The sequence below is a fragment of the Odontesthes bonariensis genome, chromosome 14 (genome assembly GCF_027942865.1).
Source record: "Odontesthes bonariensis isolate fOdoBon6 chromosome 14, fOdoBon6.hap1, whole genome shotgun sequence".
NCBI lineage: Eukaryota > Metazoa > Chordata > Actinopteri > Atheriniformes > Atherinopsidae > Odontesthes > Odontesthes bonariensis.
Genome location: NC_134519.1, coordinates 30,422,235 through 30,563,009, shown reverse-complemented (window position 1 = coordinate 30,563,009; position 140,775 = coordinate 30,422,235). Strand labels below are relative to the sequence as shown.

The 140,775-nt window shown below is 41.0% G+C and overlaps 8 protein-coding genes across 9 annotated transcripts; 1 reads left to right on the top strand and 7 right to left on the bottom strand.

The window, feature by feature from the left end:
• Positions 1 to 8,987: 8,987 nt before the first annotated feature.
• Positions 8,988 to 11,862, bottom strand: LOC142399545 (complement factor H-related protein 1-like). Its single transcript, XM_075484268.1, has 5 exons — positions 11,796 to 11,862; positions 11,511 to 11,702; positions 9,522 to 9,701; positions 9,202 to 9,393; positions 8,988 to 9,085 (listed from the first exon to the last, which is right to left on the bottom strand). Exons 1-5 carry the CDS (start codon positions 11,851 to 11,853, stop codon positions 8,988 to 8,990), a joined length of 720 nt encoding a protein of 239 aa, XP_075340383.1. The 5' UTR covers positions 11,854 to 11,862.
• Positions 11,863 to 19,821: 7,959 nt separating this feature from the next.
• cdc73 (cell division cycle 73, Paf1/RNA polymerase II complex component, homolog (S. cerevisiae)) lies at positions 19,822 to 49,459 on the bottom strand. Its single transcript, XM_075483986.1, has 17 exons — positions 49,305 to 49,459; positions 48,591 to 48,696; positions 48,382 to 48,451; positions 48,036 to 48,098; positions 45,507 to 45,559; positions 42,768 to 42,856; positions 42,372 to 42,585; positions 41,220 to 41,318; positions 40,970 to 41,048; positions 39,930 to 39,994; positions 26,622 to 26,679; positions 25,025 to 25,060; positions 24,807 to 24,894; positions 23,395 to 23,556; positions 21,181 to 21,281; positions 20,764 to 20,905; positions 19,822 to 20,633 (listed from the first exon to the last, which is right to left on the bottom strand). Exons 1-17 carry the CDS (start codon positions 49,433 to 49,435, stop codon positions 20,597 to 20,599), a joined length of 1,593 nt encoding a protein of 530 aa, XP_075340101.1. The 5' UTR covers positions 49,436 to 49,459; the 3' UTR covers positions 19,822 to 20,596.
• LOC142399365 (beta-1,3-galactosyltransferase 2-like) lies at positions 35,674 to 40,101 on the top strand. The gene is made up of 2 exons (XM_075483987.1): positions 35,674 to 36,432; positions 37,423 to 40,101. Exon 2 carries the CDS (start codon positions 37,562 to 37,564, stop codon positions 38,789 to 38,791), a length of 1,230 nt encoding a protein of 409 aa, XP_075340102.1. The 5' UTR covers positions 35,674 to 36,432; positions 37,423 to 37,561; the 3' UTR covers positions 38,792 to 40,101.
• A 220-nt stretch (positions 49,460 to 49,679) lies between the features above and the next one.
• ro60 (Ro60, Y RNA binding protein) lies at positions 49,680 to 57,905 on the bottom strand. The gene is made up of 9 exons (XM_075483985.1): positions 57,304 to 57,905; positions 55,824 to 56,415; positions 55,126 to 55,346; positions 53,029 to 53,175; positions 52,804 to 52,941; positions 52,589 to 52,705; positions 52,102 to 52,218; positions 51,748 to 51,894; positions 49,680 to 51,385 (listed from the first exon to the last, which is right to left on the bottom strand). Exons 2-9 carry the CDS (start codon positions 56,395 to 56,397, stop codon positions 51,233 to 51,235), a joined length of 1,614 nt encoding a protein of 537 aa, XP_075340100.1. The 5' UTR covers positions 56,398 to 56,415; positions 57,304 to 57,905; the 3' UTR covers positions 49,680 to 51,232.
• A 1,905-nt stretch (positions 57,906 to 59,810) lies between these two features.
• Positions 59,811 to 61,943, bottom strand: LOC142398416 (regulator of G-protein signaling 21-like). 2 transcript variants are annotated; one of them, XM_075482398.1, is made up of 5 exons: positions 61,740 to 61,943; positions 61,560 to 61,628; positions 61,374 to 61,435; positions 61,114 to 61,280; positions 59,811 to 60,960 (listed from the first exon to the last, which is right to left on the bottom strand). In XM_075482398.1, the coding sequence occupies exons 1-5, from the start codon at positions 61,763 to 61,765 to the stop codon at positions 60,682 to 60,684; spliced, it is 603 nt and encodes a 200-aa protein (XP_075338513.1). In that variant the 5' UTR covers positions 61,766 to 61,943; the 3' UTR covers positions 59,811 to 60,681. The 2 variants fall into 2 exon arrangements, with proteins under 2 accessions (XP_075338513.1, XP_075338514.1); XM_075482399.1 differs by lacking the exon at positions 61,560 to 61,628.
• Positions 61,944 to 71,442: 9,499 nt separating this feature from the next.
• LOC142399361 (regulator of G-protein signaling 21-like) lies at positions 71,443 to 73,161 on the bottom strand. Its single transcript, XM_075483984.1, has 5 exons — positions 72,989 to 73,161; positions 72,826 to 72,885; positions 72,679 to 72,740; positions 72,414 to 72,580; positions 71,443 to 72,309 (listed from the first exon to the last, which is right to left on the bottom strand). The coding sequence occupies exons 1-5, from the start codon at positions 73,069 to 73,071 to the stop codon at positions 72,124 to 72,126; spliced, it is 558 nt and encodes a 185-aa protein (XP_075340099.1). The 5' UTR covers positions 73,072 to 73,161; the 3' UTR covers positions 71,443 to 72,123.
• Positions 73,162 to 89,075: 15,914 nt separating this feature from the next.
• Positions 89,076 to 90,572, bottom strand: rgs1 (regulator of G protein signaling 1). The gene is made up of 4 exons (XM_075482396.1): positions 90,562 to 90,572; positions 90,190 to 90,269; positions 89,941 to 90,107; positions 89,076 to 89,252 (listed from the first exon to the last, which is right to left on the bottom strand). Exons 1-4 carry the CDS (start codon positions 90,570 to 90,572, stop codon positions 89,076 to 89,078), a joined length of 435 nt encoding a protein of 144 aa, XP_075338511.1.
• Positions 90,573 to 95,045: 4,473 nt separating this feature from the next.
• On the bottom strand, positions 95,046 to 99,650 carry rgs18 (regulator of G protein signaling 18). Its single transcript, XM_075483983.1, has 5 exons — positions 99,356 to 99,650; positions 98,808 to 98,912; positions 98,521 to 98,582; positions 97,869 to 98,035; positions 95,046 to 96,656 (listed from the first exon to the last, which is right to left on the bottom strand). The coding sequence occupies exons 1-5, from the start codon at positions 99,475 to 99,477 to the stop codon at positions 96,402 to 96,404; spliced, it is 711 nt and encodes a 236-aa protein (XP_075340098.1). The 5' UTR covers positions 99,478 to 99,650; the 3' UTR covers positions 95,046 to 96,401.
• Positions 99,651 to 140,775: the final 41,125 nt, after the last annotated feature.

The following is a 140,775-nucleotide window of genomic DNA, read 5'->3' as shown; positions in this document are numbered from 1 at the left end:
CACAATAAACGTCCATTTTCAAAATAATCAACTCACCGGAGTGGTTACTGGTGTGCACTGGTAATCCATATCAAATTTCGTGGCGAAAAGTTGCTTCTGTCGTGTTTTATAGGGCTCGGGCACACGCGTTGCATTCTGGGATATGGTCGCCATATTGGAGGCTCAATCTCGTAAACAAACCCTGAGGCAAGACGGAGATCAAGGACCAAACAGTGAGAGAAAAGTGAGAGAAAAGCATGTTAAAATCGAAGAAAGGATGTGGGATATACCGGGATACATTACAGAAGGAAGCCAGAGATCGGTACATACAGAAGATTGGCGTTATAAACGGACTGGACCCTTATGAAATACCGAGCAAGGAATGGATTGTCGACGAAGATTTACTGCCTAAGTTCACCCTTTCGGACATAATTGCGTATATAGTATGTGGTGTCAGTGCTTATACTTTGCAACAGTTTCAATTCTAATGACACTTTACACTTTTGTCATGTTACTCTACTTGTAAATAAATAATGAAACACACACACACTTGGCTGTATCTCAAAGCATATTTATTTCAGACGACTTCAACTTTGCACAACACTCCTGCTCATGGTGGTCAGAGTACAACATACAGACACAATCTTGTCAAAGAATGTTTTGTCTTCACCTTCGCATGGCAGAACTATGTTGATAGGTACTTTTGCTGACAAAAAGGTGTATTGTTTCTGACAGTTCCAATCGCCCTTTCCATGTGAATTTGGAGATGGGCAATTTTCCTTGTATTTTCCACATTAAATTAAGATTAAGATCAGATTTATTGTCATGTATACATTCATACACACGAAATTTGTCCTCCGCTTTTAACCCATTGAGACATCCCTTGCTTCCAACTGACAGTGTCCTCTTGTGAAGGCGGGGATCTTTACCTCAGCACACAAAAGTCTGTAACTTACCACAATGAAAATGCAGAGAACACACTCTCATCGACACCGGGATTGAGTGGAAAGTTATGCTTGGTCGTCTTACAGCAGCGATCCATGCTAGTCGACGACGCTTTGTTATCTCGGACACTTGGTCTCCGTGGGTGCGCCTCCAAGCAGGAAACCGTTAAAAAGATAAACCATTTACGATTTCCCCCCCATTCCTGTCACAGCTTACGCTATTGCACCCCAGGACACAGCAACGTGCGACCATAGTGGCAAAGACAATAAGTAAAATAGATAAACCAACGAAGAAAGTTCCGAGACCAGGCGGGAGTACGTCTGCGCGCAGTGGAAAACAATGTAAACAAAGCAGTTCTGAGCCTCCAGTATGGCCGCCGCTCATGTAGTGACGTCACGTGCCCGAGCCCTATTTGACATTTTGTACTCGATGTTCGTTGATATTACTCCGCCACCGCTAAGAAAATAGTGCGAGCATGAACGAGCTGCCAAATAAAAAACTGCCAAACTGTTACGGTTTGTAGACTGCAAACTGAAGGCTCAAGGACACTTAACTAGGGATTTATTGAAAACTGAAACCAAAAAACGTGGCAGAGCCAGAAACCCATAAAATAAACTGTGAAAACGAAAGCTAAATTAGATAGTGTACCAGAGAATAACCATGAAGACAGCAACTGCAAGGATCTGACAATGACAAAGACAAACCAAGAAGTATAAATACTGCAGCTGAGACTAATTAACAACAGGTGAGTGTGGAGCTGAGGACCAAACAGGGGAACTGAGGACAGCCACTGGATAACGAAGTGGAAGAGTGAACTAGAAATCAAACAGAACTGAGGCAAGACAGACAAAAGCAAAACAACAACAAAGACAAACGCTGAGAGGAAAAATAAACAAAAAAGTGAATCAGGAATAAATCATTTGAAAATATGGAATAAAACCAACAACTCAAATTACAGAGAACGTAAGAAAACAGAATAAAAACAAAACACAGAAAAGCCGAGACAAACAAATAAAAAAAATACTCATAACCTAACAAAGTCTAAAGAATATTTCTGCCGTTACATTTGCCTAAAAAGTGTGAGTGGAGTGGTTACTTTGCAATAAAGAGTTTCATATATAGATATATAATTGTAAATTTATACTGATCGGCCATGACATTACGACCGCCGATGGATAAGCTAAGTAATACCGCCCACCTTGTTACAGTGCAATGTTAAAACGTGCACCCTGACAAATGGTTCTTTTGATATTTGCCAACTCCTGAAAAATGTTTGCAGACCAGTTACCCTCCCCACTTTAAAGCTTTAGCATGAAACAATAGCAGTTTTTACCAGCAGGACAGCTAAAGGACTAAACAAAGAATAAGCTGTTCAATCTGCCTCCAAACTCTGCTGATACCAGGCACAGTTCAAACAATTTGTGGAGAAATAAAATACACAGAGAACACTTCAAACTTTGTGAACTTTTGTTGGCTATAGGCTTTATTTATGTATTCAAATTGCTGATGTTATCTGAGAGACCAAGTCATACAGACACAAAGTCTCTGTGAAAGAAAAGTCAGCTCCAACATTGTGTGTTTAAAAAGAACCCAAACAAAAGTGTGACAATATGTTTTGCAGTTGCAATACAGAACTTCACAAGCTGGCAGTCGATGGGGAGTGACCCGGTTGTTACTGGGTCAGTTGTTACTCTACTGGGTTCCACTGGCACATTCTCTGATTAAAATAAAGAAAAATAATGTTAAAAAATAATCTAACGTAATTCAGCCAATTAAGGAATAATGTAATTTTTTAAAAAGTAAACTCAAAATAGTACTTACATAGTAAATGTCCCAGTAGGCACAACCTACAAAGAATACGGGAAAAGCAGAACAGAAGTGAATCATTCAGTAGGTACTTTTGAGGTATTTGAGGTTTTTTGGGGCCACAGGAACATATGGAAGAAGATTTCAAAATTTAAAGTGAAACATTCAGCCAAAGTGCTAAAAGATGACACATCCCCTTTGGTTGAGAAGGTGGAATGCAAGCTGTTGGTGAATACTGGCTGTCAGAGTTATCATTTTGTGAGAATAGAAGAAAATGAGGGCAGTAGTGGTGAACAAGCACCATGGCATTAGCCATGTACGGCACACTTTGTGACTGCATCTGTGAACCTAAGGCTGTGGCTCAGCTACTGACTTCTATCAAAATTTACACTGACTGTGAAAGTGAACTGAATCTTTGACTTTCTTCATGTGTGTCTCCACTGTGTTCCCAACCACTGACCAACTATCACAGACTCGTGTGAGAGAACTTAGAGCTTGGTGACTGAAATGCTCTTGCTTAAAGGGATAAAATATATATATTATATATATATATATATTAACTTTGAGCTTGTTTTAGATCTTGAAAAAATTTGCTCTTCTGAAGTCTAGTTCTGAGAAGCTTTAAATCGCTCATCAGGAAAGCTTTTCATTCTCCAAACTGAGAGCACTCTGACTGCTGTCTACTGCATGTAAGACTCCAGCTACCCATAAGTACTTCACACAACACTTCAAAAAAGAAAAAGAAAAACTAGCTAACTAACTTCTTTGTTTTTTTTAATGAGACCTGACTTTTCACACATTATGATATTGGAAAAAAATTCTTTGTTGTTTCCAACAGAGTTTCATTCAAGCAAGTAGCATTTATTTTGCCACGTTGGCAAAGGAGTGAATGCAAATTGTGTCTAGCTTTCACAAAAACTACTTGCACATGGTATCCTGGTCCAAATTGAATTTCTTGTTCTAAATGAAATTGTCAAAATGCATCCAGCTATCAAAACCTCAGAAATAAATATGCATTCCACAAATGTCAATTACATGGAGTAGTTTGAATTTCTGTTACCAAATGATCTGCTTGATGACAATCATGAAGGAATCAAGGAATTTCTGGACAAAAAACCACTCACATGTTTGTGGACATCAGATTCAAATTGATACAGTCTAAATATAATTTTCATTATCAAGATAGAGGTTTGACAAACAGCCATGAAATCAGATACTTGCTGCTTGTGAGGACATTGCAGGCAATAATTGCTGAAGGTGTTTTTCTTTATCAAGAGCAGGAGCAATATGGAGTGAATCCGATCCTGAGGTCCGTTTCACGTAGCAGGTTTAGTGAAAACTCTGAGTTGGTTAACCCTGAAATGAGGGAAACCCTGAGTTTTCCGTTTCACAAAGGGAGGTAACTCAACCCCGAGAAAGAGGGGTAACTCTAGCCTGTTTCACAAAGAGAGGTAACTTAACCTCACGGTCAAGTTACCGTAGTAACAGACTCTCTGAACCTAACCTGGTCGGGACCAGGTTTTATTCAAGAAACCTCGAGTTTCTTTCTGTCTCCGCCCTCTTTCAGCCACACACGCCATTTGATTCCCTCATTCATTCAGTCAGCAGAGCGAGTTCTTCTACTTCTAGAAGTCCATTAGGCACAGTAGGAGGCGACTTTTTTCACGAACATGTCCTTTTGACAACGATCCCATGGATGAAGGTGCAGCATTATTGCGCAGAGAAATAAATATTCGTCGGGAGATGGTTATCAGACCGCGCATAGATTTTTGCATTTACAGATAATTATCTTTTTGAGCGGCACCATCAGAATGTGTTGGGACAAAAGAAAAAAAAGACATAAAAGACAAATAAATATTTGTATGAATAGGCTTAAAAAAGACATATATATGCCTATTATATTTTATAAAGGCACTCGTGTCTTGGGGGTGGATTCCCTCCGGGGATTCCCTCAGCCACTGCCCTCCCGTTAGAGGTGGTGCCCACCACCCGTTTTACGGGCATCTGCCTTCTTTCTGTTGGCTCAATAGAAGTCTGTGTTAGTTTAAATAGGCTTAAGTATTTAACAGAACATGATATAGATGATGACTCTAAATTGTCCTAGTGAGTGTGAGTGTGCATGGTTGTTTGTCTCGTTTGTCTCTATGTGGCCCTGTGATGGACTGGCGGCCTGTCCAGGGTGTACCCCGCCTCTTGCCCATTGACCGCTGGGATAGGCTCCAGCCCCCCCGCGACCCGACTGATGGATTCAGCGGTATAGATAATGGATGGATGGATGATATAGATGAGAAGACATAGTTTATGTGTGTGAAAACAGCATTATGTTGGGAATAAAATAACTGCACAGTCAAATAGCCACTTAATATTTACTTTACAGTGTAAAACATGACCAAAATGAGCTACCTCCATGCCGAGGTCTCACCTGTTTGAACAATGTTTTATATTTCATCTTAAACTGCTGTCAAGTGCGCTTCTCCCCCGCGAGATTGCACCTAAATTAAATAAATGAATGGGTTACCATTCAAGCAGTTTCCCTGTAATATTATTGTGATTGCAAAAGACTACATTTAAACTAACACTTTTGCTGCTGCAACGGTGTTGCACTTATTTCTAAAAACGTATTGAAACTCGCCGTATGAGCGCATTAAGATTTCAAGGTTGGTGAAAAACGTAGCCCCTCCTCTTCCCCGTTGCCAAGGTGACTCGTCGAATCGGGGCTCCATTGATGCTGGCTTTTTAAAGTTGTGGTGCATGCGCTAAACTCAAGGTGAACCTACTCAGAGTTGATTAACCTCACTCAAATCAGCGTTTCTGGAACCGAAAACTCAGAGTTTTCTATCTCAGAGTAGATCAACTCAGAGATCAGGAATAGACTCAGAGTTGGTTGAACCTGCTTTGTGAAACGGACCCCTGAAGCCTAAGTCTTTGTGTACATATGCTACCTGTCAGTCCATGAGTTAAAATGATCTCTCATGCTCCCTAGACTCACTATTTCACCCCAATTAAACCTACCATTGTTATCTTGGAATATAGAAGATCTATTGATGTAAAAATCTGGTCATTCAGTATAATCACGTAGACATGTTTTTGGCTGAAAAAGACACATGAACTGAAGCATTGTGGCAATTTAAAATGTTGTCTTTATACTTACACCAACCCAGTTGTACTGTTCTGTTTTTGCACCGAGCATAGAGCAAGCAGTCTGGTGCAGTGAGCAGATGCTGTGTCTCATCCTCATTTAAATACATAGCTGAAGATAAACTGAAATGAGGATACCTCCCAGGGTTTATCACACAGGATGGATCTTGACATGATAAGCAGAAACAGACAAGATAATTATTCAGATTATATCATTGATAGACATTATGATTGAAAATCAGCATCAACATTTTTATTTTCGTAGATGGTTTACTATGACCATACACCATCACACAGCACAGTCGCATGCACAGCTGGACCACAACCTAGTACACATGCTCAGGAGCAGAATGGAGTTTCTGGGCGAAGTACCTCTGATGCTATGGCGCAGTGTACTGTGCTCAAAACAGTTCAAAACACTGAGTTAATATGTAGGTTTTTTTGGGTTAACAGATATAAACAGATATATGATATGTTTCATACTGGTTGATGAACTTAACTTTCTATCTCGTATTTTTTCCATCAGCATCACATTTAAGCCCACTTCACAAACAAACCACTCAAAGAGGATAATATGAACTTTATTATTGACATAGATTTGGAACCATCCAGCAACAAATGATAAATACATATAACCCAGTCAAAGGATCTGTTTGATGGAGATATTGACCAACACATGTAATGTAAAATAAGAAAGGAATCTGTTTCTTCACCTGTTGTGATTGGTTTAGTGTTTTCCCCATCTGAAGCGGACATGGTAGAATATCCTGTAAGATACACAGCAGACTCATCAGTTAGTTGTTCCTGTGACATGTTATATTTTAATCTTCCACAACATTTAAACATGTTCTGTATTAGGATTTTAAAACATGCTATGATGCTTTGCACTGTGCTCAAAACATTGTGCCACATCTCATTTCGTCTCAGTAAGTTTGTCAGTCTCTGTATTGCCAAATTCACTGCACGGACATTGTCTTTAAGTTACTTGATTGATGATTTTGTCAGATGACGCTGCAGTTATAAAATCAGGATTTTATTAGAGCAGAGTGACAGTATCAACATGCTTTTAGCAATTTAGCTGATTTGTGGCTTTATTGGGTTCATTTGCAGTGACAAAAGAAACAGAAAAACATGAGAATGAGAGCAACTTTACTGGGAATTCTGGTGTATTAACATACACTTTTGCTTTACTGTTTTTACAAAAATATACCAAAAAATGTTTGTCTGAAAAAGAAAGTTTGTTTGAGGAGTTTGCAAGAGAAAGCCTCTTCTCTTTAAATAAAACATGGCAGCACAGCTTAGATCTGTAAATTTGCATGTAAACAACCCACAAGTCTTCTGGAACAATGTCCTTTAGACAGACGAGACTAAACTGTTCTTCAGTCAAATGTGAGGTCATTACATGTCCAACAGATGATATAGATAGGATAAGATATTTCTTCAGTTTTACTTCTCTTCATCGGCTCTCTGTGAAATTTAGAAGAGAATTTAAAACCTTCGTCTCACATATTAAGTCCTAAATGACCAAGCTCCATCATATCTTAAATTCCTCATATTTTCCCAATTCTTGGAGTCAGAACCTTATTAGTTATCAAGCTCCTCGATCGTGGAACAAGCTCAGAGCTTGGGTTCTGGAGATAGACACTTTCCACCTTCATAAATAGATTAATGATATTTGTTTTCCCTAAAGCTTTTAGATAAAGTTGACTCAGCTCAGCCTGACCCATTTACTAGTTATGCTTCTATAGGGTTAGGCTATTGGAGATTGGAGCTCCCACGATGCACTTTCCTCTATTCTCCTGTCTCTCTTTAAGCATTTCTTTGCCATTATTGCATGTCACTAACTTTTGTCTTTTCCCCGTAGTCAGTGCTTTTCTCTACCTGCAGGCATCTTTGACTCTACAGCCATATCTTTGTGACCTGCTGTTATTGGTCCGTCCAACAGACAAGCATACCCATGTTTGTTTTTTCTTCTCGTCTCCTAACCAACACCCAGTCGAAGCAGAGGCTGTCCTCCTGTCTGCTTCTAAATTCAGACAAAACTGAAGTCGTTATCTTTGGACCTGAGCGTTTCAGGGAGAAATTGTCTAGCTATATAGTTACTCTAGATGGTATTTCCTTAGCTTCTAGTTCTACAGTGAGGAACCTTGGAGTTATTTTTGACCAGAACTTATCATTTGACTCGCATATAAAACAGGTTTCTAGGACTGCCTTCTTTCACCTTCATAATATTGTTAAAATCAGGAACATCTTGTCTCAGAGTGATGCAGAAAAACTAATTCATGCATTTGTTACTTCAAGATTGGACTACTGTAATTCTTTATTATTGGGCTGTCCCACATATTCTCTGAAAAGCCTTCAGTTGATCCAAAATGCTGCAGCCAGAGTTCTGATGAGAACTAACAGCAGAGATCATATTTCTCCAGTTTTAGCTTCTCTTCATTCCCTGTTAAATTCAGAACAGAATTTAAGATTCTTCTCCTAACATATAAAGCTCTTAATGACCGAGCTCCATCATATCTTAAAGATCTCATTGTAAGATATTTTCCTAACAGAGCACTTCGTTCCCAAACTGCAGGTTTACTTGAGGTTCCCAGAGTTTCTAAAAGTAGAATGGGAGGCAGAGCCTTCAGTTATCAGGCCCCTCTATTGTGGAATAAGCTGCCAGTAAATGTCCGGGAAGCAGACACCCTTTCCACTTTTAAGACCAGGCTTAAAACTTTCCTTTTTGATAAAGCTTATAGTTAGGGATGGCTCAGGTGATCCTGAAACATCCCATAGTTAAGCTGCTATAGGCCTAGACTGCTGGGGGGCCTCATCTGACACACCTTTCCTCACTTTACTCTCTTTATGTATATGTGATATTATTATGGTCATTAACTCGTGTTTCCCTGTTCCACCAGATATCCTTTGAATGGTGTTACAGTGGCCCCCCCACTGTAACACTGAATTGAATTGAGTTGAATTGTCCTCCTTGAGTCCAGTTCCGACTGAGATTTATTGTTTTTACCTTCCCACTGTACTTTTCTGTATCTTTTCCAACAGTTTTTTTGTTTTTTTTTGGCTGTGAATTGGCACTGTATGAATAAAGTTGAAGCGATTTTAAAAAAAATTTCAGATCACCCATCACAGCACTCCAGCAGGCCATATTTGACCATGAGGTAGAGTGCTGTCCTACTAATCAAACCCTTACTGAGAACATTCAGGATTAGATCGACTTAAGAGTGAAAGAAAAGCAGCAAACAGCTGGTTCCCCTCACTGAAGATCCACCATGTCAGTCTTTTGTACCATAATATCGTTTTACTGCACTGTTGAACACTTTGTCCACTTACTGCATGATGGTGCACCGATCCAGTTTCCGGACCTGCAAATGATGGATTTTTTGGTGTCTGCTCTGTCTTTCACATATCCATTCTCACATTCATATTGCAGCTCCGAATCTGAAGCAAACACGTCCTGGGGTCCCTGATGAATGATTACAGCATGGGGAATTTGAGGAGGAACACCACATGTATCAGTTCTTTCTGTAAAAGAAGAGAGAAGCACAATCCTTATCAAAGTTTATGACAAAAAAAAACAACAAGAAACATTGATAAGAATGTTTATGTGGTTGTGTCTGCTTGAAATGAACCTGAAGATTGGACAAACTTACTCTCACATACAGGCAGAGAAGACCATGTCCCATTTATACAGTGGGCAGTTTCGCGGCTGTTTCTCAGTTCATATCCTTTGTGACATGCCACCGTAATTATGTGATTTTCTTCATACCAGCCATTTTGGGTTTCTCTGTATTTACCATCAGGTATGGTTGGTGGAAGGCAGGAGCTTTCGTCTAGGGAAAATAAATAAATGGACAGATTCATTTGACCAATCAGACAGAAAACCTTTAATTATTAGCCCTCTGATATCAAATCCTGTCATTAGAAACTACTTTACAAGTCAAATTTAAAAAAAGTTGGGACGCTCTAAAAATGCCAATTAAAAATTCCAGACTCCAGTGATTTGCCGACCTTATTAATCTATGTTTTCTTCACAATAGACCATAGAAAACATATCAAATGGTAAAAGGGAGACAAACAGAATTTAAAGATTTAATTTGACTTTAGTTGTGTTTCACGGCATTTTGAGGAGCATTTGTTTTGGACTGTTTTGATATTTTAATCTGTAAAGCACTTGGTCAACCTTGGTTGTTTTTAAATGTGACATAAATAAATTTGACCATGACCTTCTGACTAGTGTTCCACTTTTCCTCAGCCCATTTTAAATGAGCTTTGGTCCAGAGAAGATGGCAGTGTTTCTGCATCACGTTCACAATAGGCGTGTTCCTTACATCATGGAGCTTTAGTCTGCATGTGTGAACGACATGGTGAGCTGTGGTGTATATACAGGGAACAACTCTTTTTTTCTTTTTGACCAGTGCATTTCTTCTTGTAGGCATGATCAGGATCATTGTAAAACATCCCACTTAGAGGGGCGTGTTTGGTAGTTTCAAGCCAATTATTCTCCCGGGTTTAAATGAAAATAACACTGCCCCAAGATACACTATTTGTCATCATAAAATAACCTCTAAAGTCCTCTGAATTCAATAAACAGATAAATGAGGATTATAAAGGGATACTGAAAAAAACTTCCTAAAACTTTTCTGTTAAAAAACCCTTAAAGGGGATAAACTAATTTTCTGTGCTTGAGCACATATATTTGGGCGTCTGATGTCACTACCAACCCAAAAAACACAGAAGAAACACAACCCTAACTCAACCTCTGCTAAGTCTCGACCTCTGTGCCCCGCCTGCGTGCATTCTGCTGGACTGATGAAGCCAGCTTCGCTTGAATAGGCTCAGTCGTCAGCTGAACTAAGGAGCATGAATGTTCAGACAACCCGCAGCCGTAATAGTGTGTTGACATTACATTATGCGCATTTTTCTAATAAAGATGCAGGTCTCAAAGTACAGTTATTTAATGACATTGACATCTACAAAATGTTTAAATGTAGTAACTAATGGCACACATGCATTAGTATGAGTTATGCTGTTGATGAGAAAGCATTGTTTACTAGCATCTGTTGCTAACTTAAAGTAGAGTTGTTGCTGCCAACAAATAAAACAAAATCTAATATTTTTCTGGAAATAGTAACATTTTTTACTTTCAACATTTCATGTTTATATGTTCTATTGTGAACAAAATATTGGTTTATGAGATTTGTAAAAAATGGTATTCTTTTTCAATTTTTGACACGGCATCCTGAGTTTTTTTGGAATTGGGGTTGTACTTTATTTGTATTACTCAGTGCTTGATAAGCATTAGTGCCAAGCTCAAATTGAGTTCAGGATGATTTAACTTTCATTAATATTTCATATATTTCAAGTATTGTATCAATTGTGGACTATACATTGTACCAGTTAAATGTCAGGACACACCAACCCATTACCTTTGAAGGGGTAGATGTGCTTTTGACTGAATACGATTAACCGTGTATATCAAAAAGACAATAAAATTCATGTTGATTTTAAGACTCACGTGGCTCACAATGGGAGGTGAATGCTAAGCTTTTAGCAAAACAGATAACCTTGTGCACGAAAATGCCGTTTATTAAGGTTGCTCTTCTGCCGGGTTTCCACGTCAAACAAGACTGAACACTTACAAATACACTGAGGCTCATGATACCATTTGCCATTTTGACATCTGCTTGTTGCCCACCATCCCTCCACCGCTGGTTTACGTCCAGTGTCACAGGCATAAGTCAGTGTTGTGTCATGAGGATACATATTCTGTTCAGGGACAAAAAAACCACCATTCAGGACAGGAGGAGCACAAAACTGTGCTGTTCCTTGCGCTGAAACAGAGAAAAACAATTAAGCACTGATGATAGTAGTAATAATAATGATAATAATAATAATGCTAGTTAGTATAATAAAAAGGTTCTTACCGTGTATTACTCCTGGAAACAAAACCAGAAGCAAAAATCCAAAATATCTCGCACGCATCTTTGCAGGAATTAAATTATCGCACAACAGAGCACAGCACCATGGAAAGCCCAGCTCATTACAGAATTAGTTAATAAATTGTTCAGAAAACCCACTTTTACATCATGTTGCTGTCCTGCCAAAATGAAGTTGACAGACTTGTTTGGAGTCCAGATTTCACAATGCTTTCCCAGATCACTGCATTCAGAGGTCAAGGATACCAGACGCTGCCAGTAAATTCAACTGGTGTTACGAAATATAAACACAAAGACAAGTAACTCCCTCAAATTTTTACTCTACACACATGAGCCATTGACTCCAAACTTAAAAACAAACAAAAAAAAAGCCATCTATTGTTCAGTGTTTCAAATCATTAAAAAATGTGCAAATTTCCCTCTCTGACCTGCTCGTTTGTGAAGCCTTGTTACATTTCATACCAGCGAACAACTGTGATCTGTGCTACAATTTCATGTCTAGAAGTTTCGAAGCTACGGTGTCCATAGAGCAAATGACAGGATGTTGACATTTTGTTATCATTGTCATAGTTAGAATCAATCACTCATTTGAAAAAGTGAGCCTGCAGTGTGTTCCTTCATTTGTCACAGCATTATAAACTTTGATTCTAGGATTCAAGATTAAATGTCAATGACTGCTTATAAAATGACCATTTCCTGACATATTGGGTGCGTCTATTGTGTGGTGTCATCACTATGAAGATTTAAGAGCTGTCCCTAAGAAGAAAACTTTTGATAAATAGTATGGTCTGGTCTGGAGTGGCTTAACTTTTTAGAAGCTGGGCAGCTGGGCAGAAGCTGGCATATTCCACCATGAATTCAGAATCACATGTTTTTCTGTTTTCATACATTTTTTTTAACTCAACTAAGAAATGAGTTCTGTCTCCATATAACAAAGAAACTTTGTTCCCATTCATTTAGTTGTATCTACAATAAATATTCTGAAAACAACACAGTTTGACAGAAATAAATTAATATTATTTGCATACACAAGGTGATTCCAAGAAAGCTATTAATTAAAAAACTTGGCATGATATTTGGCACTTGGTATGTCCTTAAAAGAAATTTTGGAAACTGAACAAGTCTCAGACAAAAGAAGAGGTGTCAGGCCTGAAAAACTGTCTGTCGCAGATGAACAGTATCTGAAAGTGATGTCCCTACGATAAGAGGATAAAAATCCAGCAAAGACCTGACACAGGGTCTAAGAGATGCATCCGGATCTTCAGCTGATTCGGTTCGCTGAAGCCTCTGAGGTAAAAACGAGGACCTAGTTAGAGTTTGTTCTCTTTGTGTGCCAGAGCATCCGTCTCATTAGGTTTGCATTGATTTCTCCCTCAACTATCTGCTTCACTAATCTTACCCTTCCTTTACTGATTGATGAGGAACATTGCTTGTCAATACCCTCCTTCTTATCTATTGACCTGTTTTCACATGCTATGTCATCCTACATTTTTTCTTCACATCTTGTACGACCTATCTAACGCAGTGCAGTGAACTGAAAACAGATGAGCTGACAGAGGATATAATATACAAGTTATGTTGTGTCATTGTAGGGAATAAAGGCCTTGCAGAAATGGAATTAATATTTCTGGTTTACATCAAGAATCCAAAAGTTGACCAGGCCCTCTAGGATCCATATTTGGGCTCTAAAAGTGCTTTCTGTAAAAAAAATTAAAATAAATAAACATTCAAAGTTGAACTACAGATATCAACACAATTTAAAAGTAATACCTGTGACGTTATATACATACTATGCAGCCGAGACTTAAAAATGAATGAACTAATCTTGAATAAGAGTAGAAAAATACACTGGTAACACTCCGCCCCCATGTGGTGATGATTTTTAAAGACCAAAGTAACAAAGTTGACCTTTGAATGCTTTACTCCTCACCCAACTTTGAGTAGCAGAATCTCTGGCTGTGGAACCCAGAAATGAACATAGAGGAAATGGAAAGTAAAGGTGTCTCAGAGGTTTGTTGATACCTCTGGTCATGTGATGTGACTGTAGCGGTCTGGGACTACTGGCTGACTCTGGCAGCCAGCTGATGATTTCCCACTCAATACCTTCACAAATATATTCTGTGACACTCACACAGATATGAGCTAAACTTATGAGAGGCGTATGGAAAAGGGAGTCGGCTACATAACTGAACAAGCAAACATTTATTGTCTCTGATTGTCTCTGATTTAATTGTCTTCATCAGCACGATGAAGGTGATGTAGTGACTCACATCACAAAGAAACAAGACAAAACATTTATCAGAAATGCAGTTTATTTATAAACTCATGTTGACTTAATTTAATTTCTTAACACATCAGTATCTCTGACATTAAACTACACACAGTGAATCCTCGTTGTAAATTTGATTAATTGCTTCTTTTAACAACTTGGCTTTATTGTGACCCGTGAAGTTAGCAAACAGCAACTCTTCCTTCTTGCTGTTGTAGGATGCTTTGAATTCTATTGTCATTTCATGGCCATCTGTGGCCCCCGATGAGAACATCCATTTTTTTAATGCAGCAGTCAGGTGCGGTGCAGCTCCACCTACATCTCTTTGAGGATGGTTTGTTCCGTTGTTGCTGCACTTTATGACTTTTTCATTTTTGAAAGTTTCAAGTTTTGAGAACTCACAGAGAACGCTGAATGAAATTCATGGCTTTACTTTTTTTGCACTATCTCCATCTTATAAACTGAGTGATAGTTTCATGTTGGAAGGAGAAGGCCTTGGCTTTTTAAAAAAAAATTTGTTAACATAATATTCCACTTTCAATTCCCATCCAAAACCTGCAGTACCACAGGAGGGTGTCAATGGTCCTTGTGTTTAGAATTTGAAATGATACTTGTATGAAGAGAGCAAGACTGACAGGAGCATCTGACACACAAGTGATGACTCATACTGCTCCCAGCCTAAGTAATGGCAACAATGAGGGGGGTGGACAAATGATCAAGTCACACAGTTACACCAAATGTGGAAAAATGGTGTCAAAATGTGACTAAATTGTGGCATTCTGGATCCCTGTGACATTAAATGTTATTGCTGAACTTCAGCTAGCTGGTCTGCTCTGCTTTCTGAGTCAGAAATCCAATTCTGCCACAAAACTCCTTGGTATAATTCACAGCTGCATGCTTTAAAGCAGACTGCAAGAAAGCTGGAGAGACGGTGGCGTTCCTCTAATTTAGAAGAGTCTCAGTTAGTCTGGAAAGATAGTTTAACAATGTATAAGAAATCCCTTCGTAAAGCTAGAACTGCTTATTATTCATCATTGATAGAAGAGAATAAGAACAATCCCAGGTTTCTTTTCAGCACTGTAGCCAGTCTGACTAAGAGTCCGAGCTCTGCTGAGCCAGTTATTCCTTTAACTCTCAGCAGTGATGATTTCATGAGCTTCTTCATCAATAAAATTGTTTCTATCAGAGAGAAGATTGATGGAGTCCTTCCCACTATTGTCAGTGATGTATCATCAAGTACAGCAGCTTTAGAAGTATCTTTAGAACCTGATTTGTATTTAGACGGCTTCTGTCCAGTTGATCTCACTGAACTAACGACAGCAATGGTCTCTTCTAAACCATCAACTTGTGTTTTAGACCCAATCCCAACCAGACTGTTCAAGGAGGTTTTCCCATTAATTGACACTTCCATATTGGATTTGATCAATCTGTCTTTGTTGACAGGATATGTACCTCAGACTTTTAAGGTTGCTGTAATTAAACCTTTACTTAAAAAACCTACTCTTGATTCAGAAGTGTTGGCTCATTATAGACCTATATCCAATCTCCCTTTTATGTCTAAAGTTCTTGAAAAAATAGTTGCAGCTCAGCTTTGTGATCATTTACACAGAAATAATCTGTTTGAAGAGTTTCAGTCAGGATTCAGAGTGCATCATAGCACAGAAACTGCACTGCTGAAAGTTACCAATGATCTCCTCTTAGCCTCTGATAGCGGACTTGTGTCTGTGCTTGTCCTGTTGGATCTCAGTGCTGCATTTGATACGGTCGATCACAGTATCTTATTACAGAGACTTGAACATGTTATTGGGATTAAAGGAACTGCATTAGGCTGGTTTAAATCATATTTATCTGATAGATTTCAGTTTGTTCTTGTAAATGAAGAATCTTCCTCACAGACTAGAGTAAGTCATGGAGTTCCCCAGGGTTCTGTGCTTGGACCGATTCTTTTCACTTTATACATGCTTCCATTAGGTAACATTATCAGGCAGCATGGCATAAATTTCTATTGCTATGCTGATGATACTCAGCTGTACTTATCTATAAAACCAGATGAACCCAATAGGTTGGTCAGACTACAACCATGTCTTAAAGACATAAAGACCTGGATGACTCAGAACTTTCTGCTTCTAAATTCAGACAAAACTGAAGTCGTTATCTTTGGATCTGAGCGCTTCAGGGAGAAATTGTCTAGCTATATAGTTACTCTAGATGGTATTTCCTTGGCTTCTAGTTCTACAGTGAGGAACCTTGGAGTTATTTTTGACCAGAACTTATCATTTGACTCGCAAATAAAACAGGTTTCTAGGACTGCCTTCTTTCACCTTCGTAATATTGTTCAAATCAGGAACATCTTGTCTCAGAGTGATGCAGAAAAACTAATTCATGCATTTGTTACTTCAAGATTGGACTACTGTAATTCTTTATTATTGGGCTGTCCCACATATTCTCTGAAAAGCCTTCAGTTGATCCAAAATGCTGCAGCCAGAGTTTTGATGAGAACTAACAGGAGAGATCATATTTCTCCAGTTTTAGCTTCTCTTCATTGGCTCCCTGTTAAATTCAGAATAGAATTTAAGATTCTTCTCCTTACATATAAAGCTCTTAATGACCAAGCTCCATCATATCTTAAAGATCTCATTGTAAGATATTTTCCTAACAGAGCACTTCGTTCCCAAACTGCAGGTTTACTTGAGGTTCCCAGAGTTTCTAAAAGTAGATTGGGAGGCAGAGCCTTCAGTTATCAGGCCCCTCTATTGTGGAATAAGCTGCCAGTAAATGTCCGGGAAACAGACACCCTTTCGACTTTTAAGACCAGGCTTAAAACTTTCCTTTTTTATAAAGCTTATAGTTAGGGATGGCTCAGGTGATCCTGAAACATCCCATAGTTAAGCTGCTATAGGCCTAGACTGCTGGGGGAGCTCATCTGACACACCTTTCCTCACTTTACTCTCTTTATGTATATGTGATATTATTGTGGTCATTAACTCGTGTTTCCCTGTTCCAACAGATATCCTTTGAATGGTGTTACAGTGCCGCCGTCGCGGTGGCCCCCTGCCCCCCCTCCCCCCCCCCTCCCCCCCCTCCCCCCCCTTTTTCTGTCTTCTCAAACCCCAGCTGGTCGAGGCGGATGGCCACCCTTCCTGGTTCTGGTTCTGCCAGAGGTTTCTTCCTGTTAAAAGGGAGTCGTTTCTCTCCACAGTCGCCTCAGGCGCGCTCAGGCCGGGAGATTGGACGGAAAAACAAAAAGTTTTCAGTGCAATCTGTTGGTTTTCTTAGCTAGGAAATTGTTTTTGAATTGGCTCTATATGAACGAATTGGATTATTTTATGAATTGTGATTATTATCAATTAATTGAATTCCAATTGGCTTGAATTGGACTTACTATCTAAGTGCCTTGAGATGACATTTGTTGTATTTGGCGCTATATAAATAAAAATGAATTGAATTGAAAAAACAACTGAATGCTACTGTGGTGCAGAAATGGGCATGTCACTCAGGTTTATTAACAGTTGCTGCCAGTAACGACCGACTCACATCTAAAATTTTTATGTCAACAACTGAGCCGTCAGAGGAGCTGCCTAACAGGAAGTCGTTTCATACGGTGACAAAGCCTTGTTCTCTTCACAGAAGGTTCACGTGTGAAAAAAAAAATAAAATAAATAAATCAATCTTCAAAAAAGTGCTCACCAGTCCTGTGGAGCCAGTTTGAGCGGCTGGTCGATGATACGATACGGAACAGTGACGCTTAATGTGGTACCACCGGGCTGAATCTGATCTTTGCGCCTCTGAAGCAGAACCTCATTGTCACGCTGGATGCCCTGCTTGTTTTTCTCTTCTGAACCTGGTGCAACCCAAACAAAGTGTTTCCCTTAATATTCCCGTTCTCTCTTTAATTCTCTCATTTCTTTTTTGGCTTTGCCACTTGTTTTTCAGACCTTAAACCTTTTGCCAGAATCACCAGCACCCAGACAAACTTTGGCTCCATTGTAAGCTGGAAGTATTAGTGTGGCCAGCTAACTATTCACAGTAGTTAAACAACATTTTAACCAAATGCCAGTGGCTTTGATTCAGTATAGTTATATACTGTGCTAGCTAGCTTCCTGTGTTTTGTCAACTATCTGACATCAACTTGCTTTCTGAACACTCTTTTGTACAGTTTCCTCGATTAAAAGATGCTTGAGGACTTCCTGACATTACCTCCTGCTTCAAATACCCCACATCTCAATGGAAATCAAATCTGGGCTTTATTCAAGCCACTCCATAACCCCATATTTCTGCTTTTTTTTTTAGCCATTCCCGTCGATTCTCTCTTTTGCAGAGGAATAGTATTCTGTCGTCCACGTTTGCAGAGAGATGGCCACAGGTTATATTCAAGGATGCTTTAAAGACTAAGTAAGACCAAAGCCAGTAAAGCAGCCCCATATCATAATATTTCCACCTCCGTGCCTCACATCTGGTTTGAAGTTCTCCAGTAAAGCTGTATGTGACCAAATAATTTTGCTTGCCTGACCAGAGCAGAGACTTCTGTGCTCTCACACCCCAGCTGGTGGAGGCGGATGGCCACCCTTCCTGAGTCTGGTTCTGCCAGAGGTTTCTTCCTGTTAAAAGGGAGTCGTTGATGGGAGGGTCGGACCTCTTTTTTAAAGTCATCTACAGCGCATTCAAAAGAATCTCAGTGGGGTGAAAATGTCTCCTGTTCCCTGAACTACTCTAACAATTTGAGCCTGATAATTCCTGCCATTCTCACTTTGGAATATGCCCGTGCCATCAGGGAAGAAAAATCCTGGTCAGTCAGTATATTCAAGATGTCAGTGGACCTAGTTTTCTTTGGACACATAACTTTGTTGAACCCAGACCTGACCAACTGAAGCAGCCCCAGATAATAACGTTGCCCCCCATATACTAGTACAGTAGGCATGATGGGAGCAGGATCTGGTGCTTTTCTTACCCTGATGTGCCCATCACTTTGGACCAAGATCTCCAGACATACAGAATTTTTTCCAGAGTCCAATGATGGCGCTTGGGCAAATTGAAGCCTTTATTTTACGATCTCGAGTTCTCTTCTAAATGTTCCTGGGGAAATGCTCTTGATTTCAGCATTAAGCATTGCTGTGAGTTCTAAGGTTCTGTTCATTTTCAATTTTTTTTTATGTCAAACATTAAAATGATCTCCCGTCACAATCATTCAAGATTTCCTTTAGACCGCAGTTCTTCCTCAAAAATGATCATTCACTGATATCCGTCCAGATTACAGATTCCACTTTTTGTATTTTCAACAACATCTTGTTATTTTGTTGCTTGACGCAGACCAAACATGTTAAAGAGTAACAAAGAGTAACATCTTTTCCATGGCCGTTCAAGGAATGAGTCCACTCACTGCATCACTTAGGGTTACATAACTAGTTGCCACCCGAACATACACTGCAGTACTTTTCCAATGTGAGACTCAATTGTTTCCAAAGTTAAATCAGAATGGTGACTTTTCTTTGGCCAAGCTGTGTATTGTCACTAGTAAGTTAACACGTAAATTAAATCTATGTCACTCGTAGATAAATTCCAGTCAATGGAAGATGAAATTATTTGGTGATCATTCTAAATCCTTTTTCCAGACTTCAGGCATCACAAACTTTCCTTTTTAAAAGAGCTCCTCAGATTTTTGCATAACTTACCAATATATAAATAACGTGAAATATGAATGGACTTAGCAGTCTAACCCTTTAGAGTACAGCAGACAACACACAGGTATTTGTGTCTCAGAGGCTTTATTGTCTATTCCATGTGATGACTTAAAGCAATACTTTCAACCATTTCTCTCACCTAGCACAACACCAACAAAAAAGAAGACCTTAACAGAGTCATTGCATGACCAATAAATGTCCTGATCTGTCAGAAACTCGACTATGAACATACTGCTTGACTGAGATTGTTCGCTGAGCCAGAGCAGAGCAGAGCAATTTTCTAACATACGAACAAATCGTGTATCTGCGAACACTCGTCTCTGCTCAAAGAGCTTTGGCTCTCACAGGTTTTATCATATATGTACATTCAGATCACAAACACGCTAAATAAAAAAAAAAAAAAAAAGTAAGAAAAGTCTCGTCCCTCGAATTATTTTCACATTTCCCTCAGTCTGAACAGTTTTCAGTTGAAACCACAAATTTCCTCGACGCCACTGACAAAAATGAAAATTTCTCCCTCCGACCTCGTGTCGCTTAATGAATTGTTCAATTGTTTCCACAGTCTTTTTCTATCAAAAAAGTTTTGGTATTTTTGTTTAACGACCTGAAAAACGTGAGGAAACAATTAAAATAAAAATCTCCGCTCTAACGTCAAGAGCATCAAAGCACGTTGCATGAGGAGTCCACTCGTTGACCTTCGCTCCTCCTCTTCTTCTTCATAGTAAAACAGGGATCATGTTGGAGGATGGGTTGGCAGCTGGGATACTGGAGGTGCACCGAGCAGAGTTGGAAGGCTGTAGAATCAATCTGTGGGATTTTCAGAGATGAACTCTGATCTGGGCTCAGAACCTGAGGTGAGATTTATGTTTCACCATGTATCTGATAAACCAGAGAGAGGAAAAAGCAACGTGAGTATGTGCCAGATAAATGACTATGTACACAATAAAGAATCAGGTGTGTGGACAAAAGAGGAGGTGAATAAAAAAGGGAAAGAAAAAAAAACAAAAACCTGTCAAGGGTTTCCCAGAAGCGCAAGAAGACAGGTCGGTCGAGATGGCGCCTGTGGCGGCTCAGCTCCAGGACGGTCACATCCCACTTCTGCACGTTGGGGTCCGTCTTTGCCTCATCGTACTTCAAATGAAAAGCTCGAACTGGAGGGGGAAAAAAAAATGTATTTACAACTTCGGTTTTGAACCTGAACAATGAGACTGCAAACAATTTCTAAAGCCAATAATATAAACAGGAGAACTGGGTGGAATCGGATCACGTTGGGGAAAAACACTGACACATTGGCTCAATCATCAATCACATTACAAACTATCTAAATGTTGCTGATACTTTATCAGCATTAGTTACCTACAAGCAGCTGCTTTGCTGAAACAGTGCTAACAATTTCTCCATAAACCTGACAGTAAGAGTCACTCACTCTTGGCGAAAATGTCGACAGGAGATCCGTCGGGCAACAGCCACGGCCAGCCTTTAAACTGCCAGGCAGGTCCCTGCACGAACACGGCCACCACTCGATCCCTGCAAAAGCACACATCCACTTATCAACGCAGCTGAAAGAGCGGCACGAAGGCTGAATTTACCCTCTAAGTGTTTGACAGTGTGAGACTGATGGCTTGTGTGTGTCCTTGGATACATGAAGCTGCTCCAAATCCCAGCAGCAGCAGCACCGACAGCTGAAGAACTCCTAATTTCTACTGTCTGCAAACTGAACTGCTCAACTCTCACTGGTGGAACTTTAGAATGTAACTAAATATTACACATTAGTTTCTGTTATTAGTAAGTATAAATACTACCAGCATTTAACAGCACAGATGTGGCATAAAAACAAATGAATAAATATGATACTGGGTCTCAATGGTCCTTGTGTTTAGAATTTGAAATGATACTTGTATGAAGAGAGCAAGACTGACAGGAGCATCTGACACACAAGTGATGACTCATATTGCACAGAGGCCAACGACATCCGCAAGATCATCAAAAAAAACTGGAGCCTTCTCCAATGTGATGAAGCATTAAGGGACACTTTTAAGGAACCCCTGATTTTCTCTTTTAAAAAAGCCCAAACTACTCATGTCATTTATATGCTGAGATGCTCTCTTTGCGATGCCTTTTATGTCGGATGCACCAAAAGGCGCTTGAAGGACCGCGTGGCGGAACACAAATATGCAGCGAGAAGTGACAATTGCCATTACGCCATTGTAAAGCACTTTACAGAAGCACATCCCAATGGAACTGCCACTTTCACTGCAATAGGCATTGACCACATCCCCATAAACACAAGAAGAGGGGATAGACAAAGACTTCTTAACCAAAAAGAGAGCAGATGGATTCATAATTTAAACGCCATGTCACACCCGGGTTTAAACGATAGCATTGATATGATTGCGTTTCTTTGATTTGGTGTTGTGTGTGTATTTCTGGTGGTTGTTTTGGGAGTTTGGTGTGATGTATTTATTTCTTGAATACTGTGGTATGGGTAGTAATGTGTCCACTATGTTTGATTTGGGTACCTGCGCAAGCACAGACTGGAGAGGGCGCGCATGTTCACAGGCGCGCACGGTCTGGAGACCTGACGACGCGCACCTGAACAATACATTCACATGATTATAGGGAAGTGGTTGGTGATTTTGAATTTGTTTGAAGCCCTGATGAAGGCCTTTGCGGGCCGAAACATGTTGGCAATTTTATCTGTTCTAGTATGAACTAGATCAGTTTATTAAAAGCTTTTTAACAAAGAAGAAGAGTGCCTTGGATATCTTCACACCTTTGTGACAAGTAAGTCTAACCAAAGAGCACCTTCGCACTACTAAATTGAACGCCGAAGCCCTCTGACCTACCGTCTTTGGCTTGTGTGTATCCTTGGATACATGAAGCTGCTCCAAATCCCAGCAGCAGCAGCACCGACAGCTGAAGAACTCCTAATTTCTACTGTCTGCAAACTGAACTGCTCAACTCTCACTGGTGGAACTTTAGAATGTAACTAAATATTACACATTAGTTTCTGTTATTAGTAAGTATAAATCCTACCAGCATTTAACAGCACAGATGTGGCATAAAAACAAATGAATAAATATGATACTGGGTCTCAATGGTCCTTGTGTTTAGAATTTGAAATGATACTTGTATGAAGAGAGCAAGACTGACAGGAGCATCTGACACACAAGTGATGACTCAAATTGCTCCCAGCTAAGTAGTGGCAACAATGAGGGGGGGTGGACAACTTATCAAGTCACACAGTTACACCAAATGTGTAAAAATGGTGGCAAAATGTGACTAAATTGTGGCATTCTGGATCCCTGTGACATTAACTGTTATTGCTGAACTTCAGCTAGCTGGTCTGCTCTGCTTTCTGAGTCAGAAATCCAATTCTGCCACAAAAACAACTGAATGCTACTGTGGTGCAGAAATGGGCATGTCACTCAGGTTTAGATTAGATTAGATTTATTTGCAGTTGCTGCCAGTAACGACCGACTCACATCTAAAATTCTCGTGTCAACAACTGAGCCGTCAGAGGAGCTGCCTAACAGGAAGTCGTTTCATACGGTGACAAAGCCTTGTTCTCTTCACAGAAGGTTCACGTGTGAAAAAAATAAAATAAATAAATCAATCAATCTTCAAAAAATGTGCTCACCAGTCCTGTGGAGCCAGTTTGAGCGGCTGGTCGATGATACGATACGGAACAGTGACGCTTAATGTGGTACCACCGGGCTGAATCTGATCTTTGCGCCTCTGAAGCAGAACCTCATTGTCACGCTGGATGCCCTGCTTCTTTTTCTCTTCTGAAGTGACGAACCTGGTGCAACCCAAACAAAGTGTTACCCTTAATATTCCCGTTCTCTCTTGAATTTCTACTTTTTAAATTCTCCCACTTATTTTTGGCTGTGCCACTCGTTTCTCAGACATTAACCCTTTTGCCAGAAAGCTTCGGATTTCTCTGCCTTATGAAGTGTGTACTGGGTTGTGCCAACAGTCTTCAGCAGTAACATTGTATGGATGATATGAAATAAAAGGCTCCAGGTTAGCTGAATTAGTGTGTCCAGCTAAATATCCACAGTAGTTAAACATTATAACCAATGACGAGTGCACTTCTTTTACAGTTTGCAACCACTACGTCGGAGTTGCCTGCAGATGCCACCATACCAGCTAATGTTAGCAGCTCAGTCCCTCTCAATTAAGGCGTTTTCACTCCTTTACTTAGTCTTAGACTTATCTGAATGAAACCTGGCAGCGTTCTATGTGAAAACTGACTGAATCAACCAGCTCTGAGAACTGAACGGAGCTGGTTGAACCAACAGTGAGCAGCGGGTACACATGCTGATAACATTCCCGTGACAGGTGCAAACCCAGAAAAATAGACATCTGAAAATAAAAAGAGGCGTAATTTACAGGAAAATGGACAAAGACAAGATGAACCTCAATAACGATGTAACAGCAGCGACAGAACATAACTGATGGTTATGTGCTCGTCAACTGATTTTCCAGCCTTAGCTTAACAATAAAGTTCAAGTAACAATAGTAGATTGAACTTAACTGCTACATTACTCCAACGCCCAGGGAATTTACTTTAAATAAAAAGCAACATTAACACAAGCTTAAATGAATGCAGTTTCAAATTAAAGCAGAAACATTCTTTCACATCTTATTTGATTATTTTGCAAATGAAATGGAAATCGAATTCAAACTTTACTTAATTTCAATAGCATTTATCATCATATAAACAGATTTTTCTGGGGGTATTTTTTCTTTTCTGTTATTTATTTTTTTGTTGCAGTTGCAGTCCTCCATAGAGGTGTTTTCCACACCTGCGTCAGCCAATAACTCAAATCCTCTGAGTCGTAATTAACTCGAATGGTGAAGCCATTTTCTTGGCTCAAACGCGTGAAATCACGATCGCTCATGATGGTAACGACACAGGACTGTGCTGTCTGTGACCACATTACAAACCGGCTATGAGATGGCAGCACACCTCCCGTTTCATGCTGCTACCTGCTACTTAACATGCTACTACTTAGCATGCTCAAAGCAACAAGCGCTTAGACTTACTTTAGATCCTGCAGCAGATCTTTAGCATTGAGCATTGTGATGAGTGAGGTGGTGGCGGCCGGGATGATGACAATGGGGGTCCGGGACCCTGCAGAAAAAAAAGAAACAGCAGATCAGGACAAAGAACGCATCAGACTGTGCTCTGTAAACTGGTGCTCGTATTACATTACACAGCACATGTACAGTCATTTTAATTTGATGTAATTACGAAAACGTACCTTTCTTCTGATTTGGTGGAGGTCTGGCTTGTGAAACTAGAGACAAAACACAAGATACAGAAATACAAAGAACAGATTAAAATGTTTAAAGATAAAAGTAAAAAAACCTGATGAAAAGCATATAAACTGGACTACCACCTTAAACAATTACAGACAAAGAAAAGAAGACTTTTCATGATTTTCTTTCAAGTTTTTAAAATGCACAACAGCAACGACGGGCAAACTTCAGCATTCGACAATCATCATCCTCTATATTCCGCAGTCAGGCAAATGTGCCTCAGACTGATGCTGCTTTGTTGTTCTGTCACGTGAAAAAGGGAAAAAGCTGTGGGAGTAACTTGTTGAGGAGCTGAACAGCTGTGATTCTTTCCCTGAACACAAAAACTCCTTTCACTGGCGCGGCTTCAGCCAGACATCAGGAGCACATTTTCTTGGTTTGGCCCCATGTCAGTGTGTCACAAGTGGGCCGATTTTCCACAATCTAATATAACTGATCTTTTTTTTTGGTCCAAGTTCACTGGAATCATTTTCTGTGAGTGTGAAAAACTAAAAAATTAACAACAACAAAAACATTCTCGGTCCGAGTTTGTGGAATTAGCAGATTGGGTGATACATGTGAATCTGCTTTATGAGTTTTATCATCGGTGAACATGATTAATCATCTGAAATGGCATCAATAGGTTACAGAGGAGGGTGAGGACGCAGGGCAAGACCCCCCAGAGAGAAACTATTCATCAACAACTTCAAACTCAGCTCTGCACATTTTCCAGGCCCAACAATGGCATTCCTCTAATTCAGAAGAGTCTCAATCAGTCTACGAAGGGCTTTTGTATGTTACAAGACTCTTTCCAAAGGTAGAACTGCTTATTATTCATCATTGATAGAAGAGAATAAGAACGATCCCAGGTTTCTGTCTGGCGCCTGTGCTTGTCCTGTTGGATCTCAGTGCTGCGTCTGAAACGATGGATCACAGCTTTCTATTACAGAGACTGGAACATGTTATTGGGATTAAAGGAACTGCATTAGGCTGGTTTAAGTCATATTTATCTGAAAGATTTCAGTTTGTTCTTGTAAATGAAGAATCTTCCTCACACACCAGAGTAAGTCATGGAGTTCCTCAGGGTTCTGTGCTTGGACCGATTCTTTTCACTTTATACATGCTTCCATTAGGTAACATTATTAGACAGCGTGGCAAAAACATCTTGTCTCAGAGTGATGCAGAAAAACTGCTCCATGCATTTGTTACTTCATGACTGGAGTATTTATTTATTATTGGGCTGTCCCACGTATTCTTTGAAAAGCATTCAGTTGATCCAAAATGCTGCAGCCAGAGTTCTGATGAGAACTAACAGGAGAGATCATATTTATCCAGTTTTAGCTTCTCTTCATTGGCTCCCTGTTAAATTCAGAATAGAATTCTGAATAGCTGCCAACCACTCTCTGCTATCATCATCATCAGTCTGTAAAAAAAACAACAACTTCTCCCCACTGACTCTTCTCAGAAAGACGTGCACACCATTGGACAGTTGGGGCTGTTTAATAACTAAATAAACACACGTCACACTGAATGGCTGAACATTTAGAATCAGACACCAACCTGGACGAGGGACGGGCTGCAGTGCTGGGGTCTGGGCCTTCCGAGCAGACGCTCCTTCCTGGAAAACACAGCAGTCCAAGGTTACACACACAAGTGTAGCAGTCACAGTGCCGTGTGGATTAAGAGTTTTTCAAACTTTGACAAAACCAACATTCCTGTGGGGGATGTTTACGTATGTGGATATAAACCAGATCTTCATTTTCTTTCCACAAAGGAAAAAGAGACAGAAACTGCCTAATTTACAACACCCTTAAGAGCTTTTGGGGAGTCGAACTCACTCTTGGAAAAGTGGGACACTTACTATCTTATCTAGACCATAACTCGAAAGTTGACACTTTAACACCCCTTTTCACCAGCAAACCGACCAGATGGCTACACACGAACTGAGAAGACTCACTTTTAGTCGAATCTTAAAACTATATTAAATGTGTTTGATAACCGTGTACAATTTCTTTCAGGTTTCCAGCTTGATCACAAGACGCATATAGAGACAATTTGTACGATTCTGGCTTAAATATTGACAAAGAACTGATTTTGGTGGAAAATGCCCAATCTGCCTGATGGAACCACATTGCCCCCTAGTGGTCTGCAGTGTTGATTAGTTGAACATTTAAATCCCAGAGGACTCAGTAAAATGGACAATGTATATGCAACAATTTAACTTTTAACGATGTCCCTTCGGTATCTATTTGGTATTTGTTTAGTGTCCCCATTGTTAACACAGAAATTAGCATTGTGTGACTCACTATTCATATGTCACAATTTCATAGATATTCATCTGAATTTTGAAAGTCATAATTGTCTTTATCATGTGTGTTATTTTGATGTCTTTATATTACAAGTCTATGTTATATCTTTAATCTGCATATCTTAACAAGATGTGGTGTTTTCAGAATCAACGAGACAAATGTTCTATGAGATGGGAGTAATGGAGAAACACAGAGTTCTTTGTCTCATCCAGAAATCCCCCTATAGCACAGATCACCTTACAGAGACATGCACACAGTTCAAGCATGTCATTGGCTGAAAAAGTAGTGTAAGCCCCGCCTCCGAGAGTCAAAACCCGGAACCCGCGGAAAACACACTCTCTCTAGTGCTCTGTCTCTCTCTAGTTCTCTCGTTTGCTGGCTCGCTTGAGGCGTCTGCTCTCTTGCTTCTTGCCTCTTGTTCCAGAAGGGTTCCAACCCAGAGTTTCAGAAGGAGATTTGAGCAGAGAACAGCTGCTCAGAGACTTTTAGAGATGGTTTAAGCAGAAGAGAAGAGCTCACCAGAGTTTGGGAGTTTTCCCATAATCTCAGGAGAGAGCGGAAGGACGTGAGGATAACGATGCAGCGGACGACCGGAGGAGACCCTCCAGAACCCAGTGAGACCCCGGAGACGAGAAAGAAAGACCCGAACAAAGAAACAGATTGAAATACTCTGAAGATGCACGTTTTACGTGTTTTTGTTCGTCCCTCGCCATCCACGTCCTTCTACGTCGCACGTCCTAACCTCCGCTGTTTCACGCCATCATCACCTTTTCCTACCAAGAAAGCCAACTCCAAGCAACCTTTTTTTAATCTTCTGTAAACTTAAGTTCACTTCATCAGAGAAGCAACGGACCCACTGACACTAAGAAGATTCGACCATCTAACCCCAGTCCTCGGCACCATCGTTTCGGTTTCCCGGTGAAAGAAACAACTGAGAAGTCCGCTAAAGTCAGCCACCACAGCCAGGAAGGCCCAGAGAGCGGAAGAGAAATCCCCTCGGACCCGCGTGGCCGCTACCGTGAATAGAACTTCAGCACAGTAAGACCGACCCGTTTTCACCTTAAAGTGGGTTTGATGGATGTCTCGAGGCTTTCACAGAATGATACATTAATCCGAAATGTCAGTATTTAGATTCAAATAGTCAGCCAACCCAAACTATTTGAATAAATCCAGTATCTCTCCATTCCCCATATTTTATTTTATATTCACTAAGTGTTTTTATATAATCACCCATATTCAATGCATCTCCTGTTTGTTTAAAGGTTCATGTCTAAGATCATATCATTGTAATAAACAGCTCATATATCTATATATATGTTATAATCACAGATTGTGTCGTATGCTTTCTTTACGTAATGTCTGTCCAACCAAACGAGAACTTCACGAAAGTAGCGAGATATGAGACTGAATATTAATTGAATATTAATTGATTATTAATTAATTTAACACCAGGATCGTAAGATTTCAAACAGTTTTCCTACCTGACTGTGACTTAAATTAAGTTAAAAACCTAGGTAGGTGGTGCCCTGAATTCGAGGTAAGGTTTATTTGAGACTGTAAGAACATCTCATAAATCCTTATATTTAATAGGTATATAAATACCCGGTAACGCTACACAAGCATTTGATAGTGCGTCTTTGGTACTCAACATAATGGTTTGTAACAGGTGAAAAACAGTTCAAGAGGGAAAAAATATCGTGACAAAGAGCCTAATCTCATAAAGAACATCCAGGGGAAAAACAAACGCAAACACTGACAGAGAAGGACAGAGGTCCAACTTTGTGTACGACACACAGCAAACATCACAAAAATGACTCGGTAAGGATTACGCGTGTAGTTCTGACAAAAAAAAATTTAAACGCAGTTCCAACCCTTCTGACGTCTTTGTTGCCAGAGCAAACAATCCACTTTGGACATTCTTGAGCCTCAAATTAAACCTACACGTTCCACTGATGTACGATTTATTTATTCTGATCTGAGCTGTGGAGGAAGCCGATTCTTCATTACTGATGCTGAACTGCAAACTCAACTCTGGGATATGCATCGATATCTCACTTGTTTCACAGGATTTAGCTGATGTCAATATATGTGCATCATTCATTTATTTCTTTTCCCCCCACCTAACTAGATTTTAGGGTTGGGCGATGTCTTCTTAATTGGCAGAATACGATGTTTACAGTGAAACATCGTGATGGACGATGATATCGTAGTCGGCGGGGCGGGGGTTGGGTGGCTACGACTCATGATCTAATAATAATAATAAAATTATGATCAAATAATAATAATAAAACAGTAGTATATAAGCTACATGGTGATGATTCTACACAGACTTCCCAGGCTTTAGCTGTAAGGGGGAAAAAAAACATCCTTCCATTGCATTTGAATGGCCCGTGCCAGAATGTCACTATCCGGCTGTTCAGTTGCTCTTTAACACAAACAGCTGATCGCATGGCCGCAACTCAGTGCATTTAGGCATTTGGAAACTTTCCCAAACTATGGGAAGTAACCAGAGAAAGTAACCAGAGCAGGTTTCCTTTGATGGCAAAAATCGCTAGAAAGTATCTCTGCATATGCGCTACCAGCACGCCTTCAGAAATAGTTTTCAGCACCGCGGGCAGTGTGGTCACCCCAGTCCGCAGCTTATTAAAGCCAGACAAGGTCAATATGTTGGTTTTTTTGGCCAGAAACATTGACATGTAAATATGTTGGAATAGGCTGCACCCGTGTCGGCCCTCTTTACCTTTTAAGATATTACAGTTTAGCGCGTTTCGGTACAGGTAGGTCATGCTTTATGTTTGTTTGTTTTATTATTTTACTTGCGCTTATATTTTTATTATTCTTTCCTTTTGGTGTTCTGCTGTGATATCATAGGCCTATAATGAAGTGCATGACGAATTATTTTAATGCTTTTGCAGTAAAAAAAAAAAAAGTAAATGCCATTGTGTTTTGGTTTGTTGTTCAACTTTTAATAAACGTGTTTATATCAACTGATTGATGGAGTCCTTCCCACTATTATCAGTGATGTATCATCAAGTACAGCAGCTTTAGAAGTATCTTTAGAACCTGATTTGTATTTAGACGGCTTCTGTCCAGTTGATCTCTCTGATCTAACAACAGCAATAGTCTCTTCTAAACCATCAACTTGTGTTTTAGACCCAATCCCAACCAGACTGTTCAAGGAGGTTTTCCCATTAATTGACACTTCCATATTGGATTTGATCAATCTGTCTTTGTTGACAGGATATGTACCTCAGACTTTTAAGGTTGCTGTAATTAAACCTTTACTTAAAAAACCTACTCTTGATTCAGAAGTGTTGGCTCATTATAGACCTATATCCAATCTCCCTTTTATGTCTAAAGTTCTTGAAAAAATAGTTGCAGCTCAGCTTTGTGATCATTTACACAGAAATAATCTGTTTGAAGAGTTTCAGTCAGGATTCAGAGTGCATCATAGCACAGAAACTGCACTGCTGAAAGTTACCAATGATCTCCTCTTAGCCTCTGATAGCGGACTTGTGTCTGTGCTTGTCCTGTTGGATCTCAGTGCTGCATTTGATACGGTCGATCACAGTATCTTATTACACAGACTTGAACATGTTATTGGGATTAAAGGAACTGCATTAGGCTGGTTTAAATCATATTTATCTGATAGATTTCAGTTTGTTCTTGTAAATGAAGAATCTTCCTCACACACCAGAGTAAGTCATGGAGTTCCCCAGGGTTCTGTGCTTGGACCGATTCTTTTTACTTTATACATGCTTCCATTAGGTAACATTATTAGGCAGCATGGCATAAATTTCCATTGCTATGCTGATGATACTCAGCTGTACTTATCTATAAAACCAGATGAACCCAATAGGTTGGTCAGACTACAAGCATGTCTTAAAGACATAAAGACCTGGATGACTCAGAACTGTCTGCTGCTAAATTCAGACAAAACTGAAGTCATTGCCTTTGGACCTGAGCGTTTCAGGGAGAAATTGTCTAGCTATATAGTTACTCTAGATGGTATTTCCTTGGCTTCTAGTTCTACAGTGAGGAACCTTGGAGTTATTTTTGACCAGAACTTATCATTTGACTCGCATATAAAACAGGTTTCTAGGACTGCCTTCTTTCACCTTCGTAATATTGTTAAAATCAGGAACATCTTGTCTCAGAGTGATGCAGAAAAACTAATTCATGCATTTGTTACTTCAAGATTGGACTACTGTAATTCTTTATTACTGGGCTGTCCCACATATTCTCTGAAAAGCCTTCAGTTGATCCAAAATGCTGCAGCCAGAGTTTTGGCGAGAACTAACAGGAGAGATCATATTTCTCCAGTTTTAGCTTCTCTTCAATGGCTCCCTGTTAAATTCAGAATAGAATTTAAGATTCTTCTCCTTACATATATAGCTCTTAATGACCGAGCTCCATCATATCTTAAAGATCTCATTGTAAGATATTTTCCTAACAGAGCACTTCGTTCCCAAACTGCAGGTTTACTTGAGGTTCCCAGAGTTTCTAAAAGTAGATTGGGAGGCAGAGCCTTCAGTTATCAGGCCCCTCTATTGTGGAATAAGCTGCCAGTAAATGTCCGGGAAGCAGACACCCTTTCCACTTTTAAGACCAGGCTTAAAACTTTCCTTTTTGATAAAGCTTATAGTTAGGGATGGCTCAGGTGGTCCTGAAACATCCCATAGTTAAGCTGCTATAGGCCTAGACTGCTGGGGGGCCTCATCTGTCACACCTTTCCTCACTTTACTCTCTTTATGTATATGTGATATTATTGTGGTCATTAACTCGTGTTTCCCTGTTCCAACAGATATCCTTTGAATGGTGTTACAGTGCCCCCCCCCTTTCTGTCTTCTCAAACCCCAGCTGGTCGAGGCGGATGGCCACCCTTCCTGGTTCTGGTTCTGCCAGAGGTTTCTTCCTGTTAAAAGGGAGTCGTTCCTCTCCACAGTCGCCTCAGGCACGCTCAGGCCGGGAGATTGGACCGAAAAACAAAAAGTTTTCAGTGCAATCTGTTGGTTTTCTTAGCTAGGAAATTGTTTTTGAATTGGCTCTATATGAACGAATTGGATTATTTTATGAATTATGATTATTATTAATTAATTGAATTCCAATTGGCTTGAATTGGACTTACTATCTAAGTGCCTTGAGATGACATTTGTTGTATTTGGCGCTATATAAATAAAAATGAATTGAATCAACACCTTTGTGTCTATTTTATTTTGTAGCCTTTGCACTGCAAAGTTAAAGCTTAAGCTGAAGTTGAACGTCATACCACCTTTTCTGTTGACAATGAGCAAGTTTCCAGACGCACTACGAGCAGTTAGCGTGAATAACATGAAATGTTTGACGTGGGAAAAACGAAGACAAGCTGTAACCTAGACATAATACCCTAATAATAATAATAATAATAATAATAATAATAATAATAAGCCACTTAGGCATATTTGTAGCATAGGCTATTTTAATTTTCATGCCTGATTAATTCATATTAGTTATATATATATATATATATTCCTAAAAAAAAAAAAAAAAAAAAAAAGAAGTGGGTGTGGCATCACGATGGTTACCATCCATCGTGATGGTGGGTCGTAAATGACAATGGACGATGATATTGTCCATCGGCACAACCCTACTAGATATATTTTACAAACATCTGCAAAGCTTTTATGATGCCGACACAGAAACCTACAAAGCTGTTTCAGACTGTTGCACATGTCAGACACCTTTACGCAGAGATATTGTGCTCAAGAGGCTCCTTGGAATCAATTATTAATCAAGTATTGTTCCATTGGTAAAAATAATTAAGTGTACGTGAATATTTAATAGGATCAGATGAGTGTTCAGACTAGTGATGTGCGATACGTGAGTCAATCGTTCAAAACTCGAGATTCTTTTTACTGACTCGGGAGTTATGAGTCATTGTCTCCATTAACTCGTTCACTGACTCACCGCTGCTACTGCCAGCTAACTGCAAAGGAGACATGCTGCACAACTGTTATTCTAACTGCAATTGCGTAAACGTATAAAGCTAATTGCTGTGTTAGCTCCGTGGCTGAAGCGGAGCTAATACAGCTCACAGCTCGTAGAGCCCCTCCCATACCCGAGAAACTCGCCAGCTCTCTGCGCCGCACAGTTCAGGACTCACGATTCACAGCTCACTCGCTCTCCCTCCCACCTCGTAGAAACTCGCTGCTCCGTACGATTCAGGTCTCATGATTCATACCTGACTCACAGTTCACAGGCAGCTCACTCGCTGCCTCCCGGCTTTATTTTGAAGGAAGCGGGAGTTAATTTATTCTGTACATAATTATTTTATTCTAATAGTGCAGTGTTGAATGTTAGAATGTTATTATTTTTGCACATTATTGGCTATTTGGGTTATTTTATTGGGTTAATTTATTTAGAGAGAAAGAAAGAAAAATACATTTTTCGCCTAGGAGACTTCTTGATTTTTAGCCTTTTTCCACAATGATTGGGACGTGGTTTGGAACTTGTTTGTACATTCCGTGGCGCACACTCTGAGTGATTGATTCAAGTGACTCAAAAACCGATTCACTTTAGTGAGCGACTCAAAATACAAACTCGAGTCAGTAAAAGGAATCGAGTATCCCATCACTAGTTCAGACTGAGCTTTGATCTAAATCTGGCGTTAAGAAGACAAAATCTGCCCTGCTACAGGAAAAAATAAATAAAAAATTAAGACCCATTTTCAATTTATACCCATGAAGCTGTCCACACCATTAATATACAGAAAGTAGTGAAGGCTTTTCAACTCACGTTTAGCCATTAAATCCAATAAACAAAGAGAACACAAAGGTGTGGCATGACGAAAGCAGGCCTTACAGACACATCTTTAACCCGGCAGCACAGATGAGCCGTACAATCATCACAGTTCAAGGTGAGCATCAAACATTGCCCCCAATTCCCAGACCTGACAAGAAGTGTAAGAAATGCCAATAAGGTCACCGTCTCCCCTTCTGTTCCTGAGCAACGGTGCTGAATAATAACCAGGAAGGAGTCGTTGCATAACAACATGATGTCAGAGAAAACATTTGACATTTTGGGAATAAAATGTCTTTGTTGCATAATTCTATTGCGTCAGACATCTTTTGGAACTTACGTCTTGTTTAGCTTATAAATACTGACATGGTCTGCGGATTAAATGGTGACATGTAACAAGCAAAGTCTAATGAGTTCATCCTTTGGACAGAGTACACATTTGTGACATCACCACATTCATGAGAATGGGATGCACAGCCGAAAAGTTCAGCGAGAATCTCATCTTTCCCAAATATGAGTTCTTCTATTTGATTGAACAGAACACAAAATCACCACAAAGGGGCGGGGGTTTCAGAGCTTAACCTACCATGGAAGAGCTCCATTTACATATATATATAAAAATAAAAAAATAAATAAGAAAAATTCTTAGAATAGAATTTTAGTAAAACTCAGGTCGTGTGAAAATTTTCTATGCAGTCTGTGAGGAGAGTCCTCGTAAAGCTGAAAATCTGCCAAATTGACAGTTTATCAGATTCCATAATATGGTTCAAGTAGGGCCGGGTGATATGGGGAAAAAGTCGAATCACGATATTTTTAATTTTTTTTTTTATGAGAGTCGATATCGATATGAAAATGATTAGGTGGCCACACCGCCAAGCCTCAGCTTCCATCTGTTCTCTACTAGCGTCCTTCTCAGCTGAGAAACTGATTTACATTAAAATGCTGACATGATTCCCTTCGTCGCGCCATCAAAGAAAGCTAGTTCCAAGCGCAGCGCGTATGCATGTTGTGTGACCATAATAACTTTGTGTGAAATAAACTTTGCATCAAGGTTTTTTTTTTTTTTTTTAAATAAAAAATAAATCCTCTTTCTCCAACCTACCAAGAAACAGTTACTTTGGGCCTACCAGTTATTATGTTAGAATTAAAAAAGACATCCAGTTACTGCAGCCGAACACGACTGAAGGCACACAATGGAAACGTTGTTTTAGTAATCTGTGTTAGAATCAGCATCCAACACAAACTGCTAGCATGAGACTTCATGGGAGATTTGAGTTGCAGTGTCCATCATAGCTCAGATAAGAGCACGCAACCAGATGTTCCCTTCAGAGAGATTAGGAAATCAGATGCAAGGAAGTGCCGACACAAAGAATTCTCTCCCTTCTCCCCTCCCCTCCCCTCACAGCATCCCAAAATCTCTATGATACTTCACTTGCTTTTCTGGAGAGTGGGTGTGAATACAAATAGGTCAGTAGCCCAACCCCCCTCTCTCCTGTAACAGCGCAGGCAGCAACAGCAGCAGAGACGGCGTGACGTGGTTGAGGGCGTCATGCCACCGAGCCTGGAGCTGCCTTTCGGAACGAACACACAACTAAGGGTGCTACCTCCTGTTCCTCTTCCTCCTCCCCCGCTGTTTGCACCCCTCTCACAGACAGAGCAACGGTCGAGCAGAGCGTGAGAAGCTGCTGAATGAGGAGGACAGGAAACTGAAAACAAAGAGGATGGAGGCACACTGGAGAAAACACTGTGACACTGATGCATGGAGTGCGTGAATCGACGAGAAGGGAACAAGCCGTAGCATGAAATGGGACGGAAAAAAGCTTAAAGGAGAGATGCAAGGCTTACACAACATCCAGAAATCAAGCCCTTCTAGCCAACGCTGCTTTGATTTACACCACATGACAACGAGGACAGTGGAATGACCCGGGGCTGCAGCTAACTGTCAGCTACAGACCCCCCTTTCTCAATTTGGTGATAAGAAGTAGCCACACAGCACTATTAGATTCAAGCCTCTTGGGACAATGCGTCAAAACGGCAAACTGCAACAGTGGAGCTCCTGACCCATGTTCAGTCTTGCTCATCCAAGAAGAACGAACAGGAAAACTACATTTCCCTCAGTCCGTCAGAGCAACAGCCAGAGAAGAGGCTGAATTATAACACTCGGCAGAGGAAATGAAAGGGGATGTGAGCCATAACGTTCAGCTTGATTAGTGTGTGCAGACTGTAAATCATCACACGTATGAATGATGGATACCAAAGAGAGACGAGCGCTTATGTCAAAATGGGTGAGTTGACAAATACGAACACCGAAAATAGAGATGCATATGAAAGGGACCGTTACACCAAGAAAATGATTTAAAATGGAAAAAAATCCTCCGTTTTTCACGGACGCTCCTGTATGAGGGGTGTCGAGCCTTTTTCAAGCAAATGCTTGACTGAATTTCAGTTGAAACATGTAAGAGAGCAGAGTCTTTTCAGCTCTCACAAACCACGCTTTGTCTTGTCAGGTCCCTTTAACAAAGATACTGTGTAATTAAGTTGGTGGTGGGGGGGGGCACCACAACGAATGAGGGCCCACTCCACTTCAGGCTGGTGCACAAACGGAGGCCATTCTACTGCATCCAGTTAAACAGCAAAACAATCTCAAGTTGAGAGAAGTTTCAGTAAGACACCAACTTTTAGGAGTTTTACTGACTGATAAATTCTAATAACCCCAAGATAAATATACAACTGCCCTTTGGCTACCTGCAACATCTCTCTATTCAAACTGTTATCACCCATTGGGGAAACATTTTTTAGACATTTGATGCACCCTACAAATCAAAAGAAAAACATGTCCAACAGTCACAAACTTTGTCTGCTGGCTAAACAGAGCACTGAGAAGGAAGTTGAAAGTTTATGAAATATTTCTGTTGGGTGGGGTTATAACTAGGGTATAGCGGTTAACGGATGCCAAGTGAAACACTGAACAAAGTTGTCAGCAGGTCCGGTTCAACCAGGCGATTGCTGTGATTTCCCAGATAAAACCACAGCTGACACAAACAACAGAACTGCATCAGACTGCATGGAATTGTTCTGTAAAAAACCTAGATCTGCATGAGATTATCAGGGAGAGCTCCACCCAAAAGTTCTAATCCTCTGTGTCTAGCATCTTTAACATGTGAGCAGATACTGCATCTACTGTCGATATCAAACACTTGTTACAGCAGTTTTACTAGCTTTTTATGACGATTATCAATTTCATTAAGAGATGTCTACTCTGTTGTGTCTTCTAGGTAATCACTGGGCCCCAGCAAAGACGCTTGAAATAAAACAGTGTGAAATGTCCTTAAGCAACCCAACACATGCTCTTCACTTCCCCTTAAGGAATCTGTATCCTGTCAGAAATTGCTGACGACCATCATTATCAGAAACATGCAGTGGAGACGACGCCACTGCTGTGCACACATAGCTAAGCTTCTGTATCTCCTCTCACTGTTGGGTGTAGTGGTCTTTTTGGCCCACCAGGTGTGGCCACCTAAGCTGACCGGTATGCCATGGTGGAGAAGCAACCCTGTGGTGAATGGAGGTGGGGGACTTCAGACCCTCGTGGCCAAAGGGAACTTAAGTGCCCAAAATTCCGTGTTGAGGTTTGTGATCGATCCTCAGCCAAGTTTCAAGACTGATGCCAACATCAGCTCTCATGAGAAGCAGGTCGCCTCTTCCCTTCGAGGTGACCCACATTTTGAGAACGCTGTGGTAGCAAACACCAGCCAAAGCGAGGAGGGAGACCTTAATGGCACGATAACCCAAGGGCCTTTTTCTTATATCATCAATGAGCCAGACAAATGCGCAGAGAGCCGACCTGCACCATTTCTGGTGATGCTAATCGTCACTGAGGCTCGTCAGGTGGAGGCAAGGAACGCAATACGGCAGACCTGGGGGAACGAAAGTGTTGCCCCAGCTCTGGGATTCATCCGGCTCTTTCTGCTGGGAAAAAAAGATGGCGAGTTGGGACTTCTACAGCAAAGGATGCTACAAGCGGAGAGCCAGAGGCACCACGATATCATTCAGCAGGACTTCCTGGATTCCTACAACAACCTGACGATAAAGACGTTGATGGGCATGAACTGGGTGGCCATGTACTGCCCGCAGGCAAGCTACGTAATGAAAACTGACAGCGACATGTTCGTCAACACAGAGTACCTCATTTATAAGCTGCTCAGGCCTGAATTGAAGCCCAAGAAGAACTACTTCACAGGCAATAACATGAGAGGATTCGCACCCAACCGAAATAAAAACAGCAAGTGGCACATGCCCCCGGAGCTGTATCCAGGAGAGAAGTACCCCACCTTCTGCTCTGGGACTGGTTACGTCTTTTCTGGCGACATCGCTGCAAAAGTCTACCAAGCCTCTCTAAGTATCCGCCACCTGCACCTGGAGGACGTGTATGTGGGAATATGCCTGGCGAAGCTCCACATCGAGCCCACACCTCCACCAAACGGGTTCCTTTTCAACCACTGGCGGGTGTCGTATTCCAGCTGCAAGTACAGCCACCTGATAACTTCACACGGATTTCATCCAAATGAACTATTGAAATACTGGCATCACCTTCAGAACAACAAACGCAATGCCTGCATCAACAAGCCGGAACAGGCAGCGTGAACACGGTGAATACGGACAAACCGGCCGACTGATCGAGAACAACACCAAATCGCCTTGAAGTGAAGCAAGAATGATTTACTTAAGCACATTCCTTTATCAACGGATGTCACCATCTGGCAACTTTTTCATATGGCAACTTGCACACACACACACAAAAGAAACAAAAAAAAAACAAAAAAAAACATGCTTTACAAATATTGCCATTGCCAAAATTTTCTACACAAGATCAAATCAGTTTCTATTCGAGGGAATCAACTGAGAAGTTTCTGTACACAATTCTATTTTATGAAAAAATAATATGTATTCACTGCAGTGCAAAAGCACATTTTCTGTACGATATCAGATCTTCTGCAAGTGTTTCATAAACTGAAGTGGACAGGGTACAGTGCAAACAAACATCTGCGCAATGAGTGAAAACGACAAAAAAAAAAAAAAAGTTTTAAAAGGAAGCTCAGCTCAGCGAGCGGCAGCAACAGAATGACATCGTCGCACTTTATTTGATAAAAGCACAGGTTTCTTTCCTAATTAAGTAACTAGACATCCTGCTCTAAATGCAGCGAAGACCAGCAGCAGGGCTCATGAATGTTAACATTTCCTGACAGAGTGTGACCACATTTCCGGTGCGACTCTGGAACCGTGTCCCCCGTCAGCTGCAGCACAACACAAACTACCCAGAGACAAATGCCCTGACCTGTTGGTAAAGAAGTGATGCACCGGTGGTTCTGCAGAGGCCTCCACCCTCACGGAGCCACATTTTCTTCAGGTTGTTCACAGAAATGACAGTTTGAGCGAATTCATGTGCACATAAAAGGGTTGGATTCATATTTTGAATCCGATTTGTAAATCTTTGAAGCACATCCAACTTCACAGTGCAGTGATGGTTTGCACAATGTTTTTTTTTTTTAATGGATTTCTTTAACTGTAATAGATTTCTTATAACAATAATAACTCTAATAATACTTTCAATTAGGTGCTACAAGCTGAAAAAGTTAGCCTGTTTTTCAGCTTTTTTAGTCCTTGGAATTAAGCCCATGACAAAAGCAGAACTTCTCTGTAAACGTGTGACAGTGTGGTTTAGTGTAGAAGCAACTCTGTGGTCTTTCAAACACCACCAGCTGACCACGAGCTTTATTCTCACCGTCACCGACTTCAGCGTCATGCCGTGGTAGGTGCCCATGGTATCAATTTTGAAGCCCTCCGTTTCTAAAGGGAGGGACAAAAAACAAACAAAAGAACAACAATGAGTTGCAGGATATGACGAAACAAACGGCTTGTTCTCAGTACGACACTAATAAATACAGGCCCAAATACATGTTTCTATCTTTCATTTCTTTTCAGTACAAAATGTTTTGCTTTTTAAGGACTCTCAGTGCTTTTACTGTATGTGTATGAATGCATATTTGAAATGCATATGGTGTAAACAGTCAACAGACTGTTGAAGCTTAAAATAACAGTTAAACACGTAATTTACACGCAGAGTGACACGACGAACCACCTACACGAGCAAACATCTTTTTCCTCACACGCTGTTCTGGGACTGACGCTGTATTAAAATGAGTACCGTTTTGAATTCAATGTTGTTCTTTTTCTAATCTCATCACTGGGTCTATAAAAGTGTCAGTGTGGAGTTATTTAAGACACCCCGGACGGAGATGACTCAAAGCTGCATGCAACAAAAACTGCTGCTTTTACATGAAACGACCAAACAGAATCCCTCTATCTCTGATGGTACGCTTCCATCTGAAGTTGCATCAACTCAAACGTGTCCCTTATAGAGGCAATCTGAATCACACGACAGTAAATGACTTTGTTTTCTTTTTGATGATAGACATTTAGTTATAATAAATATAACTCAACTAACAGGAAACTTGTGTCTCACTCAACCGGGACACATACAGTCGATTCATGGTGGCACACTCGCTCTGCGTCAGCAAACAAACAAAAAAATAAATAATGTGTTGCAGTTAAAGCTAATTTCAAACCAGTCAATATATATCTGCGTGGAATCGTCTCCGAGGGCTAAGCTTCAGGCTTTTAGACGACTGCACATGAGCCCATCTGCACTGGCTTAATACCCCAAACCCTCCACTACGTGGGGTGAGCTCAATGAATGAATACCTTCATGCTACCATGAATGAACAGTACACCAACATAAATCATAGAAACATAAAAACCCACCTTCTTTTCCTTTAAATCGCTCCTGATCGTATCTGTTATAGGCAGCTGGCACTGGCTGTTTGTTCCTTAGGGACGGGTCCTGGAACAACATGAAGCCATGAACACTTCATCCCAATACACACACTTGTCAATGCACAGTTAAGCGTAAACCTTATAGACCATTTAGGTACATGATAAGTATCTAAAAACCTAACAAAGCATTTGATACAATTAACTGTGGGCTGTAAAACAAATACAGTTTCATCTTTACCACTTGGGTGGTGTTCTGTGCTGGTCTCTGCTCTGGTGCACGCCCTTCCTCTCTGGCTTTCACTGACTGAAGGATGGCAAAGATGTTCTTTGAGAAATTCTGCATAAAAGCAACACAAACACACAACAAGTTGAACTCCGTGCACAAAGATTTAATGTAACCACAGTAAATTAAAGGACTTGTATTCTCAGATAGCTGTACGCGTACAAATAAATCGAGTATTTTGTCCACTTCACTTTGTTTTCAATTACAAGCCATTTTGAAAAGGGAAGTAATGACAAATTCTTATTTGAATGAAAACAATGTGGCATTGTTTAGGGCTGAGGCATGAACTTATGGCAACATGAAAACTAGGTGCAAACCATGCCGTCAAAGGAAGAAACGAGTAGTCCGGGATGTGTTGGCGAATATGTGGATCTTTATCATGTGTGATAAAACACCAACGCGTGAGAGCATCAGTTACCCTTTGAAACTCTTTTGGCTCCATCTAGTGGTTAAAAATTTCCCTTGTCACATCTCAATGTTGGACCATGGGGTTTGAGGACATTCGAAAGCTTGTGTAAGTAAACCACCGTCTGATGCAAAGGTGAAGCAGAATAAAAAGCTGCAAATGCTTTAGATGGTGAAAATTAACTTTTCTGATGCCCAAATCTAAGTAGCAGTTAGCTTGGCTCCAAACTGAGAGCACTATGCTGTCTGCTGAAAATCTTACTGCTCACACACAGCTCACACAACCCCAATTAAGACCAATCAAAATAACACTTAAACATTATAGATCCTGTGTCTGAACGAGGCTCAGGAGGCAACTGGCTACTTGAGGAGATCATTGCGGTGCGGGGCAGTCGCTTTTTCTTCAAAGTTCAAAAATCTGTTTGAACTTTGGGGAAACTTTGAATATGGGTTCTCCGCCCCAGAAAATCCACACACCAAATAATCTGAGAAAGAGGCCTTTAGAAGTATTTGGGATTTTACACTGTAAATGGTATAGTCTGAATAAAGCTATGCATCTTTTCTTTGCATACGGTTCGATTATGAATCTTTACAATTGTCCATGAATCAAGATCCAGGACTGAACTGTCATGCTAATCTCACACGTGTATCTAAAAGACGGACCGGGTGCCTCAATGGGATCGGCTTTAACTGGACTCTGACCTTCCCGGTGCTCTGGAGAATGGTCGTCCTGGTCCTCCACACCCTTTCACGGCTGACAATATCCCTTGTGACATCCACCTCTGCGTCCACAAAGCTCCTCTGCTTCAGGGTTATGTCGTCATCCAGATCCGTTTTAATGGTCGAACGTTTTTTCGCCATGATCTTGGCTTTGATGGCAGCGATTTTCTCCACCGACATGGCCTCGGACAGGGATCTGAAAAAAGTGGGGGGAAAGTTTGGATCCTCTGAACGGCTCACTGCTTTCAATACTTAACAGAAAGTGACATTCGGAGCAATCACAATGTGTAACACTGGAATGATAGACACAAATGCCAAATGATCTCTGCGAGTTAAAAATTGACATGACTTGAAATAATAGGTTCCAATCTTCAATACCTGATCTGATCAGTCTGCACGATGCCCTCTTTGTGGCCCTCCAGACGGGCAGCCAGGCGCTCCTTGTCCAGACGCACTCGCTCCTCATCCTTAAGGTGAAAGCAAAGTCAACCATGTTTGATTTATAACAGAATAAAACTGAATTTAACTAACCGAGTCCGTTCCGTACTACATCTGCTGACGATCAGTGTTGGGTGTGATGTGATACAAAGTAACGCTTTAGAGTACTCCGATTACTTTTTATTTTGTAGCTGTCAATTTCTATTTCAGGTTGCACTTAATGTTTTGGAGAAAATATGAATTTCCACTATGTTACAGCCCTTCTTGCTTAACTTTTCAATCACTGCTTTATTACCTTGCATGTTAAAAAGGAGAAATCTTAAACACGGCATCATTCTTCATGACATGCACACTAGAGTTCAGCTTTTTATTCAAGAAAAATAAATAAATCACTCATTAGAAAACAGTTTCAAACATGTGATTTGAAAAAATGGTAATGCACAAATCGTTGTGGCAATTCTTAAAGGTGGGGTCAGATCTTGGAAAAACGGTTCCTGCAAGCTATATTTTTGAAAATACACAACCTTGCCTCTCCCTTCAGCCCACCCCTCGAAACCACGCCTTCAAAACACATGAACGAGTCACGAGTCTGTGAACGCGCAGGGGGGAGGGGTGAGGGGGGCTGACGGTTGATTGGCATGTCAGAATCCAATCATCATTACTTCTATTGGTCAGACATTTCCTCTTGCTACACCCTCTACAATGGACTAAAATATTATTTTTTCCCCCCAAACATTCTATTTTAGTGGGTGCAATGGGGTCGTGAGGAGGTTTTCAGACAATATGATAAAAAATGCTCCAGAAAACATCTCATACCCCACCTTTAAGATCCCAAAGAGATTCGACCTAATCCAAAAGAGCAGCGACAGACAGTCTGTACGCAGGTAAAAGAAGTCAAAACAATGTGTTTCGGTGGTTTATTTATCCATCGCAAGCTAACTTTGTCCAAACTTTTTCCCACTGCTTCTGTTGCTCTGGTAAAAAAATTAAATAAAAACAAACCAACAAAAACACCCACCCAGGCGCATGCTGGTCCTATACCTGCCTACACTATATTGCCAAAAGTATTCGCTCATCTGCCTTTACATGCATATGAACTTAAGTAACATCCCATTCTTAATCCACCGGGTTTAATATGACGTCAGCCCACCCTTTGCAGCTATAACAGCTTCAACTCTTCTGGGCAAGCTTTCCACAAGTTTTAGGAGTGTTTATGGGACTTTTTGACCATTCTTCCAGAAGCACATTTGTGAGGTCAGACACTAATGTTGGACGAGAAGGCCTGGCTCGCAGTCTCTGCTCTAATTCATCCCAAAGGTGTTCTATTGGGTTGAGGTCAGGACTCTGTGGAGGCCAGTCAAGTTCTTCCACACCAAACTGGCTCATCCATGTCTTTATGGACCTTTTTTTATGCACTGCTGCTCAGTCATGTTGGAACAGGAAGGGGCCATCCCCAAACTGTTTCCACAAAGTTCCTTTCACTGGAACTAACGGGCCAAGCCCAGCTCCTGAAAAACAACCCCACACCATTATCCCCCCTCCACCAAACTTTACACTTGGCACAATGCAGTCAGACAAAGAACCGTTCCCCTGGCAACCGGCAAACCCAGACCCGTCCATCAGATTGCCAGATGGAGAAGCGTGATTCGTCACTCCAGAGAACGTGTCTCTCTGCTCTGGAGTCCAGTAGCAGTGTGCTTTACACCACTGCATCCGACGCTTTGCATTGCACTTGGTGATGTATGGCTTGGATGCAGCTGCTCGCCATGGAAACCCATTCCATGAAGCTCTCTACGCACTGTTCTTGAGATAATCTGAAGGCCACATGAAGTTTGGAGGTCTGTAGCGACTGACTCTGCTGAAAGTTGCGTCCTCTGCGCACTATGCGCCACAGCATCCTCTGACCCCGCTCTGTCATTTTACGTGGCTTAGTTGCTGTCGTTCCCAATCGCTTCCACTTTGTTATAATACCAGGTGACTGTGGAATACTTAGTAGCGAGGAAATTTCACGACTGCATTTGTTGCACAGGTGGCATCCTGTCACGGTACCACGCTGGAATTCACTGAGCTCCTGAGAGCGACCCACTCTTTCCCAAATGTTTGTAGAAGCAGTCTGCATGCCGAGGTGCTTAAATTTATACGCCTGTGGCCATGAAAGTGATTGGAACACCTGAATTTAATTATTTGGATGGGTGAATACTTTTGGGACTATAATGTACCTTCTTATGGGGTGTATGAATAGACACATATTTCTATGAAAACCAAACCAAACAAACAACAACAGAATATCTTTAAAACACACAAAACATAATCATCAATGCAATACATAAAACGATCCCGAATATAAAATTAAATGATTGTTTGCAGACACTTTTGTAAATAGCTTTGTTTAAAGCTAAAAAAAATACACCAGACCAAGACACATGGTCACTTGTCAATGCCAATAGTGCCTTATTTTAAACTCTTTAAAAAGGTTTTCCCTTAGTTCTAAAGACTTTCATTTTTATTTTTCACGGTTCACATCATAAGCAGTTATTCTGCACTCAAGTCACTACTTCTTCAGATTAGAAAGTCAAACTAAGTTGGTCAAAGAACAGGTTAAACTACACTGACCAGAGTGGATTTGGATGTAATTTAAAGTCAGCTGTGTTTTATGTTATAATATCCACGTCAACTTACCTCAATCCTTGGTTTTTTGGCTTCAGAAGATACTTCATCAGCTGCTCTTTTAACTAAAAACAAAAACATGGATGGGTTCTACGTTTGCTTTTCTACCAGCTTCCATTAACAAAACTGCATACATTTAAACAAGTGATTGATAAGTAATGGTCCCCACCAGGGCTGGATTGGTAATCTGGCATAAAGTGCATGTTCCCAGTGGGCTGACACATTTTGACAGATGGACAAAACTGAAGTTGTTCTATTTGGACCCGAGCGCTTCAGGGAGAAATTGTCTAGTTACTCTGATGGTATTTCAGTGTTCTAGCTAGCGCAAACTTGCGTCACGGCCCGCTATGCTATAATTTTGGACCGCTACGCTTATTTTCAATACAGCGTAACGGCATTTTGTCTGTATTTATTTGTACAATAACGCCAGATCAATGCCATTTTCACCTTTCTGACAAACTTGACACATTTTTCGCGATGGCAGCCAAGAAAGGTTGCGCTGCCTGTCAGTACAACTGCAGACGAAACTGTTGCTCTAGGCAGAAGCACTCGGCGTCCGCGGCTCCTAGAATCTCTGGTAAGAGTAGTCTGTAGCCATGGTTACTCACACACGCAGAAGCGCACACGTAAGGGGATTCGGCAGAAATCATGTTAGAATAGCTGTAGCCTATTGTGTTTTTGGTTGCGTTGGTTTGTCTGTCTGTCTGTTTGTTTGTCTGTCATCAGGATAACTGAAAAGTGTGCAACTTTAATAAACATTTTTTTTTAAATCTCTATTCCTGGTTATGTCTAAGTTTTAATGTCTTCTGACAAGGTCCGTTATGAAGGTAACACACTGCCAAAAGCAAAGATGGGAACATCTCCCATTAAGACTTTATTGTTTTTAAAGTACAATTTCTCCCTTTGGGTACCCCTAGAATGGCCAATTTTTACCTTAAATTTCCAAAATCTCCGCATCACAACAGTGAGAAACCTTGGAGTTATTTTTGACCAGAATCTATCCTTTGACGCACATATAAAACAGGTTTCTAGGACTGTCTTCGTATTATTGCCAAAGTTAGGAATATCCTGAGTGATGCAGAAGAACTGCTCCATGCATTTGTTACTTCAAGTTTGGACTACTGTTAAAAAAAAAAAAAAAAAAAAAGACCTCCAGCTGATCTAAAATGCTGCAGCCAGAGTTCTGATGATCTTAATGACCGAGCTACATCATATCTTAAAGATCTCATAGTGCAATATTTTCCAAACAGAGCACTTCACTCTCAGACTGCAGGTTTACTTGAGGTTCCCAGAGTTTCTAAAAGCAGAATGGGAGGCAGAGCCTTCAGTTATCATGCCCCTCTCTTGTGGAATAAGCTGCCAGTAAATGTGCGGGAAGGAGACACCCTCTTTAACTTTAAGACTAAGTTTAAAACTTTCCTTTTTGACAAAGCTTATAGTTAGGGATGTCTCAGGTGATCCTAAAACATCTCATAGTTATGCTGCCAAAGGCCTAGATTGTTGTAGGACCTCCCATGATGCACCTCTCCTAATTCCGTTCTCTTTTTCCTCTATGTACATATGACATTATTGTTATCATTAACTTGTGTTTCTCTTTCTCAGCAGGTCTCTGGCCTGGTGTTATGGTGTTTGTTGTCCTCTCTTTTCTGTCTTCTCAAACCCCAGCTGGTGGAGGCGGATGGCCACCCTTCCTGAGTCTGGTTCTGCCAGAGGTTTCTTCCTGTTAAAAAGAAGCCGTTCCTCTCCACAGTCGCCTCAGGGCTCAGGGCGGGAGATTGGACTGAAACTTCGATCCAAAGCTAGGACATTCTTTATGCAATTGGCTCTGTACGTATGAATTGGACTAATTTGGAATTTAATTAATTGGATTTGATTGGATTATGATTACAATAAATTGGACCGTATTTCTGAAGTGCCTGGAGATGACGTTGTCGTGATTTGGTGCTCTAGAAATTGAATTGATGGTTTGTCGTGTTAAAATGGAAACTCCGAAGCATTGGGTTTGAATAAATAAATTCAGTTCAGTTCATTGTCAGGAAATATAAAAAACAAACTCAGGGGATGCCAACCCTTTTGCTTTTTGAGCAGTCAGAATGCTTTTTTTTTTTTTACCAGCACTGCTACAGTTAGGGTAAAGAGAGTGTTCTGCAATTTCAGCCTCACAAAATTTAGGGAACTCAATTGTGCACGTAAGCAAAAAAAAAAAAAAAAAAAAATTTAAAAAGAAAACACAGAAGACTAACTCTACAATTGAACAAAGCCCTTCGGTTTACGGGTTAAAAAAAAAAAGACAAAAACACGCTCCTTCAGCGTGAATCTATAAGGTGAGCGATCAAAGAAGCAAACTGACAAGCAGAACTCACTAAACTGAGGCCAATTATTCCCTCATCAAAAAACCCCTAAGTCCAGCCCTGGTCCCGACAAATGAAAAACAGACATTTAACTGTAGTCGTAGTATGGAATAAGCAACGCATTTTTGAAAAATTAAACAAAACTGTAAGTTCCACATCATGGAATATATCTATGAGTGCGTGAACTTACCTTGTGTTGGCCTTTGAAGACCTATTTCTATGGGCGCGCTTCTGTCGATGCTCGTCGATGTAGCTGCAAAACAGTTTATAGTAGACAAATGAAAAAAAAAACGCAAGGGTGCCGCGAGCACACTTGAAGCTGCAACACTGTCAACATCCAACTGAAGCCCGGGTAGACTGAAGCCTATCACAGCTTCCCAGGCTCTATCCAACAGCTGGGGTAGGCTAAAGCCATATGCAATATCACAGCAGGTCAAAACTTTTTAAAAAACGGTCAATTGTGTAAATATCTCTAGCTTCAATATGATAACTACAACCCATCCCACACAGAATGAGCAATGACAGGTACTACTTACAACTCTCGCCATTGAGGTATGACAGCAATCCCTTTCGATCAGGTCGTCTGACAACAGGGATGTTCTCCGTCTGTAAACAACACACAGTCGTGTCACCGAGAGACGCTTTGAGGACAACCACGATCAAATCTGGAAGATTTTGTTTTTATCCTATAAATGCAAAAAAAGAAAAAGAAAAAGAAAAAAGGGACCTGAAGGGATCTACTTACCGCAGCTCTTCGCACATATGAAGGATGCGGAAGATGTACATTGTTGAGCAAGAACAAGATAGAGTCTAAAGTATAATACTCCTTGGGTTGCCCCTCTTTACCAGTACTGGTGGTACAAGCACAAGGAGAGAAAAAAAACGAAAACAAAAACAAACACATTTTAATCAATAGGCACAAGTATAAAAACATGAAGCTAGTTCCGAAGAAGATACTCGAACTGGTTTTGTTTACACATATACACGAAACTATCAACAGTTATCCGGTAAACCAATCTACTAAGCGTCGCAACTTTAATTTCAAAAAGCAAACTTTGCTTTTGGACTCAAGAAGAAGCATTTAATAATCACAGCTGTAGAGAATAAAACCACCAGCATCTCCGACTTCATGGAATACAACTCGGGGCTAGCTGACGTCGCTAATTATTTAGTCTGCAATCACAACGGGGCAAGTTTGACGATGCAGCTTTTATAAATACATGGTGAAACGCAAAAAAAAACTTATACTGACATCAATGAATGCTACAAAATTAACTCGGGCATGACGACACAGAAATAAATAATGACGATGAAGTAACGGAACAGTGCTTGAAGTTTTAAGCAAAGCAACGAGGACAGGAGTTACTTTAGCATATTAGCATCTAGCAGCTAACAAGCTTTTCGCCGTCAGCTGTGGGCCTGCACAACAGATATATACATTTTATTTGCACTAACATACCCCCAGATTATGTAGTTGGTCTTGACATTTTTCGGCCAGGAGAATTCCCCAAATATGACTTCATCTCCTTTGGCGACGATTTCTTTTTTCTGGATGTTATACTGACGAAGAACGCTCAACACATCCGCCATCTTCACTTGCCTTGATGTAGTGTGTTAGCAAGGCCCCCAGTTATCAACATCAGGTGGCCTCCAAGGTGCCTGATCTGAACGAAACTTTTTTTTTTTTTTTTTTAAAGCTTGGGATCTGGGGGTCACTGAGGCGTTTAAGACGGCTTTAGATCTATTTAAAGCAAAGTTTGCCGATTACAACATAAATACCTAAAAGAAGTCAAATTTCCAAAAAATAAAATAATTTGTAAAAAAAAGAACAGCATTTCAAAGAGCAGCAAAATGTTTATTAGGAACGGTATAACACTGCAACTACAGTTGAAGTCTTTTTGTTTCACAAAAATGGACATGAGTGACAATATGATGGAAAAGAAGTTAACCACGGTGGTAAAACATTTGTGTACTGCCATACCTCCTAACTACTACATCGTTCTTGTGAGAACTACACATTACTATTAATTTTTGCACAATTATTTCAGATTTCTAAAAAATGTATCTGCAGGCCCAAAAGACAGTACGTGTGAGTATGGGCAGACATCCTTCACAGTTGCATGGTCAGGAATTTATTTTCTTCATAAAAACTGAATTACACCCGAATGAAAGACAATTCAAAAGTTTAGTCAATGCTGTCAGCAGTTTTTGTTGACGACATCACAAGCACCACTGTAGTTATTCACACTAAATGGCCCCTAATGCTTGTAAGCACAGTGGTTTTTTTTTTTTTTGTCTACGTTGAAATACAAAGCAGTTACTTTTAATCTACGAGATTTCATGTTTTACAAAAGTAAATTCAACTTTGTTCGACAACCATTTCAGAAAAGTAGCAATTGTCCTTCTTTTTGGTTTCTAACCAACAATCATTCTTAAAACACAACAACATAACTGTAGCAGATTCAGTCATGGTAAACAGTTATCAAACAGCGGTGATTTGTCTTGACCTAATAATACAATATTATACCAAGTCTAATGCATAGAATTCAGACAAAAACTTGAGTCCAAAATATGAAGTCCCTCTTTCCCAATTTAAAGTTAACTGAGTTAAAGTATTACAATGAAACTGACCTAGGGGAAACAAATTGTAAAACAAATAAAACACATGTTCCTAAGCTTAAAAGGCAAGGTTAGTATAAAATGTGTCCCACATGTTAATGTTACAAAGAAAAAAAAAGAAAAAACTTTTGATCAAATAAATCAAAGAATTGAACAAAAAGCAAACAAACAGAAAGACATTCTGCTGACTTTTGGTGCTTTGTTTAGCTTTTTTCTTTTATATGTTAATAATTTAGAAGAACACTAGAGAAAATATAGGGACCAGCTTTCACGTTCGGAATTCATCGATACGCAACATCAGTCCTTCTGATTCACGTCATACTGTGGATACATATATGAAACTAAAGAAAACCACCTTGAAATAAACCTACAGTCGTAGTAAGCCTCTAACTGTCTGACTCACGGTTCCTCTGATTTTATCTGCCATCATCTTGCTCTACATGAGTGGCATTAGTGTCTTACCAAAGAACCATCAGCAGCACTCACCAGACCCTTCACAGACTTGACAGCATGATATGCAACAACATACACTGTCTCAGCACTTTCTCTTCAAATTCGACAGAAAATATATGTACGTAACATTCCCAGAGTTGTCCAGCCCGCTGGACACTCTGTCAATTGACCGGTAAGCAAAGAAATACAAAAGGACAAACTGGAAATGGATTAGTGCTTCTTTAGGGCACTGTGAATGTGGGCCACACTGGTCCATTATGTGCCCTCTTTCTTTGTACTCTCGTGACATTCCGCAGAGACGGCCCTGATACTTCATCAGATCAGGTCCTGAGCCAGGTTACGAATGACGCTCAAAGCCCCGAGGTCAAAGCCGCAGATGCTGAGTAGACCCCTGTCTTCTGTGTCTGCGAGGGCGTGTCCAATGGAAGTCAGCCCGCACATCACAAACTTGGAGTTGGCTCCTGATGCCTGTTGAGAATACAGATCACTTTTCCTCAGCATAAAGCTTGAGAATGAATTCCCACAACGGCTATTCTTTCTTCCGTCATGGATAAAAACATAACACTTTACCTAACCTAATAAAAGACTGACTTTTATCAGAAAGTTGGGACTATTTTTGATAAATAAATTTGCAGTTGGGTTACGGGAGCGGGAATGGAACACCCCAAATAACAAAAGCAAACTCATCCCATTTTCAACATGAAGCTTCTGCACATCAATTTAAATGTCTTTACATGGTGTTTAAAAAAAAATGATAATTTTAGAACAATCTATACCCCATTGTGTAGAATTAAGTTCATTCCATTTTCTAAGCACAAATGGAGACGTACCTGTCTGTGCTTTTTCAGAGACTCCACTGGACTGGCTGTAAACGTCCACAATGGGTTGTTAGTCAGAATGATGAAAACATCTACAGATTTCCCATTATCTGAGGCCCACGTGATGGGAAGAGTGCAGTCAGTGCTCCCACTTGGGATCTGGAACATAAAGGTCAGAGTTCAGCAAACATACTCAGTCAGGTCAATGGAAATGTCACAGCCAGTCTCAACCACCTGCATTTATTTATTAAAAACTAATTAGAATAGTTTGGAGACAAATGACTGTAATATTCCTTTATTCCCAAAGTAAACTGCTCAGTGGCCATTGATAATTTTCCTCTCGAGTGATGTAATGACATGCCTCACCTTAACCAGTTCTGCAGTGGTTTCAGCGAGAGTCATGTGAGCAGAAAGAGAGCATGGAACCACAGTTCCTTCAGAGAAGGCCAGCACATGTACATCTGCTTCTGTTCGGGCAAAAATCTGTGCCAAACACAGAGTATAAAAGAAAAACAAAAAATAAAATACAATTAAAAAAAAAAAAACAGCAAAATTCCTCCTTCCTGCTTACAAACACAGCGCTTCACATATATTCCAATTCTCTCGTCTATTCTGAGCATCATAGTTGTGGTGTCCTCTGTTCCAGCTAATATCCACAGGATGGCCTGTGGACTAAGATCATTTCCCTGGAATCCACAGAATGCAAGTTCTTCAAGGCTTCCTCAAAAGAAGGGTTTGGGGGGGGGGGGGGGGGGGGGGGGGTCTGAGCCCTGCTCACAGACTCAGCTGTTCCAACTGTAACTGCAGTTACCCTCTCACACTGTTGAGTCATCTACCTCTGGTACAATGTTACCATAGCTATGGCTGCGGCAGCAACAGCAGTGCTGATGGCCGTTCCTGGGACCACGCTGCTCAGCGACGTGCTCACATCTACCGCCACGACGAAGCGTTTCCCCACAGGTTCCAAATTCTGAGGGGCAGAACAAGACGTTGTTTGTGTTATCCAAGATGCACATCAGCATCTTCTCGAATAATCTGTGAGAAACTGGGACAATTTAAAGCACTGACCATAAAGCTTCTGTAAAAGGCAGAGTCCATGGCCCTGAGGACGCTGCTGTCTGGTTCCCATTTTGTTTTACCCTGATAGCCTTGACCTCTTTTGTAGTTTTCTGAAGCCAAGAGTATGCTGAAAGGGTGGATCTTTGCCTGGTGAACACATTTAAATGCTTGAATACTGACGTGTGAGAATGCAAAAACAGCAATAAATGAATTAGAATAAGCGCTGTGCTGTACCTTCTTCAGAGCTGATTCACTCTGAATTCTGTCACATATAATCTGTGTTTCAGAGCTTCCTGACTCAAGGATTTTGTTTGACGTCATCTTTCCCAGGATCTTTAGCACTGAATGGAAGGGCATTTCCTTCAACAACGCTCTCCATACCTGCAGATAAACATAAAACACAGTTCTTTAATCAAATCACTTTAAAGATGGGGGGGCAGCTGCAGAATGCAGCTAAAGGTACAGGTGTCATTGTACAGAACGCTCCGGTTCTACTGACGCAAAATAAAGTATTACCAGAAGAAACATATGGGATTCTAAACTGTTCCCTGATGGTCCTCCAATCAAGAATGTTGAGCAATCTCTGCAGCCAAGCAACCACCACAACAGACTTTTTTCATAAGCCAATTTATATGAACGGGATGTTAAATAAGTGCTTTATAAAAAACAACGGCGTTAAGCTCAGACATTGGACAGCAAGTGGTAAAGCTTGCAAGCAGGATCCTGGATATCCTGGAGCCACAGTGAAGATCTCTACAGCCAGGTTCGTTGCCTGTGAAAACACAGCAGAGGTCGACTCCCTCAGTCTCCACAGAGCCTAAGCTCATGCTTTTCTGAGGCATTTGGGTGTCTGCTGCAGCATGGGCCTCTCATTAGCCGCTTTCGGACAGACAGAGCTGTCCTATTCGAATTTCGTTCTGATAACTGTCCTTCCCCAGCGGAACTGTTTCAGTCTGCATTCGCGCACGAGCCGGGACTGATGCGCCGCGCGCAGCCGTCTGCGTCAGTGACGTGTTACGTTAGCCGTTTAGCGCCACATTCAACAACAAAACAAAACAAAACAAAACCCGGTAAAAGTAAAGAGAGAAGAAAAAACACCACAAAGAAGCTAATATGTAGAGCGGGAAGGCCACCGTGTTCATGGTCTGCATGATGGTGATATTAATCATGGTCGATCGGGCGTCTAATATCGAGGCTGGAAGAGCTCACAGAGAGAGTCAGGAGACGAAGGATCGAGCGCAGGCGATACTTTTTCATTTCATGACGGAACAAAGGAGAGCAGAGCGCTGCAGACAAAGGAGACGGCGTGTAAGTTTAACTTATTAAACACGCGCAGGTTGTGTCCGTGTCGTATGAGTAAACATTTCAGCTGTGACAGCATGACATGGGGAGTAGCTACCAACCACCACACACCTCCGTCAGATGTGTTCCTATGGAAACCAGAACAGACCCAGCTGAGGAGAAGGAGCTGAAATGGTTATAGGAACTGAGGGAGATGGTCCCGAGTTCCTGTATGTCCGAATGCGGGAGAAAACGACCCCGCGGATTAAAAGGTTATTAGAACTGCCAAAGGTTCCTATAGTCCGAAAGCGGCTATTGCTTTCCTTGCCCTCAACTATAGGCCTTTGCCTGCGACCGGGTGATGTGTGACAGTCAAACCACCGTCCTATTCCTACCAATCAACTCAATGACCGCATACTCTGCAACTTGTGACAATGGCTCAATGGACTGGACAGTGCACGGAGGCCGGATGTTGGACCATGTCCTCCGTCTCAACCAGCCTCACGGAGCCATAATGTGCCGCTGCGTTCACACGCCTCCAGGGTAAGCGGCTCTCTTTCCCGTCTCCTCCCTCAGGGCTTCGGAGTTGAAGAGTCAACGATCCCTTTAAAGTTGGAATGTCCTGATTCGATCTCTAGTTTCAGAGATCCACGTCAAGGCGTTTTTTTTTTAAATTTATTGCATCAGGTACACCTCAGTCCGTTACTTCAGCTGAGACAGCCGTGTTCAATGCAGTTTAATGCGATACATCACAAATATCAGAAATGCTGCGTTCAATGTCATGACGGAACGAAGCAATCGGTTTCACTATAGTTGGTTTGGTATAACCTGCTTATTTCAAAGTTGTATTATAGTGTCACTTCGTTTGTTTACATTGTTTTTTTTCTCTCATATCAATTTGCCTGAAAGTAACTAAAAATTAATGTTTCACTTTGCAGAATTGTTTTTCTGTAAGACAGACAATTTTTTTTCTTTATTTCTATTTCTTAAAAGTTTTAATGTGATTATGGTGTGTGGATTAATAGGATTTGATAAACAAAACCCTCTTACTTGTTTGGACTTAAGGTGATCTGTGAGCAGCTGCTCCCTTTCCAGCTTGTGTTCTTCTATCAAATTGATGACCTCTGTTTCGTCACAGCTGTGCTTCACCTTCTCCACCACTTCAAGGTATGAAAGCACTTTGACCACCTCCTCTGAGTTGTCTTTGTCTGCACAGGCAACCTGGACCTCTTTCCATCCTTTTGTTACATATTTGCTGATCAAGGCAATAGCTGAAAACACAAAGAGATGGCCGTCACTATCTTAACGTAGGTTAAATCAGCACAATGCAGATTGTAATTCAGTCTATCACTGCTGAGCATAATGAAAACAGTTTTAACAGGAGGTTTATTAGGTCATTTTTGAGACTACAGAAGTGTTGACTAACATTTTGACAGCGATTCTCATTGTTACATTTTGACCGTCTCTCTCCGTTGATGCAGTTTTTCTCTTTGAGTTGTCGACTCAGGGTACATTCATTTCCCCACATGACATCATTGCTTTAAGTTTAAAAACTCCACCAAAGGCAACGCAGTGCACAACTAAAGGGTCACGAAAGCTTTTACTTTACCAGTCCTCAGGTTTCCCCCTCCGAAACGAAGAAGTTTAGAATCTGACAAATAGTTCACAGCCAGGCTGAAATTTTGTAATGGATGCTGGTAATGACAACATGAACAGCTTTGAATAACGTGGGCTAGCGTGCAACTCACCATCTCTGGCTGGTTTGGTGTGGGAGAGTCGGAACAGGTCCTGGTGCGACCAGCCCCCTCTCTGTTTACATTTGGTCACAGCCGCAGCTAGACTCATAGCATCTTGCTCGTTGTACCAGTCAGACACTGCCTTCCTCAGGGCGCGTCCCCATATCCCACACTTCATTCCCTCTTTCAGTTCCTTTTTGTACTGGATGAAAGCAAAGAGATGGGCAGGGTCCCGACAAATTTCCTTCAGGGCTTTGAAAGCCGCCTGTCTGGTCTTCAGCTCTGAGTGTTGGGAGCACAGAGCCAAGGCAAAAATGGAGGTGCTCAGTCTGACAGCTCGGCCATCCTGAGAGAACCTTTTTATTTCCTCCACCACCTCAGAACCTCGGCCCTCCTGAAGCAAGGAGAGTAGGGCTCCGGCGTTCTCCAAGCTTACACGGCCCTCCTCTCTGGCGGTGTATACGTCTCCCTCTGAGCCATAGCAGAGGAAGCGGCACAGTCTGGCCTTGTCACTGATCTCCCATGGACAACCGCCACCTGTTGAGTTCAGGGTGTGGTTGCTTGTAGTGCTTCCTGAAGAATCCATTGTAACACAAGAGAAGGCCTAGGAGAGGGCAGAAAATATAAATTTAATACTCAATGACCACAGATACAGTTAATAAAGTGAGGAAAACCGATAAAGAACTGACAATAACTTGAACGTAACAACCGTTTGAGGATTTTATTTCCCCATTCTTGACATGCAGGGAATTACAGATGTATACAAATTGTAATTCGTGGCTGATACAACAAAGCAGTAGGTTAGAACACCTGTAAACCGTCGACCGCAGAGCCTCGCAGAGCGAACACAAGGCAACGCTGACATCGCGAGCAACTTTACCTACTCAATGCCTCAGCGCTCTGACAGAAATAGATGAAAGCCGATTAGGGGACATGATGATACACATAAGACAAAAGGAAGCCACACTGATCGGTTACCCGAGGACGTTAGAGACCTTAATCACACTAAATGTTAGCTGCAGCCAGATTCCTTACTGCTAACTAGCAAGTGAACCTGTGCCAGGCTAACATCCCCAGCCCAAGCCTAGTAACTAAATCAGGGAAGCTAGCAAAGGAGGACAGTCTGTGCGGTGGCAAGTAAGTTAACCTTAGATGATATTAATAAGGTTATATTTGGTTGAACTGGCTTCTTGGTGGTAATATAACAAAATATATCCAACCCACTCAGCTGAAACGTTTCTCAGCTGAAACTTTACAGCATAATAATGTTAGCCATCCTCCGAGCACAAACTGTGAAGTTCCAAATCTCTGCTCTTTTCTAGCCGGACTCCAAAGAGCAGGGCTGGATGGTGTGATGCAGATCGGGATGGGCAGCTGTCCACTACTTCTACTACTAAAAATAGCGTTGATTTAACCATCTTTTTACATGATTTTATTACATCAAAAAAGACAAACGCCTGCCAAGAATTACACCAAACTAACAAGCACTTACCGCGATATATATGTACAGGGGTGAAGTTTTGATGTAGCTTGATGCGGTGAGGCCTCGCCTCGGACAGTCAGTGAGATATCCAGGGGCGGTGACGCGATGGATGCTGGGATACCATCACACAGACGCTCGCGCGCGCGCACACACACATTCCACTCAACAACAAGCAACACACGCGCACGCGCGCGTCATCACATTACTGAGAAAGCAGTAATGTACACCGAAGCCACCTTCAGCAAATATATGTAGTTTCTATCAAACAGTTTTATTTTTTCATTAAACTTCCTGTATGATTAAAAAAACAAACATTAAATCCTGAAACTGAGAACTTTTGTCTAAACGCATGATTAAAGGTAGGGTAGGAGATCCTGGATTTTGAGTCCAGCGAAGCTGCATTTTGAAAATACACCGGTAAAAAGTCCCAACCCTTTTCTTCACTTTCCCCCCGAAGGCACGCCTCTAGAGTACACGAACGCGCACGAGCACGAAGGTGCACGAGCGCTGTTCTGACAGCAAGCATCGATCGTTGCCGTATTTAGTATTTAGTATATGATAACTATACGTTTAATAATGCTAGGTGCTAGCCAAGCTGGCTCTAGTTTAGCTTCCTGCCAAGCTTCGTTCACGGAGCAGGGTACGCGCACAGGGGGAAGGTTGGGGGAGGGAGGAGTAGATTGCAGTTTGATAGACGGCATCAGAATCGTTCACAATGATTAGATACTGTTTTTCCTAGATTGTACGTTCTAGAGGCCACTAAAACTTTTCATATTTGTGTCAAAACTTTTAATTAATTGGTTGCAATGGGGGTGTGAAGAGTATTTCAAGCAATATGTAAAAAAAATGTTCCAGAAAAAGATCCCCTACCCCACCTTTAAATAACTAAAAACATTTTCTTTAAAAATGCGATCATATAATAAAATAAATAAAAAATCGAATTGTCTTTTTCATACAGTGTACAAACTTTTTTGGAATTGGGGTTTTTGAGTTAAAGCTGCAGTCGGCAGGTTTTCAAAATTGCGAGTCGGAAAATTCGAACTGATACAACTCTCAGGTCCCTCCCCCAACCTCCAACAAGCTCCGAATCGCCCCCCAAACCCCTCCCCCTCTGTGGACGAGGTTGTGCACGTGAGTTCACGCCAGTGTGAGCGCACACAAGCTGGGGCAGACTCAAGCTCAGCAGCGTGTGCACAAGCTGTGATTGACAGGTAGGATTCCTCCACCCTAACTTGATTGGTTAAAAACAGCCGGGAGCGCTCGGTTTTTGCAAGCATGATTACAGGCTTCAGAGGGAGCTACAGAATTCGTTATTTTTTCTAAACAGCCTATTTAATATTCTACTTCCAGAATCCCATGACAGTTCAAGCTAATATGACTAAAAAAAAGTTGCCGACCGCAGCTTTAAAGGTAGGGTAGGAGATCCTGGATTTTGAGTCCAGCGAAGCTGCATTTTGAAGATACACAGGTAAAAAGTCCCAACCCTTTTCTTCACTTTCCCCCGAAGGCACGCCTCTAGAGTACATGAACGCGCACGAGCACGAAGGTGCACGAGCGCTGTTCTGACAGCAAGCATCGATCGTTGCCGTATTTAGTATTTAGTATTTAGTTTATGCTAACTATACGTTTAATAATGCTAGGTGCTAGCCAAGCTGGCTCTAGTTTAGCTTCCTGCCAAGCTTCTGGACGTGTAATTCGTTCACGGAGCAGGGTACGCGCACGGGGGGGAGGAGGGGGAGGGAGGAGCAGATTGCAGTTTGATAGACGGCATCAGAATCCAATCATTGTGAACGGTCCGTTCACAATGATTGGATACTGTTTTTCCTAGATTGTACGTTCTAGAGGCCACTAAAACTTTTCATATTTGTGTCAAAACTTTTAATTAATCGGTTGCAATGAGGGTGTGAAGAGTATTTCAAGCAATATGTAAAAAAATGTTCCAGAAAAAGATCCCCTACCCTGCCTTTAAGTATTCATTCTCTGGCTTACTATGAGACCCAGATCATCTGGTTGTCACATGCAGCTTTCTGCCATCAAATTGTTCCTGCTCATCTGGTCTTACTGTTATCATTTTTTTAACCACCAGTTTCGTAGTCATTAGAAATGGAACCGATTGGCGGTAAAACAGCCAGCGGGAACAGGAAAGATGATGACGAGAGCTCAAAAGTGTGCAGACCGGATGAAATGCTTCCTTACTCAGGGAAATATTTAAAGCTTCAAAAGCTGTCCTGAAAAAGTCATTCCTGCTTTTAAATCTAATTTACTGTCTACTAATAAACATATTTTAATAAGTCTGAAGCAGTTAATGCTCAGGATGTTTGGCTTGCAGCTTGCGTTAGGGCTACTCAAAACATTAAATAGAGGTGTACAGTACAGTGCAAAAGTCTCAAAGCATCACACATTTCTTCATATATTGCCAGGAGAACAGGCAATGAGGGCAGTGGTTTATTGAAAGATGAGCAAACGTACATTGAAATACAAAAGGTATCAAAAATATACTATTTTGAACGTGTTCCTTGTTAAGTTGTACGTGATATTTAGAGACAACACTGGTTCATTCCTTAAGTCAGGTGTCTTTTTTATGCTTGAATGATTCATAGGTCAGTATTAAGTGGCTTAACAGACATAAAAACACACACATTCCTCTGAAAATGATCAGGTACAAGGGCTGGACTGAAAATCAATGAAACAGTAGCCAGTGTCCCAAAGAAAAACTTGACTGCACAACATTCAATAATACATAATGCTGTAATGCATACATGATGAACAGTAAATTGCAACTGAACGGAAAAGCTCCATTCAGTCAGTGTTACATCCTAATAATGTTTCTGTGGTGATCATCATCTGCATGAAACACCAGTTGCCCTCAATTCCTTTTGCTTGTAAGTCCTCCAGGTCACCTCTGGGTGGCACTACTGCATCAACTACAAGAGACACTTTGGTTCAGTTTCTGCAGAAGCAAAACAATTCACACGAATTTACCACAAACTAAAATCCTTGGTATTGCATTGCTCCATGATGCATCCATAACAAGGCCATTTAAAGCTTTCATTAACAGGGTCAAAGCCCACACTTAAAAAATACATAAAACACTTGCATGGATCCACACAAACTCAAGTATACATACATTCATAATGTTGACAGTCTCAACCAGAGGCTTCACAGTTTTAAAAATAGAGGTTTTAATTGAGGTAGTGTTCACTTTCAACTGTGCACCAGATGCCTCCCAATGTAGTGAGTCATGTGCACTTCACAGTCACAGCTTCCAGCTTTGACAGACAGTAGGTTTTAGTTATATTTTGAGAAGGGTAAGCGCTTGCACACTGTCTGTGGGCAGCACTTCCTCAGTCAGTTTGTGACATTTCACCCTCAACAGCACACATGATGTTAGTCCTTCTGCAAGAGAAGGAGGCCACTCTGCAGACTGTTTACTCGGAAATCATCCCCAGCCGTCTTTATTCTCAAGGCCATACGGCGTTTCCTAAGCCCTCTCTGTTCAGAAGCTGCATCAATAAGGACTTTGTATGGCTCGGACTGAATGAAGCGTGGGAAGGAGCCATGCTCCATCAGGCTGTAGATTTTCTTCTGTGCCACAACAAAGCATGATGGAGTCGGTTGCTGCAGACTCTGACGGATGTTTTCTCTTGTGTAGAAATCCAAATTGACCTGAAAAGAGTGTACGTTGGTACTAAGTCATCTGAACCAGTGCTTTAAATTATGTCCAATTTACAGTAAATAGTGGGCAATATGTGCAAACAAATGCATCAGTGAGTATTTCAAACTCTTTTGAAGTGACTCTATACTTTACTCTGTTATTACCTGTTTGGGGGAGTCATCCTTGATAAACGTTTCATATATTCTAGCTGCTCTCCTGGTTCGTTCTTCCGGACAGTCAAAAGTTTGGAATTCGTAACAATCAAACCAGAAATCCAGGTTTTCCTCACAGAACTCTGACTTCAGAAATCCCCGAAATGCTATTTGTCCACCTGTTACACAAGAGAACATAACTTTATCATAAAAGACAGCATTAACCAACCAAGGCATTAGATTTGCACCGCTTGAGAACAGATTGAAATTACTTTTCTTGGAGAGGAGGGTCTCAAGAGATTCTCCTAGTAAGCTTGTTTCATTTGTTTGCTGCCTGTAAAGGGGGAAAACAGAGGTTTTTGGATTTGTTTTTGGATTTGTTCATATTTAAAAGAAAACATCGGGAAACATCAGTCAAGTATACAATCAGTGTGCAGTAAATAGAAATGAATAAGCACCTGCTGATATTCCTGCATGATAAAGGACTCTGCATGAAGGTATATATTCTGGATTTCCATGCAATATATCTACAAGAGTGACAACAACAGTTGGAATAGATAAACAGTGTAACTCCGAGGGTGAAATAAATAGCCTTCCGCAGGCCTCATCATAATGCAAATTAAATATACTACACTTACATTCTCTTTGTGTCCTTGAGGTCCATATTCGATGACTTAGAGAACTGAATTGCATTACCCAAACTGTGATTTATTAGACAATATGTCTCATTATGAACGATACCACTGAATGCTCTGAAGAATTTTCTTTAGATTCCAGTTAGATCTCCAACTTCGCGGCCTCACCTCTGGCTCCTAAATGTGCCTGCTCTCTGATCAGGGTCAGAGTGGAATCCGACTGGAATGATAAAACATGACGCTTCTTCCTGAGTTACAGGTTTTAGCACCGCCATATGCACTCCCTCTTTTAATCTCCATTCTTACTCATCCCAAAGGAGCCTCATGAATGCTTGAAATACGTCACACCATGTGCTTTTCTTTGTAGTTTAATTATAGAACAAAACTCTGCTCTGTGTCACAACCCCCATCATACCCTCCATGCTTAAACGCATCAAATAAACTGATAATAGTCTGTCAGCGTTTACGTCACTTAACCCAGCATTCAGGTCTGTGCTATTCTTAGTCACAAGTCATGTGGTCATGAGTTTGTCTTGCTTTTCCTTATGAAATTCCCTCCGGCTCCTGGTCACTTATTGGGGTTTTCTCCATCTACTGTTGCTGAATTCTCAGGTTCCATGAAATTTCATGAAGTTACATTAATTTAACAGCATTTATAAAAGATACTAACTTTGTAATTTATTATAAAGATATGTTCGAAACTGACAAAGGAAGGGATAATTGCCAGTGAAATATTACATTAAAGGGAATGTCTTCTCTGTAGGTTTTGTGCTATAGACAGTTCAACATCAGCATCAGATACTTGGGGTGAATTTATATTTACACTTCAAGGCTAAAAAGTTTGAATGAAAGTGTCTCACAGTAATTTTTTTAACCGTAGTATTAGGCCATGGATACAATCCTAAAAGGATCATCAAGTAAGCTAAAGCATGGTTTTCATACTTCAGTGCTGTTCTCCCGAGTCAGAGCAATTACTGTGTGGAGAAACGCTTTGATCACTTCCCCACAAATCACAAAAACCTGTTTAGAATTTTAAGTACAGCTGACATGTTGCAGAGAGCTCGAACTTGGCTGAACCCAACTGCACCACGAAATGAAGGGAGATGCTTACATAATATCTGAATTTAAGTGGAATAGGACCAAGAAGACAGTCTTTATACAGATATCTCTGAAAAACTGAAGTCTCATAATCAAGATTTCACAGCTGTGTAAGTCCACAGAGAGACGAATTTACACAATATTAGAAGCGTGAATGGGAAGAGCAAGCAGATGGGAAAGGGGGATGGAGAGAGGGGGGAATAGATGAAGATTATTGTTGACCTGAAATTGTTAAAGAGTATATTCTAAGACACTGCTATAGTGCTAACAGATTACTAAATTTATATTACATCGGAAAAAAAATCTATTTATTGTGTCAGTCCGACCAAAACCATTCTTTTAAAAACACGATAGTCTGACTGAAATAAATGTTTTTCAAAGCTGGTTCAACACGCCTCGATAATGTAATAATGCTCATAAATGTAGATGTTTAACTGCTGTCAAACTGACCTAGTTGCTCTGCGATTGCTCCACAGTTCCTCTCAGTCTTTGACCCAGATGTAGCAAAAGAAACCCATACACAGAAGAAAAAGAAGGAGCCAAGAACAACAGAACATTAACACAAAACATTGGAGCAAAAGTTAGGAAATGATGGGTTGATGATGTGATGCATCACACTTATTTGATGTATGATCTGGACACAATAAATGTCAACACAAAATTTCACTGTAATATATTTTGGGTTTTTTTGTGAAATTTTTCTACCTTAAAATACGTAACAATGCGCCACAGGTTCAAGTGCTCAGAGAACTGAAGTTTATTTTACTGTGTTCATAAAGGCCAAAAATAAGAGCTTGTACTGCTTTGGAAGGCCACTGTATGACCCAACCTTTGTGCTGACCATGTTAAGGTTTAATAAAACTTTCATAGAGACAACTTTGATAAAGGACTACTGGTAATGGGAACCAAATTACTCTGTCTGCGCAGTTACAAATACCTCATGCAGCAGAGGAACCATGCAGACTAGCGTAGGGGACAAAATCAATGTCACACAGTTCAAGTCCATGAGCAGACACAGAAACCGGAAGTTGCCTTAAAGATACTTTGTGTGCTTAGTTTAATGTTGTAGATAACTTGGTCCAAAGCTGAAAAGTGCGTGAAATATATATATATAAATGTATATATTTATATGAGAACTGTCTATTAGATACATGTCCACAGAGGACATTCCACTGGTGTCTCAGAGCAAAGATTATTCAGATTATAAAACATGAGTTTTTTGTACTTGGTGATTAATTATTCATATTTTCTTCAACTTCACTCAACATGTTTACGTCTGCTCACCCACACCCACACCCGGGATCACATCACTCCTATCCTCCAGAACCTCCACTGGCTCCCAGTTCCACAGCGTATTCAGTTCAAAATCCTCCTCCCCACACACAAAGCCCTCCATAACCAGGCCCCGTCCTACTGACTTGCTCCATCGCCACAATCCATCCCGCAGCCTCCGTTCATCTGATGCTAACCTCCTTAGTCCACCATTCAAAACCAAGCACCGAACCTGGGGCAACAGACCCTTCTCTGCAGCTGCCCCCTCCCTCTGGAACTCTCTCCCCAAACACATCCGTGACCGTACTGACTTGTCCACCTTCAAATCTCTGACAAAAACACACCTTTTTAAAATTGCTTTTAATGTTTAACCTCAGTCTAATGTATTTTTAGTGTACTATTTTATATTGTTTTTCTGATTTTATGTAAAGTGTCTTTTTAAATGAAATGTATCATTATTATTATTAATATTTTTTGCTAGGGGATGGATTATACAATTTTCTGTCATATCGTGTTTATTTCTGATTTACTTAGACTTTAAGCAAATGATGACAGATGATCAGAGTGTCAAAGTAACAGAATGTTCAACCGTTTCTTAATGCTCACTTGTCTTATGCAAGGGGAAGACGCTGCTCTGCTTTACTTACTTCCTGGTCAGCTGCAGCAGACCTTGGCTGTGGCAGTATATCAGCTACAGAGACTTAAGAAAACGCATGAAAAAGAATTCACTTATTTGACACGCCTGCTTGTACTTGCAGTGTCTCTCAGGTAAATGGTTGGAACAGCATCACACTTTCTAATTAGTCTTGTTGCAAAACCAAGCTCCCTATGGGTCAAATTTGTGAAACTTTTTTCTTAAATTGTAGGGTTGCAGACCCATGTCCTCTTTGGTATCTTGATGGGACACTACAATATTTCCATATAAATGTAATCTTCCTCTGCTGTTGTTTTATATCTTTACATGAAATATGAAGAATTAATTCGACCACAGCTACAAACAGAACATGTCAAGTCTGCCATTTTAACAACCAGAGAAAAAATCCTCAAATTTCCCCCTCCATCTTGACTTTGTCAGCTTCTCTGATAACTTTCCACTCAGTGCAGCCTCACCCAGCAAGTATACATTACTGGTTGCTGCTGGTTCATCTAAATAGTCTATATAGAACTTTTGGGCTGTCTGATGTCACCTTTGTAAGGGCCAGGGGTTTCTGCAGATTAAAACCAGTGGCACATACCTCGACACTTTGACATTTAAACTGGGGAAGTTGGGGATCAATTTAACACGCTTCAAATTGAGAGATGACCACACTACCCCCTGACAGCTGCCCTCGAAAGACAAACTGACCGAACAAAAAGATGAAACAGGAACAGAATGTTGATGAATTAGCGTGTAGCTAGCAGGACCAACAGGAAGTAGCTCCAACCCAAATCTACGACCTGAAACACAGCAGAAACTGTACGTCAGTGGCGGCTGCTGACTTTTAAAACAGGGGAAGCCCATATTACGCGTTCAGGGTTGTAGTGGCTCGTGCCATCCCAAAGCAGAAGATAGCAAAGTTAAAAAGAATTAGTGATAACATAGCTGTGTCTAGTATGACAAGTATGCCCAGCAAATACACAGAAAGAAGGTATAGACTTTGAAAATTCATACAGCAAGGCCAAAATCAAGTAGGATCGAATCTAAGGCCTGTAAATGGCTGGATCTGTGGCTGGATCAGAATCTGTGGAGCATTTTTTCTCTCTCATGATGGACAAACACAAACTCCAATCATCACGACACAGCCCCTCACATTGACACGCCCACGTCTAATCTACCCCCAGAGACGCCGAGCAGCCTTGGAAGTGATGAGTTTTTGTCGATTTAGCCAATGATGACCTAGAATTGTAGAAAAAAACTTGACTCTCCCGCCCCCTCCTCGAAGGCTGTTAGTGGCGGCTTCATAACATGATTTCCTAAGTGAACGGCGGCGATTTCAGAACAAATCACTTCATTAAGCTACAGGACAACATGTTGTAGTTATGAAAGTAAATGCAGTATTGGGCATATCTTGTGTTTTGTGAATAACTATTTTATCGTCAATTTAACATTGAAGATGTAGCAATTTCGCCAGAGAATGGGAGAGGCTGTCTGGCTTCCCTTGTTGTCTCTGAATAGCCGCCCCTGCTGTACGTAGTTATCATAAAAGAGCGACAACTAGAACAAATTAAATAAATCATTGACTGATACAATCTCAATCGCCAGTTCACAACCTCAATTTTCACCTTACTTTATGTTGTAATGTAATGTTGTCATACACCATAGCCTACGCATTTTTGACCATGTGTGAAAAAAAAGGGGAACTATTTTGAACTTGTGACTTAAAGACTTTGGGAATGTTGTACAATTTAACCCCACTTGTAGAAATGGGCTTTCATTTGATCACTGTCACACATCGCCACACTCAATCAGAAACCGTGACATACGAATGAATAACAATCAATAGAGATATATTTTCTTAATAAAAATTAAAAATGTGTTCTTTATTTCTCTGTGAACATATGAAATTGTATCAAAACTAAAAATGGAACCTTGTGACAAAGTATGACTACTTTGTGATGCACAATTCCTTGATAAGGTGATTTCTGGGAAAGTGCAAAATGCAAGCAGAGAAGAGAAGCAAAACAGAACATCTAGCTCCGCTTTCAGATGAGTCTTGCAACATTTCCTTAAATAGCAGTCAGACTGATATAGGCCACAGGGCAACAGAATATGCAACAAAGCTGTTCTGAGTGAACTAAACAGTTTGGGTTAGTATCATCACAATCGTCAGCATAAGCTTATGTGTTGTGCAGTCTAAAAAGTTATTCAGTCAAATTTTCATCCAAATGAAACTGTATTACTCTTGAATTGTAACTTTTACAACCCTTAGTGTGCACACAAATATAGAAACTACATTTGCATTGCATGAGGATTAGGGTCATATCAGTATAATTTTAGCTACACTTCAGTTGTACATAATAAAAGTGCAGAGACAAAGAGAGGAAAAAAAAGTTTTACAAGTCTTCATTTGCAATTTACATCAGGGCAGTCTGATGGCCCAGTGGTTTTATCCTTTAGTTTACTATAACATAAATACAGCCAAGTGGGATTTCTCCGCAGGTCTGATAGACAGATGACTTTATGTGCCAGTTTAGTTTCCCAGGTTTCCCATCAGATGCATACTGAGAAAGATTTGATAATCTCTATTGTGATTCTTTGAGTGTAATGATGCTGAATTAAATGTATCATCATAAAGTGACAGTGCACTTGTTAATACAATTAACAGGCTCAATGTTCAAATCATCTTCAGCTTAAGTTTAATGACTGAACTCTCGGAACCTTAAAGGGATAGTTCGCCTCTTTTGACATGAAGCTATATGACATCCCATACTAGCAATATTATTTATGAACATCTTCTTACCCCCCGCTGCGTCCTGTGAGCCGAGTTCCAGCCTCCAGTTTTGGCGTTGACGAAGGTAGTCCGGCTAGTTGGCTGGGGCCACAAAAATAAAGCGTTTTGCTTCTCAAAACAATATGCGTTCAAAAGAGTAATACATTTGCATCACAAAATTGTTGTGTAGGAAAAAGTCTGATCTCACAATCGCTTGGCGCTATTTTCTCTACCTTGTATCACTCCGTGATTGCCACCTGCCGATAGCGCGCCTGTTACGGTGTTTACGGGGACTGCTTGGTCTGCACTTCGGTGTGCAAGGTCTACACAGCCCGTAGTGATACGAAGGTAGAGAGAAAATTGCGCCAAGTGATTGTGAGGTCTGACTTTTTCTGGATGAACAATTTTGTGATGCAAATGTATTACTCTTTTGAACGCATATTGTTTTGAGAAGCAAAACGCTTTATTTTTGTGGCCCCAGTCAACTAGCCGGACTACCTTCGTCAACGCCAAAACGAGGCTGGAACTCGGCTCACAGGACGCAGCAGGGGGTAAGAAAATGTTCATAAATAATACTGCTAGTATGGGATGTCATACAGCTTCATGTCAAAAGAGGCGAACTATTTCTTTAAGTTCTCTAAGTCGTACAAAATGGATACTTTAGTATGTAGTTTGCCCTGCTTTCAGTTTAAACAAAAACTGAAAATATGAGAACGGTACCTCTGTTTTTTAGTCAAGTTAGCATGGCTGTCTGGGTTTAGTCTTGGTTGGCCTGAGCTTTGATCCAGATTGAAATATCTCAAAATCTATGCCCACATCTGTAGTTTTCTTAAGCTGTACGTAGCCTTGACTGATGCCAAAACTCAGTCATATACCTATCAAGCACAACCCAAATCTGCATTCTCTTTTGGCCTTTGCGTCACACCTGGCCCTCACAAGAGTTGCTGTAACCCATGTAAAAAAATGGCTTGTGACACTTACAATCTGGCACAATCTGCTCTATATCTTGCAGCAAATAGCACATGATATAGCCCAGCTTATTAGCATGCTAACACTGATGGTGGACATAGTAAACAATGTACCTGTTAAACATTAGCATGTTAGCAATGTCCCTAACAGTAGTTCAGCATTTTAAACGCTAAAGTACGGTTCATGGTGACACAGTCTCACAGAGCTGCTGGTTGTAAGCTCTTCGTCTTTTTTTTTTTGTATCTGTATGTGCTGCTATACGATACCAACCTCTTTTGTGAGCTCACTTCTCCATTTTATTTGCATCTTTTTAGATTATAATTGCTATACTATTTATAGATTTATTTTCAACCTCATGTTTGACCTCACTTGATTTTCATCTCACAGAAAGTTTCCACACTGGAAAACTTTCACCTGCCATGAAAATCGAGCTGAAACAAAGCCGCCTTTGTTGAACTGGTTGAGCAGCATTACAGTCACCTCCTCTATACAGATCATATGATTCCAAAGGATGACTGCTGTCTCATGACACATTAAAAAAAGACTAAAAAAACATTTAGTCTTAGTTGATATATGTTTTTTTCATCTGACAGTGGATATCCTTAATGTTTTGCAGTGTGTTTAAGACATGTGTTGCATTCGCTGCGTGATAACTTGAGCATCCAGTCTCATGGTCATATTAGTAATCTGTTTGAGTATCCTCTTATTGATAATAGATTGAGTGGTAATAGGAAAATAATGACCTATGAGACTGGATCATGCATCTGAGGGAGAAAAAAACACAATGTTAACAGCCAGGGTGAGAAATTAAATGTTCTATGTATATTTAATATGTTCTGAACCTGCTAAAAGTTTATTTTGGCAAAAATATAAAGGACTTTGTTGCTGTGATAGTAATGATTTATTTAGATTTTTTGTCTGAAAGCAGAGAAGATCTTTCAGAGCCTTTTTACTTATTACTTGTATATGCCTCTGTGTACATCTGTGCTCACTCAAAGGTGCACAAGTGAGATAAAAAGAGGATGTGGTGTAGCAGTTGTGTCTGAATACTTCCTCTTTAATTTCTGTAACCTTTAACGGAGTGATACCTGATGTGTTCTCAGATATAAACTTCCTTCTTGGTATTTTGTTTCATAAAATTTTTTTGTTTCAGTTTTGATTATTTCTGCAGTGTTAAAAAAAAACAATCTATGAGGCTGAAGCGTGTTTGCTGTTCTCATAGCTAAAAGACTGAATGGAAAACCAAAGGCAGAATGGTGGGAGGAAAACCCTTTCAAAACCAGAACGGACCAGTGACACATATAAGACTGATGTGAGGAGAGATAGGCCTACTGTGAAGGTGGAAGCAAGATTTGAAAAAAACATTTCTCATGCATGTCAAACACTGAAATGTTTGAGAGGTAGTTTCTGTGCACTACACAAGTCACCATGTCCAAGTACTATTACCATTGCATTTTCTTTAGGCCCTATACAACAACGTACATGAAAAAAAGACTTGATACTCAAATAGAGACACAAAATACATCCTTGTTTATTTCACCAAGACAAACCAGCAAAAAAAGTAGGAAAAAAATAACAACTGGTAAACAAGATGTCACAGAGGGGATAAGTCCTGTCCAAAACAACACACTCCCAAAGACTGTAACCACCTCACAGTATTACAGCCTTTAATTCACTGGACCAACATAGCTATCTAAAATCGTGATGTAAGATATTTAGATCTAATGTTTCCCTAACTCCTTTCTCACTGTTTGTGTTGAGCTGGCTAACTATAACTACAGGGTGGGGTTAGCTAAAATGCTTCTTTTTTAGTAAAAGTAAAGCTATGTATGCATTATATAGTTATATTTTCAAAAACAGAAAATACAATTTTTTTTCAAAATACTATAACATATTTAAAATGTAATTGCTTTGTAGTAATGGGAGTAAATGTTTCAGCAGGTTTCTGTCTGAGGTACAACACAATCAGTTTTTTCACATTGACAATGAAGTTGTAGTTCAACAAGGCCCTTTAATTGGAGCACTGCTGTTTTCCCAGTACACAAACATGAAAACAGATGGCAGTTTGCCTCACTCAGTGACAAAAAGATGGTGAGATGCCTGCCACTTTTACTGGTAGGAATTAGTACCATGTCGAGTGGTGAATTGGACACCTTTACAGCTCTGTACATTTAATCTGTGCATTTCGCTCATTTCTCAGATGTTCTCTGTTGTTATTGGCTTCTTTTTCTTCTGTGTACCACTTTTTTCACATTACTTCCAGGTCAAAGCTGCAGATTGGATCTGTGGAGCACGTATAGAGCACCTTGGACAGTTTGAATCCAAATCATGACAATATGAAAAAAAGGTTTGAAGGATTGAAAAAGAAATGAATACCAATATTTAATTGTGTTTCTGTGCAGTGCTATTTGTCATTAAAAGCCCCAAAACAACCTAACATTAATAACCACAGCTTTGACTTCTAATCTAGTCTAGTCATATCCCCTCTTGTTATACTGATATCCACCTTTCCTCCTGCCATAGAATCCACAACTCATACAAATTTAAAAGAAAATGTTGCTCAGTTTTTGCTTGGATACTTATATGTACCTATGGATCTGTTTAGGACCCTCAATTTCTACATAACTTCTGTCTAAAGGTATTACCCTTTGCAGTTTGTGGCCCATTTTAGCTCGCTGGTGACGTTGAAACAGGTCAGTACTGAAACTCCCTTTTTCAAAGAAGAAAAAAAATTGACGTGCCCTACACTGTTTAAGGTAGTCTGGTACATTGAGCCGCCGTAGACATTTCTAAACTCTACTTACAGTCATTTCTGTAAGTGTGTGAAAAAAGGATATGAATGAAAGAGAAAAGAAATGAATGATTTGGTGACTAAGTTGCTTCCTGTATTAAGGTGCTGTGTATCTAAAGATTCATAAGCCTAACCTCATTTGTGGCTTTCTGTCTGACAGATTCAAGATCACTTGTTTTTGGGTGCAAGTATTTTCTTTTTATTAAACCACCACAAATCCATTTTAATATTCGCATTCACACGGGATTACATTTTCAACATATAGCTTATAACAGTTTGTCACAGTTGTAGCATATCAGTTCAGTGTGTCAGCACTGAAGGCAGAATGTAAATAATCAAAACTGTACATAAAAATATCAACATCTTGATCTTGATGAAGTGCCAATGTAGTTTGTGTACTTTCATCTTAGGCGGAAGGTGCTGTTTGTACCACATGCAGTTTCTGGTCTCACTCATAAAAAGTCCCCAGCATTCTCATTGCACATCACGACATCTGTGGAAAGTCCTTTGTTTTACAGCTGCTATCACATAAGCTGCTCTTGCAAAGTCGTTTTAATCTGGACACATGATTTCCTATAAAACCGTCTGACTTTGAGTAATCTCACTTCTACTTTTCTTGCGACAAAGGTTTGTCTCAAAGAGAGTCATATGATGCCATGGCCAAGCCCAAAGTATTCTCAAACTCTCAAAGATGGTATTTTGGAACTGATTTAGCTTTAGTATGGTGCTGATCACCTATGTCCCTGGCAAGCAAACATGAAATGGAGCCCCACTCAGACAGTCTAACGCTGCACACAGCTTAACAGTCCAGCTGCTGCACATACAAAGTCTTTAGCATGTATTTTCTTTACATCTGCTCTGATTCTGATGCGGAGTCCAGCAAAGTCCTGTAAATGTCCGACCTTAGGAAACGTGGGTATGAATCCCTCTCCATTAACCTGTAGACGGTCTTTTGGGCATCATCGAAACACTCTGCTGAGGGAACCTTCAAGTTCCACCTGATGAGCTCCCTGGTCTTTTGATCGATGTTGATCTGGAATCAGAGGAAAATTGATGAGATCTTATGAAAATCAATGCAGCAGTGCTCTGTTTTGTGAACTGGAAGTCGGTCTGAATTGTAACAAGCTCTGTACGTACCTCTCTGGGAGCCTCAGCTTGAATGTAGCGTTTGAAGATCTTTTTGGCCCTGGAGGACATCCTGAAGGAAGACTTGATCTTCTTATAATCCTCACACACAGTCCAAAACTCCAGGTTTTCATCACTGAACTCTGACTTTAAGAAAGCCTCGAATATTTGCGTTCCCACTGAACAGATCGAGGAAGTGAGCAGCAAATTAGCAACTTGCTTAGGAAGAATAATGATAAAGAAATTCAAGTCAGGGACAACATACAGATTAACTTACATTTGGAAGAGAGAAGTCTGTCCAGTGAGTCTGGCCACTGAGACATCTCTTCCAAACGATGGCTGTTAAAGGAGGGCATATTGTTAATAATAAGTAAGTAAGTAAGTGAGCAGGAGGTTTAGTTTCCAGAAATTTTTCTGAACTTACTTCTCACTGTTTGTTGCTTGTGAAGATTTGCGCTGCAGCCGAGACTTCACGTTTCTTTGCCTAGTTTGTCAAACAAACACAAACCAACAAGGGTTACTTCAGTGATGACAATTAAGGTTGATTAGTCTTATACGAAACAGCACTGAACAGATTAAATGTGTACCTGTATCTTCCTGTCTTCTTGTCGTCAATATCCATATCAAGCTGCTTCCGCTCCAATGATGGTGATGTGACTTGAATTGGCATGGCAACAATACTGTATATATTTTATGTTAGGCTGCTCTGAGAGATCTCCAACTGCGTCTGTTTGACGAACCCACGCAGCGCCACTATATATATCTATAGCAGAACTCTCAAATGAGGTTGGTGAGTAGCGTCATTCTGCACTAACCACAGACAAAGAGGAAGTTGCGGGTGACGCAAACGTGCAAGCGAACACGTTGAACACAGTTACAGCTGTATGATCGAACTGTACTCAGACCTGCATTGTTTGGTTCAGAGTCTATGGATGCAAAAAGGGCAGTAGAAAAAAAATCCGCGGCTGATAGGCAAATGTTTTAATGTCCAAACTAGTTTGCCTTGAGAACCAGCAGCGTTGCTTCAGGGTTTGGAAACATTCTGTGAATGTGACAATGCACTCACATGTGCTGTCAAATTGAAACAAAACATACAAAATGCTCTTTTATATGGTGATGTGAATCCTTTAACCAGATTAATGAATTTCACAACAAACCTGGAGCTGAGGAGAAACATCAGATTTTTTTGTGCATTGGTCAAAGTGTCCTGTAACTTAATATTTGTTCTGTAATCAATGTTACTCAGCAGCTAAGTCCCTCTTAGCACTTTGAATTACCTTGTGTACGAATTGTGCTCTATAAATAAAATTGCCTTGCCTTGGCTTGCCTTGCCTCTTCTTTTAACCAGATAGCAAAGAATGTTTGGCCCAAATATCGCCTACATCTGCAGCCCACATTTGGCCTTGAATGACAGCTCTGAATCAGGGTCAGTGTAACTGCCTACACTTAGCCCCATTTCCACCAGATATATCCAAGTATGCTTTCCTCATCTGGCCTCAAAAAACCCCTGTTGTAACCCAGGTTTAGCCCAGCTGATGTCATTTGGGTCATGTCTGGACTACAAAAAGACTTAGTAGTCTGTCATATCTTTCAGCATATAGCAATAACGCCAACAATAAACAATTAGAAAAAACCCCCACAACTTTGTCATTTTGTTGGAACCCCTCAAGGTTTGAACATATTCAGTAAGCTGTTCAAATTTGTAGATATCTGTGTCAGAGTAGAAATTTTCCACCTCCTGATCTCTATCTTCCATGGCTTCAACTTTAATCATGCTGCATTTGTACCTGATTGACCTCACAGGTAAAAAGTTGAACATTTTTTGTTTTGCTTTTTGCTTTGTTAAAAAAGGAAAGTTCTCATCGACAGCTATATAATTAATAATGAGGAACAGATGTCTAGCGTGCTTCCTGACCGAAGCCCTGCGGTGGTCAATAAGGCAACAAAATAATCAGCAACAGAGGTCACAATCCTCAGCAAAGGTCCTTCGAGCCGGATTATTGACTGCTGCAGAATATGTCATCAAAGGAAGATACAACACCCTCACCACATACCAATGCACAAGAACGACATGTAAGGCAACGCCGTACACCCAAGCACCTAGAAGACTACATCCTTGCCTACAGTCATCGTGGACCTGCCCTTTCCTCCCACCCCGACCACGGAGAGCTTGAGGAGCTGAGAGAAGCAGCAGCCCCATCAGACAGTGGACAAGCAGATGCAGGTTTTCGTCTTGGTACCAGCAGAGCCTCACATAGCCCCAGTCCAGGTGAACCACTGAGTACCACGTCACTCAGGCAACTTATGGATTCCATATCCAGGAGTGAGGAGGAGGAAAAGGCTGAAATAGCGCAAGTCATCAACAAACTCCGTCAATATGAACATCGACAACATCGTCGCAGAGAGCTGTTGGAGCATATTACATCGTTCCTACAGGAAGAAGAGGAGGATGAGGAGAGTCACAATGTGAAATGTGCCACGCCCACAATTCAACCACTGCGTCCCCCTTCATACATCCACTCTCCAAGCCATTCCCAGTCAGCAGAGAAGCAGGCGCACAACACGGAGTCTCACACTGAAAGACACACACCAGCAAATGTGATCTTAACATTGGAAGGAGAAGACGAGCGGAGAGACTACACCCCTGCAGTAGTAGGTAACGGAGCAAAATCTGCATTCACACCAATACAGCCAGCTTCTCCAACACACCTAAGCTCCCCCTATCCAATCATCTCATCTGGTAGAGTGACACCAACCTACAAGCCCATAGCTTCATATCACAGACTACAAGCAGCATCGAACTATCCTCCACCTCAATCCCCCTCAATCTATAGTCTACCTCAATATGCACCTATGCCATAAACTGTAGTGCCATCTCAATCACTGCCATTTGCCCCAGTAGTGACTAACACCTCCCCAGCTGTTCAGTCACAGTTCCCAACAAGCCAGGCTACAGCCCCACACAACTTTAGTCTGCAACCACGCTCAGTATATGGTTTGCCCAAACCCAAAATCCCAGACTTCACTACAGACAGTGAAAGGGAGTTTGCTAACCTCAAGTTAGCCTTGGATAACCTGCTTGAGCCCTATCCAGAACTGACTGAGAAATACAAATACCATGTGCTACTCGAACACCTCAAGCTCCCAGAGGCACAGATGATTGGCCAGTCCTGCAGACATGATCCATTCCCGTACACAGCCGCCATGCATGCACTACAACTTCAGTATGGTCAGCCACACCAGCTAGCGCAGAGCGAAATAGCAGCTATCCTCACTGCGTCTGATGTGAAGTCCGGGGATGCACGCACCTTCCAAAGCTTCGCTCTCAGAGTCCATCTCTTAGTGAGTATGCTGCTTTCCTTGGAAGGACCACGGGGGATGGAACTCAACTGCTGCTCCCACGTCGACCGCCTACTCAGTAAACTGCCTAAATATCACAGGGATGGGTTCATTGAGTATCTCCAGCTGCAGGGAAAGCTCAACACTACAAGCCTCAACCCCTACAACCTACAAGATTTGAACGGTTGGCTTCAAGGTAAAGCTCAGCAACAACGCCTGTCAAACAGACTAGTACAACGCTATCAAAATGAGAGACCTGCTAGTAATGAGAAAGAGAGAATTCCATTTAAGGGCAAAGGTCAGAGCATAGCAGTGTACCATGGCGCAGAGCCCATCCAACCGAGCACTACAAGCAAGCACATGTCAGCTAGTGGCAAGAAGCCATTTAAAGTGTACTGCCTCTTCTGCGACAGCCAAGAACATTACATCAGCCGCTGCCCTAGCATTAAAGTGCAATCAACAGCAGAGCTGGACAGGTGGATAAAGGATGGAAAACGCTGCTGGAAGTGTGCACGTGCTCACGCACCTGAGTCTTGCAACCTCAAGAAACCTTGCAGTGACTGTGGCAACATCCATCTCCAAGTTCTCCACAGCGTTGCTCAGTGTCGTTCCACTGACCTACAGTCTAGAACCTCGGAGAGCCGAGTATATTTGACACCCAGCATAACCTCCAGCAAAGTGCTCCTGAAGGTGGTTCCTGTCCTGCTGCACAACAGTTCTACTTCAGTAGAAACCTTCGCCGTATTAGATGATGGAGCACAACGAACTATTATCTTACCAACAGCTGTCCAGCAGCTCCAGCTGAATGGTGAGTCCGAGACCCTCGCCCTACGCACCGTACGGACGGATGTCACACACCTCCAAGGGTCGAAGGTTAACTTCGAGATCTCCTCCAAAAGCAACCCATGGAAGCGGTTCAAAGTGCACGGAGCATTTACAGCAGCAGGTCTAGATCTAGTGGAGCAAACCTACCCTGTACAAATGCTTCAAAAGAAACATTCCCACTTGCGAGGAATACCACTGGAGTCATTCAACAAAGCACAGCCACTAGTGTTGCTCGGCTCAGATCATGTGCACCTCATTACAGCCACCAAACCAACTCGCAGAGGATCCAACGGTGGACCCATAGCCATCCACACAGCCCTAGGATGGGCCCTGCAAGGGACAGAGAGGTGTGTGCCAGAGCAAACATCAGTGCAACAGTGTCTTTTCACCTCATTCGCCAGCCCAGATGATCTCCTGTTTCGGAATGTCAAGAGGTTATGGCAACTCGATGTCTTACCTTTCCGGAATGAGAAAATAGTCGTCCGCTCTCGTGAGGACCAGGATGCCATGAACCTCCTGGAAACAAAAACACAGCGACTTGAAGTTGAAGGTGTTCACCGCTACGCAACCCCCCTCCTGCGGAAACTAGGAGCACCCAAGCTCAACGGTTCCACACATTCAGTCATGGCTCATCTGAGGGCCACAGAGAAACGACTCAAGAGGGAACCAGAGAAAGCGGCAATCTACTCAGCTGAAATCAACAAGCTTATCAACGCTGGGTACGTCAAGAAGCTTCAACCGAAGGAGGTGGAACATTCTGCAGAAGCATGGTATCTCCCCCATCATCTTGTGTGCCACAACAGTAAACCACGCTTGGTCTTCAATTGTTCATTCATGCGCCACAACGTCTCCCTGAATGAGCAACTCTTACCTGGGCCTACACTGGGTCCATCGCTGGTAGGTGTTCTCATCCGATTCAGGCAGCACCAGATTGCAGTGAGCGGGGACATCCGTGCAATGTTTCATCAAATCCGCCTGCTGCCTGAAGACAGACCACTTCTTAGGTTCATCTGGAGGGACATGTGCTGCGAAGACCCACCGGATGTGTACGAATGGCAGGTGCTGCCATTTGGCACAACCAGCAGTCCATGCTGTGCTATCTTCGTTCTGCAGCATCATGCTCGTAACCACCTAGACAGCCATCCTGAAGTGCTACAGTCAGTGCAGCAGAGCTTCTACGTTGACAACTGCCTCGAAAGCTTTCCCACCATATCTACAGCCAAACAAAGAGTCGATCAGCTGCGCACCTTACTGGCAGAAGGAGGATTCGACCTCAGGCAGTGGGCCAGTAATCAACCAACGGTGGTCGCACATCTTCCCACCGACGCCAGATCTTCAGCTACAGAGCAGTGGCTGAGCCAGAGCCGTACAGACCCACTTGAACCCACCTTAGGCCTGAGATGGAACTGTGCTGCTGACACCCTTGGCTATCAGTATCGGATCATTGAACACTCTACGCTGACGATGAGGACAGCTTATCAAGTGTTAGCCAGTCAATATGACCCTCTAGGGTTCATGGTGCCATTCACAACCCGCGCCAAAGTGTTAATCCAGCAGCTTTGGTCCAAACAGAGAGGCTGGGACGATCCTGACTTACCTCCTGCCCTCCGGGAAGCCTGGGAAACCTGGGAGAGTGAGCTGAAAAATCTTAACAGTGTGTCCATTCCCCGCTGTTATTCGCCACTCCCTGCCAAAGGTACAGATGCAAAGTATGATCTCCATATCTTTTGTGACGCTTCGGAGCGAGCATACGGAGCAGTAGCTTATCTTACGGTCGATACAGGAGACACCATCCACACCTCCTTCGTGATGGCTAGGTCCAGGGTTGCTCCCAAACGGCAACAGTCCATACCCCGCCTAGAGCTCTGCGCGGCACTAGCCGGAGCTCAACTGTCCAAGCTCATAGAGACTGAGATGACGCTTCCCATCCAACAAACAGTGCTGTGGTCCGATTCCACCACAGTATTGGAGTGGCTTCAATCAGATTCCTGTCGTTATAAGGTGTTTGTCAGAACCCGTGTGTCGGAGATCCAAGAACTAACCGACCGACAGGCTTGGCGATACATTGACAGTCCAAACAATCCGGCAGACGATATAACAAGGGGAGAGGCGCTGCTTGTGCTAGCAGGACCTGGTTGCTGGAGTCAAGGGCCCCCACTCCTTAAACAGAGGGCAGAACACTGGCCGAAGAAACCCGAGAAAACTACAACAGTAGGCTCATCTGAATTGAAAGGTATCACTTTCTGCTGCTTCACAGCCGTGGAGCCCAACGAAAACATCCCTGATGCTACCCAGTACAGCTCATGGAAGGAACTGGTGGAGGCAACGCAACAAGCTCATGGGGCGGCAGCAACAGATCCAGTGCGCAACCAGCTCATTAGTCACCGAGATGCAGAGGTATTGCTGCTGAGGGAATGTCAAGCACATAGCTTCTCAGGGGAAGTCGCCGCCCTTAAGGCAGGGAAACCTGTGCCAAATCACAGTCACCTGCTCAGCCTTGCTCCAGAGTGGGACGCTGCAACATGTCTCATCCGCGTGGGGGGAAGGCTGCGTAGATTGCGGAACCCAAGCGTTGGGGAGATCCACCCAATTGTGCTTGACCCAAGGCACCCAGCTGTGAAACTTCTCATCAAAGAAATGGATGAACGTCTACTACACCCAGGTACAGAACGGGTCTATGCTGAATTACGGAGACAGTATTGGATCTTGCGGGGCCGACAGGCCATTCGACACCACCAACTCAACTGCTCCACCTGTCAGCGATGGAGAGCTCAGCCAAAGGTGCCGCAGATGGCAGATCTTCCCCTGCAACGCCTCAGACTTCTCTGTCCACCCTTCTATTCAACTGGCGTTGACTGTTTCGGGCCTTACCTGGTTAAGATCGGTAGGAGGACGGAGAAGCGCTGGGGTGTGATCTTCAAGTGCCTCACGACTCGAGCGGTGCACATAGAGCTTCTGAACTCTATGGATGTTGATGCCTTCCTCCTTGCTCTTCGTCGTTTCATTGCCAGGCGAGGTCGACCAAAGGAAGTGCTATCAGACTGTGGTACCAACTTCCGTGGTGCTGAGAGAGAACTCAGGGAGGCTTTCGCAGCCATGGAACCTCAACTGAAAGATCAACTGGCAGAATACCAGATTGACTTCAAGTTCAACCCACCGAACGCTCCCCACTTCGGTGGAGCATGGGAGAGAGAGGTACGTTCTATCAAATCTGGCCTTCAAGTCGCAGTGGGCAGCCAATCCGTTTCAGAAGATGTTCTGTACACAGTTTTGGTGGAAGTAGAGGGGATCTTAAATTCGAAGCCACTGGGATGTGTGTCAGCTGATGTAGCCGACCTGGACCCCATCACTCCAAACATCCTTCTGATGGGGCGGCGGGATGCGGCTCTGCCTCAAGTGGTGGACACTCCCACAGGTATGGGGATAAGTGGATCAGTTTTGGCTTCAGTTCACAAGGAACTACCTGCCGAATCTTCAGACACGGCAAAAGTGGCAAAGGTCATCAAAGAACATCACTGTGGACTCTGTCGTGCTAATCATAGACCCATCACTTCCGAGAGCTCAATGGCCCATCGGGAGAGTCGTCAAGGCCGTCCCTAGCCCGGATGGATGTATCAGAACGGCAGAGGTCAAAGTTAAAGACAAGGTCTACACGAGACCAGTTGCTCGACTTATCAAACTTCCTGTACTTCAGGATGACACCAAAGACACTTGAAGAATTCCTGGTCTTACACATTTACAAGTAAATGTGGGGGCGGCTGTTCTGAATTCCTCAAGTCAGAAATGTTTATATATATAGTCATGCTTTTATTTGAAGTGGGCGTTTTATTTTGAAGACTGTTTTGTGCAGTTCCTCTTCCTTTCCTCACGTTCACCACCGACCTGTTTACACCGGTGCGGCAGTCACTGACGATGTAAGTTATATTACATGTTACTTACCTTTCTGACAGTGTTTCTTGCTCCTGGTGTGTATTTGCACTCGCTAAAATGTCCGTTTCTGCTCGTTAGCATGATCGCAATTTAGCATTGTTAAGCTAACCGAGTTTGTGTTACTGTTAGCCTGCAGATTACTTTTGGTTTACATGTGTATGCTACAGGATTAATGGTTAAAGCAGCACTAATGAATATCAGATGTTGATATTAATATAAATGTATTTTTAGTTACTGTTTGGTGTTTATTTGCTGTATTTAACTGTTAGCAATACACAAGGATAAAACAGTTCTTTATTTCTCATTGTATATTTTCAGAAACTGCTCTGTAAACAGAACGCATCGCTGTATCGATACAGTTCGACAGTAAACGTTGTGAACGTAACAGATGTCTAGCGTGCTTCCTGACCGAAGCCCTGCGGTGGTCAATAAGGCAACAAAATAATCAGCAACAGAGGTCACAATCCTCAGCAAATAAGATAATGATTTGAATAGGTCTTTGTCTAATGATTTATATCCCTATGAGAAAATCTGACATCAATAGGTGTTATCTAGTCTCTTTCCCAGTCAGAATAAAGAAATTCTGATTTTCCGTTTGTTAATGAATGCACCATCAATAATGACACTTGACTAAGGACGATACTGTGCCAAAAAGAGAGATCAATACCAACTGTTCAAGGTCCAACAGCAGAAGAGGGAAATGTAAGTCTTTGAAAATAAACTTACCAGGCAAGCATTTCTGTTTCAGTTTGGTGTGTGGTAGTTTGAGCTACGTTTGCTGAGTGTGTTATTGTTACGGATAAGATATTTACTCTATGTGTTATCATACTGTAGTAATGTGCTTTAAGGGTTACTGAGTGCTACCGATCTCAAGAGAGACAGACCCTGTCGAAGAAAGAGGTGCAGTGGGATGAGTGGGTCACTCCACGTCCTAAAACTGGTCAGTGTGAATGGGTATAGATTCATGGTGGGAAAAGGAGCTGTTGTACTGTGTCTCTGAGGTATTTTGACAAAAGCATGTCACAGACATTTCATTAAGATCTCATCAAATTGGGTCATCCTGTGAAAAATGGGCATAACTTTGAAATAATTAGCTTTTTTCTTTTTTTCCCCTTTGGTTTCTCAAGCTTCTTGAGAATGTTTAGTTTTAATTTATTCTTTATCTCTGTATGAACTCTCACTGGGCCCCAGAATTGCATGAACAACTGACATGCCATTCTTAGATATAATATTTGGGACCTCTGTCTCTTCTTGTTTTACCTGTGACAGAATCACGGCCTCAGACATTTGATCCCCCACACAGCAGACCCACGTTTCCTTTTAAGTCTCTGCTTGCAATGTCTTTATTTCCTTCCAACACCTTGTTTGCATTTTTCATCTGTAACAGTGGTGCCAGACAGGAAACAGTGGGGGAAACAGAGGGGTATGACATGTAAAAAGGTCATTCACTGGAACCACAGCAAGAATGTTGTGGCATGATTCTTAGACCACCAAGCCACCTCCGTGTTTCCATTTCAGACAAGACTGAAACTTGTAGAGTGTAATATCTGTTATATCTGAAATAAGATGTGTCCTACTTAAAACTCTGTTAAAATATAAAGGGGAAGCGTTTTATCATTTTGCCTGGTTGCTCAACACAGTTGTGTAAAGATAAAACATCTTTATTTCTTCCTCTGTGTTGTTAAGCTGGGGAGTGATAAGGCTTGAGTCTAATTTACTTTTCACTTCCTGTTTCTTTGTCGGCAGAATGCTCTCAACTGTCACTGTGGCAGTTTTTAGGACTTACAAATTGTTTATAAAATTCCAGAGGAACACAATCAGTCCTCTGTTTTCCATTTTGTACATTTTCTATACCAGTCAGTTGCAGTTCCTCAGTTTAATTTTTCTCTCGTTCAGTTCCAGTGATGTGAACAATAGGACAATGATCAGAACTTTCCAAGATGTTTGGCAGAAATGATCACAGGGCAAGTTATGCTTTTTCGCCCTTCCTTTTTCTTTTAACAACTATTGACTTTATGGTTTTTGTTGAAATGCCATTCAACAAAAAACATTCACATTTAGTATTCCGTATATATAATTAATGATTTAGTAATTATAACTAAAAGCGCTTTGTGTAGAATGTCAGACATTTGTTACACTGAAGCCCTGTATTTGCATTTCAAGGAATACACTTTGGCTGTAAGCAACACACAGCACTTCATGACTGAATGATTGAAAAACTGTCCAATTGTGCAAGTTTGAGATTTTCACTACAGAAAATATAAACTCCCGTATTTCCAGTTGACACAGTCCAATTTCTCACAAAGTTGAAAACTTCAAATGTGCTTTTTGCAGGAGAAAGAGTAGTCGACTTATGTATCATGTGGAATTTCAAGCAGCTGGTTGAAAAATGCATTGATTAAGGCTGTTTAGTTGCACTTAAAAGGAAAAAACTACAGAGAATTTGGTTGAAAAAAATCACAAATTAAAAGCAAACAGATTGGAATACAACATCAATGTTGGAGAAAGTGTGGACACATTAATGCCAACCACTGCAACCTTTCAGCATTGTCAGACTTCTGGGAAATGCTTCAAAAACATTCATTTAAACATTATTCCATTAAAATTTGACAAAAACTGAAATAAATCAACAAGAACATTTGAAAAGAGAAATGAAAATAAAAAAGGAGAGAACTACAAGTATACACAAGAATGAATATGATCTGTAACAGACAGTGATATCATTCAGATAGAACCAGAGTTCTAATGAGAACTAACAGGAGAGATCATATTTCTCCAGTTTTAGCTTCCCTTCATTGGCTCCCTGAATGACCGAGCTCCATCATATCTTAAAGATCTCATTGTAAGATATTTTCCTAACAGAGCACTTCACTCCCAAACTGCAGGTTTACTTGAGGTTCCCAGAGTTTCTAAAAGTAGAATGGGAGGCAGAGCCTTCAGTTATCAGGCCCCTCTCTAGTGGAAGAAGCTGCCAGTAAATGTCTGGGAAGCAAACATCCTCTCTAACTTTAAGATTAGGCTTGAAACTTTCCTTTTTGATAAAGCTTATGGTTAGGGGTGGCTGAGGTGATCCTGAAACATCCCATAGTTAAGCTGCTATAGGCCTAGACTGCTGGGGGAGCTCACCTGTCACACCTTCCCTCACTTTACTCTCTTTTTCCCCCGTTTAATTTCTCAAATGATATTATGTACATGTGACATTATTGTGATCATTAACTTGTGTTTCCCTGTTCAAACGGATATGTTTTGTCCTCTCTTTTCTGTCCTCTCAAACCCCAGCTGGTGGAGGCGGATGGCCACCCTTCCTGAGTCTGGTTCTGCCAGAGGTTTCTTCCTGTTAAAAGGGAGTCGTTCCTCTCCACAGTCGCCTCACGCTCAGGACGGGAGATTGGACTGAAGACAAGTTTCGGTGCAATCTGTTGGTTTCCTTAGCTAGGAAATAGTTTTTTAATTGGCTCTATATGAATGAATTGGATTATTTTGAAATTAATTAATTGGATTTCATTGGATTATGGTTACAATGAATTGAACTCCAATTGGCTTGAATTGGACGATATTATTTAGTGCCTTGAGATGACATTTGTTGTAATTTGGTGCTATATAAATAAAACTGAATTGAATTGAATAGAAGTCATGTATCACAAAGAATGTTTACGTTTAATGAACAAAAAATAATTATTTTTGTAATCCATTCTGAACACCTTTTTGTCTGCAAAATTCTCTTATCTAACTCTCTCTAACAAATCTTATTGGATTCTAAGCTGGGTTTGTGATTTTTCAGGGTCAAGGATGGCCCTACACACAGGACAACAAAATGAGACTTTTACCCAGTTACGTTCATCAAAATCAACTTAGTGGGGTGGTCTGTGGCGTAGTGGGTTTTGCAGGCGCCCCATGTACAGAGGCTACAGTCCTCGCTGCAGCTGGCCCCGGTTTGAGTCCCTCATTGGATGGCCCTTTGCTGCATGTCATTCCCCCTCTCTCTGCTTCCTGTCTCTCTTCAACTGTCCTGTCCATTGAAGGCATAAAAGCCCCAAAAAAAACCAACTTAAATTAGAGTTCAATTTAGGGTTAGGTATAAAAAAAAGAGGTAGATGAGTTTCCTAGCTCGTATTAAAACATCCCTCTCTTTCGTTACTAACAGCTGAGTCCCACCCACCTCAGTTAAAAACATAAAACACACAGGACATAAATCAATTCAATTCAATTCATTTTTATTTATATAGCGCCAAATACAACAAATGTCATCTCAAGGCACTTAAATAATAAAGTCCAATTCAAGCCAATTGGAATTCAATTGTGATCATAATTATTTATAAAATAATCCAATTCATTCATATAGAGCCAATTAAAAAACAATTTCCTAGCTAAGAAAACCAACAGACACTGAAACTTGTCTTCAGTCCAATCTCCCATTCTGAGCGTGCCTGAGGCGACTGTGGAGAGGAACGACTCCCTTTTAACAGGAAGAAACCTCTGGCAGAACCAGACTCAGGAAGGGTGGCCATCCGCCTCCACCAGCTGGGGTTTGAGAAGACAGAAAAGAGGGGAAAAAACCCCTGTAACACCATTCAAAGGATATCTGTTGGAACAGGGAAACACGAGTTAATGACCACAATATAATGCCACATATACATAATGTCATTATGTACATATAACACAAATCAGATGTCTTACTGAAATACGCTACTTTAAAAGTTGTGGATAGCACCCCCCCACACACAAAAAAACAAAACAAAACAGATTTTGCCTTTATTAACAGGGGTGGCTGTAGCTCAGGAGGAAGAGCAGTCGTCCACCAGTTGGAAGGTCGTTGGTTCAACTTCGGCTTCCCTGGGCCACATGTCGAAGCGTCCTTGGGCAAGACACTGAACCCCGCGTTGCCTACTGATGCATCCATCGGTGTATGAATGTGTGTGAATGACTTGGAAGCAGATATAGACTAAGATGAGCTGTATGAGTGTGTGTGTGAATGGGTGAATGTGGCATGTAGTGTTAGAAGCACTTTGAGTGGTCAGTTAGACTAGAAAAGTGCGAATACAAGTACAGTCCATTTACCATTTAACATGAATATAGTTTGTTTGGTGACTGTTTCACATTCTTCTGTCTGGTGGGCTGTATTATGCCCCTACAAGCATGGGAAGGGAAATATGATTCATGAGTGTTTGCTCATCAGAGAAGACAACATAGTTTCCTTTAGGAAGCTACTACATCATTGAAGGGGGAGTTGGATGATGCAGTAGCTTGCAGTGATTTCAGTGATTCATGACACAAGTTCAAGACCAACCTATGACCATGTTTACTTCACTTCTGAGTTGTGTTCAAATCACAGCCACACTTAAAGCTGCAGTCTGCAGGATTTGTTGTTGTCATATGTAAAGTCCTAATTTTTGGCATTTTAAGAGTTTACATGATCTCAAAATGCAAGAAATGCTTATTTTTTAACCAAAAAATAAAAAGTTATTCAACTTCCTGTCCCGCCCCATCAAAACACATGAGAACTCGTGCACTTAGACATGCACGCCAAATGCGCCTACACGACTCCTCATTCATCAACTCACCTGTCATTTGCGATCATGGAAGACACAGTAAGTAGACTAGCCCGTAATGAAGTTCAATAGTCCAGATAAATAAGCGTGGGGACGAGCCTACCTTGTATCGCGCGTGCACAATCGGTGATTGACAGGCAGCAGAGCCCAGCTCGTAAACCTGATTGGTTACCTTTTACCGGTCAGGTCTGCAATTTTGTAAACAAACCTGCTGGCTTTGGAGGGACCTAGCGGGACATATAGGGGACCTAGAGAACTAATTTTTTTTTGTATTGGGGTATTTAATGTACTACTTTCAGAATCCCCGGACAGTTCCAGGCATTATGCTTGAAAAAGAGTTGCAGACTGCAGCTTTAACTAAAACTCTTCTATCATTTCCTGGTTGGATTTACATTGTAAAAAACATCCTGGTTTGGACTGAGATATATATATTTTTTTACAAAGCAACTGTCTCCCTCCTGAATGCCATTTTGAAGGTTGCCATGGTTACGTGTAAACACAGTGTGTTTGACTTCCTTGCTGGGTTTACCGTGTAACTAATCTTAGTTAGGTTTAGAAACCAAAAGGTTATGTTATGAACAGTGCATTCGTCATGATCATGATCATCATTTTTTTTTAATTCACAGCCACTAGAGGCTGCATATTCTTCAAATGTGAATGTGGGCTGTTTCAGCCTGGATGAACACCTGAAGGAGATGCATTTGGCCAGAGGACAGTCTCCAAATGCCATGCAGCATTTGAAGACAAGATCATCAGCCACTACAGCAGCTGACAGTCAAAGTCAGGGGACCATGAATACTATGAAACTTCTTGTAGTTGTGGACATATTTTAGTCGGGAACACAGTGGTGGAATGATGGGCCAACAATAACGTTGACTCCAACTCTAAGCTGTTTCAGAAAATCAATTATTTGTTATTATTTTGTAGTTTTACTCGATGTTGTTATCCTTAAATATATTTTCTTTTAACCAACTGCATCTAATTCTTCCGCCTTATCCTGCTTTTGTGTTTCAATCTACAAATTTTACTGTGATAAACTGCTGTTTTTCAATCAAAAACAGCGGTTCCAACTGAAAGTGTAAGTTGAGTGACAATAGAATCAGACGTGATGCTTACCTACACCAACAAAGGAATTTCAAAGGAACTGGAAAAAAAGGAATTGGATTCTTAAAAAGACTCATAAATACTTTTTTCCCCACCTCAGGTTCAGTGTACGACAGTCAAGCTGAGCACACCTAAAAGCTTGATGTGATGACTTCCATAACCTCAAAACCCAAATGAGGTGTTTAAGTAAACACAACATGGTGCTCCAGATGAGCACAGCTTGTCTCATTCTTGCACTTCTTGTGTGTGTGACAGGGAAAGCTTTTTGTGTTGATGACTTGCAGCGGTGACATTAACTGTTGTCGCATTTTCTTTATCAGTTGCAACACCCATCTGTGAATTTCCTCCCTCAACTGCTGTCATGCTGACAACCATAACTTTGCTCAGTATCTGACATATTTAGAGCCTCTTGCTACCTGCGCACGATTTCCTGCAGCTTTGCTGGCCAACACATTTGTATACCTAAAAAAAAAAGGTAGTGGTTTAAACACATGGCATGTCAAATATGTGTATTTTGTTCTCCTTGTTTTTTACTGTACCCAAGAAACTTAACTGTTCTCCCACAAAGAGGTGAGTGCAACCAGAGTCATCACAACTAGAGGAAGTTGCGGTGGGGAGTCTGCACAGCACACAGCAGCGTCTGCCAAACACGTGAAACAGCTCTGAAAACAAAACCTCAGAACATGCAGAGCCACCAACACCCACACTAAAACATCAACTCCAACCAAGCTGTGTCTATTTCTACTTTCCAAACACATAAATACCTGCGCACACACACTCACGCAAGATGAGTATGACACGAGTGTAGTGTTTTATTCTTCAAATCAATTTTTTCTTTTAGAGTTTTGCCTGTTTTTTTCCATTTGTTCATAATGTGTAAAAGTAATGATGGACATGCTGTGCCCCTTCTGTATTTGCATTTCTTTTTGCATAGACTGTAACTGAAATGATAAACAAAAACTAAGCTGATACTATCTCATGTTAACTAATACTAACCTAAACTGTTCTGCTCTGCTCCCCTATTTGATTTCGAAGAGAGATTAACATTAAGATTAATGGTCTTTAAAAAAAAAAGGTATGTTTTTCATTCGATTCAACGTTGTGCTTTGAATCCTCTCAGACACTTTTTCAAAATGAGTTTCCCCACCATCCTGTGTCCATTGTTACAGGCAAGTTAAATTAGAGGCAGAGTTGATTTATGCAGTGCTTCTTAACATTGTGCTCAGAGCACAGACACGTTCAAACCGCAGCTGAGATGCTGCAGAAATGGAGACGAAGAGCTTTGCTTTTTCCCTGTTGAAACTCAGTTGTAAGTACACTGTTGCCACCTGGTGTTTAAGCGACTCGGGGTCATGTTACAGTGTATGAACAGAACCAAAGATGATTTGCATGGCATTCAAAAGGACCAAACCCAAGTGTCACCCTGCTGAATATATTTAGTTTATAAGATATTTCAAACTACAGTGTAAACAGACAATACAACTTTTGCTGGAGCCCAAAGCAGAGAGAAATAGATATTTATTTGCACGTGAGAGGATTTGGCAGAACATATAAGAAAGTATGTTAACAAAATCAATTAAAGTGTTGATAATACTTTACAATAATTGAACAAATTAATTTATCTTTTTAGCCGTTTGAGTTAGAAATAAGGAAATAGATTATAATGGCAGAGTCATGTGTACAATCTCTAAAGGATTCGTTTGAATTCAATTTGTCTATAAATAAATTTTTTTTTTCTCACAGAGCTTGAACTGACTACTGAATCACACAGGTTGAGAAAAAAAACACTACATCTACTATACTTAAGATATGAATTGTATGGCATAAACCTGTTATCCGTACATAATCAAACAGCGCTACAGCAGATCAAAACTGGAAGTGAAGATTTCACGAGCCGCTGTCTGAGAGGCCGTCAGTTTTAATACAGTCACCTTGACTCAGTTTTCTTCAGGAGTCCCTGATAGATGTCAGATTTTAGGAAGCGCGGGTAGCAGTCCCTGGCCATCAGGCTGTAGATGAGCTTCTGCGCCGTCTCAAAGGAAGTCAGGGTTGGCTGGGAGATGTTGTTTGTAATGTTTTCTCGGGTACTGCAATCTATGTTGATCTGGAATCAAACAATATAGCCCAGAGCAGCGTTACAGCAGCTCTTTTCATCATCATTCGCCGACATGCTTTGAAGGGAAGCAATCTCACTGGACAAGTGAATTTCAGAATTTACTATCTTTTTTTTTTTTTTTTTTTTTTTTATACAGCTGCCGGGGCAGAAGGGACCAGCTTTTTCTTTTTTTTTTTCTTTTTTTTTCTTATTATACAATATGTTACAGTTACACTTTATACACCACCCCTTTTACCTTGAAGACAATAAATGCTATATTTTCAATCTTGCAAATATCATTACATCCACATTGCTTCGTTATCTCAAGCCCCACAAAAATAAAAAAAAAAATAAATAAATAAATAAAACTCCCCAAGCTTTAATGTATATTTACTTCTTGGTCTGACCACCCCGAAATAAGCCCAATTTAAAAAAAAAACAAACAAAAAAAAACAAGACATCTGCCTCAAAATACATTCAGAAGTAGCATTTGCCTAAATCAGAAAAGTATGACGATTTAGTGTATACCAACTACAAAAATGTCTTATATACAGTTAGTATTCTGCACAGAGTTGGGTCCCAGCACATACTTTTAGTAGAATTTACTATCTGACTGCAGATTGAATTCAAACAAGCGGTGGTGCTTTTTGTTCACATTTGAAATCTGAAATCAGATTTTGAAAACAGGCTCTTTTACCTGTCTGGGCGCTTCTGTCTGGACAAACTCTGAGTAGATCCTGTTGGCCGAGCAGATCATCTCTGGGACCGTCTTGATTTTTTTGTACTCCTCACAGGCGAGCCAAAACAGAATGTTCTCCTCGCTGTACTCGGACTTCAGGAACTCCCGGAAAGCTATCTGTCCAGCTGGATTTCACAGATGACAGTAAGAAAGAAACATGCACGTAGACTCTAATATATACAGCATACAGTCAGATGAGAGGGTCACCTTTGCAGCCGAGGACTTTGTCCACGGACTCACTCCAAGTCTCAACATCCGCCAGGGGATCCTTGGGAAAGCAACACAATCTACCCTTGAAAAGAGCATCAAGATCTATCACTAGTCCAACTATCTCTGAACTCAACATCAGCTGAAAACATGCTGCCAGGCCAATTTATCATTTTTTGGTTTTACATTTAGGCTCAAATATACATATTTAATGCACTTGTGATGAAACTCCCATCCCATCCAGAAAGATACCCAATGTAAAGAGAAACTTACAGAAAGTGAAAAACTCCATGGCATTTTCCACATAGCTGCAGTAAGATGTTGCCTGCTGAAAATTGCAAAGGCCCAATAATCAAATGTGCAGTAACTCACTTTATCGCCATCTCCTCGTCCTCTACAATGGGAGACAGAGATAAGCTCCTGCCAGGCTGAAGATGGGGTTGAGATTGTGTGGAGATGAAGGAGTCAAGTGACTGAACTTGATCTAAATGACCCCCACCCAACATGAATGGAATATATGGAAATGTGTATGCAAAGTGTTTGTTGTTGGGAGAGCCAGGGCTTCCTACCATGCCTGACGCACCTCAGAGCAGAGACAACTCAGCCGTGATTTAAGCTGACCTCATTTGAGGGCCACACCACCGTTCATCATTTATGTGTTTATAGCAGGGAGGGGGGATAAATGATTTAATGAAAACAATCCCAACACAAAGAATTTCAGATGATCAAACATTCAATTTCTTCACTGCTTGATGAGGAAAACCTAGAGCCATGGGTTTCTTTTAATAAGTTTAATTAGGCAGGTAGAAATTAGGTCTCACTGTGGTGGAGCATGATGTGTGAAAGGATTTAATTACAGCAATGACCAGTGATCAGGAAGCTCTGGGAAATGGTCCTAACCATAAGCAAATAGCTGTAAACAAATAGACTATTAAGAAAAGGGCTCGTCATGCTGCAATTTGCATCTCAGGAATGAGAAAGGCCCGAATGAGCTCTGACTTATTAATATGCTGCTTACGGCACCTTCAAGCAACATGACAGAAATTTCTAATGTTTCCCAGATTATTCGACCTCTGGGGCTCATCTGTACTGACAGCAAGTTAAGAGTCTTAAATGCAAACACTTGTGTGGCAGGTACATTTAGTATACAAGCATAAAGTCAGTGGCTCACTGCACCAATGAAAAACCTCAAAGAACTTTAAGAATATTTCTGTTTCATGCAGCTTTGTTCAGTAACATGTTACATGTAATATGACACATCTTTTTACACCATAGCACCTTTATTCACCCTTCCATGGAGACCATTTCTGATGAGGCATCAGTGAGCAGTAGATGGATCAACTGAAGGTCCAGATGCATCTCTCAGGTGCTGTGTCAGGTCTTTGCTGGATTGTTTTCTATTTCTGAAGTACATAACTTTCAGACACCGTTCATCTGCTGTAGGTAGCATTTTAGGCACTTTTGGCACTTCTTCTCTTGTCCTCCACTCATTTAATTTCCTCAATTTTCTCAAGGACAACTTTTCAGTTAATAGCTCTTAAGGAATCGCCTTATTGGTGTGAAAATGCTATTTGAGGTCAAAATATGATACATTTTGAAGATGCAACTAAAGAAATGGAAACAAATGATGTGCCTTTGTGCAGGCTAGTTACAAAGTATCTAAAGATCCACTTTATAATTGGTTCTTTGCTCAGTTGTCTGATATGTGAAGACACAACACTTGAGTTCGATGCCTTTTTTATGCTTGAATGATTCATAGGTCAGTGTTTAATGGCTTAACATTTACATAAATAACATTCCTCTGAAAATGCTCAGGTACCAGTAGTGTGCTGAAAATGTGTGAAAAAGCAGTCAAAGTTCAAAGAAAAACTTTGAAAGATCTTCAGAAACGCTGGAGAACTATTGCTCAAGAGCACTTTGAAAGACTACAACAAAGTCCTTGGAGCCAAAATATAAAGAAAAGAGGGATGGCTCAAAACGCATGCACTGTACAGCATATGATATAGAAATGATTTTGATTTTTGTACTTCGAGTTCTCATTTTCACATAAATAACACTGTTTGAAACATGGTACTTTTGGATTTCTTAATACTCTAACGAGGCTGATGGAAATCCTTCTTTTAAGTATTATAAACCTACATATTGATAGAACTACAGGTAGAATTAAGAGTTCACATAATCTATTAGGGTTCATCTTGAGGATGTCCCACACTGAAGAACCTTCCGTGGGGTTGAGGATATCAGTAGATATCATCCATCCAATAGTGGTGGGGAATGATGTAAAACCGAGAATGTCCTAAATTCCATGGGCTTAAAACAATGAGGGTAATTTTGCACACAGGTTAGTCTGATCGACCCCCAACAGAAGTTTTACATTGACTTCTCTGTGCACAGGAGTAAAAGAATTGAAAAATGAGTAATCAGGTAAACAATTAAATGAGTTTTGTAGCCCACACATTCCCAGCTTTATTGAACTACCTCTGGAGGTGAGTCAGCAGCAGTGTTCACATCAGGTCTGCAACACACTTTTTATTTTTCACTTCTTCCGTTTGACATTCACTTTCCCTGTTGATAATGTTTAAAGCCCATTTGTCACAGCACATTTTCTTTGAATGTTTCCATCGGCAATTTAAGATTCCCTGACTGTCTGTTCCAGTGATTTAAAGTAAACACCAGAGGGATCATTCTGACTTGAACAGCATGACTGATCTCTGACTGAGCTAAAAATGGAAGACTGTCCTCTGCCCCTTTGGTTGTGCTGGTTGCAAACAGGTTAAACATACAGTATTTATGTATGTCTGGAACATTTTTACCTTCCCTGACCTTTTTGGCCACCGGCTGAAATATGATGGGCCCAAACAAACCAAGAATGTAAATTATAGCAGGTGATGGAAAACACCCAGGCTCTCCCTATTTGCATGTGTGTAGAAGCACCAGGACCAGGAATTTGTTTTTCAAAAAAGGGCACCGCCATGAAACCTATGAGAACAACAGTGAGGCGTGCAGTCCCTGCGCAGTATTCGGGGTGTTTTGTCCTGTTGGGATACAGCCTTCTTATTTCTTCTTCCATGAAAAGGGATTCACGTGTAGTATTAAAACATCAGAGGAATGAGGTTCTCCCTGCTGTTCAACTCTGAAAAGACTCAATTTGTTAAAGAGAACTGATTTCTTTTCTATGAATGTGATGATGCAGTTATTTCAGCACACACAGGGTGGCACTGGAGTCCTCTGCAGCCCATCTCTGCTTATGTATCTGTTTTACATTGTAATTACATTCCTGAATTTGTCCGTCTCTCTTTTGTTGTTGGCCCTGCTTGCTTTATTTATTTGAACTTGAATTGGGTTTCCATTCTTCTGCTGAGGCAGGAATCGCAGAGTGCAGGGTGGAGATTGGTGTGGAGTGAAGCAGCAACCAAAAACCTAAAACTAAATTAGGTTTCAAACCCCTGAAAGTAATTCAGTAAGCACACATTTGTTTTATTCGAGAATGTGTAATCTCTTTCTCCATAATCTTGTATAGCTTCTGATGTGCTCTTGCCTTGGAAAGCGTAAGCACATACAATCTGATTGTTTGTGGCTTACACTTGCGGAAAAAAAAGCTAAAAACAATGATTTATTTAAATTTTTTGCTCATCTGTTCAGCTGGATCTGTAGCTCTGGATCAGTTTCAGTGATCTTTAGTATTCAGTTGGTGGAAAACAACCCTTCCACCCGTTCACCGCTAAACATTCAGACACTTTAACTCAGCCTTAAGAATTGGGAGGCCTTTGCATTTAGTTGGGATTCTACAACAGTTTTATCCCTCTCATGTCTGCACCGTATTTTGTGTCAGTGTGATCTTTATAAGACTTGCGTTAAGGCATTTCTGATTTGTAATCAACCTGTATTAAAGTTGCAGACTACAGAGCCCATGGTACATGACTCCTGAGTGTCTTTGGCTGAGTTACAGGCATCTTTTGATTTGTTTGTTTGAGGAAAAATGTGGGTAAAATACGAGGCACCTTAAAGAGCCATCATTTTGCTTTAAACTCCTCTCGGACTGGTATTTGACTTGTTTCGGGGGAGTTGTTTGTTTCCTCCTTTCTTACTCATTTGTTTCCCTCCAGGAAACCAAAATACGACTTTAACACGTGAATGATTTCAGAGGCTTTTAGCTTAGGCCAAGTTGCGAATTTAAATACCAATGGAAAAGAAACATGAAATGTGCCAGAAAAGTCTTAGCCAGTGACTAATCTTGTGCTCTGATGTATTTGGCGGGCCAGCTGAGCCTCTACCTTTGTTAACAGACCATTACAATAAATCCTAACTCCTGCCCCCCACCTTCACCCTACCCATCCCTTCTCTGACTGTTTGTGAGAAGACAGCATGAAGCAGGGTGTATGCATGCTGCTGCTGTCTCGTTGGATGAATAATTAATACAAATTGTGAGATATTCCGCGCAGGTTTGGGGAGATTGACATTAACTTGGGCTTAGAAGGACTTTATCCTTTTGAAGGCTACTGGAAACCCTGACATTTGTGCTAATGAGCTAAACCAGCATTGTGTGCATTTACACCTTTATGTGCTCAGATGTATTTCTGCATGAATATTCAGAAATATTCTGCTGTGACAGTTCTGAATGAATACTTATTTGTATTTGCAAGAAGTATAGCTTGTGCATACATATACAGTAAAATGAATAATTCTGTGCAAAAGTGCTGGGAGTTGATAAGGTCTATTAAATTTTCAGTGGTTTGGAATAGGGAGCAACACGCAATCACAATTTCCCCCCACTAGTGTAATATGCACCCATTATGGCTCCATTTTTCACATTTAGAAGTGGTCATTCAACCTAATTAATGTCACTAAAGGCTTCATTTAAACTGCCTTTACAGGAAAGCTTTTATTTGACTTTATGCAGATATAATAATATGTACAATTTACAACGGATGAAGCAATACATAAATTATATCAGATGGCAACTCAAAAACAGAAATCATTATTATTATAATGTAATATTAGTATTCAAAGAAGACATGCATTTTCTGTGTGCGAATATGGAATCCTCTAATTAAAAACGAAAACAGGAGACACTCGTTAAACAAAAAAGATACAGTTGCAGTGCTTTGCAGTCACTATGGCTGCAGGCTTTCACTGCTCGTTAGTCTGGAGAAGGCTGGACAGTGCAAGAGATGAAATCGTGATTCCATTTTAATGAGATATGGTGAAATTAGCTCGTGTAGCATATCAACAGTATTAATGTTGTATAAGGTGCGACAACTGGTTTAGAGAACGAGGCAACTGAAGTGAAACGTAGAAGTCAGGAGACTTGTCTCAGTGTGGCTGGCTTGATGCTGTCAGTAGCATAGTGGCATTTAAGCTGAGATTCCTTCTCCAACTTCTCCACAGTCATTCAAGTTTTGAGAAATTCTAAAAATCATCACTGAAGGCTTGACCCCACAATCGGTAAAACGCCTCCGTCTAAAAGAATGGCAAGATAATACACAAACACAGCAGAGTAATCTGGTTTTAGACCACAGCCAACAATGAAGCGATTGGCCTGAGGATGTCCATTACTTTCAGATTTGTGATTCATTCTTGTGGAGGAAAGTATTCAAAATTTGTGTGGAAAAGCCTAATTAAGCCACGAGTTAAACAACAAGATTTTACCACTGTCGTGTCTGCACCTTAAACTAGACTGACTGAAACAGTGAGATAAACCTCCTTATAGCATTTTTATTAGGCTGCCAGGAAACCACAGCAGGTATTTACTACGGATGACACTTAACCACAAAGTGTTTTTTTCACCTTGTATGTCTTTTTCATAGATTATACGTTCAAGAAACTAATATTAAAACCTCTTAAAACAGATTGATTTTAAAGGGTTTTTTCCACCTCCTAGAAGCATTCACGCTACGAGCTAGGATAGCTAACTGCTAGCTTAACTTTCTTTAAACTCATATGGGAATTCTATAAATCTTATTGAACTCTTGGCAAAAAAGACCCAAAATGCATCTTTAGACGATAACTGCTGTTAAGCTCGTGTCTTGCCGTTGTCTACATGGAGTAACACACCATGAAATGGTTATAAAAATGTGTGCACTGTGCGGAAGAATGGGGATGTTAGAATATATACTTTATGTTTTAACAATCGTGCTGCAAATCATGGATTATCTGTTGGACGATAATGAATCAGTTCCACAAAGTCAGCTACTACCCCTACGATGTTCCAACTACCAGGCTGAGGGCTCAGTTGTGGCCTCTCCCCTCTCGTTAAACACACAGGAGCGTGACCTTCTGCGAAACATTGTGGCTCCAGGGCCCTTCCTCTTGGTTAGACGCAGATAAATGTCAGAGTGCAGGAACCTGGGGTAGGAGTCCTTTTTCATCAGACTGTAGACTTTCATCTGGGCCGCTTCAAAACAGCTCTTTGTGGGCTGTGCCATGTTCTTCTGAATGGCCATCTTGGTGTTATAGTCAATGTTGACCTAGGCGAAATTAAAATAGGGCATAATGATAAACCATACAGAATAACAGCTAAAGATGTGGATCATCAACAGCATACATTAAATACTTTTACCCTATTTTGACTAGATCTGTATGCATGAGTGACAGCTGAGTGTTTTTCATGCTGGGCTTATCTACAGTTCAAAGCACCACAATAGAAAATGTGTTCGACAAGACCCAAGTCGATTTGTTGGAAAAAAAGAGAGGGGAAACACCATTTTCTCAGTGAGAGAGGCATAAAGTAAGCATTTGAGGACAAAAACCAACATCTTCATATTTCAAGGGATTACTCACAAAACAGTACATTTGAGTGCACTTAAAATGGTCAGTATGCTTAGCTCTCTACAGAAATTAGTTCTGCCCAACCTGCTTTGCTCTATAAAGCAGAACACAAGCATCAGCTTGACAACTGTGGGTTTGCTACTCTTTCAAAGGAGAATTAAAGCTCACATCTATGTTATGTTCTTCACTTTAAATCATAAACAATAATAAGTTTTGCAAGACTCGGTGCTGTTCAAAGGAGAAATTTCCTGTTTTCGTCTTGAACTTATAGAATTTAACTCAAATTATGGCAGTTCAGTTTCATAATGTATGATTTTATCTTCTCTATTGAAGGTGGGAATAATGTACATGTTTATCTTTGCATATCACTTCAGAGTACATGTCTTTACCACAGCTGCATTATTTAAAAAAAAAAAAAGCCTACATATGCATTCATCTTAGACTGAAAGTGTGTGGGAGATGCTTTTTCGAGCTCTGCAAATTTCAAATTCAAAACCTCTAACCAGATTCAAAACTCCTCAACGGTCAAAACTGCAGCAGGCCCTGAGACGATGAGACGGTGGTCGCATTATCCTTGTATAGCGTATCAAAACCTTTGAAAACCACAAGTGTCTCGCAAAGAAAAAACTCGACCTGCTTTGCAGCAGTGCATGCACGAGGCACATGACCTCGCAGAGCTGCTTCACCCAGTGATCGCTCGCAAAGGTCAGCTTTCTGCAGGCTCATGAGTTTGGGGAGTGTTAGAACTGGCTCACTGTTCTTTTTACAATAGAAGTATATATTTTTATGAATTAACAGCCCGCAGTGAAAGATGAGTCAAGAAAATGCTGAATGGTATTCGAGCATTTGCAGTTCCACATTATGGCATAAAGTCTATGTAGTTTATGGGAAATAAACATGTCACATCATACCTCTTTAGGGGCCTCTGATTCAATGAAAACTGAATAAATATATTTGGCTTTGGACAGCAGCTTTGTTTTGGAGTCAATGGCCTTGTATTCCTCGCAGGCCAGCCAGAACTCAATGTTTTCCTCACTGAACTCTGTCCTGAGGAATTGAGAGAAGGTTTCTACACCATCTGACAGAAAACAGAAATAGAGGCACAGTGTTAATGGCTATCATGAGAGAAATAACTACTTTGAGCATGTTTGGTAAAGGAGGCTCTCACTTGATTCAGTAAAATGGGCCATTAGTGTAATTTTATTACATGGAAAACGCTCAAAGCAAAACTAGAACAAACTCATAACTTATAGATAAAGTTTTATCATTGCAGGCTTGAACCATTTCCACACAGTGTGGTTTACATTGTTTTAGTGTGGCCCTGAAGTGCGACTTCTGTGATCATGAGGAAGTTGCACAGTTTCTGTTTTAGTGTCTGCACTAACAAACATGAAAAGATGTAGTGAAACTCTCCCTTCTGTCTACATTAACTATTTATTGCTTCAAGCACCGCGTTACAGTTTACAATTTAAACGGGACCGATTGTTTGACGGCTGAAAAAATTCTTTTGGACATCAATTCAAGGCCACAGTTTTTTTTAAAGTTTTTGGGTGCTAATCTGACCTGAATGCTTCAGCAGTTCTTCAAACGAGTCACTCCATTGCAAGGCTGCCTCTGTTGAGATGCTGCAAGAAAAATAAAGATGAATTAAATGAATGAATGAATAAATAAATAAATAAAAAAATAGAATCAGAGAAGCGGTCAGATTCCATCAAACAAAAAACGTTTGTGATTCTCGCAGAGAATGAGTATGTTTAATGAGACATGGAAGGTAGTGGAAACTGAAGTAAAATGAATCACTTGTCTGAAATAATGGCGGCTGTATATGAAATTAATGGATTGTGCCTCACTTGCTCTGCGTCGAATTTGTCTTTTTGTGGGGACTGACGTTTTCATGGGAGCCTGACTTGGTGAGAAAAAGGCTTAGTCGGCTCCTCTTGTCCTTGTCCTTCTGTCTGCAAACAAGGGAGAAAATACATCAAGTTCCTCACAGTCTCTATGCTGATTGTGGCACCGTTTACCACATCTGCCGCTTATCGCAGACTTTTAACCCATAAAGACATTTTCAAAGTGGTTTACATGACACGCAATAAATTGCACAACATCTTTGTGGTAAAGTAAAAACTGAAAGACAAGTCATGTTGACGGATTTTAACAACATTTAAAAAAAAAAAAGTTATTCATGAGAGAGGACCAAAGATTTTAAAGTCCAAGTTTCCGAATAATGCTGTTGGTTAAACTAAGACAGCTTTGTCTGTTGCTTAATCTCCTTTGTCATGATTGCAGTTGTTCTACTTAGATTTCTACCAAAGCGTCCACATACAAAGAAAAAAGAAAAGATTTATCTAACCAACAAATTAAATGAATGTTCAAAAATAAGTGAGTTTCGCACACCAACCTGCCACTGTCTTCCTTCATCTTTGTAGCCTGCAAGTCCTCTGGCCCAAACATTTTGAAATACGCTTCCTCCTTTGGGGCCATGTAGTTAAATTGAGGAAATAGAAAAAGAAGTGTCTCCATTCTGTACTGTCTGTCTCCGGCGTGCAAAGCAACAGGCCACAAATAGCTCTCTGAAAACTGTTTAACCCGTCATTTGATGTACCACCTCATGTTTTATAAACCCTGCTCACATTTCATTTCCCATACATTCTCTACTTCCTGTAATGGTGCACCTTCTTACTGCTAACAGCTCCATCGGTGACACAGAAACCCCCGCCTGGGTTTGACATCCTGCTGACTGTTTGCTTAGAAATTTGGTTATGCTCATTCATAGAATAGCTTTACTGTTGTTTTTTTTCTTTCGATAATGGGATAGTTTGATAGGCAAAAAAAACATGTTTTTCTCATCTTTTACACATTTTTTCTGGAGAAATTCTGACCTGATAATGCAGGCATAAGGGGGAACAAATAGCTTGTTTTGTCAGAATTTTTATATATTCTGTTTCTTTGAAAAAAACAAAACAAGGTTTTGTAAACACTCCCACTCACATACTATCATTCACTTCTATCATTCACTTGATGTTGTATTAATGGTTTCAAGCTAGTTGATAAATGTTTTCTGATCCAGGAGTCATTTCTCCCGAGTTTCCACACCATCAAGAAGACCGGACACGTCAGAGATGGAAAAAATGAAATGTTATGGATAATAAAATATCTGTTTTGGGTCTGAGCCTAACTCTTTCCAGAACTTTTGAGTCTTAAGACAAAGAGATAGCCCTATTATAACACATTTTGGTAATCAACATAGAAAGGGTGCATTCAAGGTGCATTCAAACAAAAACTAAAACTAGTCAAAGATAATAAATTAATCAATGCTTCAAACAACATAGGGTATGTTTAGAAATATGGCGTTAACAAGGTTGATTGTGGAAGATTTTTGGAGGACCCAGATTAAAAGATTATCAGTCCAGAGGTCAACTACTGATTGAGCTTAAAGGGGAACTCCGGGGCATTTGAAGCGCAATCCCATTGCTAGAGGTTGTCAAATACTGATAGTAGGACACAGAGAGGTGCAAATCGGCGCTCCCTGTGTGGAGATGCGCTGTTTGCGCAGCCTGTCATGTGAGGCTAATACGTGGTGGCTAAGGGGCAAGCGCTAACCCTTCCACGTAAAACAACAACTTCCACACTGCAGAAACGTCACACCACTTTATAAACCATCCGACAATAAAGTCACAAGCCTTACCATCAAAACCATATGCATGGTTCTCAGATTACTGGCATGGGGACGTTACAAAACAACTTTATAAACAGCATGTCACTTACCGGTTGTCAGTATGCTCGCGCATGTGAAAGCCCAAAAGAGTCAATGGAGGATAATCCCATATACAAAGCAATTATCTTCTCTAGAAAAACTGCGTTCAAGTATTTAAAACATTACAAAAATATTACTGGGCATGTATTGTTGTAATGTTTTAAATACTTGAACGCAGTTTTTCTAGAGAAGATAATTGTTTTGTATATGGGATTATCGTCCATTGACTCTTTTGGGCTTTCACATGCGCGAGCATACAAACAACCGGTGAGTTACATGCTGTTTATGTCAGGAGTCAAAGCAAAGCCTTGTCACTACCACCTCACCGGCCCTATGACTGCTCTATCGAACTCCTGCCTGGAGCACCCTTGCCGTCTAGCAGACTGTACAACATCTCACAGGCTGAAAGAATTTCTATGGAGAAGTATATTAACGAGTCTCTAGCAGCAGGGCTTATTCAACACTCCACCTCTCCATTGGGGGCAGGGTTTTTCTTTGTGGGTAAAAAGGACGGTTCATTACGACCATGCATCGACTACCGAGGGTTAAATCAGATTACTGTCAAGAACAAGTATCCATTGCCACTCATTACCTCTGCTTTTGAGTCTGTTCAAGGAGCCACTATATTTTCCAAACTCGACCTACGTAATGCCTACCATCTCGTCAGGATCCGCCAGGGGGATGAGTGGAAGACTGCTTTTAAGACGCCACTGGGTCACTTTGAATACCTAGTCATGCCTTTTGGACTCTGTAATGCTCCAGCAGTTTTTCAAGCACTGGTGAATGATGTCCTTCGTGATTTTCTGAATGTATTTGTATTTGTCTATTTGGACGATATCCTCATCTATTCCAGATCTGTGGCTGAACATCGGCATCATATACGGCTCATCCTGCAGCGTCTCCTGGAGAATCGGCTCTTTGTAAAGGCCGAGAAGTGTGAGTTCCATACATCCTCAGTCAACTTCTTAGGCTACATCTTCGAGGGTGGGCAGGTTCGGTCGGATCCAGACAAGATTAAGGCAGTAATGGATTGGCCCACTCCTGAGAACCGTAAACAACTACAACGATTTCTGGGGTTTTCTAATTTCTACAGACGTTTCATCAGGAACTATAGTCAAGTCGCCATACCCCTCAGCTTTAACATCAACCAAGAGAACGTTCGCCTGGACGCCTGCGGCATTTAAGGAATTAAAGAAAAGGTTTTCTCAAGCTCCTGTACTCATTCAACCCGACCCTCTAAAGCAGTTCATTGTAGAGGTCGATGCCTCGGATTCAGGGGTAGGTGCCATTTTGTCTCAGCGGTCTGAGCAGGACAGTAAACTCCACCCGTGCGCCTTCTACTCCAGAAAGTTCTCTCCTCAGGAGAGAAATTATGATGTTGGTGACCGTGAACTTTTAGCTATTAAGTTAGCTCTTGAGGAATGGCGGCACTGCTTGGAGGGAGCTGAGTTTCTCATTTTAGTATGGACTGATCATAAGAATCTGTCGTACCTCTCTTCAGCTAAACGCCTTAACCCACGTCAAGCCCGGTGGTCATTATTCTTTTCACGATTCAACCTTAACATCTCGTTCCGTCCTGGTTCAAAGAATGTAAAACCCGATGCACTCTAGACAATACTCACCTGAAGACTCGGAACAAGAGCCAACCACCATACTCCCTGCTGGTTGTGTTGTCGGCTCCCTCTCCTGGGGAATTGAAGAGTTAGTTCTCCAGGCACAAAGAGAGTAACCAGACCCTGGTACTGGGCCCACAAATAGAATCTATGTACCTGTTTCTGTGCGTTCACAGGTTATTCACTGGCATCACACATCCAAGTTTTCTGCACACCCTGGCATCAGTAGAACCATAGCCTTTATTTCCAGACATTTTTGGTGGCCATCTCTGCATAGAGACGTTAAGGATTATGTACAAGCTTGTGTTATCTGTGCTCGCAATAAGTCTACTTACAGACCGCCAGCTGGACTCCTTCAGCCCCTGGAGATCCCCAAGCGTCCATGGTCGCACATTGCATTGGACTTCGTCACTGGATTACCTGCCTCTCGAGGTATGACTGTTATACTCACCATAATAGACCGGTTTTCAAAGGCATGTCATCTCATACCCCTCAGGAAGCTCCCATCCGCCTTCCAAACAGCACAGTTACTCATAAAACACGTCTTCCGGCTACATGGCATACCACAGGAGATTTTTTCGGACCGAGGCCCACAATTCATCTCACAGGTTTGGAAACAGTTTTGTCTTGCTCTCAATGCAAGTTTTCCCTCTCTTCTGGTTATCACCCACAGACCAATGGACAGACTGAACGCATTAACCAGGAGTTGGAGACCACACTCAGATGTTTCACATCCAATAACCCCTCTGACTGGAATACATATTTACCCTGGGTTGAGTATGCGCATAACACTCATGTCTCTAGTGCAACTGGTCTATCCCCATTCAAGGTTTCATTGGGCTATCAACCACCTCTCTTCCCTTCTGAGGAGAAGGACGTTTCAGTTGCTTCCGTCCACCACCACATCCGCCGCTGTAAGCGCATTTGGTCCAATACAATCCAGGCTCTTCAACGCACCGCCCAACAGAACCAGAGGTACGCAGACAGTAGACGCAGATCAGCTCCTCAAAATTCACCTGGTCAAAAGGTCTGGTTATCCACTAAAGACATCCCACTCAAGTCCATGTCCAGAAAACTTTCACCCAGGTTCATAGGTCCATATGAGATTGAGACAGTCATCAGCCCCACAGCAGTCCGTCTCCGACTTCCATCAAGCCTCCGGATCCATCCTACGTTCCACGTCTCGCACCTCAAGCCGGTTGTTACTAGCACCTTGTGCCCTCCGGCCGAGCCCCCTCCACCCGCCCGAGATTTCCAGGGGCACCCAGTGTACTCGGTACGGCGGATCGTTGACTCCCGTCGACGGGGGAGGGGCTGGCAATTCTTGGTCGATTGGGAGGGCTACGGTCCTGAGGATCGATCCTGGGTGCCTCGTTCTTTTATTTGTGACAAGACGCTCATCTCTGATTATTGGGCGTCTGTTCCGTCAACCTCTACTCGGCCGCCAGGTGGCAGCCGTTGAGGGGGGGGTGATGTCAGGAGTCTGGAATGCTTTGTTTTTTGCCTGCTGCTTCCGTGTGGCTTCCAGTAGGTGGCGCGGGTCCTCCAGGTGGTTACTGCAGCAGGTGCTCTGCATCAAGAGTTCGTTAAGGGCAGTTTAAAGGAAGCTTGCTGCCAACGCCTCGCTGTCAGAGTGTTAGAACGTGTGGTACGTTTGCTACCTACCTGACCAAGCTAAGAAATCCAAAGTTTGTCCATGCTTAGTTCCAAGCTACAGGAATCTTCCATGTCTTTGTCTCGTTCATATGTCTATGCTTTGTTCCAGGAGATTCTGAGTTCCAAGTTCAGTCACAGTTCCTGCCTTAAGGATACTTACCTCGCTGCCGAAGAAACCACAGCGGATCTTCTACACCGAACCCTGCTCACCCTCCACCGCCACCTGGAAGCAAACGGTCGAACATTAGATTCCGGACTCTGTCACCCTCTCCAAGCCGTGTTCATCTACAAACCTGTAAGCTGCAGTTCTCCAAGATTGTCACACAGTATTCAGAGAAATAACCTGGACTCTTCCTCACAGTAATACCCGGTTCCGGAGAAGCCTGTCTCCACTTCTTGCCGACTTACATTATTTCATAATAAACATTATTATTTTCCCTACCTGGTCTCCAGAGTGTGTTCTGCATTTGGGCTAAATCTCGGCCCAGCATCATGACAGTTTATAAAGTTGTTTTGTAACGTGTCACCATGCCAGTAATGTGAGAACCATGCATATGGTTTTGATGGTAAGGCTTGTGACTTTATTGTCGGATGGTTTATAAAGTGGTGTGACGTTTCTGCAGTGTGCAAGTTGTTGTTTTACGTGGAAGGGTTAGCACTTGCCCCTTAGCCACCACGTATTAGCCTCGCATGACAGGCTGCGCAAACAGCGCAATCTCCGCACAGGGAGTGCCGATTTGCACCTGTCTGTGTCCTACTATCAGTATTTGACAACCTCTAGCAATGGGATTGCGCTTCAAATGCCCCGGAGTTCCCCTTTAAGGCTTCATTTAACAGAATCCAAAAGCACCGCTGAGCAGGGACTCCATCAACAAAACAAGGAAACCAAAGGATTGAATAATAGAGCAACAAGACAGGGGGGGTAACCAGAACTATGAATAAGATCGATGGTAAAAGGAGAGGCTCATTGATTGAGACAAACAATGGAACTAATTAGTAAGTGACTGTAGCTGTGACAGATTGACAATGAACAGATCAGTATGGAACTGAGGACAACTAGGGATAATGACCAGAAACAAGAATCTAAACACTGAGGACTGAAACTAAAAACATAGTGATAAGCTCATGTAGAATACCAACTGAGAGTAAAACAAAGGAATTAAGAGATCATTCAACCAGAGAAAAAGATTAAGAACCAAAAGGACAGAAAATCAATACACAAAAACTATGGACCATACCATATGGGTTCAGAAGCAAATGTGTGTAGCTCCACTACCATACCTCTAATTTCCGAAGGCAGGAAAAACAGGAAATTTGTGCTCCTCAACAAAGTAGATTACTATTTGTGTTGGGTGCACAAACTTCTGGGTCTGTCATGATAATAAACAATCAACGTAAGTGGTACGTTACTCGCTTGGCAAACGCTGCATGTCATACAGAATGCTTTTGAGCTTCTGACTAAGCTTCAGAATGCGATAAGTTAAGCTTTAAGCTGTCATAGCGTAGCTAGCTAGCGCCGTGCACTTCAGCAGTCAAAGGCGCATAGCACAAGGGTGAAAAATTGTCGTACACCTTTTTTGAATTTTGTAAAAGATTTGTAAACCTTTTCCACAATTGTTACATTAAGAAACAGTATCAACACAAATTCTGTCGATGCTGGCATTTAGACGTCCAAAGGTTCTATCAAATGAACCTTAACTTGTCTTTTTCCTTTTTCCAGTTGAAGCCGAATTAAATAGTATTTAAATAGTCATTTAGCTTTGCTGTATGTTATTTTCTTCTTGTCAACATTCCAAATGAGAAAATGTATAAAATGAAGACACACACAGTGCCAAGAGGGTTCTACACACAGCTGGGCACAGAAGATTAGTCCTATTTTATTTGATCACTTTGACATAATGTTCATACTTACCATCCTAATTATGCAAATATTTCACTACCACCAACTATTTCTTGTGGTTTGGTGTCTTAAGACTTCTACATATTTTTTGGTCATTAGAGAGAAGGTTTGTGATTTAAACAATTTAGCTCCAGCCTAATCGGTTTGTCTGAAGTGTCACTAAAATATAGTGATTAGTATTGTCAGCAAACAACAGTTACACTTATTTGAAATCACATGTTTGAAGTATATTGGCTTGCTTTAAATGAGGACCCAGCAATGGGGAAATTTACCCATTTAGTTCCTGTTTAGAACCACCTGTAAACAGAAGTGTGGGTCTGTGAATAGTGATAATATGCAAATAAACATCTATTAGTGCGCTTGGGAGGTTGCTTGGCGAAAGGGGAAGTGATGAAGTTGAAACTGCAAATTGCTGACATGGGTGAGGGGTGAGGAAGGGGAGTTGTTACTTCCTATCTGAGAACATCTGTTCACGTAAGTTGGCTGAAAACACACTGAAGTCAGGCCAGAAAATAAACTAAAAGTCACGTCAGAGCATCACAGACTCTGCTGTGTGCACACACACACACACACACACACACATAGAGCCTGGCTCGGGCCGGATTTTTCTGTCCGAGCCCTCAACCGACAGAAAAGTTCTCAAATCCGACCCGAGCCCGAGATTAATTAAAATAATTGTGTCCGAGCCCGCCGGAAGCCCGAGACCAGTGACCAACGCAAGACGGCGCACCCTAATCAGTAAATACACATTGGTGACAGCGCACCATTATCCATCAGTTCTCCAGAAGCTATTTTTCTTTTAATGTCCTCCATAGCGCTTCCAGCCAACTGAGCTGCACTGATCGCACGTGTTTAATGTAAAGTTGTTCGAATGTTCGATATGCGTGCGTGCGCACCGAGCATGCACAGACCACAGATGCACACAGATGCATGCTGCACGGCATGAGGCACGAATAGCCTACCAACATTTTCATTTATGCACATTCAATTATTTATGTTTATCACAAAAACTGACGTTTGCAATGAACTGAAACCTGTCCTCTGGCTGTTTATAATTTTCACGATGTCTGCTTGCTTTCGAGCCCGACCCGAGTCCGACAAGACATTCTAATTTTTTGTCCGAGTCTGGCCCGGCCCGTCGGGCTTCGGTCGGGTTGCCATACTCTAAAGGCTCTAGCATGGTTGCCGCGTCTGCTCGCGCGAGCGGTGTTGATGACGTCACGAGTTCGTGCCCGCCATAGGACCCTATATAGTGGCGCAAGTCGTTGCGCGCCAGTAGTTGCAATTTTCTCCGTCACAGAGGTGGCGCTGCTACGTGAAGGTTACCTCTACTCTACAACCACGAAAGTGGAGAAGAAAACAATGCCGCTGTCAAGAGCAAGAATACTGTAATTAATGATACTGCTGCAGTTTTCGGATCATTTTAATTTTTTAATTCAGTTAAAAGAGGTGAAGGTTTGAAGCCCCCGGCATCAACAGAGTCTCTGCCCTCTTCTTTGCCTTCACGTATCTGTCCCGTAGCTTCTTCCACACATTCTTACAGAACTCTCCCTCTTTCCCCAAAGTTCTGCCCATCTCTGTGCAGCAGTTTTGGGAGTTTACGTGCTCCCTGTGCTGTTTCACTGCAGTTTCGTACAGGTGCCTGTACAAACGCACCTCCTCACTGAGCCTGGTCTCACATCGGTCCGTCCGGTTCGTTGTGCTCGGCGCCGCCAAGTTACAAAAATCGACTGGTGCACGATAACGCGCTGCGCCGTGTTTTCAAGGGAAGCGCCAGGCCTGAAACGTCATTTTGACGTCACGGTCCACCACCGCCGTGACAGACGCGGCAACCATGCTACCGCCTACACACACACACACACACACACACACACACACACACACACACACACACACACACACACACACACACACACACACAAAGACAACCTCAAGCAAACACAGAAAACAAAGAAATGGAGATAAGGCTTGGAATTTCTCTCAAATGCACAGAAATTGCAACGATCTCTTTGTGTTCCTATATTCATAACAATATGCCCCGGCGGGATAGCTTTTATCTAAAAATAGGATGCTGCAAGTGTGATGAAGAAGAAAAGACGTTTGGGTGTTCAGCAGAGAGGCTGACTGTTGAGAAGGCCTTGATCTTTCCCGAGAGGGTAAGTATGTCAGATCAAGCAAATGACTAAGGAGCTTCTGCTTTTTTCATCATCTGCCACATTAGACATTCCATTTAATGACACCAGTTTTAAATTATTATATGTTTCTATCAGATTTTCAATATCAAATTTATGTTATCTTCTCCATTATTAATCATATGATTAAAAAAGTGAGGAAAGAAAAAGTTTTTTTCCGAGAATAGTCTATGTGCAGATCGGAATACTAAGTGCACCCATGCACAATTTTACCGCAGTGATTTGAACGAGCAGGCTGAGTGCATTTAGGACTGATGTAAAAAAATCATTATGTGTAGATATTAGGACAAAAATAGTCACTGTGACAGGGGCTGCATCTAACTAGCCTAAGAATCATGTTACCATTAGGCAGTTATGTACCGCATGATTAATATGTGGTGCTAACATTCAGTGATGATGCACAAAGCAGTGCACCATTTGGAGCAGATGGGCATGTATCACTTATGACTTGAATACCAGAGACCAGAGTTCATAATAATTTATAAACATTAGGTGACACTGTACATAACTTGGTATTGTATTGCACAAATATATTAAAAGTTCTCCCATATTTTTGTTTCCCTTTCATATACACTCTCTCTAGGGTATGTACAGTAAAATGTGCATGAGTATGCAGTACATAAGTACAATACAACACCATCACAACCTGTGATTTAATGATCCATATAATTAGATCTATGTCTTAACTGAAGATTATATGTCTAAATTGAAGATTATGGGCATGATAAAAGTAGTTTATTTTGGTAAAACTGTTACACTTGATCACAATAAAGTGTACAGATGTTCCTAGTAAAAGCTGCCCAAATGTATACTTTCCTATGTGCACCATTTAAGCAGGTGTGACTCTTATAGCAAAAATGGATTGTGAGAGAGATGTAACTTGATTACCATGTGGGCTAAACACGAGCTGGCGGACTGTTAAATCTAAAATGTAAATCCACCTGAATTTGCAATTCCCTACCACTCCCATACAAGATGTTTGATATTAATAACCTGGACAAGTGCTCAGCTTATTTATGCTTGTGTGGTGTGGAAGGAATACCCACTACTGCAGTAAAACTGAATTCAATACCCAGTTGTAGTGCTTTTCACAGGTGGACTTGTAGATGTGCAGATGGTTTCGCTGTACTGACTCAGAGTTGCTTGTGTGGTAAATGCAAAACTAAAAGTCACATAATATATATATATATATATATATATATATATATATATATATATATATATATATAAATATGTATACTGTGTACATACACAGATATATATTATAGGTTTTATATATATATATATATATATATACTCACAGGCCACTTTATTAGGTACAGTTGTTCAAATGCTTGTTAACACAAATAGCTAATCAGCCAACTGCATGGCCGCAACTCAATGCATTTAGGCATGTATAGGTGGTCAAGACAACTTGCTGTGGTTCAAACTGAGCATCACAATGTGGAAAAAAGGGGATTTAAGTGACTTTGAACATGGAAACTGCTGATCTAGTGGGATTTTCACACACAACCATTTCTAGGGTTTACAGGGAATGGTCTGAAAAAGGGAAAATATCCAGTGAGCGGCAGTTGTGTGGATGGAAATGCCTTGTTGATGTGAGAGGTCAGAGGAGAAGTGGCAGACTGGTTCGAGATGATAGGAAGGTAACTAAATTTACCTTTCAATTCAATTTCAATTCAGTTTATTTATATAGCGCCAAACTACAACAAAATGTCATCTCAAGGCACATAAATAATAAAGTCCAATTCAAGCCAATTGGAGTTCAATTTATTGTAATCATAAATATTTTCAAAATAATCCAATTCATTCATATAGAGCCAATTCAAAAACAGTTTCCTAGCTAAGGAAACCAACAGATTGCACCGAAACTTGTCTTTAGTCCAAACTCCCGGCCTGAGCGTGCCTGAGGCGACTGTGGAGAGGAACGACTCCCTTTTAACAGGAAGAAACCTCTGGCTGAACCAGACTCAGGAAGGGTGGCCATCCGCCTCGACCAGCTGGGGTTTGAGAAGACAGAAAAGAGGGGAAAAAACACTGTAACACCATTCAAAGGGTACCTGTTGGAACAGGGAAACACGAGTTAATGACCACAATAATGACACATGTACATAATATCATTTGAGAAATTAAAAGGGGGAAAAAGAGAGTAAAGTGAGGAAAGGTGTGACAGATGAGCTCCCCCAGCAGGCTGGGCCTATAGCAGCTTAACTATGGGATGTTTCAGGATCACCTGAGCCATCCCTAACTATAAGCTTTATCAAAAAGGAAAGTTTTAAGCCTGGTCTTAAAAGTGGAAAGGATGTCTGCTTCCCGGACATTTACTGGCAGCTTATTCCACAAGAGAGGGGCCTGATAACTGAAGGCTCTACCTCCCATTCTGCTTTTAGAAACTCTGGGAACCTCAAGTAAACCTGCAGTTTGGGAGCGAAGTGCTCTGTTAGGAAAATATCTTATAATGAGATCTTTAAGATATGATGGAGCTCGGTCATTAAGAGCTTTATATGTGAGGAGAAAATAAGCCCTCATTAAACTAAGGAATGCAGAATACCATCTCTGAACGCACAACACGCTGAACCTTGAAGAAGATGGGCTACAGCAGCAGAAGACCACACCGGGTGCCGCTCCTGTCAGCTAACAACAGGAAACTGAGACTACAATTCGCACAGGCTCACCAAAATTGGACAATAGAAGATTGGAAAAACATTTACTGGTCTGACGAGTCTCGATTTCAGCTGCGACATTCAGATAGTAGGGTCAGAATTTGGCATAAAGAACATGTAAGCATGGATCCATCCTGCCTCGTATTAACAGTTCAGGCTGGTGGTGGTGTAATGGTGTGGGGGATATTTTCTTGGCACACTTTGGGCGCCTTAGTACCAATTGTTACCTGTTACCTATCCACTTTGTGCCTTGTGGCACATAAAGGCGCTAGCATGGTTGCCGCGTCTGTCACGGCGGTGGTGGACCGTGACGTCAAAATGACGTTTCAGGCCTGGCGCTTGCCTTGAAAAGACGGCGCAGCGCGTTGTCGTGCACCAGTCGATTTTTGTAACTTGGCGGCGCCGAGCACAACGAACTGGATGGACCGATGTGAGACCAGGCTCAGTGAGGAGGTGCGTTTGTACAGGCAGCTGTATGAAACTGCAGTGAAACAGCACAGGGAGCATGTAAACTCCCTAAAATGCTGCACAGAGATGGGCAGAACTTTGGGGAAAGAGGGAGAGTTCTGTAAGAATGTGTGGAAGAAGCTACGGGACAGATACGTGAAGGCAAAGAAGAGGGCAGAGACTCTGTTGATGCCGGGGGCTTCAAACCTTCACCTCTTTTAACTGAATTAAAAAATTAAAATGATCCGAAAACTGCAGCAGTATCATTAATTACAGTATTCCTGCTCTTGACAGCGGCATTGTTTTCTTCTCCACTTTCGTGGTTGTAGAGTAGAGGTAAAAGTCACGTAGCAGCGCCACCTCTGTGACGGAGAAAATTGCAACTACTGGCACGCAACAACTTGCGCCACTATATAGGGTCCTATGGCGGGCACAAACTCGTGACGTCATCAACACCGCTCGCGCGAGCAGACGCGGCAACCATGCTAGAGCCTTAAGGCCTTCACAGAGCACTTCCACTTCTCCCGGTCAGCTGCTGCAGCCCTCGCTTCAGCCCATGATGTCCATCCTAGCTCTTTTCATTCTTTCTCCACAGTACGTCTCCAGGTGGTCTTTGGTCTTCCTTTTCTTCTTTTCCCTTCTGGTGCCCAGGTCATTGCTATATTGTAGTCGTTGTTGTGGTCCTGCCGTAATATATGTCCAATCATTTTCCATCTACGTAGCTTCACTTCTTCACTCAATGCCTTCATCTCAGCTCTTTCTAGCAGGTCTTCAGTTCTGACGTGGTCTTGCCAATGTATACGGAGTATTCTGCGTAGGGATCTATTATGGAACACATCTACTGCTTTGTTATCTCCTTTGTTCATTTTCCATGTTTCACATCCGTATAGCAAGACTGGCACTACTAGCGTCTTGAAAAGTCTTAGTTTTGTTCTCCTTGTGATGCTGTTGGAGCTCCAGATCTTCTTGTACCAATTGAGTATTGTTTAAATGCCGCAGCCTACCTGAGTATTGTTGTTGACCATGTCCATCCCTTTATGATCACAGTGTACCCATCCTCTGATGGTTACTTCCAGCAGGATAATGCACCATGTTACAAAGCTTATATCATCTCAAACTGGTTTCTTGAACATGATAATGTTCTCCAATGGCCTCCACAGTCACCAGATCTCAATCCAATAGAGCACCTTTGGGATGTGGTGGAACGGAGATTCGCATCATAGATGTGCAGCCGACAAATTTGTAACAACTGCTTGATGCTATCATGTCAATATTGACCAAATTCTCTGAGGAATGTTTCCAACACCTTGTTGAAAGTATGCCATGAAGAATTAAGGCAGATCTAAAGGCAAAAGTGGGTCCAACCTTGTACTAGCAAGGTGCATCAAATAAAGTGGCCCTCGAGTGTGTGTGTAAATATATATATATATATATATATATATATATATATCCTGATGGGAAAAATGGGGCCCATCTTGTCTCTTGAGCTTAATTAATTTTACACAAAAACCGTCCATGTGAAGCCTGGAGTCTATTCTCACAGGTCCCACTTGGCAGCCAACATGTTCAAGACACGATGAAGCCATAGTACAAATGGGACCAATAACATTGACATGTTAGTTTTAGTTTCCTCCAAAAGAACAAACAGTTCAAAGTAGATATTTGCTTTTAAATTTGTTATCAAAATGTTGAAATAAGATTAAAGTAGTGTCAATTGATCAATGCCTTCAAAGCACCTCTGGCAGAGTATGGCTATAGAACCTCCGTCAGTAATGAATCCTTTGGGTAGGTTTTGGGGTCTTCAAACAGTGCAAGAAAACACACTATAAATATACCTAGCCAAGACTTTTGAAGGTTAAACCTTGTAAACAAAAGTGTTGGCTGCATAAAAGTAAAAAGTGCTGTCAGAAACATTTTTTTTGTTTTCACACAAACTGTAAAAAAGTAATTGTAACTCCAGGCAGTGTCTCTGTTAGTTGAATACTAATTAGATGGGTGTGTAACACCCCTGATTGCCCCCACCCCCCTGTCACTCTCCAAGTGATAATTGTCTGTCACTGGCAGGACATTGCTGCCTTCCCCCACATGCTGGCTGAATGGGGCGTGTTCTCACCTGTGAATAGCCACTCAATCACCTGGTACTTTACATGTGAATAGCGATAGGTGTGGCCTAGGAAGCTGCTGCAGTCAGAGAGTACAGAAAAGCCAAAGATTTCTGTTCACTCTCTTTAAAAGGGGCCAGCTATATAATTTATTTTAATATATATATATTTGAAAACTAGAAGTTTCAAGGTTTTTAATGGTGTCACTTATACATGTATGTTTGAATTACAAAAACTCACAGAGTTACAGATGTGTTTTTGGAGAAGTGTCAAAAATCCCGCCGGCGGGATTTAAGGCTCGTGTATACTTCGCAGCAGTGTGTCGCAGTGAGCTTATCGCAGACACGACGCAGTTATTTTTGATTTATGCCTTGAAGCGCTGTCTGCGCTTTAATCCCACGCCACAACGCAAGAGGGACAATCACGAACAAACTAGGATTGTGGGTGTTACGGTTACGGAGGTCATTCAACAACAATGGCGACTGGACGAATGCGCACTTTGATTGAGATGCAGCTGATCGATCTAGAAATAGAAGAAATATTGCTACTACTGGAGCTGGCAGAGAGGCGAAAGAATCGTCACGGTTAGCACGTTTAGCGTCAGCCGGTTAGCAAACCGGAAATACGCATAGTGTAGAGCGGATGTAGAGTTGACCAATCAGTGGCCTCCTTTCTCTCCTCCCTGCGGCGATGTCTGTGGCACTGTCTGCGGTGAGTTACAATTTTGAGGAGGTGCACCAGAGTGTCTGCGTAGTGTCTGCGTTAACTGCGACACACACGCAGACGACCTGGTTTCCGAGTATAAATCAGGCTTTAGACTCCAGAGTGTTAATCTTTCAGCAGATACTCAGATGTGCTCTGATCTCGAGTATAGGGCTGGTCCAGGATGAGTCACTCAGGGTCTTCATGATTTGTGAAGACAATGTTGTGGTTTATATAAAAAACCTTCTCTACTTGGACGTTTAAAATTCTGTTCTTCCTATAGTCAGATACTCTGCTCTGATTAGTGCAGACATGTCTGATCACAGAGATGATTCACTCTTGACAGCACAGAGACAAGGATCAGAACTTTTCAATCCCACATATAACTGAACACAGGTCTGTCTCCCTTCAGAGAGTGATGCCCTTTTGACACTAAAACCAGGAGTTTATGTGTCTGGATACATTTTATTTCAACATCTGAATTATACAAGATTCGACTTGTAAACTAGTAGACAAGTAACTGTATTTGGGACATCTGAAATGGGAGTGTTCCCTGGTAAGAATTATTTACTGACATCCAAAATATTTCTTCTGAATTTTAAAAACATAAATTTTCATGGAAGGCATCTGAAATGTTATTTTTGACTACATGAAGAACTGAATTTTAATTCCCATCCAAAATCATTATCTGTACAAAGGGTTAGTAAATATGTAATGTGCTTGCTTGGTGGATAAAATCAGTTCAAGCATGCTGTGTGTTTAAAATGGCTTTCACAGGTTTTCAGGCCTGGGATCTCCCTTATTACACTTTACAAGAAGGTTGAGGGCTTCCAGGAAATGAGCTCTGTTTTTAGCTGAAGTGTCTGAGAAGCAGACAGCCGAGTCGGTGCGCAGTAACTACTAGCTACTGACTGGTGACATCATTTCCCTGTCAGTAGTTCACACAGGTGCTCCCGCCACAGATGAAAGTAGCACTGCGTTTAGGTGCAAACCGCTGGCTCGCAGCTTGAGCTGAATGGGGAATGTACAGACGAGCAAAAATATGTGTTTAGTTTAATGTGAAGCGTCTGTGATATGGGGAATTTGACATCAGCACACATTCGGGATGTGTTCACTTGATTGAACTGAGGCAACAGCAACAGATTAAACCATATACAATGGATTAGTACTGTCGATGACCTTCTTATCCTCTAACTGACTCATGCAGGAAGTTAACACTTAATGGTCCAACCTAGATACAAAAAACACAATTTAACGCCCTTGAAAATGTAATCATTTGTACTACTTTCACAACATCCTCCTGGAATTCAGAAATTTTTATTGGAATGCATCTTTGATCTAGTTAACATACTCTGTTGGCCTCACATAAGGTGCTTTAAGAGGCAAAGCACACTCACTGCCACCACCCAATGATGTGTGTAGGAATCATAATACAACCAAAAGCTGAATATCATCACCATATTAAGTTGGACAGCTGGACAAGAGTAACCTTGTTGCAACTTCCAGTAAAGAACGTTTGTAAACTAAAAGATTGGCTGGAGACTATTAATAGACATACACATTTTTCTATGTTAAATGTTATCATAAACTCTTATGATACGAGACACTGTCTTCATGTTCCAGGAGCTCAGTCAAACTATTCTGCCTACAGCTGCACAGTACAGACTCCATCCTAGTCATCCTACATGTTGCAAGAAAAATTATTTTTCATATTCTATTATTATCAGTATTGTTATTTCTGTTGCTGGCATGGTGTTTCATCTAAAAACGGGCCATCGCAGCAATCTAGCAAAGCAAATTGACCCTACCACTGCCTCTCACAACCATTTCACATGAAAAGGAATCTGATGCCACTGCAACACCATGAATATTACATATTTTTTTTCTGTAACGTCTCACGTTTTTTGTTTTGTGAAAGTGTTTTAATGTGATTTAATGTCTAACTTTTCATCCAACTCAAGTGGGTTTTCTTCCTTAAAATAATGAGGTATTCTTTTTGCAATGCACTGTTCCTTTGTGCAGACACCCTGAGTGATGTGGTTGTAAAGAGGCCTGGACAGAGTTCTTTATCATAGGTCTATGAGACTTTCAGAGTCTCTCCAGTAATCAGGTCCACATGCCAATAGTGATGGATTCGGCACTGCAGCTACCCTGCAGACAACACGCACATACAAATCAGAATTTACATGCCCAAGTCTCTCTTGATCAATAAACATTTACTCTTGAGGAGAGACTGAAACTGCACACTTGTCTTCATAATTTGATCAAACTATTGTATTGATGAATAAGAAAGAGCTTAAATGGGGTGACCTCTCAGTGTGGCTTTTTTCATATATTCTCTGTCAGTGCTCATATGCAAAAAAAATTTAACACATCAGCGTGTCTCGACTTTAATCTTAGTCTAAACTGTTTACAGGAATAGTAGAAATTAATTAAAAAAGGAAATGCAGGTAAGCACACAGTAGCTACAGCTGCCAGAATTACAAGGAAGCTAATGACATTGCTATAAAAGACAGAGATCATTTGAATCAATTAGCTGAGAGTATTTCCGTGGCCGATTAGGCAGAAGATGGAATAAATGAATGACTCTGCTACTCAGGTTTGATGAGGAGGAGGTTGCCCTGTTTCAGCCATGACATATGTCGCAGCAGGCCTGGGTGCTGCAGCCCTACTAAAACTTTGCAGTCAAAAGCTTCATACTGTATTTCACCTGCAGCCTCATTGCATTTCCATGGTGTCCCTTAAACAAAAAAAGAAGCCCATTTCTGCCTTGTCATAGAATAATAATATAATACCAGTGAGGTGACTCTATTGTTACCTGAAATGGACTCAATATTTATTATGATTTTTTACCTTTCTCTGTCATGATTTTTTTAGGGTATGAATACTAATGTTTGTCGATATAGCCTCAGCAGATGGACACCTTTTTGTTTCCTTTTAATGAATATCAATCTCTCTTAAATCTGACCAAGTGCTCCTTGATCTCGTTGAATTAGTTTGTAGCTGCTGCCTCATCCAATCTGGGGTGAAAGCAGAAGGTGTTCTCATTCCTAAAAGCAGGAAGATTCTCTGATGCGCTCACTCCCCCTTCTGTAGGTACACTGGATGTCAAAGTCAGCTACCGGCCGGCAGGACCTGATCCAGTAAGGAACAACGAATGACACCTCATCATCAAGTTCAAGGTCGCTTCAGTAAGAAGGTTCCTGACAGAGTCTTCCGGCATAAAGGTCAATAACCCTGCTCAGTATGCAACCCTGCTGCCCCAAAGTCACCTCTGGAAAATCACCTTTAAGCATGCAGCATGAATTTAAAACATCAACAATGTTTGGCTTAAGTCTATGTTTTTCCACTTATTTAAACATTTACAGACTGGCATTTCATAAAAATATGATAAACTAGCCCACTCAAATGTAAAATGTGAGATGGTGAAGGGACAGAAAACTTTGTATTCGTGCTGATGGAGAAGGAATCTGTATTTGATGTTTCTGCCAGACAGCACGACTTACCGCATGCTGAGTGTGTTTAGAAGGGACTTGACAGGCAGTAATCCATGAAATTTTTTTATTTTTTGCATGCGATATGTCATTGCAAGGTCAGATTTGATGCAAGCCACACAATGATTTCATGAACTTTACCATGCAGTTTTTCATGCCTAAGCTTCACCATTTCATTTTTAGTCCTTAAAGGAAAACTCCGGGGCATTTGAAGCGCAATCCCATTGCTAGAGGTTGTCAAATACTGATAGTAGGACACAGACCGGTGTAAATCGGCGCTCTGTGCGGAGATTGTGCTGTTTGGGCAGCCTGTCATGCGAGGCTAATACGTGGTGGCTAGTAGCAAGTGCTAAACCTTCCACGTAAAACAACAACTTGCACACTGCAGAAACGTCACACCACTTTATAAACCACCCGAAAATAAAGTCACAAGCCTTACCATCAAAACCATATGCATGGTTCTCACATTATTTGCATGGGGACGTTACAAAACAACTTTATAAACAGCATGTCACTCACCGGTTATTGGTTCGCTCGCGCATGTGAAAGCCCAAAAGAGTCGATGGACGATAATCCCATATACAAAACATTTAATCTTCTCTAGAAAAACTCCGTTCAAGTATTTAAAACATTACAATACATGCCCAGTAATATTGTTGTAATGTTTTAAATACTTGAACGCAGTTTTTCTAGAGAAGATTAATTGTTTTGTATATGGGATTATCGTCCATCGACTCTTTTGGGCTTTCACATGCGCGAGCGTACAAATAACCGGTGAGTTACATGCTGTTTATAAAGTTGTTTTGTAACGTCCCCATGCCAGTAATGTGAGAACCATGCATATGGTTTTGATGGTAAGGCTTGTGACTTTATTGTCGGGTGGTTTATAAAGTGGTGTGACGTTTCTGCAGTGTGCAAGTTGTTGTTTTACGTGGAAGGGTTAGCACTTGCCCCTAGCCACCACGTATTAGCCTCGCATGACAGGCTGCGCAAACAGCGCTATCTCCACACAGGGAGCGCCGATTTGCACCTGTCCTACTATCAGTATTTGACAACCTCTAGCAATGGAAATGCGCTTCAAATGCCCCGGAGTTTTCCTTTAATGGACCTGATCCATGCATGTCTCAATCTCTAACCTTAACTCGGAAAGCTGAGCTCAGATGGAGAAAAACAAATCTCTAGGTTCATTATAACATCTATAAAGAGAAACTTCATTCTTATAATTTATAACTGAGGAATGTAAGAAAGTCCTACTTCTCTGACATCATCACCAAAAACAGTCATAATGCTCGAGCCTTATTTGCTACAGTTGACAGGCTAACAAACCCTCCTGTGTTAGTGGCAACTGAACTTCATTCCACCATGGCCTGCAATGACTTTGCCAAATTTTTCATAGACAAAATCCAAAATATTAGACAAGCAGTTGGTACATCAGCAGCAGGTTCAACACATGTACCGTCTCCACCGAAAACAGCTGTAATCAAACCTCTGCTGAAAAAGGACAATCTTGACAAGACACAAATGAACAACTACAGGCCTATCTCAAATCTCCCATTTTTAAATAAGATAATTGAAAAAGCGTTTTTTTCAACAGCTTAATTACTTTTTAAAACAAAATAACTACTATGACACCTTCCAGTCAGGTATTACACAGCACCACAGCACTGAGACTGCTCTGACCAAAGTTTTTAATGACATATGTCTGAATAGACGGTAGAAAATTGTCAGTCTTAGTTTTACTGGATCTGAGAGCTGCATTTGATACAGTTGACCACAATATAATTACACAAACAACTGGAGAAATGGGGGGGGGGGTCTTTCCGGAACTGTACTAAACTGGTTCAAAACATACAGAACAGGAAGTACTTTGTGTCAATAGGTAACTATTGAAAATTCAAATTTAAATCGTGCTTTTTATTTCTACTGTTTTAATGTATCTGTAAAGCACTTTGAATCACCTTGTTTTTGAATTGTGCTATACAAATAAACTTGCCTTGCCTTGCCTTAACTGAATAGTTTGTAAAACAGTGACAAAACAGCGAGTAAAAGTGCAAGGAAACAGCAAACAAGTTCAAAATGATACATAAGTTTTTGGGGTGGGACTTGAAGATGGCTTGACAGTATGTGTGGCTTCAACATCCCATCCCTCCAACATAACACACGTGGTATGTTTTTCCTCTTCAAGGGCAAGTTCGTTTTTTTTAAACCTTTATCTTATTTCTGGCATAAAATACGTTCATCTACTCACCGATAACAGTTTGGTGAAAGTCGGCGTACTTTGGACGCTATTTAGATCATTCGAGATCCGCGTATATTCATATAACGGGAGTGAACCATGTTACCAGCAGCAGTAAATTCCGTGTAAAGATGCTGCTGTGGCGGAGCATGTCGATGACGTCACCCCAGTGTGTAGAAAGCCCCGGATAAGCCCCCAATAACAACAACACGGCAGCTCTGAGCAAACAGTACAATAGTACGTGTTCATTCATTCATTCGTCTTAAAGTATTGGTGAAATAAAAACAGATAATGCCTTATTTAGAGGCTGTATTGTCTATGCCCTGTTCACTCCCATTATATGGAAATACGCGGATCTCTTGTGATCTAAATAGCATCTGGAGGACGTCGACTTTCACCAAACTGTTATCGGTGAGCAGATGAACGTATTTTAACTCAGAAATAAGGTCCAGGTTTTAAAAAAAAAAAACGAACTTCTCCTTTAAGATGCTTCTGCCTTGGCTGCACTCTTAAGACTCCGTGAATTTGTGAATCTGTTAAATAGTCTATGGAAAATATGGTAATAGCTTTACATATTTGTCTGTGTCAAAATGTAAATTTGATAAGAAAATAAAAATAAAATAATAAACAATGTTGCTGGGCAGTAAACTCTCCTCTGTTCCTAACCATGTGGCATGTGACTCACATTCATCCCACTGTCTGCTATTGTATCTGTAATTACAGAGTCGTCATCATGATTTCATTTTGACGTATCATAAATCGTTAAATGTTACAATAGTGCCACCTGCTTTCTCCTCTTTCTCTTGAATGTTTTGTGGTTTATTATTGAGAACTCCTCCCTATCTGCCTCTCATCCTGTCTGCAATAGACCACATTCTCGGAGAATTCATTTTTACCCTTCTCACTTTGTCTGAGGCAAGTCTAATTACAGTGAGTTATTTGGCGGAGGGTCGGTGAAACATATTGCGCCAATTATCAGTGTACTATAAACAGAGTGTTATCTGTGAAATTCCCCTCCCTGGAAGCGTATGAAGATGGAAGCATAATTAATATGCAAGGAAAGCAGGTCACAGATAAAAGCATCCACTGGTCAAACTGAAGGCTCCTATTGCAGACGACTGTGTACTCCGCAGTTTCACTTTGATGGGGGCATTTTGTCCTAACAGCAGGCACGTGCAGAGGGGGTGGAGGGTGCTGGGGCACCTGCCCCTTTGGCCCTTTCTGCCCAAAGTGCCCTTTCGTCAAAAGGTTTTTTTTTTTTTTTTTTTTGTAAGTGTGTGTGGGAAAGTCTTTCTGTGTGGTCCAAAATAATAATAATAAAAAATAATAATAATTTAGATCCACCCTTAGTCGGTCACATGATCCACATAGACGTACCCTCACTGCCCTCACTGCCCTCACTGCCCTGACGACGTGCCCTGCAGCTAGGCGCTGCTAAGCTGCTAGAGACGGAGAGAGCACAACTGACGGTCCAGTGTGTAGGTTTTGCAGCGGTATTTGTTTGTGCACGCCACGGTGTATTCTTGCAAGATGACTGACAAAGTTAGTGAAGTGAGCAGCATCCTGTGTGTGTGTGTCTGACTCACACACTCTCATAAGTTATAGCCGCTAATTAACCACACACAGCGTGCTGAGGGGGAAAAGTATGTTTGTATGCCTGCATGTATGGCTTCTTTTTGTTTCTATGTTTCTTTTGTCATGGGCGAAGTGCATTGGAGAGTTGTATCATTTTACTCAAGTGAGTTACAGTGTTTTTCCTACATGTGTGTTTCTAGAGGCAATGAGGCATAGGTTATTTCACCAAAACTATTCAATGTAGCCTACATGCTTATTCACATAATTTTGGACTATATTAGTATGAAAACAACAACAATGACAATAATAATTAGAAGAATTTGAATTGTGATTTTCTCAACCTCTCATTTAAACCATCTGTGCTTGTTTATAACATTTGTATACACACAAATATGTCTTGAAAAAAGTATGAAATGTCACTGTGTGTGTGTTTTATGTGCATTAGATTATAGTTTATCAATCACATTTCATTCTGCAGAGATGCCTCCTAAGGAGAGGACGTTAAAACAAAAACAAAAGGAGCGTTTCAAATTCGTGCTCCATGTGCCCCCTTTTGACTTTGAGCACCTGCCCCTCCAAAGGTCTCTGCACAGCCCTGCCTAACAGGCTGAGCATCTTGGATTGAAGTGAGGCACATCTATTTCTCATGAAACGTATTTTATATTTTAGATCCTGTCGGCTAATTTGGCTCAAAGCTGACATTATGTCATTACCACCAAATGCATGAGGTAGTCTTGTTAGATCAAAGGGGAATGGGCATTCTATTAAGAAAATGTCTTTAAAGGTGCGGTTGCCTTTTTTTAATAGTCCCACTAAAACTGCACTTGTTTCAGTCGTGATGAACATCTGTTTTGAAAAGAACTCATTGTCTGTTGCTGAAGGATAGAATGAGTCAGAATGACTCAGCAGCCATTACCGAAAATCCCTCTTTTTAGACCCTGCAAAACCCTAAGTGAAATATACGTGGTAGTACATCTTATGAATGCATAGGCACATCAGGCTTATGCAGGAGTTAGTGTAACAATAAACAAGCCAGTCCCTGTTTTAGTCAACGTTTAGTGCGATGTTGGTACAGTTGTTCAGCTGACCATCGCTAAAATCCACTCCATAATCAACACATTAACATTCTCAACTTGTCACATACCTATGCCTGGTCAGGAGCCCCTCACATCAACTTCTAATTTCATTTTCAAATGCACAGGAAATTGCTTTACAGCTGCATTTAGCCAGTAACACTTAAAAGTAGCATTTTGGACTGAGGCAAATAATGACCTTTCAAATTCATTAAATCTTTTATAAATTCCATCCATCCATCCATTATCTTCCGCTGGTCCGGGGATCGGGTCGCGGGGGCAGCAGCTTGAGCAAAGAGACCCAGACGTCCCTGTCCCCGGCCACTTCCTCCAGCTCTTCTGGGGGGACCCCGAGGCGTTCCCAGGCCAGCTGAGAAACATAGTCTCTCCAACGTGTCCTGGGTCTTCCCCGGGGCCTCCTCCCAGTGGGACGGGCCCAGAACACCTCACCAGGGAGGCGTCCAGGAGGCATTCTCACCAGATGCCCGAGGCACCTCATCTGACTCCTCTCGATGCGGAGGAGCAGCGGTTCTACTCCGAGCCCCTCCCGGATAACCGAGCTTCTCACCCTATCTCTAAGGGAGAGCCCAGACACCCATCCAAAATTCCATCAGTTAGCAAGTAAAAGATAAAAAATACTCATTGTACTGTTTTTCTTGACCCTATGAATAAGTAAAATTAAATTAATGATACTGATAAATACTGACACACAGCAGTGGTTCCACTGCAGTGTTCTAAACTAACATATTAGGAATGATCTGTTTCACTGGGTTGGTTCATGTTGTTCTGTTATGTTTACAACTTTTCTTTGCTAATGTTCTATTTTATTTACCTGGATGTGAGATCTCAGAAGGCCCGACACCGGGGAAGCAGTGAGTAGTGGGATAGATGGTATGACACAGTGTTAGCCACAATTTGTGCATTGTACAGTTCAAGTTTTAAAGTTAAAGTTAACAACTACTGCATTAGGAACAGTGTAGTAGTTAGCTAGGATTTAATAGAATGTGTTAAAAAAAATCTGCTAATTCTTTGCACTTGCAATCAAGACCTTAAACCAGTTTTATTTGTTAGAGTCTAATAGTTTGTTTTAACAGTGAGTCATTCTGCCAAAGTAAGTGAAGCACTGGCTTAAATTATGACAGGAAAACTGGTTTATCAACAGTTAACAAGCACTGCATAAGGAAGTTAAAGGTAGATAGATGCCTGACTAACATGTGATTCATGGTTGAGTCCAACCTTGACAGTGCACGTCTTCACTTCAAGTCTTCCTCCTGTGTGCATCACATCTCCAGTATCTTCCAACATATATTTTGGGGTTCTTCTCCACGATGCTGCCAGAATGTGGACTCGTCAGTGTAGGGAAGCCTCCTTTTAAATGTCCAAAGCTGGTATTTGCCCTTCCTTCCTCCTCAGTCTTCCTCCCAACATTCCTTTTCCTCATAAGTTCTTTGATTCCCCTGTTTAGCTTTGATTGGTTCTCTTTTGCAGGCATCTCTCTGCTCTGCCTGATTAAACTTCTGTCCTAAGCCCATGTCCTGGAACCTTGACTCTGGCGCAGCTTGAATGCTCACATACTCAAGAAGTTGAAAGTGCTTTACATCAAGCAGATGAGAAAAAAAAGCTTTAAGTGTCATGAACATGGGGTTTGGTGCCATGTTTTTAGTTTTGTGTTTTAGTTTTTCATGCTTTGGTGTTTAGTCTTTAGTTTTCTAGTCCATGTTTAGTTAAGTTTTGCCATTTGCTTTTCCCTCACTTCCCATGCCAGGTCATTAGTTTCATTCACGTCACCTGCACTCATTTTCATCAGCTGCACTCATCAGTCCCCACAGTACTTAGGTTCCCTGTTTGCTTTCAGTTAGTGTGAGATCCTTGCGCCATGCACATGCACCTTCATGCCACGTCTTTCCGAGTTAAGTATTTATCCATGCCATGCTCAGTTGTTTGTTTAGCTCATAGTCCTGTTAATGTTTTTTGATTCCACAGTTTAGGTTTCTTTGTTATCCGGCTCAGCCGCGCCTTTAGTTTAACTTTTGGTTTTGTGAATAAATCCCAGTTTGCTTTCATCCTCTGAGTCTGCATACGTGTCCTACCTACCCCCCCCACCACCCCACCCCACACACACACACCTTAACATTAAGACCTAAATTAAATTAATTGATCATATATTTTTTTAATGCAATAGAATATAAATGACAATAATAGCAAACAAATAATCAAATCTGTATTGTATAGTTTAACATGTCTATAGAATAGAATAAAAAAGATACTTTATTCATCTTTTATGTCTATAGATTTTTTTATAGTTACCACAAAGAGTGCAATGATCTACAGATTGGTATGAAAATTAATCATTCAGAATGCTAATGCACAATTTTGTTCCAATCCATTTAATAGGGGCGACTTGTTCCTTGTCCATAGTTACTTATACAGAATACTTAGCCAGCTCATAGGAAATTTTTCAGTGTGTATCCTCAGAATATCAGAGCATCTTGTTTTGGCAGCCAGTCACACTTAGGGTCTGTCGAGGCAGCCCTGAGCCTTTTGGAGGTGGCAGGTCCTGGAGTGTTTCCATATTTGGACAGTTTTGTAATATGCTCTTCCAGCAGGGTGTGAGAGGAGACAGACACTCATACACTGTCATGCAGCCTGTCAGGATTTGGCTTCCGTGTCAATCACACCACGACTCTATTAGGCTTTGAGTTAGAATCTTTCTTGTCTAGTTTCTCTGTCACAAGGCTCAATTTAATTGCAGAAGCCTTGTCTCTTTAAGACAAGGCCTCAGTAATTCTTGTTGCTCAACAGGTGCTCCAGGGCTTTGTATCCTCCCTGTAGCACCACAGACATGTGGTGGTGCTTGTTCCTGAAATATCTGAAGGGGCTTGGGACACTAGAGAGATGGAATAGTGTTTGAATATGAATGAGTCAGGTCTCCCTTTGAGAGTGATTGGGACCATTTGGAGTACTGCGTTGCTATTCACACAGTCATTACTTTTCAGGGCTCTGTTTCAGATATGTGTATGCTTCCTGTGGGAATTGCCAAGCAGTGATAAGACATTTTCGAAGTTGTTGACTGCAATTTAGGCCACATAGGCTTCAATAATGTGCAAGTAGGTCATCCTTCCCTGATAAGGAAGTTCGTGAAAGGGGTAAATTGGCTGCACACTGCTGTTGACAGAGCTGTGTGTCATAGTTTTCCATAGACTAAAGAAAGTTAGTCTTATGCCCTGACTTTGCCTTGTTGCCCAATGGTTTGGCAAGAACCATGGAGCAAGTTTTATGGATATATTTGGGCTAAACATGGGGATTTAGGAGAAGTAACCTTCTCTTGTGGACTTTCTCTCATGGAGGAAGCTTCTGTTCAATTGGCAGCCAAGTGCACATCCAAATTATCATCAATTATCAATCTAAATTATTGCCTGCATTCCATCTTTATGGACTCCGTTAAGGGGTGTTTAGGCCACGCTAGTTGTGCATCTCCTCGCATTTTTACTAGGTTCGACTAATGAGATATGACTGTTTGAAGCCTGGGCTCCTATGGCTTGTATATGCTTTGGCAGCCACTCTCTTTGGGCTTTACTGTGGCAGTTTCAGATATAGATACAGAAATCTGAGGTGTGGACTGCTCATCGTTTTGTTAGTAAGTCATTGGTACTTCAGCTTTGCTTTGTTGTGAAAGGACTCACGTCATAGTGGACAAAGATCTGCTTTGCGATGGAGTGAAACAAAGTGTTAGAATGATGAAGATTGTCTGTCTTCCTTCTTTGCTGTTGTTGTCTGAGGAGTTGTTAGCCTGTCCTGGCTCAAGCTAAGTTCCAGCCAATTGGCATTTGAGAACTTGGGGTAATTTAGGTTTTTTGGAGGACAGAGTGCAACTCCATCTGGGTTGATTGAACAACATTGAACAGGACAGGTGGCAATTGTAAAAGGAAGATGACCCCCTGTGTCAATCAGATGATTGAACTTTCTCTTGAAAAACTGATGACTCACAGCAAAACGCCCTCCCATAGCAAGGTAAATCACTGACTTCAGAGAACAGGTGTTACCCTACAAATCGGCAAGTCTAGGCATATAATAAAATAAACTCGATCTACATTCAAAACTAAAAATCTTTTCCCTATGCCCTTCATATTGACCACTTTATTATTAAAGTAATAATTTGTTATTCTCATTGTATGCTGCATTTGGGACTGGTGAAAACTGGCATAACTACAGTTCCTCCCACATTTTGTGATCTAGTTGAGACTGATTCAAAGTCAAAAATCCAAACTGAATTTAAAGAAATGCATTTAAAGCCAATTCCCTTTCAAGGTGGGATTTTCCTTTCATTTGCATTTGATAGAACTGGACATTAATAGCTCTATGTTTGTGTTTTTATTGAGTTTGTAAAGTTAATGTCCAGTCTTTACACAGACCCCATAGCAGGCGCTTCATTGCGTTATAGATTCCATTATAATGTTTTCACCTCTTAGCATTGCCAGCCCGCGATACAGCACTAAAACTGATTAGTTATTCTGAATAGCTTGTGCTCTAGTTAACACAATTCATTAGGGTCTCATTAAAGGGTTTTTAATGAATAAAGAAGTGACTTAATGTGCTCCCGTAGTGACCTATGATGATTTAGAACATCATTAGGATCACCCGCCATCAAAGTGAAGGCTGATGCTGGCGGATTACCAAGAATGTGTACAAAGCTTGAAAACCTAGGAAATATCAAGGTGATGTGGCTCGTTTATAATTTACTTCTTTTAATTAAATTCCACACAAAGCAACCTTCCTCACTACTGTGTTTCTTCCTTTACTGTAATAAGTCAAAGTAATAGAAAGAAATGCATTGTGGGTGGAACATAGACCGAGCTCCTAATCAAATCATACTGACTCAGTATGTGATTATCAGGATTTTTGTGTTATGATATTTAATAACTGGTGATATTTCATTGAAAAATGTTAAAATAATTGTTTGTGTTACATGACAAAAAAAATATTTTCTATTCATCATCCATCCTCTCTACCTAATAACACTTATCTTCTCATTTTGAGAAGGGTTATATCATAGAGTGCACTCTCTTGATGGACCAAACAGGATACTGAACATCTTTAAATGTTCTCATGATTGGTGAAGAGCTAAAGATGATGGGAATACGTTCTTTTGAATATAGTATAGGCCTGTTAGCAACCACAGTTGCCTAGAGGTTAAAGAATGAGGCATGATGATTTGGATCATCTGAAGAGTATGTGAGACGTGAATGAATGAGAGCACAGTTGAAAGCAAAGTGCCCTTAAGCGTCTCCTACGTAGCAGTCCACGCAGTAACTCATTTATTGGAGACTTTTTACATTTGAAAATCCAAGAGATAAAACACAAGCATGCTCACAAAAAAGATTAATAATATAGCTGACTAAGGTACAAATCCCTGAATGCTTATCAAATTAAGATAATTCAACAGGACTTTTCATTTCCATAATGAATCAATGGTTTCACAGTCGACAGCTTTAAATGGTTTTTGAAATGGAGCCTTTCTGTTTGAAGTAGGCATAACATGTTCTCTCTCCTCCTGTTTCACTTATGGCGATTTCTTTTCTGGTCCAAACACATAGTGAACTGAAGAAGTAGCCTGTGGGTGTAAATGTTAGTATGTGTAGGCCTTAAGGCCCTGTCACACTGTTGCGTATGAGAGAAGCATATGAGTTGCGTATGAAAATTATCACTTATACGCTGACATACGCCAGGGGAACGTTAGGCATAGGTTGTATACGTTTCAAGCACGCTGGCATACGTTGGCATACGCTGAGGCAGAAATAAATTTTTGAACATGCTCAAAACTTTTGTGCGTATGGTTAATACGCTAAGCATACGCTAAGCATACGCTAGGCATACGCTGAATACGCTAGAGGTACGATATAGGTACGTTACTGATAGGTCGAGAACGCTGGACATAAATTGCCATATGTTGGCATGAAGGTGTACCGTACAGCTAGCGTATTTATAGCCTCCGCCCGTCAGGCAACCGACGATTCACAGGAGCGGTCAGGAGGAGGAGTTGGGGATCTTGATCGCTCAGAAGCATGTAACTCATCAGCCGCAGGTGCATCAGGCATTTCAGCAGGTTTGGGTGAGAATGATTCTTGTGTTTTTTTGCCTTTTCCTCGGCCCAGGGCCCGGTCAAACGACGATTGCTTCTTGGGAGGCATGATCGAGACGAATGTCTCGAGAGATGTTGATAGCGCATCGTCTACTGCAATAATGGAGCAAATGTGGAAAGGCTGCTGATATAGGCGCGTTGAAACGTACGCTGGGCATGCGCCGTTCATATGCTACTCATACGCTAGTCATTCTTTATTTTCAAGGACTTTTCATGCGAATGAAAATTATATTATTAATTGTCATACGCAACTCATACGCTTCTCTCATACGCAACAGTGTGACAGGGCCTTTACCAGCCGGGGGGTTGTATACCAGAATGAAGCTGCAGGCAGCAGCAAGCTACTGCAAACCTGCATATGATGAGAGAGTATGTAAAATGAATAGATATTGATTCTCAACATGCAGTACAGTCAGTCGACTCTCTCTTCACAACTAAAGAAAAAAAAGTTTCAACACTGAAAGAAAAAAATTTCTCTTCAAAATCTTTCTCTGACTGAAAAGCTGACTGAGTTTGTTTTTGAGCGGAACATCAGGGCAGCTAATATTAGACAAAGCCCTGAAAAGGACAAACGGGAAAAAAGAAATTGATGGGTAGGTGGATGAGAATGAAAAAAATTAATAATTGTTACAAAGCTGAGTGAGTTATGTTCACAACACACTACAAAAAGAAGTGTGACTGTTACTGATATATTAATATTTTCATTTTCTAAACACTTTTTCTTGGCATTTTAAAAGCATTTTATCACTGCGTTAGAGATTAGTTTTGTCTGGAATGTCCAGCAGTTTTTATTGTTATATAATTACATTTCAGACAGTTGGTTAGCTACCGAGCCTTCTTTAAGGAAACGTCTAGTTGCAAGTTATGTGTTGAGTTACCCGAGTTGAAAAAAATGGTAACACCACTGAGAACTCTGTCATAACCCCTTTGTCACATATCCGCTCCATAAACCCTGGACTTCACCGTTCTTTAAACAGCCAACGTTAAGCATGGCTGTCTATTTGGGCAATTTTTTTTTTAAAAAAAGGGTTATTACTTTGGACTGTACATTTGAGGTGCCTTGAGATGACTTTTGTTATGATTTAGCGCTTTATAAATAAAACCTAATTGAAGTGAATTGATGGGCCTGATGGTGTGGTGGTTAGCGCCGTCGCCTCACGGCAAGAAAGTTCCAGGTTCAACTCCCGGCTGGGGCCTTTCTGTGTGGAGTTTGCATGTTCTCCCCATGTGTGCGTGGGTTCTCTCCTCCCACTGTCCAAAAGTTAAGTTAATTGGTGTCTCTAAAATTGTCCTTAGGATTGAGTGTGAGCGTGCATGGTTATTTGTCTCCAGGGTGTACCCCGCCTCTCACCCATTGCCCGCTGACCGCTGGGATCAGCTCCAGCCCCCCCGCGACCCGACCGACGGATTCAGCGGTATAGAAAATGGATGGATGGAAATGAATTGATGAACTGGGGTTGTACTGATAGGATATTCAATAAAAATGGGAAATCTCCAACCTCTGACTGGTTAAAGAATGGCAATTAAAAGTAAGATGTCTGCAAAAAAAAAAAAACAATCAACCTGACCGATCCAGACTAACACATCCAGATAATGCGACCTGAAGTCAAATCACTCCTCCATGTATCCACTCAACTCAACCTAAGTACACCTAGGCACTATACACGCTTCAAAGTTCTATCTTTTGGCTTACTTTAACAGTAAAGTGTTTATTAATACGGTAGAAGATGGAAAAAAAGCTGCTCTGATTCACTTTTATTTCTCTTTCTTTTGTCAGAAGGCTGATCCTGATTTCATAACCACAGCATCTGACAAAATTGCTGACATCTGTGCAGTTAATTCAGCTATACTTTCAGGTATGATGATCTCCCACAGAGAATTATCAGGTGAACTGCCCTGCTGGGACGGTCTTGAAGGTTTAATCAACAATTCACTTGCAGCTTTGGACATTGTTCAGTGAATTGCTCAACTCCCCTCCTGTGCCTGTATACTGGGACATGGCCAGTTGTCCTAATGAAGAGCCATATCAATAAGTAAAAGTAGCTCAGATTTAACCATGGAGCTGTGTGGAAAGGCAGCATTGGTGATCATAAAGTATTGAGGCACAACGTAAAAAAACAAAAGCTGGTTGGCATTATGTATGAAATTACTCAAGGGTGCACAGAAAGGGTAATTAATGACTGAGTAACAAACAATGAGGCGCTACTAGTCTGTGACTGGTTTGGAGATAATCATATTCCTCATAGAAAGTGTATTCCCTAATCCTATCCATTAAGCAATGGTTCATTACTATATCCTGCTCTCTGATAACTCATCATTATTTATTGTATAATTCTTGGTTCGGCTTTTTCGTGAAATACTCATCAATAATTCCTTATTTATCAGGTTCCTCCTGATTTGTTCCTCAGTGGCAGCTCACGCTATTTTGGGTTTCTTCAGTGCCCTGACTTTTCTCTTCTTGTGCCATGTCTACATTTTGTAAAGCCCTATTTCTCAAAGAACTGCCTCACTGTATAAATTGAACATGAAAAACTGCAAACAATGATTTGCTGTTTTTTTTTTCTTTTTCCACGTTCACTCCTCTCAAATTGAATGCCATTTCAAATAAGTTGGCTGAGAGGCTATAAAATACTGGAATAGCTGTTGAATGTTAATAGAGAGCACCTGGTGAAATGTCTTACAACAGCTTTTGGCAATAGGTTAGTTGCATAACAGCATCCCAGAGAGGCTGAGCCTCTCAGAAGCAAAGCTCGGGAGGGGTTCTCCACTCTGTAAACACCAGGGTGGGCAAAATGAAAGCTGTTTGTGATAAGAGAAATTAAATAGTAAAATTCTATTTGTAGATCGCGGATGCTCGGCTTACAGTTCACCCACATAAAAGGGAAGACATTGGATTGACCAGGTTTACAGCTTTTGCACTAGAACACTGTTGATGGCTGTTGCTTACATTTCATATTTTTAGAATACAACCCCCCCCCCCTCTAATTTTCAAGCACATCCGTATAAATCAATCCAAATTGTGCCCTTGTTGAGATGTATCAACACAACATCTTCCCTGTGGTGGAAGGCGTCATGTTTTGGCCTAATTAACCCACTTAGATTTTATCCGAGGCCAAGATTAAACGATACCTTTCATTCTGTGCCAGCAGTGGGCCTCATTCATCTTCAGGACACACTCTTTGCTGTTTTAAGTCAAGGGTAAAAGAACAACATGCAGGGTGGTTTGACTCCGTCTTCACAACAGAGCTGACAACAAAACAAACAAACACAGAAACATACGTCATGTGTCAGAGCTCACTCATGAATTGATGGCTCATGCAACACTCTGGCAGTTTTTTTAAGATGGTGGAACAGGGAGCTTACTAGATTTGAGGCACATTACTAACTAGAAAAAAAAACAAGCAAAATAAAAAAACAACCATGAAAACAGGAAATTAAATAGGGAAGACATTCTTCACTTCAAAATCATTCATCTTTGGTATCCATATGAGCCCACTAGACCTGTTGAGGAACCTCCCTCCTAATATTGTGAAGGCTTAACTCTGGGTATGATAGAGGACACACTTCCTTTCCTACATTCCTGCCGTAAGAACTAATTAACAGGCGGGGAAAACACAGCCTGCAGCCCTTATTCCATTCAGTTAAAAACTGCACAGACCACTCGTCCTGAAAATGTCAGTTTGTGTGCAATAGATTTTTTTTTTTTTTTTTTTAAGCAAAGTGAATTAGTCAGTGGTTCAAACTGTGTTCCAGTCAATCACTTGAGTAATGAATAAGTAATTCAGGTGTTTGCTATCTGAGGGAGGAACAGATCAATTGCAGATATCTTTAAAATGCAGCCATATTGCTTTCTGACAGAAGACGGGAGAACAATCAATAGATCAGCTTAAAACTTAAATCAGTCTAGAATACCCTCCCAGCCAAAACTTTCTAACAACAAGACCTGATCTACAGTCCCCTCCAAAAGTATTGGAACAGCAAGGCAAATTCCCTTGTTTTTGTTGTTCACTGAAGACATTTGGGTTTAAGATCAAATGATGAGTGTGAGACAAGAGTTCAGAATGTCAGCTTTTATTTCCTGGTATTTACATCTAGATGCCTTAAACAACTTAGGATATATCACCATTTGTATTACACCACATCATTTTAGGTGAGCAAAAGTAAAGGAACAAATAATCTTAAAGTAAATAACATTTAATATTTGGTGGTATAACCCTTGATTGCAATAACTGACTCAAGCCTGCGACCCATCGACATCACCAAACTGTTACATTCTTCCTTTGTGATGCTATTCCAGGCTTTTTTACCACAGCTTCTTTCAGTTCTTGTTTGTTTCGGGGGGTTTCCCCCTTCAGTCTCCTCTTCAGGAGGTGAAATGCATGCTCTATCGGGTTACGGTCAGGTGATTAACTTGGCCAGTCTAAAACCTTCCAGTTTTTCCCCCTGATGAAGTCCTTTGTTTTATTGGCAGTGTGCTTTGGGTCATTGTCCTGCTGCATGATAAAATTCCTCCCGATTAGTTTGGATGCATTTCTCCATAAATTGGCAGACAAAATGTTTCTGTACACTTCGGAATTCATTCTGCTGCTACCATCATCAGTTACATCATCAATAAATATTAATGAGCCTGTTCCAGAACCGGCCATGCATGCCCAAGCCATGACATTACCTCCACCATGCTTCAGGATCATAAGCAGTTCCTTTCTTTCTCCATACTTTGGCCTTTCCATCACTTTGGTGGAGATCAATCTTGGTCTCATCATCATCTCGGAGTCTTCTACGAACAGTGGATTGTGATACCTTCACCCCTGCACTGTGGAGGTCGTTGGTGATGTCACTTACTGATGTTTTGGGGTTTTTCTTTACAGCTCTCACAAAATTTCTGTCATCAACTACTGTTGTTTTCCTTAGCCAACCTGTTCGACGTCTGTTGCTCAGTACACCAGTAGTTTCTTTCTTTTTCAGGACATTCCAAATTGTTGTGCTTGCTATGCCCAATGTTTGTCCAATGGCTCTGATTGATTTTCCTTATTTTCTCAGCTTCAAAATGGCTTGCTTTTCTCCCATAGACAGCTCTCTGGTCTTCATGTTAGTTTATCCTCTTTAACAAGAAATTCAGTCTTTATAGGTTTAAACATGCAGAGCTATTTAATGTTTGAACAATCAACCTTAAAGGCAACACCAGGTCAACAAGAAACACCTGTCAGTCACATGTTCCAATAGTTTTGCTCACTTGAAAAATGTGTGGGTTCAAACAAAGGGTGGTATGTCCTGAGTTGTTTAACACATCTAGATGTAAATACCAAGAAATAAAAGCTGACATTCTGAACTCTTGTCTCATACTCATCTTTTGATCTTAAACCCAAATGTCTTCAGTGAACAACAAAAACAAGGGAATTTGCCTTGCTGTTCCAATACTTTTGGAGGGGACTGTACATGCTGCCAACTCTGTTGGACTCGTTTAAAAACTGGATCTCAGACTGAAGGTTTTACTCTGAGCTTGTAGGCTATAACACATGCATGCACAGATTAGAGAAGTCTACTTTAGACATCTGGTTCGACAAAACTGTAAGAAACCTCTCCCACTGATTTCCAATGTTCATCTACAGCCAGACATATTTAGATTCTACTCACAGAAAATTGTGGGTAGATAAAAAAGCTAATTTTAACTGAGCTAATAAATTCTGTGTCAGAATTTGAGTAGTGAGGGCTTATGCTCTAATGTAATTTTAATCTATGTAAAAACTGATGGAATGCTGGTGTATAATGGCTGTAATATAGAGGGTGTTGACCTGCAATTTTCATGGGAATTTACCTATGACAGACACAACCTATCTCTTATTGCTACAAAGCAGGCCATATAAGTAATTAACCCATTTCTCTGTTCAGTTAAAAGTAGTGCACGAATAAAAGAGTCAACAAGGATTAATATGTAGCCAAATAAAAACAATAAGGGAAACCTTTTGGACTTAAATAACAGCCAGATATCACTTCAGTCGACTGTTCAACCCTGGGATTGTCACAGCTCGCAGAGCCACAACAGGAGGACTCAGAAGCAGAACACCAAGACATTTTTATAAAAAAATAAAAAATTAGTAGATGATAAAACATAGGTGGAACTGAGGTGATCCAGACAGAAGGTAAGAGTCTCTACAGAAGAGGAAAGGTGAGTTATCACTTTTTCCAGTGTTGATGAATCCAAGGAATAATCAGATGAGGGGAGGCACTGGCTGTGGTGAATGGAGTTTAAGCCGTTGGAGGGTGAGCGAGCAGGTAGATTATAGAGGTAAGTTGTCCGCAGTGTTTGTTCACCAGAACCGGCACGATGAGAACAGGTAAAACAAGATTGCAGGAGTCACACAGGCTTTCTAGGCGCTCAGAGGAAGCTGAGGAACACAAGAAGACGGAGGTAAGTATCTTCTTAATCATAGCTCAGAATTATCTTGGCAGTGACTTGATTACCACACAGAAGACATAGACAATCTGGCAAAGACTGGCTGCTCCTGCAAGTTCTTAAGAAGGGCTCCTGATGAGATTAGATGGGAAACAGGTGTGGAAGCAGGAACCGGCCAGACTCTACCCAGGAAAGCTCTGCAGCCTGCGACTCAGAAACCACCAAAACACCACATCCAGGCAAAATCATGACTGGCACATCTGTACACAGCTGCTATTCCAGAAATGGAAAGTGAATCACTGAATTGCTTCATGATATTTTCTTCTCAGGGACAGTGCAAATGAAAATGTAAGCAATGACTAACACAGCTACAGAAGTTATGATACGTGCATTAAATGGCCTGGCAATTGATATGTTCTGATAATGTGTTCTTCATGCATTCCAAATAATTTTACCTGAAGGAAAAATCTCTTCCTTCATGCTTTATCCTCCTGCCGGTGTTGTGCAACAGCTGTGACTGGTGCTGGTAAATAAAGCTGTAGTTGGCAGTGAAGTGCAAATAAAAAGCCACTCTGTGCAATGCTTTTCAATAATTCCTTTTCAGAATTTTGCTTTTTGGTAGGAACCCCCCCATGTATCCGACAGTCAAAACATGGTTTGTATGTTGAGTATGTTTCTGAGCCCATTTTGTGTTAAGATGACATGCCTGCACCACAGAAAGCAACAAAGCTTGTTCCACCACTAATTAAACAGTGTCGAGTTCTACTCATTTCATGCATCTTTGTCAAACCAGCTTACTTGGAAACCAGGTTCCCGACTACGACACTGGTCTATTCTGTGATAGGCCACAGATTGACTGATTCATTTGGATAAAAGAAAAAATCAAGTTCTACTCTGATTTTCCAGGCATTATCAAGCTGCCCAAACCCTGACCAGAAAGCAACTGAAAATTAAACGAAACCACTGTCTCTTGGTTAAAAGTCTTGCGAAACATTCAACTCCACCATCTTTCCTGTGGGTTTTCATCCTTTTGCTGTAATTAAAGGCATCTATGTGAACTGCATTCGAGCCCAATACAAATTTCTAAAAGGGGACAATACATATAAATGTAATAAAAAGGAATGGCATCCAATAAAGCAAATAATTAGATTCAAATTGTACTGAAATAATACAGTATTTCTGTCTATCGAAGTGTACAAAAAAAAAATGGTTGTTTAGTTTGAGCATGTCAGAAATTTCTAAAGTAAGGAAAAAAGTAGAGGTGTTGTAAGCCTTTATTTCATAGCTACAGACACATTCTTATACCTCTAAAAAGAAAGAAAGTTCACATAAAACTCTGCCACTTGAAAAAAAAGAAGTTTAGATAATATAAACTGCAGAAATAAAAGACTTGCTTTGTAGAAAGCGTTTGAAGGTCTAAAATTGGATGTCTTCTCTGCTTGTTTCTTGTTCTTTCTTCACCGTGAGGGAAAAGCTTAAACAAAGTGCTTTTTGTGCTTGCTATAGGGCCAAATCGCTGCTGAAGTCTTTTTGATCTATAAGAGGGACTGTGCGTCCTAGAAAGGATCTCTGTGGGAGCATCTTGATTGTGTTGCTCTGGAAATGTGAGAAATGAAAAGTAAAATCTGCTGTAGATGACTGATGGCAGCCTAAAGGTGATGAGAAAATGATGGCAGGCTGAGCTAAGGAGTCTAACTCTTTCTACCGCCGGCTCACGATCATCGAGGAGACAACCAATCACTGCTCAAAAAAAATGTTACTTCACATTACAGGCTCTGTAGCAGCGTCTTCTTGCCAGTCAGATGATGAAGCCTTTGAGCTGTTTTGAGGAAGTTAAGTGATGCAACCATCTATCTCATATTTTGAAATGTTGCAAGTCATGTAGATGAAGCACACATATTCTCTCAGATGTTTTTTTTTTTTGGGGGGGGGGGTTCTGCTGACAACACAGGAAAAACAAACTATAAATGTGCTCCACACATTCAGCGACTTTCGCTGACACTGGCGCTGACACTGGTGCCCCTCATTCCAGTTTGATGTGTCGCACACAGATGAGACAGGGAAACATTTGCACATCTGTCACTCCTTCATAAAAAGCGTGAGCTTGCTGTCGTGCTTCAAAGGAGGGCGCAGCATGGGAGAGCTCTGCAAATAAGATTATGTTAAAACAGCGGAAGATTCTTGAGATCTGGGGTGTGAGGTGGTAGTGTGGGTGGGGGGCTGGATTTGTATGCTCAGACAGAAGAGCGTGTATGTTTAAACTGCAAGAAGTCATCATAGAAATGCACACATTTATTAAATCTTTTTCTTTTTTACGCACAGACAAAACACTACCTTAACCCTAATCATAGCAACTGAATGCCTAAACTTACCCTCTAACCCTCACCATAAAACCACGTTTCGACCCTGAAAAATCCCTTTTGGGGCCCACCATTTGTGCCCTCACACAATACACAAGACCCCACAAGCATCGTTGGCTCCTCCTTTTTGGATATCATAATTATAAAAAGACAAGTATACACACACACACACATACAGTACGGAAAAGTTCTAATCTAATTAACACCTCTTTAACAGCAAATTAAACATTACAAGAAAACGAAAGAATACTAAAGAATCATTAAGTCTGTAACCTATTCATGTCACATATGTTGATGCTTGAGTCTCCAGCATCACAGATTATCTACACATCTAATTGAAATGAGCTCAAACTATGTAATCAAACTATACGCATTGGGATTTAATAACAAACAATCACATAAGAATGTGTGCTCCTTCATGCTTGATCTCAGACAGCCATTCCACATCCTGGAGTTTCACAAACAATTAGAAATCTAATTAATCATTTAATCCTGAATTCCCAATCAGATGAGTGGTTTCACTAATGTATGAAAAACACGTTCCAACTTACCTGTAATTTTAAAGTCAGAATCTGTCAAAATTAATTATAACTGCCATAAATAAGTAATTAAGTTATAATTATTGACTGCAACATGTTAATTATCCTGGAAATGAAGTAAGTGGAATAAAGTAAGAACGCAGCAAGTCAGAAAGTAAAACCTCCTTTACTTCTCAGGTTTGTGTATCGAGGCATAATAAATAACAAATGACATAATACTCTGTGTCACACTTATTCAAAGGAGACATAGAAAAATGACTTTTTTATTCTATGCTTGAGAGCATATATTTGGGTGTCATTTTGTTTTAAGCCCCCTGGGTTGGAAAATATCTCACTTAACGAGCCGGTCAGACTTGTAGTTTAAAATGACATCATTCCTCATGTTCACCCCACCCCCTCTGCTCAGCTTTAACCTCTAAGCCCCGCCTGCTCGCATCCAAATTGCTAGAATGAAGAAGTTAGCTTTGCTTGGAGACTGTCCCTTTCATTTCAGATCTACTCTTTGCCTCAGAGAGAGCCCAGTGGATAAACTATATTCAAAGCCAATTTTTCAGCAAGAGTTTGTTACAAGCATGCACGTCCGGCGACCACATTTCATCTGTTTTACAACTTGGGCGAGTTCAACTTGTGAAGAAACTGTGCCACAAAGAGGCATCAGTTCCAACTTTCAGTGACTCAACTTCAGATAAGGAAAATGTAAGTATTTGAGAAATAATGCATCAGTTTTTGTTTGATATCATTATCAGCATATAGACCTACAAGATGTAGATCTCTAGATAGTAGGGGATCACTTGCCCAAACGTAGAATGATGGACTTTAAATAGTCTGGAAATAATATAAATAACCCTTCCCAGACTGATGGGCAGCAACAATTGCTTCTCTAAGATCCTTGCTGATGTCTTTCCTCCTTGGCATTGTGTTAACACACACCTGAATGCTCCAAACCAACAAACGGACAAGACTTTTTACAGAGGTGTTCACACTTTTCTGCAGAAGCTGTAAAGTGGTACTTAGTTTTCACACATATGCTTCTGCATTTGTCAAATTAATAATGGAATGATGTAATATGTCGTGCATTGTCATTCATCTGAGGTCATATTTTTTTTTTTCAAATGTGTTTATTTGGTTTTTCTTTAAAGAACAAAGAGAACGATGCAAATGTAAAACGTGAAAACGAGACATTTGCACACTCACACACACAAAAAATTAATAAAAAATAAATAAATAAATAAACAAGAAATAAGTAAATGAAAGGTACAAACAATGGGACAGGTAGTAGATAGTATGGGAGGTCCTATTTACCTGATTTGATGACCTCGTAACGACCAGATGATTTTTATTTGCTCGTTGTACATGAATACTTCTAATATCCCTTTCCAAAGATTTGTGAATTTAATTCTAATTTAATAGAATTTACCTTCAGGGGTTAATAAAGTATTATTGAATTAGATTGAATTGAAAATCTTGAAAGAGGGCGTAATGTGTTCAAAGTGGGGGAAATGTGAATAAGGAAACTATTCTGTTGCATTTAGAGGGACGCATCTACTAAAATGATTCACAGAGTGGTGTGGCACAGTCTAATTTTGTATAACCATTCTGTTACACTGTAAATTACATCACTAAAACCAAAAGCCAGGATGAAGTCAGTACGCTCTTTAATATGGATCTGAATCCAGATATAACCTCTTGACATTTTTATGTCCATTTTGTATAGCCATGTCTGCTCTCTTTGGTTAACCTTTATCTAAATTTGCTCAGCAGCAGAAGAAAAAAAGTCTCTGTTGTATCAAAGGATCTGCCAACCTCTCATCTCTGTCTTTGTGTGTTCTGTCCCAAAGGGCACTAGATGGCAACAAAAAAAACCTCTCTTTCATTGACCCTACCTTTTATCCCTGCTTATTTTAAAGAGTGGGGGAAACTGGAATACAACCTTGGACTTCAATTTAAATACACCCCCTGCCAAACTAATGGCAACAGATACAGATGTGGAGGTTTATTTAGTCCAAATGAGTTGACCAGTCATGGTGTTATCCGGGTATAAATCATTGATCTCAAAAACCTGAGCAATGATGCCCGTCAACCTTAAAAGTGATAAGTATTGAGCATTGCGGTGAGTCGCCCTGACTGAATTGGGTGAGAGATGGACGGGAAACAGAAAGAGGACAAAAAGCTCTCTGGGCTCTTAACTGCCCTCCCAGCACCTCTTGTGGAATAAAAATGTACCTCTTATCTCTGATTCTGTGGTCTGGGTTTGATCCACACTGATCTAAAATGACTTTGTAGTTCCAGAACATTATCCTGCCTCTTCTCTGCCATCAGTGGCATTGACCAACACACAAGCATTAATTATAAATCCATTAAAAGGGCTGGTTCGTCAGCAGTGCAGCCATTATCAGATGACATGCCATTATTTTCCTTCCTCACTGCAGCAGTGAGCTGTGGTGGCTTCTGGCCAGTTCACTGGAACAAGCATCGCTTCTATTTAAGGGTGCGAGTTTTAGGAATGTGTAATACACGTTGAGTGGGTGAAGAGTCTGTGGGAGTAATGTGGCATCCAGCCTGACAGTGTGACCGTGGTTAGGATATTAATTAAACACATTTGGTTGTTAACTCCAAAATATGGTGTATACCAGTCACAAGAGTTCATCCCAGCACAAACTTGGGAAGCGCAGGCAAATGTTAAAACTGCATCACCATTTTCAAATCAGTTTATTTATCTTGTTTGTTCTAATACTTTAAGTTACAGGAAAAGAACCTGTCTGAGGATTTTGTCTTGAGCTTTGTGATGCAACAATGGACTTTCATTTTGAGAGAGCCAACGCAGACAATGCAAGCAGAGGTGACCTACTATACTTTCAAAGAATGTAAAATGTAAGAATAACACCCATTTAGGCGAAGGTGATGTAACACAAATAAAGTATTTCAGTCATAACCGTGGAGTTTTTCAAAACTTACCATTTTATTAAAGCCATGTTATTG

Excerpts from the sequence above, each read along its gene's own strand:
- LOC142399545 (XM_075484268.1), bottom strand. The coding sequence starts at position 11,853 with ATGCGTGCGAGATATTTTGGATTTTTGCTTCTGGTTTTGTTTCCAGGA. Across the intron at positions 11,703-11,795 it reads GTTTCCAGGAGTAATACACG|CGCAAGGAACAGCACAGTTT; the intron begins GTAAGAACCTTT and ends TCTCTGTTTCAG. Across the intron at positions 9,086-9,201 it reads GATCGGTGCACCATCATGCA|TCGATCTAATCCTGAATGTT; the intron begins GTAAGTGGACAA and ends TTCACTCTTAAG.
- LOC142398416 (XM_075482398.1), bottom strand. The coding sequence starts at position 61,765 with ATGGACCTCAAGGACACAAAGAGAAT. Across the intron at positions 61,436-61,559 it reads TCATGCAGGAATATCAGCAG|GCAGCAAACAAATGAAACAA; the intron begins GTGCTTATTCAT and ends CCCCCTTTACAG. Across the intron at positions 61,281-61,373 it reads GACCCTCCTCTCCAAGAAAA|GTGGACAAATAGCATTTCGG; the intron begins GTAATTTCAATC and ends CTTGTGTAACAG.
- ro60 (XM_075483985.1), bottom strand. The coding sequence starts at position 56,397 with ATGGATTCTTCAGGAAGCACTACAAGCAACCACACCCTGAACTCAACA. Across the intron at positions 52,942-53,028 it reads GTGAATCAGCTCTGAAGAAG|GCAAAGATCCACCCTTTCAG; the intron begins GTACAGCACAGC and ends TGTGTTCACCAG. Across the intron at positions 51,386-51,747 it reads CTCTGAAAAAGCACAGACAG|GCATCAGGAGCCAACTCCAA; the intron begins GTACGTCTCCAT and ends TATTCTCAACAG.
- rgs1 (XM_075482396.1), bottom strand. Across the intron at positions 90,108-90,189 it reads CAAAGTCCTCGGCTGCAAAG|CTGGACAGATAGCTTTCCGG; the intron begins GTGACCCTCTCA and ends TGTGAAATCCAG. Across the intron at positions 89,253-89,940 it reads AGACAGAAGCGCCCAGACAG|ATCAACATAGATTGCAGTAC; the intron begins GTAAAAGAGCCT and ends GTTTGATTCCAG.
- LOC142399361 (XM_075483984.1), bottom strand. The coding sequence starts at position 73,071 with ATGCCAATTCAAGTCACATCACCATCATTGGAGCGGAAGCAGCTTGAT. Across the intron at positions 72,741-72,825 it reads CAAGCAACAAACAGTGAGAA|CCATCGTTTGGAAGAGATGT; the intron begins GTAAGTTCAGAA and ends CTCCTTTAACAG. Across the intron at positions 72,310-72,413 it reads AAGCTGAGGCTCCCAGAGAG|ATCAACATCGATCAAAAGAC; the intron begins GTACGTACAGAG and ends CTCTGATTCCAG.
- LOC142399365 (XM_075483987.1), top strand. The coding sequence starts at position 37,562 with ATGCAGTGGAGACGACGCCACTGCTGTGCACACATAGCTAAGCTTCTG.
- cdc73 (XM_075483986.1), bottom strand. The coding sequence starts at position 49,435 with ATGGCGGATGTGTTGAGCGTTCTTCGTCAGTATAACATCCAGAAAAAA. Across the intron at positions 48,452-48,590 it reads CATATGTGCGAAGAGCTGCG|ACGGAGAACATCCCTGTTGT; the intron begins GTAAGTAGATCC and ends TGTTGTTTACAG. Across the intron at positions 45,560-48,035 it reads TCTTCAAAGGCCAACACAAG|TTAAAAGAGCAGCTGATGAA; the intron begins GTAAGTTCACGC and ends TTTTGTTTTTAG.
- rgs18 (XM_075483983.1), bottom strand. The coding sequence starts at position 99,477 with ATGGAGACACTTCTTTTTCTATTTCCTCAATTTAACTACATGGCCCCA. Across the intron at positions 98,583-98,807 it reads ACAAATTCGACGCAGAGCAA|CATCTCAACAGAGGCAGCCT; the intron begins GTGAGGCACAAT and ends TTTTTCTTGCAG. Across the intron at positions 96,657-97,868 it reads AATCAGAGGCCCCTAAAGAG|GTCAACATTGACTATAACAC; the intron begins GTATGATGTGAC and ends AATTTCGCCTAG.